At 33.3% G+C, this 115,830-nt stretch overlaps 4 protein-coding genes across 6 annotated transcripts; 2 read left to right on the top strand and 2 right to left on the bottom strand.

The window, feature by feature from the left end:
• Window positions 1–13,635: 13,635 nt before the first annotated feature.
• Window positions 13,636–43,543, top strand: LOC129226309 (rabenosyn-5-like). 3 transcript variants are annotated; one of them, XM_054860922.1, is made up of 9 exons: window positions 13,636–13,916; window positions 18,200–18,373; window positions 24,559–24,684; window positions 29,588–29,728; window positions 30,734–30,895; window positions 34,941–35,161; window positions 37,697–37,767; window positions 41,316–41,402; window positions 42,981–43,543. In XM_054860922.1, the coding sequence occupies exons 2-9, from the start codon at window positions 18,211–18,213 to the stop codon at window positions 43,462–43,464; spliced, it is 1,455 nt and encodes a 484-aa protein (XP_054716897.1). In that variant the 5' UTR covers window positions 13,636–13,916; window positions 18,200–18,210; the 3' UTR covers window positions 43,465–43,543. The 3 variants fall into 3 exon arrangements, with proteins under 3 accessions (XP_054716897.1, XP_054716890.1, XP_054716903.1); XM_054860915.1 differs by having other exon boundaries at window positions 13,651–13,968; XM_054860928.1 differs by lacking the exon at window positions 13,636–13,916 and adding an exon at window positions 17,116–17,190.
• Window positions 43,544–48,365: 4,822 nt separating this feature from the next.
• LOC129226298 (COMM domain-containing protein 7-like) lies at window positions 48,366–65,940 on the bottom strand. Its single transcript, XM_054860905.1, has 9 exons — window positions 65,887–65,940; window positions 62,824–62,872; window positions 60,643–60,696; window positions 58,732–58,834; window positions 53,911–53,967; window positions 51,323–51,360; window positions 51,149–51,239; window positions 48,596–48,697; window positions 48,366–48,514 (listed from the first exon to the last, which is right to left on the bottom strand). Exons 2-9 carry the CDS (start codon window positions 62,860–62,862, stop codon window positions 48,438–48,440), a joined length of 561 nt encoding a protein of 186 aa, XP_054716880.1. The 5' UTR covers window positions 62,863–62,872; window positions 65,887–65,940; the 3' UTR covers window positions 48,366–48,437.
• Window positions 65,941–66,371: 431 nt separating this feature from the next.
• On the top strand, window positions 66,372–69,494 carry LOC129219676 (uncharacterized). Its single transcript, XM_054853956.1, has 2 exons — window positions 66,372–67,639; window positions 67,757–69,494. The coding sequence occupies exons 1-2, from the start codon at window positions 66,372–66,374 to the stop codon at window positions 67,941–67,943; spliced, it is 1,455 nt and encodes a 484-aa protein (XP_054709931.1). The 3' UTR covers window positions 67,944–69,494.
• LOC129219665 (probable G-protein coupled receptor No9) lies at window positions 68,286–98,167 on the bottom strand. The gene is made up of 4 exons (XM_054853945.1): window positions 98,148–98,167; window positions 94,159–94,637; window positions 71,018–71,145; window positions 68,286–68,324 (listed from the first exon to the last, which is right to left on the bottom strand). The coding sequence occupies exons 1-4, from the start codon at window positions 98,165–98,167 to the stop codon at window positions 68,286–68,288; spliced, it is 666 nt and encodes a 221-aa protein (XP_054709920.1).
• Window positions 98,168–115,830: the final 17,663 nt, after the last annotated feature.

Raw genomic sequence — 115,830 nt, 5'->3', positions numbered from 1 at the left:
TATTTTTATATATTTAATTTTTAATTTTGTGATTTATATGAAGTGTAGAATAAAGAAGTATTTGCTTTATTTTAAAAGTGGTTGGCTTGTTATTTAAATATTTTGGGGGTATTTGTTAGCCTGATATTTCTAGGAGGACATATATACAGTCAATTCGCGATAACTCAAATCGAAAGGGACCCACAAAAACTTTGACTTATTGGAAGTTCGACTTATCTCTCGATTCGGTTTTCGACATTTTAATATTAAAAAACCATCGAATACTTTAATATGTACATGTTACAGACAAAATACAGAACTTAAACATTTTTAAGCACAATATGCAAAGTTTAATCAAAAGCATTCAGAGAAAAAAATCGAAAACGTGGTTTTGATTGCGATTTTGCTGGAACCACTTGAATAAAGCTGTTTCTACTTCAGGAAAGGTGCACATCTTCATTCATTTCAAATTCGGATTCATGGATTCTACCACTGAAAAGAAGTTTTTCTTTTTCTTTTAATATCATTGGCAGAGTACATGCTTACACAAATTTTAATAGTAAAGAAAACTAACTCTGTCTCTCAGCGAATGATTGAACTAAAGAATGAAGGGGAACGCATCTTAACTCAGGTCAGACTTTGAATAAAGGTACAAGCAGTTGACTTGACAACTTGACAGCTTAAAAGAAAATTTATAGTCCAGCAACATGTCAAAGTGTAAACAGTACAGTACAACAAAAAAAAGAAAAACAAGCTAACTTCTTTCCGCACGTGTAACTCTTTTATTGCACCATGAGCTCAACAGGTGCTTTTCTTGCTTTAGAGGTCTATTGTCAGGGCTGGATTTAGGGGAGGGCAGGCGGGGCTACTGCCCCGGGGCCTCCACAACAAAGCGGCCCCCACAATAAAATTTTTACAAAATATCCTAACTTTCACGGGTCGAAAATATCGGATATATACATATGTATATCAAAATATTCGGATATATATCAAAGTATAGGATATTTTCGAAAGTTTGATGATCTTTTCGAACTCTGATTAGGGGTCTCCACACTTCCAAATATGGCCCTGTGTATTGTGCAGAAATTGCAAGTGAAAGTGGATTAATTTTTCTTTCAAAGTCACTTCTTTTTTTTCTTTTTTTTCATTCTTTTGAAATGAATTTGGTGTCATCTTTGAAAAAACTTCGAGTTAAAGGAAATTAACTTCGAGACATTGAGAATAATTAGCATGGAATTAAAGACAAAGGGGTTGGGACTTGATAAAATCTTCAAGTTATAGTAATATTCAGGTTATTGGACTTCAAGTTATTGCGAATTGACTATATCTATTGCTTGGTTATTCTTTCTTGAAATAAATACAGGGTGATTCAAAACGAATGATGGGGGTTCAAATTTGCATATTTCTAAGAATAAAACTGGTACAAAAGCGATTTTTTTTTTGCTTAGATGTTTTTAGTGACCTTCTCAAAACACCTGTATGATATCACGCCTATGGGCCATTCCATGGAAATGTCAAGCGCTTGTCCTGCTCGTGATGGTTCATATATTTCCTTAAAAATTAATGATTTTAAACGGTAATGACGAAATTTTTTGCTTAAGATATCGCACATAAGTTTGTAATTTGTTAAGCAGAAAAAAATTCATTAATATTTTTAAATGTTCTTTTAAATGTCATATACGAGGCATCACATGCGGGACAAATAACCGTTTTCTGTAGAACGACTCCTGTACTCAAACTCCTGTCACACACATAGCAACATGTACGCAGTCACAGCAGCAATTACTGCAGTGATCCTATTTTTCAGTGCTTCAAGATGGAGAAACAAACACAGTATCCAAACAGGAAAAAATCAGATAGTGATAGATCTGGTGACCAAGGGAGCCAGTCATAAAGTGCTAAATCACCTCTCCGTCGATCGCCATTTTGACTGACAAAACAAAAATAAAAAGTGGAACTTATAACATAACACACAGAGACATCTAGTGCTAACCAATTGAAACTTTACAACTTGTTCTTTCATTCAAGCTCTGCTAGAGAACTGTATGTCCAATATTCGTAAATCGTAGCCTTATCAAACTCCACCTTTATTCCTTTTTTTATTTTTTAAATCACCCTGTATTTCTACTGTCTTTAAACCAGCTTCAAGGAAAAGATAAGTAGCCTATTAATTATTAATATCAAGTGTGCCTACATAAGTGATAGTTTTAGATAGGGTTCTAGTAATAATCACTAACTGATACCACAGCCTTCTCTATATGTTAAGATGGCTGTGACTGATACATACAGTTGCATCACTTCGGGGGAATGGGGGTCCGCCCTGGTTGTAACTCATCTTTGGGGATCACCCAATATTTAAAATTGTTTCATTAAGAATACTTTCATTGCAAGGAAGCATTGTACAGTGTTAAATGTTCACTTTTTCCTTTTTTTTCTTTTAAAAGTGGAAGAGCATTTGAGAGCAGAGAGGGGAAATGAAAAGAACCCCGAACCTTTGTCAGGAAAGATAATTTAAATGCGTTTTAGGACTACAGGTTCAAAAAATTTCTGAGGGATGTTAGCACTCGTACAAGTTAACTAAGATTATTTTTACAGCGTATACCGTCATGGTATTTTAATTTCTTATCAATCTTAAATGATAGAAATTATTAATGTGGAAGTTTTTTGTATTTGGATGAAGTTTTGCTAGCTAAGTTCATTTATATAGGTGTTTTTACGGGCAAAAAAAAAAAAAAAATTAAATGTCAAATCTGCTTAAGTTTAAAACCTTTTATTATTATTATTATTATTATTTTTTAAGAATGAAAAAAAACAGCAGACAATTTGCGACCACGATGACGATAAAAACACACGTCTTTCTTTGGCTTCAGTTAGTTTATCAATGATTTTGAACAGGGTAAACTGCTTTGGGCCAAAGTAACCCAACCGTAAAGGTAACATTGGCGCAAATTAAAAATTAAAAAGGGTAACAATATTTTGAAACGAAGTGATCAGTATTTAAAATTAAATTAAGATAATCCTAGCTATGTAAAACAGGTTTTCGCAGCCTGAAAATATGAATAATTGCAAAATTATTGAGAATATTAGATGAGAAGTTACAAAATCTGGGCCAAAGTAGCAGTAAGTGTCGTAATGAGAATGCTGCTTGTGCGTGGCTTAAGGTGGGGGTGCAAGCAGGGGCGGACTTGCCCATCACTTTTTTTTTTGCATCCTTGAACCCGAGAGATTTTTTTATTTTAGCCCGCTGACCTGTGCGCCTTCTCTTTCTCTCTCTCTCTTTAACCCTCAACCTATGCACCTTCTTCTTTTCTTTCTTTCTTTTTTTGTTTTTGTTTTTATGCCCTTGATGCTGAGCGCCTTTTTTTTTGCCCCCTCAAGGCTGTGCAACTCTATTTCTTTTCTTGCGTTCTCAAACCTAAGCGGCTTTGGGTTTTTTGTGTCCTCGAACCCACCTTTTTTTTGCGACCTCGAAAATTTTTATTTTAATTTATTTGTATCCCTCGAACGTGTGTGCGCTTCCCCCCCCCCTGCCTTTGAACTTTTTTTGCTATCTTTTTGGCGTCTTTGATGTTTTTTTTTTCTTTTTTTCGCCCTTTGGGAGACCCAGTCCGCTCCTGGTTGCAAGTGCGATTTTCAGCTGCAACCCCTTGAATCAGGCCCGGATCTGCGTACCAGCAAACCCTAAAAACCACCAACAGTCCCCCAACGGTCCAAGAAATTGAAAAAACCTCGCACTAAGACTCTTATCGTTGCAAACACGGCTGGCTTCTGGTAGAGTCCCTATATGAAAACGTAGTTTTCAGAGTTGCGACAACGCGGTATCATTTTCCTATTGGTCGAAGACCGCCTGAGGCAGTGTTTCTTCTTCTCCCGTAGGATTAACATGGAGCGTATGACAGTGCTGTGGAAAAACCCAGAATCTGGAAAATTAAAGGTGAGTCCAAGATTTTAATGCTCATATTACTGTTCTATAATGTTCAAATTATACGTATGTAGCTTTACTTGAGTGAGTCCATTCCTATTTCTTTACCTAATGTGTAATTATATCAAGAACATGTGTTCCGGTGTGCTAAAATTCCCTTCTGACACTTTATTTGGGTCTCTTATAGTTAGTTTTCCTGTTAAATCGATTATTCCAATCACAACGTTATTGAAAAACAACACTTTAAGACAAGGCAAAAGTTTAAATTGTGTAAATTAAATTTTTTTAACGATAGATCTCTGTATTCAGTTTGGCGCGATCAATTTCGTGCTTGGCGACGAATGGATGTAAACAAAACACACTTGTGATGTACGTGAGGATGTCTTAACATGTGATTTGTATTATAAATGCTGAATGTTGCAGAATTTGTTTTTTTAAATAAATGTGACTTGATATTAAAACCCACTTTAACTTATGTTTTAATGTTAGGGCTTTTATTTTTGCCGATCATTGACAAAAATTGACTTATGTATCGTTTTTAATATTCCTTCAAGCTATAAAACTCCAAGTTAAATCTTCTCTTTATGCAACGTAAGTATTTACAGTGTCAAATTTTTGTTTTTTGAAAGGAGATGCAGAGGAAATAAAATGCTTATAAATTATAGAACTTTCAATGCTTGCTGGCAGTATCTTGTAAAAACATTTAGATTTAAGGAAAAACGATTTGTTATCATTTTCTGCCAAATATTTATTAGTTAAAAATTGTAAAAAAAAATGTCAATTCAATTATGAAATTAATGTCACCACATGAATTTGCAAAAGCGTTTGAGGTGGATATGAAGTAGAACACTTGCTTCACACACAGCAGTTTTTATCGATTTTTTAGGTTGAGCGAGCCAATTTAAAATGTACTATTTTATTAAAAATTTAATGAATTGTAGGCAGTTTTGGTTATTTTGGTAATTTACTCTTTTTTATTCAACAAGCATGTCACTCTCTGTGTGTTCCATCATAAACAGAAAACTGAGATGTTCTAAGTTCGTTTCAAGTAGTGTGTTGGTACTTTTTATTATGCTCTAATTAGGGTTACTAATTTTTAGGTTGCCTTGTTATTTCCTTTACATGCTACTCTTTCTTTATCACCTGAAGAATAAATTGCATGCTATCACCCCGCTTCAGGTTAGTAAAAATTTCTATTTTTATTGAGAAAATGATTTTTAAATAATTATGGCCATGATTGATACATAATTAAGTTTTAACAAGGGTTGAATTACCTTTGAGATCAGGACCGTTATCATGGGCTTTTGAGATTGTAAAAGTCCTCCCAGCCACAGCTCTTGTTTGTCAGAAATTAGGTACATTTAAAGTTTTGCAGGTTGAAATATCAATACTTTTATGATAAAATGCTGAATCAAAGATTTTTTAAGTGAAACTTTTTATGCAAGGGCTTTGAAGTTATGATCCAATCTTTTTGCGTGACGAAAAGTGGTGGGGATAAGCAATGTCGGTTAGAAGGAAAGCAGTGGCTTGCTTGCCTTCAGGTATGGGAGAAAAGTGAGACATTACACTCTTCTCGCTTCCTTTCTCATTTTGTATGGTTGCATGTACTGCGTTCAGGCAGCACGGAGATCAATATGTACATTTGTCGTAAACAGATCATTTCTCTTCTTAAGAAGGAAGAAGATGATCATTATCAATGGACACATGTATATAATTTTATGTAAAAATATGAATAAGAAACACAATCTGTTCAAAAGTATTTGATGAATAGTTAAAATGTTTCTCGTCTATCGTGTGTCATTATGACACAACCTGTTTCTTGGAATCAAACTTTAGAAAAATTCTACTCTTCTAGATCAGCAGAAAAATAAAGTACATGAAGCTCTCACCCCACATCAAGTTCGTAAAAATTTCGATATTTGGTGGGAAAATGATTTTTAAATAATCCTATCTCAATTAATGTGGAGTTAAATTTTAACTAGTGTGGCATTTTAATTAGTGTATAATTGCATTTTAAAATAAAGACTCATCGTGGGGTTTTGAGATTATCTGTAAAGATCAGGGTTCGAAAATATCCGATATTTTGATATACAGTCGAGTCCCGACTTACGCGAGGGATCCGTTCCAAGACACCTCGCGTAAGTCGAAATTTCGCGTTGTGGAAAAAGGTATGTGTAAAAACTTTTATAAACATAACCAATCATTTTAGACACGTGTAAACACAACCTTAAACAGTTAAAAACCTTTTCTTAACCATACCTTACTGTTTCTTACATAAAGAACTAAATTTTTATTTGTATTTAAAAAAAAGCCGTTTTATTCAACATGAAATACTGCTATGATGCACAAAAACAATGATCAATGGGAAAGAAAGACATAAAATAAACCAGTACTGTACGTATGGCATGTAGTAAGGAGAACAAATGCCCTATAGTTGTACCGTACAGTTGATTCAGTAATGATATTTGTAACTTAAAAAAAGTGAAAATGATGATTTATGCTGCAATTATTCTAATATATTTTTAAATACAGTTGCTTCATTGGTTCTTTTATAAAGTTTCCATCTATGGCATTACCCCTCTTCCTGGTTTCTTTAATTTACAATAAAAAACAGCTTCCAGTTTCATAATTTTTGCATTTTGCTTGGATACTATTACTCGGTGAACTTTTATGGATTTCCTTTTCTTGACTTTTAATTGTACGTATGGAAGATTCGCTCATACCGTCATACCTAATTGTTGTGCTACCCTTCGAAGCATTTTTTGGTTCAGCTTCAGCTTTTCAAGAAGCTTTACCTTTTCTTTAATTGTCAGAAACGTTCTCTTTTCTTTCTATTTTCACCAACTTTAGATAAAGCAGCGCTCCTAGGTGTCGTTATATTTCGTTAAATTTCGCATTTAGAATGAAAAAAAAAAATAATGGAAAATGAGAAGTAGTTATTTATATAAGCGATAAAAGACTAGTACAGTGTGGGTACTTCTGCTCTCAGTGATTCTAAAGGGATGAAGGTCCGTTCACGAAAAGAACTTACTCACCGCGGTTCCTTTCCAAAAATTTTCATGTTGCGGGCGAAGAATTCGCGCTAGCTCAAAAATTCTTTACTGTTGAAAAAATCGCGTTATAGCCATTTCGCGTAAGTCGGATCGCTTTGTAGCGGGAGTCGACTGTATATTGGATATTTTGATATTCATCTGATATGTTTTCAACCAATGCAAAGTAAAGTGTTTAGTAACTGCTTCCTTAAATCAGAGTTATTTATTTTCTTATATTATTATTATAATGCATCAACTTTAAAAGTAATTTTTCTTTCATTATTTATATTCATTTATTACATGTTCATTATTTTGCCTCACCCACTCAAAAAGTAATTCAATTGCATCCGAGTTCATTTCAACCACTCATAAAAATAAATATATAAATAAATAAATATTCAATTTATCAGAGCTTATCTTAATTTGTTGAAGTCTTTAGAAAATCAATACTTTTGTCAGAGGAAATAGAACATTGAAATAAAGGGGAATTCAAATGCTCTAAAACAGTGGTGGCTTTTAAAACTGATTCATGTGGCCAGCTGAAATATCAGGTATAGATAAATGAATTTACTAAAAAATGTGGCTTTATTTTAAAGAATTTAAATTCAAGCATCAGTATATTGCATTCTCTATATTTTTACTTCACTTAAATTTATATATTAAAAACAAACAAAAACAGTTTATAATTAATTTCTTTAGTATGCACTCACATTTTTTCAATCACAATCACAAGTAAGCGCTTTGATGAGGTAGTGGCATTCACGTAAAAGTTTAAGACAGGAGTTCAATTTTTTTTCCCCGCAATCTTGACTAAAACCATTAAAAAAATTAATTCATAGTTTTCTGAAAAGTACTCAGGACTGCTAAAATAACACTTTCTGGAATAAAATTTGTTCAATATAACTGTACCATGTGATTTCATTATTGGATTTGTAGGACCATAGGAGCTATTTGTTGATCAAAAAATAAAATAAAAATATTAATATTATTCAAATAATTGGAACCCGTACAACATGTCCCTTTGTCCAACGTGCTCCACCTCCCTCTACAATTTTGTTGTGAATATTCCTAAGTGAGGTGCAGAAAAAACAAGCAAGTTTTATCACGGTTCCTAAAAAATTAAGAATCACGAACGTTCATTACTTATTTTAGTCATCATAAACTGATTTCTCTTCTCAAAGGTAAAGATGATGCACAGTAACAAATATGTACATAATTTTATATACATAATTAAATGAAAAACAATCTATGCTAGTCAAAAGAGACTGATGAATTATGTAAAATATTTCCCTGTAATATGTGTTTTACTTTTTCAAGTGTTTTTAAAACACATAACATAATTTGAAATTAAATTTTACAACACACTTAATGCAAAGTAGTTGAAATACAGCTCTATTTCGATTAAAGTGTGTTTATTTATTTTACAGTTATAATTTTATGAACTAGTTTAAAAAAACATTCCTGCCAATTTGTGTTCAGCCGTATTGATGATTTAGCACATTTGAAGAGTTTTACTTCTGCTTTTAAATTTATTTGCCCTTAATGTTTTTTAAGTTTCTTCCAGATATTCTGCAACTTGAAGAAAGCTCAACTACTAGCTGAACTATAGCCCTGATGCAGATGTTCTAGAAAACTCATGATAGTATTGTACTGTTCGCTTAAAGAATTGTATAATAGAATGATCTCCAATATTTAGTTTACAAGGATGTCCAGAAATCATTTTCCAAGTTTTCTTTGCATGACAGCTTTATCAAAACTAATGAAGTTGTTTAAAAAAAATAATGAACTTCCATACATAATATGCCATTCATGTTTGTTATGCTTCTTATTATGCTGATGACTTCAGGAAATTTGTTGCTAAAATGGTCTTTGGACTTTCAGCAATGACATGCAAACCAACAAAAATTCTGTGTTTAAATGCTGAATAGTGTAATTAAATGAAATTTTGATCTTCATACAAACAGTGCTGTATTTCTGATTTGTCACGCTTATTATCATATTTATTATCATTCATTTGTGTAATAATATTGAAATGTAAAGAGGTAAAACAAACAATAATTTTGCAACAGAAATTGAGAAATAGCTGGAATTCTGTTTTGAGTCTCTAAATTTAGAGTTTTGAATTTGTTTTGTAAAACAAATGCGTTAAGGTTTATGCTTGTTTGTCATGTAAAAATATTGTTTTCAATTTAGATTTTTAATAAATTTTTCGGTATTCAATGCAAGGCTAAGAAATTCAGGTATACATAAAATTATGAAAGATATATTTAGGTTTGTTTATTTCAGCATTAAATGAACAGTTCATTGATGCTTATTCTCTTTGTGTAGTTATCCAGAAATCCCCCCTCTCAAGAAGAGATTTTTCTCCCCACTTAAACTACAGGACAGGATTTGAATAACTGCAAATAACTCCAATTTTGGAAAGGATAGGTAGCAACTGTTATCTTAGTCCACTTCCGACTGTCAATGCACCTTCTCTGTTTCTGACTAAATTCTGGAAGCATTTTTCAGCATGTTGGAATATAGGTCATATTCATCCATCCATGATACAGGGTAATGAATGGAATTGCAATCTGTGTGAAAAAATCTGAACAAAAATTCAATTTATTTCAATCAAGGTTTTTTTTTTCACAAACATTCACTTCACAAATAGTATAAAAGAAAATAAATTACAAGCATCAGTATATTTTGCCCTGTCTAATCGAAACTTCCTAATTGAGTAGATGGGAGTAAAGCCTATAACAAAATTTATTTTCTTTATTTTTCTATGCTTATAAACGACTGAAATTTTTGATTAAACTTGTGTTTTGTCCATAGTTATTAGTTTTAGGAAATGATACTTTGGAGTAAAGAATTTTTAAAAATTTGATAATAATAACCACATTTTGAACATGTGAATATTTTAAAGTTACGTTGCATTTCAGAAAACACAAAGATTAATCTTTGCTTATTTTGTTACTTAAGCAGTTATTGACAATAATAGTTTGCCCCAAAATCTATAAAAACTACAAATTCTGTTTTGGTACCCTGAATTTGATTTTAATTGCTTCATTGAGAAAAATGTCTCTGTTTTCTCTTTTTTTTTTTTTTTTTTGTGTGTGTGTGTAAAAATTTTAGAAATTCTATGTTTGTAATAAATTTTACAGATGTAACCACATCAAAAAATAAATTGAACATTAGAGACTTTTGTGTTAATCTTTAGTGGTAATGACCTGAACTGTTAGTATGGAATGAATGAGTTTTCTTCATGCTAAGTTGTATTTAAAATCTCTGTCAAAATTAAATGTCAACATTGCTTTTCCACAAACATTGAAAATAAGTACAAGTCCTCTACTGGTGCTGGGAATGATTTTTTTTCTTTGTTTCATTAAGAAACTGTCTACTTTCTTTTCTTTATAATATTGTTTTGATTTGAAAATATTGTTCAAAATGTAAGTAATAGATGCATGATGTGATGCAGAGAAATAAATAAATAACAATAGATACATTTGTTTCTTATTCATATGAGTTGAAAATAAGTCATGTTTCAAATTACACCCCCTCAACTCCTCAATATATTTCTGAATATTTCTATCTACATCAAATTAAAGTAATAATTTTCAACTTTATTCAAATTAATATTTTAACCAAGAGTGCCTACTGAACCACTAAAATATTTAGAGGTTCTTGGTATTCTTTCTTTCTTTTTTTTGGGGGGGGGAGGGGGAGCTGTTACCTCGTTTTGACCATCTACCTATTTCTAGTATTGAGCTTTCAAATTTTCCTTTGCATATTTTTCTTTCAAATTTTTAATTTAATGTTTAACTTAATCACATTTAAATCAGAAAATTGTACAGCGTAAACTTAAACATGCAATTTTAATTAGCATTTTTTTTAATAGCAAACCATTTTAATTAGTGATATTGCATTTTAGATGGTTACAGGAAATATTTTTAGATTTAAAACTCTTTACAACGTTTGCCTTTCCGAAACAAAAACAAGCAATTTCTAATGTGCATTATCTGTCGTTCATTTATTTATTTTCATTATCTTACCTTTTTTTATCTCTTTATTTATTTTGAATCAATTAAATTCTAACACATGGAGGTGAGAATTGACGTGCTGCGAACCAAAAAAAAAAAAAATAATAAAATAAAAATTATTACAAAAAAAAAAAAAAACTGTTGGCAGATTTAAATGGATATATTTTTGCTGAAATTAAAAAATAATAAATTATTCCTTTGTTTTAACTGTAAAAGGCATGTGACAGCAAAGTTGCACTTTTTGAAGATTAGCCCATTAGTGACTGAAGTTTTTAATTCAACTAATGTTTTCTTTTTCGAATGAAAATGCTGAAAATTTTGTGTTAAATAAAGTTTATAGATACAATAACACCAAAAAGTAAATTGAACAACAGAGATCTATGTTGTTTACAACAACAACAAGATTACAACAATAAGATCACGCTATTGATCTGAAAACTTGCATGAAATAAATGAGTTTTCCTCATGCTAAATTGTTTTCAATTTTTAGTTTTTGCTTTGTCATAAAATTCAAAATAAGTACAAGTCCTTTTTTGGTGCTCTGAATTGTTTTAATTTTGTTTCATTAAAAAATGTCTACTATCTAACTACCTTTCATTCTAGTATTGTTTTGGTATAAAAATATTGTTGAAAATTTTAAATAATAGATAGTGTACTTTCAAGAAATAAATATAAAATAATGGAGACATCTGTTTCTTATGCATATAAGAATGTTGAAAAAATATGTCAAAATACACCCCCCCCCCTCCTTAACTTCCCAATTTATTTCTGAATATTTCTATCTGCATCTGGTTTCAAATAAAAATGACCTCTGATTAATATAATTTCAGTTTTCAACTTTATACAAAATAATCTATTAACTAGGTGTGCCCACTAAACCATTAAAATATTCAGAGGTTCTTAATCTCTTTTTTTTTTTTTTTTTGGAGTGGGTTGGGGCGAGATAGGATCCCCGCAGTGTGGGGTGCCCCACGTCTTAAGGGGTCCAACGGCCTCTGAAATTAAAGAAAAAAATTGAAAAAACCTAGCACTAAGACTTATTTAACGTTACAAATATACACTGATGGCCTCTGGGGAGGGGCTATGCAGATTTTGTTGCAGGAAGGCGTAAAATGTATAGATCCTGGCCTGGGTAGGATACCTTGTTTTAAGCTTCTACATATTTCTTTTATTACTCTTTCAAACTTTCCCTTGCATATACATGGGTGCCACACCCCTAACAGCACCCACCGCCCCCACCCCCCGTAGGTGGGCATCCTAGGCATATATTTCCTTTCGGAATTTTTAAGCTAATGATTTCTGAAAATTTCAGAAAAGTGTAAATTTTTCCTTTTATAGAAAAAAAAAGTAATGCTTTTGATATCAATACAAGAAATATTTCTATGTTCAAATATCTTTATAAAGCTTAATTTAATGTAGCAAAAACAAGCAATTTTTTATGTTCATTATTTGTTGCTTATTTATTTATTTTAATTTTCTTAATCAGTGTCATTCATTTTGAATCAATTAAAATTATAATATAATTTTCGTTGTCTCGGAATCTTTTGATTAATTTAAAATTGATCGTATTAAGAGAATAAGGTTTAAGAAAAAAAATCTGCTCTTAATTTTGCTAACATAGGGCCATTTTGTCTTTTTTTAATGTTTGAATCAAAATCGAGCGTTTCATTTATTGACTGCATGCATTTTCGAATCCGCGTGCTTTTACATCCTTCAGAACCCGTTTCAGCCACTCTTCCCGCTCCCGCTTGTGACTATTTTTTGTAACGAAACTCGAAAGCGAACAAGGAGCCAATCTTGCAGCTCGGCGGCAACCCTATCTTCCCCCCCTGTAACCGGTTGCGTTTTCCGAGCGTAGCTGTTGTCGCAACTCTGAAAACTACGTTTTCATATAGGGACTCTAGCTTCTGGGGAGAGGCCTTATTCGCAACTCCAGAGCTCGAATACGCTACCTTGCGGTGATTAATAATACTAAAAAAAAAGGTAAAACATTTCATTCCACGTGTTTTCTTTGGGGTAAATTACAGGCTTCAGACAGTTTGTGGTGTATTGTAATTTCAGAAGAATAGAAAAGAAAGCTACCCACAAACACGACGAAAAATTACTGTCATTCACTAAGCGTCAAAGCAAGTTATAAGTTACGGCATTTGTTTGTTTTACCTCTTTCACCCGCCACTTGACAGTAACTGCAGGGCCCCCTATAGTTTATTGGAATTGCAAATAGACTTTATTGCAGAAGGGGCCCAAAATTTATAGATCCGGGCATGCCTTGAATAGTGAACTTCCAATATAACAGTCCGCCAAAAATGAAGCTTTTTCCAATGCAAGAACCCGTTTCATCTCCTATCCCACTATAAAAGAAAGTCAAATGGTGTATAATTTGCACTTTAGTCCCTTTGCGCCATGACGTAGCCTACGAGGACGCAACGCTTCTGCCATGGCCGCTGTCTCACGGGCTCTCCTGTGTCAAGCACTAACAAAGTCACGTGTGTGTCCTCTCCTCCCTTTAAAGCTTTTTCTCCATTGCATATGTGTACTTTTCTCCCCAGTCAGCATTGATTTCAGTCTCTTTTAAGAGTTTAATTTTTAGTGAAATCTATTAAAAATTTATATTAAACTGTATGCATCATTGATGAGAGGAGAAGAAAAATAGCAGACGACATATATTGGCATTTACATTTTCTCTATTTTCTGCGTCTTTGGCATCATGGGTTCATAACAAATCATGTTAATCGGTTTGTCATCGTTTGTCACTTGTGGGTGCTTCGGTGCATCCCCGAAATACTTTTTTCAAAAAATCGTGCAGGAAGATTTTATTGATGTTCTGTTGATCATTGGGTTCAGCGCAACCCTTACCATTCTGTCCTGATGCACTAAATTTTGTGCTTTATTGCTATAGCTTAAATAACTAAAATTTTGTATTGATAATTTTAGAGGGAAAAATATCTTTATTGCACTTGTGTATGTTAATTTTCATTGCTGTTACATTCATTTCCAATGAAAAATAATTGAGGTACTTGTTTCAGTTTTTGGTGTGTTATTAACTGAAATTTCATTGAATACATCTCGCATTTTTTCCCTTAAACCTATAAGTCCTCTTTTTATTATTGTTAACATTTCTATAAGTTTAGTGAGCCCCATCATTTCGTTCTTTTTGAAGAGAAGTTTTCGATTTATAAGTATCCAGGGGTGTTCCACCTCCCCCAACAGTAAATAGCGAGTGTCCTAGCCCCCCCCCCATCAGCAAGAAACCCCTCCCCAAAAAAATAGATCTAGAACTACCCCGCCCTCCCCCATACAAATGTCACCGGCATAATCTGCTTCATTATCAATTCCCATGAAGGCACCCTAATGATTGAAGCACAATTCAATCATCCTATTTACCCTAAACTGTTATTAATGTTAAATTACTGCATTCTCTTTCATTTTCAATATTTTGTGTTATAAATATTTTGAAATTTGTTTTATGTTGTTCTCCATTATAATGGATGCAGACTTTTTTGAGCCTTGTTTACTTTTTTTTAACGTTTTGCCAATTATGACCGAAGTGCATTTTTCTGTGATAGTTCTTGCAGAGACATTGTATTTAATTAATTAAATTATACTGAAAGTATTCAAATTAAATTTTTTAAATGTTTTGCTAAAAATGTTGTGTTTCTCTGTTGAATTGTTTATCTACTTAATTACTATTCAGTTATATTTCTTAGAAGTTGCTTTTTGTGTACTACATTAACAGCAAAATTTGAGTGAAATGTCTCCACTCCACAACTTTTTCCATCCTGTTAAAAAAAAATAAAAAATAAAAATAATAATGATGAAATTCATAAAATAAATCTGAATGTTCTCATCACTTAAGGACTGACGCAAAACGTAAAGAAAAAAATTAGTTTTTCCTTTTATTCTTGGCTTTCTAACGATAGTTTCTGACAGATTTTGACAGATGCATAGTTATCTTAACCATTTGCCATTGTCAGCTCTGGCTAAGTAATTATGTTTTTAAACTGTGGCAACATTTTAGCTATTAAAATGATTAAAGCTGAGTCCTAATAATAATAATAAAATTAAAAAAATAAATCTGAGTTTTCTCATAACTTTAGGACTGATACAAAAAGTAAAGCAAAATATCAATTTTCCCTTTTATTCTTGGCTTCCTAACAATAGTTTCTGACAAATTTTGACAAGCGTATAGTTTTCTTAACCATTTGTCATGTCAGCTCTGGCTAAGCAATTAGATTTTTAAACTGTGGCAACATTTTAGCTACTAAAAGCTGAGTACTAATGACGGCTAACTTTTAGATCCTAACGTCAAACCCAGTTTAGAATTACCAGGGGTCTGTCCAGGATTTTTCATAGGGGCCGTTTTTTGTGAAAAATCAAATAATTTTGTGAAAAATCAAATAATTTCGCAAAAAAAAAAAAAAATAATTTTTTTTTTTTGTTGAAACGAAATTTTACAATTTAGAGATGGCATAAACTGCATCAATTAAACTTAAAGTTCAGTCTTTTACTCTTCTATGTCGAAAAAATCATTCTGGAGTGTTTATCTGATATTTGACGGGGGTGGGGGGGGGGCATCGCTCTCTCAAGTATCAATATTTATCTACCATTCTACATTATGTTAAATTATACTAGAAATATTTCTGTACAGTAATTTAAAATAACTGTAACAAAAAAAAAATAAATAAAATAAAATTCAGAATAGGGATCAGCATTTAACTTTTTGACCCAAGACACTCTTAAAAAGCACAGAACTTCGTTTAAAACTTATAAATTCCGTGATTTTAACAAAAATAAAAAGATATTTTAATTGTTTACCTCTTAACAAAGTGTAATAAACATCAAAAATTCGAAAAATCGGATTCCCATAGCGGATGCAAAGAGATCGCAATTCTCAAAAAGAAGGCATCAAAAGTATAAAAACGGCTTGTAAAAGAAATATTTTTGATAAAATTATTTTAAAATTGCATTTTAGAGTCCTATGATAAACATTTCATTAATATCTGTGGACACAGTTGATGCAAAAAAAAAAAAAAAAAAAAAAAAAAATAATAATAATAATAAAAGTAAATAAAATAAAATAAACCATCTATTCAGCATTTTAATTTTTGACTCATAACAGAAAATTGAATTTTGCTTTAAAAACTTGAAATGAGAGTTTCAACAGAAATTAAGAGATTTTTCATTTATTTGCATCCTAATAAAGCGAAGTTAGCTTGGAAAAAAAACAAAATATGATTCTCATATGGGATGTTAAAAGATTGCATTTTTCAAAATGTAGACATCTAAAGAAAAAAAAAATTTAATTAAAAGCGTTTATTTAAAGTTAATCATCCTTGTTAGCATCGAAAAATCAAAACTCATATAATTTTCTCCCAAAATAACAATTAAACGTGCGACCGCAAAAACGTAAATATTGACAAGCTGGTAAAATGATAAGAATATTTTCTAATCAAGTCATTATAAAGGTTCAACGCCAACGCCAGACGCTAAGTGGTGATAATTTTGAAGTTGGTAACCCTATCTGAAGAGATCATATTTTTTCCCCACCCTTACTATCTATCCCTTTGCAGTTCTAAGTTCATTTCGCAGATATATATTATTATTGTTTATTAAATCATGAGCGAGAAAAGTGCTTACCAATGCCTTTTCAAAAAAGTTTACTACAACACCGCTGCTAATTAGCTGTGATAAAACAAACAACCATTTATTTATTTGGCAGTAGCAATTACTTATCACTTGCAGGAGCATCGCAGCACCGCAAGAGTGCAGATTTTTTTTTTTTCAAAATTAGCTGGTTTAGTATAAGCTGATCCCTCTAATTTGACTTCAAAATAGGCTCGAAAAATTATCGGTTTACACACAGAACTATGGTTTATACACTGAAATATGCGTTATTTTGCTTTTGCTCTTTCAATAAACAATTTGTGAAAGATCCGATCTTGTTTATCATAATTTTATGAAGGGTCCGTTTTGTTTGTTTGGGATTTTGTGAAAGGTCCGTTTTGGTTGATCGGATTTTTGTGAAGGGTCCGTTAACGGACCCAAATATCCTCTGGCCAGACCCCTGATTACCCCTATGTTTTAGATTGCTAAGTTGCATAGTTTTATTCTTAGGCAATCATAATAATCTCAAGTATATAGCCCAGTTTTTTTAACTTAAAAACTAGTTTTATCATATGGCCCTCTTTTTATTTGCAACACTTCCGTTTGAGAATTTTTGCAATTTTCAGCCTTGGTATTATTATTGCTTCTAGTATAACATTATATTTATTTGTTTTTCTTATGTTATGTAACTATCAATGGTTAAAATAGGTTTTGTTTTTAAATTATTGTTTTATAAAATTTCTTTTTGAAGTGAGCTTTTTTGCAAGAGTTTTGAAATTCTCATCGGTTAGCTATTTGTGTGACAGAAGTAATCTAGTTGTTACTGTGAGACAAAAACTCGTACACGTGCCATTCTCGTTTTCTTTATGGTTGTCTGTGGTTGTAGTCATTCCCAGTGAAGTCCTTTCCAAAGGAATTTCAGATTAGATTTGTGACAACTAAACATGCTGTATGAAAGAATTTTTTCAGCAAATATATATAAAAGAAAAATGCTCCAAAAATAGTTCTTTGTTTCACAAAATTTCCTTTTTTTTACAATGCGGACTTAAAAATCAAACCCTGGATCGATCCCCCGGCTGGGATCGAAGCTTAGCACTCTCTGCCAGTTGAGCCATCATTTAGGTTGTGCTGTGTTGCAATATTAGTATATTTACTAAAACGTCGTTGAAGAAAACTGGTCTCTAATTTTCAGACTCATAATGTTGGACTGTTTCATTTAATAAAAGGAGAAAATTTCATTTTTTCACATTTAAAACAAGATAGGTATAAAAATTTGGTTCTTAAAATGAAATATGTCCTGAGTACTTGTTATTAATTTTAATAAATTAGTTACAGTGCTAGATTTGCTGAAAGTGCATTTTACTCCACTTTTAATCAGTTATTTTTACAACATAGCAGCCAGAGACTGTAGTAAAGTGCACTTACAAGTACTTGAAACGTCTGGATCCAAAGTGTTCTTGGGACCAATATGAAGGAGGGGTTTTAGGGCAAGTCACTTGTTCATCAAGTTCACCAAATTGACAGGCAATACAACCCTTCGCTAAATTTAATTTTCCCCTGTAAAATTAAAGTTTCACTTCTATAGTGTACCTTTATTGTTAAACTGTGTTCTGTTTTATAACTTTTCTTTTTCTTCATAGACAAATATAAGATGGCAAAATCTGCTGGTATTGTTGAAGGGGAAATTCGTGAAGGTCTTATGTGTCCACATTGTTATTGTGATTTTGTGACTGTTGATCGGTTGAAAGAACATTTTGAGTTTGCCCATTCGACGGAAGACCATGATACTTTCCAGTCTCTAAAAGGATTTCTTGGTGAGCTTTTTTAATAAAAATTAATTAAAAGTATACTATGATCGATCTTGGTCACATGAAAATATTTATGAAATCAAGATCAAAGTGACATTGCAAACAAGATTTGATTTTTGAAGATTGCAAATCAAAGTATTAGCAATGAAAATTGTCTAGCTACTGGCCCATCCTATTTCGAATTTTTTAGGGGGGGGGTGAACTCAGTGCAATTGTCATCAGAAAACAACAAAAACTGCGGCTACTTATACAGTAAACTCCCGATTATCCGCAAAATAGGGTGGCAGGGTAACCGCAAATAAGCAAAGACCGTGGATAGTCCGAACAATTGGTAAAAAACGATATTACCATGGACGGATTTATGGGGGGGGGACAGAGGGGGGCAATGCCCCCCCAGTTTTGGGAAGACTTTATGTAATAACACATCTTCCAAAAATTTTTTTAAAAACATATTTCTTTTTTGACTACTTCAGAAGGGCATGGGTGGACTTACAGGAGGGGGGGGGGGCATAGAGGGCAATGACTCCAGTTTTGGGAGGACTTGAAATAGTAACAACACATCTTCCAAAATCTTTAAAAAAAAAAAAAATGTTTATTTTTTTTTCTTTTTTGAGTACATAGTGCAATAAAAATGAAGAGAATAGCGAATGTCCTTTCGTGATGGGAGAAAAAAAAAAGAACATTAAATACAAATAGTACAGCTGTCACTGGAATGCCGAAAATATGCCTAAATTCACTATTTTGGACTGAAAACCATTTGGGCAAGTATATAAAAGAAAATACAGGCTGAACGAGCTATGCATTCAGCTGCAACACTTATAATAATTGACGATTATTTTAAAATTAGAACCTAAAACAAAGGGAACCCCCCGTTCTACTTGTTATGATTTGTTTTCTTTCTTTTCAGAATGTTTATTTTCAATTTGCGTGACTTCAAAAACTAGATATTTTGTGTTACGGACGAAAGATTTTGAAGAACCTTCTGGATTTACACGTTTAGATTGGTAAAATTGTAAAAATCCTTTAACCGTAAAAACTGACGAATTTTCATAAAAATTAGAAAAATCTGCAGGTAAGAGGGAATTACATATAGGACCGGATTTGCCTATAAGATAAACAAGCTACAGCTTCGGGCCGCTGCTTTGAAGTGGGTCCGTAACTCGCAAAAAATTGCATGATTTGTTCCTTAAAAAATGGAAAGTGTTTGAAAAAACTAATTTCATCTTCAAGTGCTTGAAAACACTTGAATGTTTGGAAACGTGTGGCTACAAACCTTAAATTTTAAAATTTCTAGCAAATGGTAGGGGGAGGAATGCCAAAATATGTCAAATTCAGCACCTTGCTACATCTTGCATCAAATGTGTAAAAATCATGGTTCTTACGTTTATAACATATTACTTGAAATAACTTTTTGTGACTCACATGTTTTATATCTTGCTATTTATTTAATCAATTTATAGAATTTATGGTATTTTGGAAATTCTTTTGTATTGATTGCTTTTATCTTGCTTCTACTGCATATTGTTTATCTGTTTAGCCCAGAAAAAAATGATGCACTACCTCTATTCCTTTTTGTTTTCTGCACTGCTTATGATTTAAAAAAAAAGGTTGTTGTAATGAGAAAATTCTATAGTTTATTTTTTCTTTTAAACATAAAATTGCTGTTTTTTTTTTACAAAGTTTGAATAATACTGTGCAATTGTATAATCTAGTACTCAATTTCAGAGACTGGAAAGTGCAAATGAGGTGCCTTAAATCATTAAATGTTCTAAAATCCTTGAAATGAATTGGTGCAGCATAGCCTACTAGGACTCTTTTGTCAAAACACCAAATGTAACCAACCAAACCTTGAAAATAATTAGATAAGTCTTTGAGACTCCTAAGCAAAGTGTGCTTCTACTTTATTTTTTATCAAGTTTATAAATTATGAATTGTTCTAATAAGTAGTATGTTACTCTCATGTTACATATTTTCTAAATCTGAACAGCATTTCTTTTAAAGTATTAACTTACATCACAAAGCACATTTAAATCATAAAACTTTTTTAGAAAAGTTATTTGTCTATTTTTTCCCCGAGATTTTTATCTATCCCATTAACCCTTGTAATGCTTTAAAATGCAGAATTTTCTATCCATTTTGCAAAATTTCCTCCGGGGGAGAAACCCCCGGACCCCTAAAATTGGAGATATTCTATATCCTACTTAAAAGGGAGCCTTGCGTCACTCTCTTGATACCAGTCACCTTTCTTAAGGTCAATTCAAAAAGGACAACATGAAAACGACGCACACACACACAAAAGTAAAGCATAGCCTTATGCATCACAGGAAAACAGACCAAAACCTGGGTGGTGGGGGACAATTTAAAATGCTACTGAAAAAAAATCCTGCCCCCCCCCCCAGGAACTCAGTCTTAAATCCACCTATGGATATTACTATATACAATAGCTAAAAATGTGAATAAAACTAAAACATACATTTAAGTTATAGCTAAAAACATTGCTACGTTGCATCTACTAACATTGAATGTAAAAAATATAAGCATGTAAAAGTTAAAAACGAACAGTAACACAATTAAAAGTTTAAAAAACATTTAATGACCGTTAAAAAATTAATAAAATAAATTGTTAAAAGACCCGCAGATAATCTGAACCGCAGATAATCAGGAGTTTACTGTACATAAAATATCAAATTTTTCAAAGCCAGAGTGTTCAGTTGACCCCCCTAAATGACGTGCTTGTCTACCTGCATGACGTAAGAACTTTTATGAAACAAGATTGCTTTGGAAAAACTTTATGAAACATGCTTTTATGGTAATAGTGAGATATATGTTCAATAGTACCTCTTTTAAGGAACGCCTCTGAATAGAGGACACTTTTCTGGTCCCAGTCCCTTTGAATAGGGACCTCCATGTAATTGCCTCTCATTAATGGACACTGTATTTAAGGAATAGTTACAAAGAAAATATACAAAAGAAAAGTATGAATAATTGCGTTTGAAATATCAAGTTTATTGGAATTTAAGGTTCTTCTTTTGTTTAAAAATTTACTGGTAAAAGGTTGTCTTGACATTAAATTGCAAATAACAAATAAGTATCCAAAAATCCTTGCTGAGAACCAGGGCCGATCCTAAGGTGTCGGCCGCCCGCGTGCATAGACTAATGTGCCGCCCCTCAAGAGTAATTTGCATATTTTGACTAATCTTTAACGTCCATATAAATCTTTCTTCAAATTTCTATACCAAGTTCCAATTTAAAAAAGAAAGGGGGAAAAAACAGAAGAAGGATGAACTTATAAAAAAAGAAGAAAAGTTTTATAATAAGAAACTCCTTAGGTACAATTTATATCTTTGAAGAAAGTAATAAATACCAAAATTTACTAGTCTTAAAAACGCATTTTATAGTCTGTCTTCGGTGACATCAGAGGAAGGACGGAGGAGGGGGGAAGCGGGGGGGGGGGGGGTAAGGGGAGGGATGATTGCTCCGAGAAAATTATCGAAATTGGCTTATGAAAAATAGTTTTAGTTAATCATTGGTTGTGTTCGGTTGCAAGGACAAAAGAGTCGGGTATAAGGAGATAGGAATGTTGATGTTCTTTCCTAAAATTCTTTCAAAATTGAAATCAGTTTGAAGCTATTTTTTGTGACCGTAGCGTATGAAGGATTGGCGCTCTTCCCGAAAATTTTCCGAAACTGTAGTTTTAAACACGCAATTTTGGGTTACTTTTGTTGACGTTGCTAGAGGGTGGGAGTTTCAATCGTCTCCCATCAAAGGTTTTCGAAATTGAAGTTTAAAATGCAAATTTAGGCTGTCTTTGGTGACGGCAGGGGATCTGGTGGCTTTCCTCCGGTAATTTCTTGGCACTATTGTTTCAAAAACCCATTTTTGGCTATATTTAAAAACAATAGAGGAAACGTGAAAATATTCCAAACCGAAATATTTTTCAGAACTAAAATCCATTATAGGTTATTTTTTAGAAGGAAGGGTTTTGGGGCTCCCAAGCGGATGTTTCAAAAAGCGCAATTTTATACTATCTTTGGTGACGTGTTAACGATTATGGGAAGCTTCGGCGGATCTTACAGATAGTTTTCGATAATAATATCTGAAAAATACAACTATAGACTTTTGTCCACCTCACCTCGACGATTGATGGGTATGCCCTGGTGCGGTAAAAAGTTACATAAGCCAAGCAGTTCTCCTCCGGAATTTTTTAGAAATTGAAGTCCCAAAAACGTATTTTAGGCATTGTTTGACAACGATGGAACTAAGAGCGGCCGGGGGTTCATTGTGCACTCACGAACTGTTTTTAGAAACTGAAGTCGATTTTAGGTTAGTTTAGGCAGGAAGGGTTCTGTGGCTCCACGGAACCATCTAAAAACGAAATTTTGAGGCATGGTGATTGCATTGGAGGAAAGGGGGATCCGGGGTCCTTCTCCGAAAGTTCTTGAAACTAATGTCTGAAAAACGCAATTTTAGTTTGTTTTTCAATAAATTAAGTGAGAGGGGGTGGGATTAGGTGCTTCTCTAAAGACGCTAATTGAGACTGGCTTTGGTAGTATCGCAAAAAGTCCATCGCAAAAATTTCGAAAAAGAAATCCGAAAAATGTCATTAAGCAATTTTTGATGACATTAGGAAAGGCTGTCCTCTAAAAACACATTTTAGATTTCGAAGCCAACATTTTTTAGGCTATTTTTGATTAAGTTACGGTGGAAGGGATGAATCAGAGACTTAATTGGGTCCTTAAGATCATTGTTTCAACCAGTTAAATGTTTCGAAATTAAAGTCCTAGAAACGCAATTTTAAGCCTTCTTCAGTCTCGTCAAGGAGGTCATGGCATCCTTTTGGATCTTCGTTTCAATTTGCTACCCGGGACAAGAGCCCTGTTCTCCTACCTGAAACCAGGCAGTTCATTCGGGATTTTAATTAGAAAAAATTGTTGTAAAGGGGGAAAATTACAAAATTTTAGTTCCGACTCTCAAAGAAGTCGGAATTTTCCACTTTCTTCCCACGCATCCACGATTATTGAACGCAGATTTTGTTGTTTGAAATGCTTATAATGAGAACATCTAATCAGTATAGCTTTTTTTTATATATATAAATAAAAAATGTTTTCAGTGTTTAGGTCTATAAAAGTTTGGGGGGTAAACATTAGTGGCCGCCCTCGGTGCTCTTTTTAGAAGGCACTCTTTCATGCTTCAGGAGGGGGCCATTTTCTCTCCCCTGTATCCATGCCTGATTACCGGTTCTGTCACAAATCTTGCAACCAAATGAAGCATGTGTGTAAAGAGTAAATATTAATGGACAATGAATCAGTACAATGTTCCCAATCATTCTATTTTTCTTAAACTATGCTATATGCTGTCGGGAAATCGACACTTACTTTGATAATTGAACATTGAAAATTCAGCATATTTATTCGACTTATTATAAGTTACCTTGTGAGAAAGTCTTGAGGAATTTTTCTTGATTATAAGAACTACATGATGCGGCCTACGGCCGCCCCTTGCTTCGGTCGCCCTTGTGCGGTGCACACTCTGCACACCTACTAGGATCGGCCCTGCTGAGAACTGCATTCATGCTTTTCCCTCTCATCTATATTTTCTTATGTCACCCCAAAGACATTGTGTGCCCATAACAAACTTTGTATATAATCACCGTGGTGCACTGTTTTACATTAATAGTGAAAAGTAAATGACATTCAACAATCCATGCAACACATTAATTCAAAATTGTAGTAAATGAAAATCAGTTACAAAACTTTGATACCACAAAGTTGTTTAACATGTACAATTTAATATTAATTTTTTTACTACAAAATTGTTTATACATGGAAAGTTTTAATATTAATTTTTTTTCCAGTTTGAATAGGTCTGAATTTTATATAATTATATAAATGACACAATTTTAATTATTAATCTTAAATGTTATTAATTTACGCTTTATGAAATTATACTGAGTATATACAGCATGCAGGAATTCATTTACCTCCAAAGAAAGGACACCTCTCTTTACAGGACAAGTTGTCCAGTCCTCTAAGTATCCCTTATTGAGAGATTTATAACGACAGTATATAGATTTTTTATAGTATAGTTTTATTATTTTACAATAGTATGGTATATAGATTTTTTAAATAGTTTTAAGTCTTGATAACGTTTTCATTTTCTGGAATGATTGTTGATTGTAATTTTTTTTCCAGGTAAAGCAAAAAGAAAAATTTTGAAACAGGATACTTGGAGTGAAGACATCAACAAATCTTACTTTGAACCTTCACCAGTGCATGATATTTCTTCAGATTTACCTTCATGGTCAGACCAAGAGATTGGTAATTGATTAATTACACTTTTTTCCCCATCTTTGTTGTACTGTCATAATGACTGAAAGATGTCTCAGAGGTTACAAATACAAAAGTGACGGCCAGCAACAGGCTCAGCGGCCAGCTAGACTGGTCCTAGTCAATTTACAATCCCCAGTGAAGATCAATGGCCCTCTTAAAACTATCTACTCCCTTGCTCATTACCACCTCTTCCGGTAAGCTGTTCCAAGGTTCCACTACCCTGCTAAAATAATAATTTTTCCTAATATCCATGTTAGCCTGAGATTTAAATAGCTTAAAACAATGACCCCTTGTCCCGTTTTCAGTGCTAAACTTCAGCCCCCTAACATCTTTCATTTTAATAAATTTAAACAACTGAATCGTGTCCCCTCGGTCTCTTCTTTGCTCAAGACTGTACATTTTCAGCCTTCTAAGCCTGGAATCATAGTCTGAGAAAGTCCATTTATTAGCCTTGTAGCTCGCCTTTGAACCTTTTCCAATACATTAATGTCTTTCTTAAGATAAGGAGAGCAAAACTGAACAGCATACTCCTAATGAGGTCTTACCAAACTTCTATATAAGGGCGGAAGAACTTCTTTAGATTTGTTTGAAATAGATTGATAAACCCAAGCATCTTATTGGCTTTGTTACTGTGGTCATCCTTTTATATTTTAATTGTCAAAGGAAATTTGTTTGAATTATATTCATGTTTTTAAATGAAATTGATATAGAGATGCTATGTAGCAAGAAGAGGGGGAGTAAACTCTGATTTTATAAAATGTAATAAAAGTTTTAAAAGTTCTTTAGTCTATTATTTTATAGTAAAAGATTAGAAAGAGATGACAATCGCATTCTGCTAGTGCAAAGCAATAACCACTGCATTGCAAGAACCTTGGAGCGATTCTCAGAGTCAGACTTAGTGTTTCTTCCAATGGTTTTGCATAGAATTAGTAGGCACAGCCACTGAAGCAAATCTGAAGAAACCTTTAATTGTTTTAAGTAGGATGCGTCTTGGACAATGGCTGTATTTTAATATCTTTTGCAATTGCTGCCTCTTTGAACGAGAAATAATGGGAGATTTATTTTATTCAAATGTATTTATTCCTTATGTGTTTGTGTTACATTTACTTGAAGCACTGTCAGTCTCAATTTAGTGGGATAGAGGATGAACAAATAATTCTCGAATAAGAATAAAAAGTCTTCTGAAACTGAATATTTCCCCACAAATGTAATGTTAAATATCCCCGTTTAGTTGAATAATTTCTTCTGATAATCAAATAAAACTGGTCTGCTTTTGTAAATATTTTTGCTTAGAAAAATTTCGTATAAATTTTGAAAAAAAAAAAAAAAAAAAAGGAACAACATGAAGAAACAGAACAGAAAGAAAATTTTTGTGGACCATGTTGGGAGCACGAAGTGTAAGTTTCCATAAGGCCTTCGAATAATGCTCCTAGCAAACACAACAGCCCCTTGGCTAGAGAATAATAGGCACTTTGAAAATTTAAGTGGGGATTAAAATATTCTTTAAAATTTCAAAAAAGAGATGCAAAATTATTCCCAGAACGCTTTAAACAAGCAATCACGTATTATGGACTTTTTTCAAAAAGTAATGTAGGGAAAAGGGTACCAACACAATGATTTTTTGAATTTAAGCTGTAACTTATTAAAAAAAATTCTTGCATGCTTTTATAGTGTAACTACTTAATTATTATATTTAATATTTTGTTGTTTATTGACCTCATTTCAAAAACTTTTAACCACTAATATTCTTTACTTCTTTTAAACAGCTACTGATATATTCGTATATTTTTAGACAAATATTATCTGTGCGGTAAGATAAAACACATTTTTTCCTGCACAATCAAATATCTTGCTTAACCAAATATTGTATGTTGGAACCAACAGGATTTGTTTAAACGAGACTGATGTTTCATTAATAATGATAGAACTTGTAGAATGATCTGTTTTTAATAAATTATGGCAAAAGTTATTTTTTTGTAATTTCTTAATTTATTATGTGTTTTGTAATGAAAGCACCAAAGTAAAAAAATTTTCAATAGTAGATCTTCATAATAAAATGCTTTATTTATAATTACTTTAAACTTACATAATAATTTGTTGTAGTGTAAAATCTATTTAAGCTAGCAGCATTTTAAGGTTTAATTTCCTCAATGTTTTTACATAATCTTCTGCATTTTACTAAATAGGGATGGGCTGTTGACCTGTCTAGATATGTATGGCAACTTTTTTTACAGTTATCTTTTTGGATTTGTATTACTTTTTGTTACATTTTGTTATTTATTGTTACATTTTACGGGTTTCTTAACATTACTATTATAAACTTATTTTGTTGCAGTGACTATTTTTCTTCCAATTTTTGTTGATTTGAAATATTTCCCGTTTCTTATTATAACATTAGTTAAATAAGAAAAATTGTGCTACATGTAAGGCATTTGCTTTTTGCAACATAAGGTTATGAAGAATTTATTAGAAGTTAGAAAGATATTCTTACCAGTATGTCAGTCGAGCATCCATCATTATCCAAACATTTTGGAATCTGCCGTAGTTCAGTTCAGCAAAGGTTTGGTTTAATTGGACAAATAAATTTAGGGATACTTCTATCGACATGAAAGTGATTGAAATATATATTTTTATTGGAAAAAAGTTATGTTTCTATCAAATTTAGCAGTGAATAGGTACATCTAAAAAATACTGTGTGTACAAAGTTTCTTCTCACTTTATCCAATCTGGTTCTCTATTCTTATTGTTTGGCATTCTAACTCTAAACAAGTCTTACCTCACCTTACAAATATTCTAGAAGATTCGAGAAAAGTCCAGAGTTGTCTGAGAAACAAAGGCAAAAGGAAAAAAAAGAAATGCCAGCTAGATTTAGGCTGTTAGAATTCTGTTGCCTTGACCTTGATTTCCTATCCTCTCCCAAGTTTCTTATGCATTGTGAGAATGTTTTCAATTTTGCATACTCGGTCTTAAAAAATGAATGCGATAGCATGTTCTCTCTAGTTCAATATTATGATTGGACAGTTTGTAAAGCCATAGATTAACGGTCGCCAAATGGCAACCATTTCAGTGAAAATGAAGTCCCAGTCTCCAAAAGTGGGGACCATGTTTTTGTTTATTTGTGAAAGCAATATCACACTATGAAAATACACTTTCCTGATCTTTATAGATCTCTGTGAGGGCGCTTATATGAGGGGGGAGGACAAGTGGGGGGCTCAAGCCCTCCCCCCTTGAAATTAGAACTTCCTTCCTTTTAGTACTTTTTTCTTTGCAAAAATGTAAAAACATTTCTTTTCCAGTAATTAATGAATAAGTTATTAAAAATGTCAAATTTTAATAACACTAATCTGTACTGAAATTGGTTACTATGGGGAAAAATATCCTGCTAAACCATGGGGAAAATATCTGAGCCCCCCCCCCCCTCCTTAAAATTTTTCACACGGGCGCCCTTGTTTAGTAGGGTCATTTATTTAATTGTCATTAGCAGTGGTATTTATTCATTGCAGGGTATCGAAACAATACATGCAATGTATTATTTTTGATGTCTTACTTTTGTACTGGATAGGGAGTTTAAAAGCATTGTGTAACAAAAAATCTGTTCTCATAAAAGTTTTGTAATGAAAACAACGTACAGTACAACCTCGATACCTCAAATCTCTTGGGACGGGAAAAAAATTCGAGAGATGGAGTTTTGGAGTTATTAAGGTTTTAAAAAAATTACACTAGTAACTCTCACAATTACACACATGTAGACTATACGTTTATATATGTACTCTGGGACCACTTCGAATTAAGATCAATAAAGTAGTCTTCAATATTGTACTAGATTTGAAATTTTATAATTGTCGAAAGTGTATAGGATGAGATTTTGAAATGAACAACAATTTCAACTTGGTTTTTTTCACTTAAAAATTCTAATTTTATCTTCAACCAATAACCCAACACTCAAAAAGTTCTTAGCAGCCATTTTGTAGGAGTTTAAAAAGCGGAATGATGAAAATGAGGAACGCATTTTCCGTTTATGCTTGAAAACTGATAGACGAAAAATCAACCCCCTTTCCTCAAAGTGGACAACATGTTTGAGAAAAATGCACAAAGATTCTAAATTCTGGGGAAAACATAGCACCCCTCTCATACCAACACTCCCATATTATCTTGCACCAATCCCCTATTCACAAAATTTCCGAGAAAAGGGATGAAAAACGTTAAACAATTGTCCCTGGAACTGGTTTTACTACAAAAATTGTCAAAGGAAAACGAGAATTGAAACTTACTTCTGTGCAAAAATTTCGACATATCAAGGGTTTCAAAAAATAAATTTCAAGATAACCATGGAAAATACATAGGGATTTTTATAGAAAATGCTCGGGGAAAATTTTTTTCTCGAGACATCAAGGGTTTTGAGATAGGAAGGTTCGAGATATCAAGGTTTGACTGTAATTAATTGTTTTGAAAACTTTTTTGAAAATAAGATAAAAAAAATGCAGACACCTTTCAAAGGAGGAAAACGTATTATGAATTCCCATTTTCTGTTTTTTTTTTTTTTTGAATTTTTTAAATTCATTCCACTGGCATTTTTTTTCATCGAAAATCAAGTCCTGTTGTGCCAAAAATTCTAAAATCAGCGAATTTTTTGTTGTTAATATTAAAAACAGCAGAGAAGTTATTTGCTTTTTGCACTGTGAATATATTTTTATAAAAAAGGCTACCAAAAGTGAAATAGTGATTACCATATTTTGTGACTCTAGTCACCAGTGGCAACCAATCAGAAATCCTAGTCTACAGCTTTAACAGTTTGATTAATAAGAGTTTGGATAATCAATGTTGTCAATTTTTAAAACATTGTGCTGCTTGCTTTTCAGAATTTTACTTCATAATTCTTTTTTTCTTCCAGGATTGACATCCAGTCATACTCAGAATTTCAAGTCACTTCGTGAGAAAAAAATTAATAGATATGTTTTTGAAACCAACAAGCTGTTAATACGCTTGGACAAATTAGTAACTGATATTGCAGATGAGCCAGAGAAAAGGAAAGGTAAGAAAAGGTTAAGTACTATGTGTTCAGCCATCATCTAAAAATCCGTACAATATAAATCTGCTACAGTCAACCATTGTTTATTCAAACTTATCTAACACTAATTACAGCTGAGATGAAAAGCATTTATGATCCCCATCCTATTGTTTGTTGTTAAAGTTTTTTTGAATATGATGAACTATGGTTAAGACATTGATTTTGAAGGTCCCTTTTAAGTCCGTTTTAACGGGAATCAACTTGGATATCTTAGTTGAAACATTCTCCCCAAAAAATCAACAGTTTTGTGTGTGATTTTTTTTGAGGGGGAAGGGATTATTAACATAAATGTAAAAAAATATGGAAATATATTTGGTCAACCAGAAAGTTTTGTGTTTTTTAAAAGACAGATATCATTTTTTTAAAACATTTAACAGTTTTATTGGTACCTTTTAATTTTTATACTATTTTTCATGACTTGCAAGCATGATGGCATTTTGTAAATGCCATTAAAAAAAAAAAAAAAAAAACCTCCTTGTTTTTGGATGTGAAGGATGCTGTTTTGACACCTTCATCCTCTTGGCATTCTTCAATGTCAAAGTTTTTGAAAAATAGAGGAACAAAAATAAATTTGATGGTGCAAAATCTGGGAAGTGTGGTGAATGTGAAAGAATTTTCAAGCCTAGTCCTACACCTTTCTGAAGAGTATCTAAGCTGCATGTGAAGATTTAAAAACAGCCATACTTGAGTTCTTCACCTCTAAAAGACAAGAGATCCTTGAAAAATGGGACTTATAATTTGCCATCATGCTGGCAAAAAGTCTCAATCCGCAATGGCAATTACATCATATAGAAAATATAGTTAAATATTTTAATAACTGTCATTTTCTTCCTCTTCATAAATGGACAGAACTTTCCAGTAGACTTAATATCATACTTTTTATCCTTTCTTTCTTAAATATTCTATCACAAAATGTGAAGCAAGAGTAACATGACATCAACTGATGCATAATATTTCTTAAACTTTCAGAATTTGAAAAAACAATTGTTCCTTGGGTTCCTGACAGTGATGTTCCTCTTTGTCCGGGATGTGCTAAATCATTTAAAATTTCTCGCCGTCGTCACCATTGTAGATTGTGTGGTGGAGTAATGTGTCATTCTTGTTCCTATTTTATGACCTATGAGTTTGCTCGTAAGTTGATGTTCAATAATATTTTTAAAATGCCTTTCTTATAGCTTACCAATACATCTGTACCCTGAAGCAACAACAGCCAATATAAGATATTGACCAGATTTGATTTATGGTAGTAATCTAAGCACGAAGTCGTTACATTTTCAGTGCTATGCCAACCAATGTAATGCAGTGCCCTAGTTGTTGTTGTTGTTGTTGTCGTGTGCCAGCTAGGCTGGCAATTTGGGGTTCACTGCTTCACTTTTCCAACTGTACCATAATTTGGTGTGAAGTCAGACTTCTACAGTACACACATGCCATAAGGACCCGTTAATAGGGTAGGCAACCATTCACAGCATAACAACACATTCACATAAAGAAAGGACAAGGACAGGAGAGAGAAAGACGTCCATGCCCGAACCTGGATTCGAAAGTGCCCTAGTGTTCGGTTATAGTAATCACATTTACCTAAATCCTATGATCTGTTTTTTCAAAAACTAGTATTTTTATTGAGACCTAAAGCAAGCAATGTAACTTATAATTTGTTGCATCTCCCCCATTATGGAATAGAGGGTACTATTAGTGGGCGGGAAGAATTTACTTTCACTTTAGTCATTCATCTTGCATGTTCTAATGTCCTCGTATTCTTGTGTGTGCCGTCATTCTTGTGCTGTACGTAATAAAAGCTTTCACAAAATAATGTTTGGCTCCTCTTTCCATTAAATCAAACTTGACCCTTCTCGTGTCCCCACGAGTCCCACATGAGTAGGGTGAAGTTTAATTTAATGGAAAGAGGACCCAAACATTATTTTGAGCTTTTATTAAGTACAGCACAAGAAGGACGGCACACACAAGAACACAAAGACAGTACAACACACAAGATGGATGACTAAAGTGAAATTAAAAAGTACATTCTTCCCAAGCGCTAATAGCGACCTCTGTTCCGTAATGGGGGAGATGCCACATAATTTAAGTGCATGTAATTAAAATAATTTAAAATTGTGTGTATATACACACAATTTTAAACACAGAGATTGTCTCATGTACATTCTTAATGTACATGAGACAATCTCTTGGAAGTGTTTAAAATTTCACTGGGCTCTGGCGTGAAAGATAGAACTAGTGGTGTTCCCTTAGGGCATACTGCATATATGCCATATACTCTCAAGTATTTTTTAGACATATGGCGTATACCCTCAAGCTTCAAAAATTTTCATATTATGACATATTATGCATATGATCGCAGGCACATTGTGCATAGTTCATCACTCAGAATAAACCCTCAGAAAATTTGACAGGAACATCATTGGACAGAATCAGAATTTTTTTTTGAAATTTTACAACCTCTTTTTGAAAAACTGATAGTTTTGACATTGGCTGTTGTTGCTCCTACTGGGTGGCCCAGCGGGTAATGTTTGAAACAAATGAAAAAATAAAAACAAACAAGAGACATGAGAAGAATTTAATGACTTATATTGAAAGGACATATTGGGCTATTAATGATATAGAAGTTTGAAGTGACCGCCATCTTTAACAAGGACAGCAGTTAGGCATTTCTGCAGATCGGGTCTTAATCGGCAGCGAAAAAACCGTCAGTGACCACAGTAGCGGTGACTGTAGCCATAGCTTTTTTATTGTCTTCCACCAATCCAGTACGTTTGAACTTGGCATACAGTCTACACGGAAGAGGATTGAATTTTTCTGAAGTTTTCAGAACAAACATGGAAGCAAAAAGGAAAACATTTGTACCGTCAAACGCACAAAATGACTCACCTTTCCATAGTCCTTTTGTTTGGCCAATTCTTGTTGTGGAACTTCTCCTGCTATGCTCGTTTTGAACTGCCTTCACATTTTCATCACATCTGGCCATTTGTAGCACAATAAATACGCGAAATTCCTTCGAATATTTTTGTTCATTTTTACTAATGACAATCACATGCTAAAGCGTACTGCACACTGAAGGATCATCACATTTACAATTGCCCACTCAACGGAGCATGCGCACCAAGTTTGACTTCACTCATTTGCACCTAGCACTATCTATTAGACTCTGTTTCAAACATTACCCGCTAGGCCACCTGGTAAGTACAGGTATGATTCTAAAAGTTTTTCTCCCTCAACAATTTGTATGAAACTTACTTGCCATGAGTTCAATTTTGCATCTGTATAAGTATTATAGTTATTTTCTTTAAAAAAATGCAAATGATAGTTATGTTGCATAATAGCTATGATAAACAAATAACATTTACAAAAAATAAAGTAAACACATTTAAAATAAATAAAAACAAACTGATTTGTTTTCTTTTACATGGTTTTAATATATTCCATCCAATAAGTAAAAAAGCTTTGCATTCCAAAGAAAATACACATACATATTCTGCTCTAATATTTAAAGTTGACCACCTGTCAAATACGAATTCAAGACTCCGGACCCATCTAGGCCAATCCTTGTGAGTTAATCAATCCCCATTGAATATCAAGAGCCTTCTTAAAACTGTCACCCCATTGTAACCTGATGTCCTGATTATTAAGAATACAAAAATAAAATAGCCAATTTTTAACGAATATGCCTAGTAAATTACTGCTCAAGTGCAGAAAGAGAAAAACAGTTACAGAAACTATTTTTTAGAAAAACAACCTGAAAGCAAGATTATGCCCCCAATTTACTGCTGCTAGTTGTGGGAAAAGTTTTACGCATGCCGCCCCTAAATATTCCAAAAAATAACACTACCAATGAACAAAAAGGGAAACACCATGGAAAATAACAACCAAGAGGAGGGGGAAAAAATTGAAAAGGTCTACAACATCTGTAACTAATCAAATTAGTGACAAAATTTCTGATTAGATCTTGAAAGCTTCCAGTGTAAAGAGAAATCCGCTCTTCTAGAAATGATGCTATGAATATGTTTGAAGAAACATGAAAGAAAAGGGTAGAAGGTAAAACACTTCAAAAGTAAAAGCTTATACATAGCCAAAGATAACACAGAAAAATAACTGAAAATGGGAGGGAATTCAATTAATTACATAAAAATTCTTCCACATTTTTGCTTTCATAAAACATTAGGAAATGATTAGGATTAGGAACGATAAACAACCGTGGACATATTTAGAGGGCGGCAAGGGATGGCAACTAATCCCTTCCAAAACAGAAAATATTTGAATAAAAGAAAAAAGCCAAAAAACTTCAAAAATTAATTAATAGACGGTTGTCTTAATTTCTAAACCTTTCAAAGATTTTGGCTTCAGCAACTTGGTACTTGCTTTTGAAGGTGTATAGTTCTTCTTTGGGAGATCATTAAACAGGAAAGTCATTGGTGTTGGGTTAGCTTCGCAGTACCACTATGAAAGTAATAGTGTCAAAAAGACTTCCCTTTTCCACAAGTTCCCCCCCACCCAAAACTGTTCTTTCTTTAGAAAAGTATTATTACACAAAACCCCATATACACAATGAAAAATTTTAAATTTAAAAAGTGCTTTCCCTAAAGCCCATGAGTTCAAAACCTTTATGGGGGGGGGGGGAGGAGCAAAAGGTACATTTTCGATGCATTTTATGGGGAAAATATTGACAATTGATCCCTCTGATCTCCGACCTGCCCCTTGTTCCTTTTTGAGCTGATACGCCCTTGTAAACAACTCTGTTGACTAGTTATAAGGAATTTAGTTTAAAAGGAAAAAAAATAGTATGAAACGCATAAATAAGTTGCTGACTTCTGCCATTTTAAAAATTATCTTACATTTTCTTTTAAATATAAGACAATACATGACTAAAATAGCTATATTAATCTGTTAGCTGTTTTAGTAATTACTGTCTGACCACGGATTGTATGGAAAGACAAACATCCGTTTTACAGTCGGAAATGGACAAATCTATTATTTTTAGTGATGTCAGCTTTTGCAGAAGTAGAGTCTCATTCAAATGAGCGGAATACACGCATCAAATTTTTACTTTTCCCCCTCATTCAGATAGATTCGTCTCTTCCGGACATTTGAAAATTCCATATAATCTGTGGTTGGACAGTAATTTGGATTCCTTGCCTCAATTTTTTTTTCTTTTAATTTTTCCAAGGAAAACTAACCCTGCCTGTGATGAATGATGAGTACCGTGCCATAAACAAGCAGAAACCAGTTCCACGTCGTGCATCCAGTGCTAGCATAATGACATCAATGAGCATGAGTGGAGGAGAACAACTTATTAGAGTATGCAAAGATTGCAATGTATTATTACAGAGGCATGATAAACTTATGGAACAAAGAAAACACAGACCAGACATAGTTGTATTATACGAGGTACGAGATCTTAATTCTTTATGTACTTATTTTTAAGGCTTTCCTAGTTTTTAGGGCAAAATTAATTAGATGTTGAAGATGATTCATTTTAAAGCTGAGAATAACCAGAATTGAGTGTTTTTTGCTTGTTTGTTGTTGTTTTTTTTTTGGTTGATCGAAGTTAAGCGATAAAATACAGTTTTGAAATTTATAGGTCTGGTTTGAAGGCTTAGGATGAATTTTTGTTGTGCAAAATATGAAATTAATGTATTCAAACCTCGTTTTACATGGGGGTTACCTTCCATGGAAATGCTGGGTAAATTAAGACTTAATAGTAGTGTTAAAATAGGGGTTAGGTTCCATAGATAAAAAAAAATACTTCATTCTAGTGATGTGTACTTAGACTGTATATATGCACAACATTCATAAAGAAAACATAAATGTTATGTTTATAAAATGGAGCTGGCTATAATAGTCTTTTAGCAGTCATTAAGAATTTTTCTCTGTAGTTCTTTGGAGAGCATTAATGCATCCATGATCACTTGCGCCATTTCCACAATAGAATCTTCCTTCACTAACAAATCAGAAAGATCATTTCTGTTGTCAAGGAATGGTTCAAAATGTTCAATGTGACATTTTTGGTTGTGTCATTGATGTTGGTATCCTCATTGGTTTTGTCCTCCCTTGTCACTTCTAAAAGCTCTTCATACAGTGAGTTCTGAATTGTGGGAGTTTAATACATTTAAATCTAGAAAGAGCTCTGGAACCAATCACACAAAATGTCTCCAGTTGCCCAAACTCAATTACCGTATATACTCGCGTATAGGTCGATCTCGCGTATAAGTCGACCCCCTCTTTTTCAGAGAAAAAATCTAAAACCCGCGTATAAGTCGACCCCCATACTTTCCGAAAACATCGCGAATTATTTTCAAAGAAATTTCAAAATAATGAACACATTTATTTACAAATAAAATAGGAATTAAGTAGGAAAACATTTCTAAAAGCCTTCGAACTCGGATTCCGAGTCGGACGCAAAAAAAAGTTCATTAAAGTCCGCTTCCGTCATCACCGCGTCATCGTATACATCGGCGGCTGCAGAATCGTCAATGATATCAAAACTAGGAGGCAGAAGTGTGCACGCATATGCTTTGAAAAGATATGATTAAGCAAGTATGTTGCCACTCTTAAAACAAAAAGTATAGCAGTTAATTATTTGAATGGCGTGACTGTTGACGATTAGTATTTTCATACGTTTCACGATATTTGTTAATCGCTGATTTCATCCTTAATAAAGAGGAATAAAATTATCTTTATTTAGTGTATTATTTAGGTTTTTTAATTTATTATTTTTGAATAAGTTTACTTTTTCACACGATCAACTTATCAGCAACTACCTGTAACCGCACATCGGCATTTCTCGTAGCTTCCCAGCTCTCGTTGATCGGAAATTTTTTTTCGGAAAATTTGACCCGCATATAAGTCGACCCCCCTTCCTTTGATCTCATTTTTTGGACAAAATTTCTCGACTTATACGCGAGTATATACGGTAGTAGCATGCCAAAATGCAGTTTATTATGTGTAATCTGCAATCTCAGGAGTTTAGGATTTTGAAACAGGGGAAAATTTTATCTGCTTGCATTGCCACATCAGCGTAAAACCAAAACTCATCCACGTAAAATAAAATAAAGGTGTCAAATCTTAAACCGCACATAATCAAAACCGGGTAAAACAAACTTGCGTAATACGAGGGTCTACTGTAATTACTTTTTAAAAAATGTAAGAATTCTTTTTCTAAAGAAGCAAATGAATGCCTTTTCCTCCCTTTTGCAACATATGAAACAAGTAGCAGTTGCTTGCTTCTGTACTTTGCATAATTTGCTTCTTTTAAAGACCAAACAGTGAATTAAAGAGTTAAAACAAATATTTAAATTATCTTTCACTGTTGTAAGACATAAAAATATAAATTCCAATTCAAAGATTCCAGTTTAATGTATCTAAATATTCATGAAGTCTTCTGCTTTTAGGAAAAATCATAACATTGTTGATGATGTCTATGTCAGCTTTCTATCAGTTGCTAACACCAAAATAAAAGTTCCAAGTCATTTTGAATTTTCAAATGGTATTACGATATGCAAAATGATTTCCGAGATGTTTGTCCTTATGTTGCTTTTTATTTTATGAAGAATTTTCTGAAGTAAGTCTATATGTGTTTTAAGAAAAGAGAAATGGTGTATTTTCTTAACTGCTATGTTAGTTAAGATTGCTTCTTGTAAAATGTTGAATAAGTTGAGTGGGGAAAAAGTAGAACAGTGGACAACAGTGAGTGGACAAAAAAAAAAAAAAAAAAAAACATACATATGGTATGAATGATAACCGCCTCCTTTTTGAAGTCTGTTGAAAATCCTGCAAAACATTTCCTACTGTATGAAAGGAAATGAAACTTTGTTGAAATATTTTAGTTTTCTTTACATTATCACAATGATGTATTTAAAATTTAAAAAATATCTTGTACCACTTATTCAAAGAATCAGAACAATATTTTTCGTATTTTTCTAGAAACTAAGAGAGTTTACAGATGAAGTGGAGAAACTTATTCCATTATACCTTGAAATGACTGAATCTCTCAAGTAAGATTCTGACAGAGTAAGGGGCTGTGTGTCCATAAATAATGTCACACTTTTTCTCAACAAATTTGACCATTAACCTACCTTACCCCCTCCCCTCTGCTAATCTCATGTAACACAACAAATTCATTAAAAAAATGCTTTTTTATTTCAACCGAAATGGGTTATCATTTTGTTAGCCCGTCCCTCCCCACTGTCATGAACTCCTCTCCCCCCTTAAAACATGACATCATTTATGGATGGCTCCTAAGGTGGGGTAAAATGGAGGAAAAGAAGGAATTATTTCCCATTCATCATATTTTAATTTTTAAAATGCTAAATATGCTACTGTTGCTCCCATTATTTATGTGAAGAGCTCATTGTTCTGATGATTAATACATTTTACTTCAATATTTTAAATGATAATTGTTCTTAAATTTTGCCTTTCTTTCTTTTCCTACAGTACTCCACCGATGGGGTAAAAGGAGTGTTTGAAAAAAAAATAATCAAAATGTTCTATACTTTGTTGTCAGAGATAATTTTATGTTTTAGCTATACAGTAGACCCTCGTTTTATGAGGGGGTTATGTTTCACAGAAATGCTGCATAAATCAAAACCGCGTAAATTGAGACCTAATAATAGTGTTAAAATATAGGTTCCAAAAATGGAAAAAAATATTTCATTCTAGTGATTACTAATTTCATAATAAGTTTAATGGGTACTTATATTGATATAGATGCATAAACATGTATCAAGAAAACATAAATTAATTTCGTGTTTATAAAAATAAGCTGGCTACGATAGTATTTCGCAGCCATTAAGAATTTTTCAATGTTGTTCTTTGCAGAACATTAACGCATCTTTTATCACTTGCTCCATTTCCATGATAGAATCTTCCTTCACTAACAAATCAGAAAGATCATCTTTATTGTCAAGGAATGGCTCAACATTTTCAATGTGAACGTTTTTGGTATTGTGTCATGGATGTTGGTATCCTCGTTGGTTTTGTCCTCCTTTGGCACTCCTAAAAGCTCTTCTTCCAGTGAGTTCTGAATTGAGTGAGTTCAATAACTTTACTTCTAGAAAGAGCTCTGGAACTCTGGAACCAATCGCCGTAAAAGGTCTCTGGTGGCTCAAGCTTGATTGTTACCAAGCCAAAATGCAGTTGATTAAGCATAATCTGCAATCTTTATGAGTTTGGATTTTGAAAGAGGGGAAATTTTTGTCTGTTTGCATACCACACCCGCGTAAAACTGAAACTTTCTCCACATAAAATAAAATAAAGGTGTTAAATCTTCAACCGCTTATAATCGAAACAGCGTAAAACGAGAGTCTACTGTAATTTATGTTTAAAAATAATAAAGTTTAGGAGTGTAATACTCAGATTTAAAAAAATATATTAACAGTTAAAGCTTTTGAACAACAACAGTGTGCAGAAGTTGCAGACATGTGTTGCGTGATTTCAGGGAACCTCTTTTTCAATGCAAAACAGTGTGAGCTTTTGGATGTAGATGACATTACATTTTTAGTTACTTTCCTGCGCAAAGGCACGACCGGATTTAAGGGAGGGCAGGCAGGGCTACTGCCCTGAGGCCTCCACAACAAAGGGTCCCCCACAATAAAATTTTTTACAAAATATTGTAACGGATCCGGCGAGACTTCCAACTTTCTTGAAAGGAGGACACAGTTCTTGATAAAAACACAGGAGTTTTATTTACACGATGTACAGGAGAAATCGTTAACAACTGCTAAATTAATCATCATCAATTAAACAAGCATCACACAACACACTCAACGGTTACACACGTATTTACTTCCAAATACGAAAAACAACACAGTGAAATGCCTCGCAATAAACAGAGCTAATACACTCTCAGTACCAATTCTCAATCGAAACTCAACTTTTTATCCAGCGTAACGGTTTTATAAACATCGAAAGAAATCTCTCAAATATTCCAAACGCTTCTGGAAAATAGTAGACCGTTATCAAATTTTATCAATGAACAAAAAAAAAAAAAAAGAAATAGGGGGATCGTATACTTTAGTAACGTATACCATATGTAAAGGGGTGGTATATTCATTACGGGAAACTATTTACAGGTTACGTTACTACAATAATTACTATTAACAGAATTTGTAACAATATCCTAACTTTCACGGGTCGAAAATATCGGCTATATACATATATATCAAAATATTCGGATATATATCAAAGTATCAGATATTTTCGAAAATATGATATTTTCGAACCCTGAATAGGGGCCTCCACTCCTTCATTGCCCCGGACCTCCACACTTCCAAATCCGGCCCCTGCACGAAGGGGTATATCATTTGCATTGTGGCACAAAGGTGTTCATTTCATAACATTGGTGGGATTATATTTTGTAAAAACATAGTAATCAATCTTACAATTAACTTTTCATCAGCTGTGTCATTAATGAGCTGGGTCGATTTTTTCCTCAACATTCCTGAAATTCCAGTTTGCTTGGCAGTATCTCATTAAAACTGAAGCTAAAAACTCCTATGAACCCCTTTTTCTCTGCAAAAGAGATGATCAAACCCAGTGGCACGACAGCCCATGAGGGCCAAGGCCTACTCTGCCTATCTCAGTCCTCCTGACAAAAGGCTCTGTGGTGCTAGGCAGATGTTCCAGTTAGGTGGCCAACCAAACACGGAACCCCCGATGTTTAGTTCCCGAGCATCAGGGGCGTAGCTAAGGGGGGGGTTTGGGGACAACCCCCCCCCCCCCCGAAAAGTTAGTCTCAAAAAAAAAGAGAAAAAGAAGAGAGAAGAGAAAGAAAAAAAAAGAAAAGGAAAAAATTCCAAGCGATTATACATATATATATATATATATATATATATATATATATATATATTAAATATATATATATATATATATATATATATATTAAATATATATATATATATATATATATTAAATATATATATATATATATATATATATATATATAAAAGAAGTAACCCCCCCGAAAGTCGGGTCTAGCTACGCCACTGCCGAGCATGCTTGGTACTCATTTTATCGACACACCGAAGGGATGAACGGCTGTGTTGACTATGCCAAAAAGATATGATCTTATGGATAACATCTCGCAAGGACAATACCGCTAAGCTCATTTCTTTTGCAGTCATGTATGATACATCACCCCCGAGGAGCCCCTGTACCTGTCATTGTGATGACTAAAGTCATGTATGATACAAAAGAACCTGGCAAATCTTTTTAAAAAGCTAGTGCATGAGTTGGATACTAACCTTAAAAAGGTATTTTAAGGCGCATATAATGAAATGTTTTTTGAAATATTAATATTACTTTTGATTTCTATTAAGCTTTTGTAAAAAGAATTTCGAAGATTCTTTTTTGTCCTTCTAATGATTTTGCTTTGTTTAAAAATATTTTTATGAAAAAGGGAAGATGCTTGTATTCGAGTATTATTAAAATTTGATTAAATCTTGAAGGGCTCTTTTGTGTATAAAATTACTAATAAGACTTATTACATTTGTCTTCTACCTGTTTCTTGACAAAAATAATTCATGATTTTTGTTTTATTTTGCAGTTTGGGTGAAACGGAATATCAACATGAGCAGTGTGTTGAGCTTCATACAAAAATTTACAAATTTGCTGGCAAAATTGATGCTCAAAGGTAAGATTTAAAATTGCTCATTGTTCCGTTTTTATGCATATATTTGCACTTAATTCTCTGAAATTTAAACTTCGGCATCTAATTGAAATAAAAACATTTATTTAACTTAAATTTTTTGGCATTTAATTAATTGGAATATATTTAATTCTTATATATTCGAATATAAAGGAACATTATGTATCAATAATTGGAGTCTCAACTATCTAAAATGCTTTTGTGTATTAAAAAATAATGATTTGGTAGGTGTTGCGAGTCACGCCGGCAAAACATACAAATCATTATTTTTCAAGCACAAATATTATTATGGGAAATGACTCCAAGCCAGTTAACATAAAGAGCTTATTGCACAAAATAGACGGCACACAACATAGAACACACACACAAAGACACATATTCTTTCGGCTGCCGTCTTTGCCCATCGTCTTACTCGATTCTGCTCTGTACTCCTTGTGGAACAACGTCTCGTGACTATAACGACAGCTGGCCTTGGGAAAAACCCAAACATTGCATCATCTGTTGAGAACATGAAGAAATTCCCAAGCAATCTGATGATTACGCAAGAAAATACCATGAATGGGAATTACATGAGGAAATACCATGATCACATGATCCTACATTATTTCAAAAATTTTGTGCATTAAAATGCCACACCCATATAAATGTCTCGAGCAAAATATCTTATTGATGTACCTCTTTCTTTCTACAATCTGTTTTTGTAAAGTTATACTCCCTCAGTGTCAAACAATGAAAAATTAACAGGTGAAATATTTGTTTTTTGACTTTGTGTCTAAGTTGAAGCTTTTCAATATTTCAGCAAGTTCTTCAGTTATTTTCATTAATGATTTTGTTTTTTAATTTCACTATTATTCCTTTGTTTATTTTAAAAAATTGCTTCATTTTATCAGTTACTTTTTCATGAGAACTATGAGTTACATCTAATATTTTGTAATCATTTATTTTTCTAACAGCATGAGTATAAGAATGTCTACAAATTGTCTTGGATTTATACCTTTTCTTTTTTCAACTATCAAAAAATTTACTCTTATTTCAAAAGTTGAGGCTCATTTTTACCAAATTTCTGTCAAAGTATTAAAGAAACACAGGATATGTGAATAAAGGCGATGTATCTTTCATTAATCAAGTAACAAGTTAAAAATTAAGTATTGCTGTTGTTCTGTACAAAATGTCATAACAATTTAAAGCATTCTCTTTTCAACTAATTCATGATGATTATCTGTCAACTGGTAAACCTTAAAGTGGCAGGAAGTTGTCCACAAATAATGTCGGGCTTGGAAAAGACTCATGTTTGCAAGTTTCAATATCCTGTATGAATTAGCAGTATTATTTAACCTGTTTCACAACTTTTTGTAGTGTAATAAACTGGGCAATGATAAAGACATATTTCTTATATGCATTTTCAGTGAATCAAGGTCAGCTAAACTTTAAGGATCGTGAATTTAAACTTACTCTCCATAAAACATGTTGTAAATTTCAATGATAGGAAACTTTAATTTTAGTTTAAATCTGTTATTTGAAGTGTGGAAATATTTAATTAATGAAAAATAATTATATTTACAGCAAAAGAATTTTGAAATTGGAAGCTGATGCCCAAGATAGCAACAGTAAATTCTTCCAGCTCCAAAATGGGATACGAATGTCAGCGACACAGTTCATAAGGAACAATGTTTCAGTTCTTCCATTACCACCAACTCCTGAAAAAATTGCTCATTATCGAAATGTTAGACAAGAACAAGTTCATCGACGCATACAACTTCAGAAGCAAGCTGAAATTCTCAGTAACAAGAGGGAATCAAGTAAAAGTCCATCGCCTGTTGCCACATCTAAGAAACAAATTGCAGAACCAATTTCTCCAGACACTGGCTGGTGTGTTAGTTCTGGTAAAGTAAAAGATGACGAAGACCCGATGCTTCAGCAAATAAATATTATCCATAAATACATTAAGCAAGCCAAAATGGATCACAAATATGATGAAGTAAAAATATTAGAAAACAATTTGGAAGAACTACAGCGAGAATTCCAGAAACAACAAAGCCTGTCTTAGTTTTAAAATGGATGTACATACTTTTGTATATATTGTTTATTGTATATATTATAAATTTTATATTATAGTTTTATTGAGTTCCAAAGTCCGCTTCATTTCCTAATTCTTATTTAACAATGGAAATTATAGTTTATAAATGTTTTTTTTTTTTCGCATGGTGTATATTATTTACAGAAATAACCGAATTTTTCGAACATTGGTTAGAATTGCCTTTTCTTCCAAAAAAGAGACTTCAAACAGGAAAATCATTCTGTACTGGAAATATGATAAAGATTTTTTTTTTGCAGACCTAAATAAACACAACTTCAAAAGCAGGGGGAGGAGGGGATACTAAAGTATTTTTGGCCGTGATAAATGCTTTTGACAACAAAATGACCCTAAATAAATTTTGCAAGATCAAAAATCAATACCTTTTTTAAAATCTTTGTGTTATTACGTCAGGTTGGAAAACATAATTCAAATTATTAATTAGTTTATCTATTAAGTCATTCAGCATTCTTCATTAAAATGTTAGTATGTTATGGAAAAAAAAGCTTGTTTTTAACATGTTGCAGAACTACAAATTTCATCCCATCTATCTTTTAATCATGATACATTTTCATCAATAGAAGAAATCACCATTACTCTCAGAAATATTCTTGCAGATCTACCTAAATTTTGAAAAAAAAAAAAAACCTGAGAAACTCGAATCTTCTGCTGAAGATTTGATTCAAGAATTTTAGGTTTTACTGCGTGGTCATGTGTTAGGTGGCAAATACTTTTGCATGAGGAAAATTATAACATCTAGTCATTATCACTACCAGGTGCCTTTTTGAAAATAGGTTATTTCCTCCTCCCGGAGGCGGGGGGGGGGGGGGAGGGGAGAGTTGAGTCAAGGATTTTTTTTTTTTGGCAGCATGATGAAGTGTAAGCTATCAAGATCAAATTTTTGAAATATTTTCTGAGCAAGGTCGCCAAGAGCCACGGTGCAACATCCATAAAATTTATGAAAAAACTACTCTGACTGCAAGCCGGGTCCCTAGTTTCCTACTAGGCTGGCATGGCATCTGGTAAGCTCTTTTTGAATTTCTTTAAGATCTTCACATCTATAGGACAATGCATGAAAATAATGCTAAATTGCAAGCAAAAAATGGAAGCAATTTTCCCAAACCCTGAAAAGCCTTTGAACTCTGATTCTTAACAATGAGTTATTTTTTAATTCACTAACACTACAATATATACTATGCTAATACCATAAGCAGAATTTACAATAAAGTGGTATTAAAGTTGCCTTAGAACTCGTCAGCAAAGAACGTTAGTTTCTGTACTTTTTATTATTATTATTATTTTTTTGTAATTTGCTTTCATAAACGTGAAAAATTTTAAGTGTGAAAATAATATAAATATATTGACATTTATTTTGGCGATCCATTGTTTAACGATCAGAGAGCCAAACTTACAATGCTTGTTAAGAAAGCAAAAATATTACACAAATCCTGTAAACGAAGTAGAAGATAGAAAAACTTTGAAATTAACAAGAAAGAGACAAAACTAAAATATCAAGAAAAAAGAAATTTCCAAGTTTTCCCCCTTTTTCTGATGAGTAAATCAATAAATTTTCGGAACAGATGTGGCGAAAAATCGAGACCCTTGTATATTGCAGTTTTGCTATGATGAAAGCATCTCTTCATGACCTCTTACAGCTTCCATCAGTAATTAATGGTGCATTATAGAACTAGAGTACAGTCGACGCTCATTATAACGACCACACATTATAAAGACCATTCCATTATAACGACCAGTGGCAAAAGCGCGAACTTTGTTCCTATGAACTTAATGTTAATTTGCTTTCGGTACGACGACCGTTTTGTATCTTCTAATCCAATACAAGGACTGAATTCAGCGGACACTATTTCCGATGTTTTTTACAATAAAGCAAATTTGTAACTTGAAATGATCTTGATTATTGTTTACGGACAGCTGCATGAAGTCTTCAGTGTTCAATCCAAATTTGAGAGGGGGTGGGAGTGGAGGGGGAGATACGGTGCAAAAAAAAAATAAATTGATGTATCATGATCAGATGAAGAAGAAATTGAGACCAAAGTTTCTAGTGTGAAAAATGTTTTGAATGTTCAAGGGACTTTTAGTTCTTTCAAAGGCAAAAAAAAAAAAAAAGCATTATTCATCTATAACTGAAATGGAAAAATGCGTTTTACAAAAATCACGCGCGCTAAAAAGGCAAATATATGTTTCCGATTTTATCTTCAGAAAATAAATGATTTTTAAGTATGTAATCAATTTTTTCTCACATTTTCTACTTTAAAAATCTGTCATGATATTTTTCACCCATTATTTTTTTTAAAAATCTCTACGATAAAAAATACTTTGGGCATTTAACTGGAATCTTTGAAAAAGTGCCAATTTTATTGGAGCAACATAACATGCATGATGCATGTATATATGTTTTTTAACTTTTACCTCTTATAACGATCACTCATTATAAAGACCTTTTTCTCTGGGACGGAGAGGGTTGTTATATCGAGCGTCGACTGTATAAGAGAAGTTACAAAATGATAACAAGGAGAAATACCACGACAGCTACAGTTGAATAGTAATTGTAAGCTCGTCAAATGACTGACAAGGAGATAAACTTGCCCTTTAAACAGACAAAGGTCATTTGAAGAACATATGGCCTTCATTTTACAGCCATTGGGTTCAAGTGGGAATGAATTTTGCTATTAACCATTGAAGGTGGCTTGTTTGTAATTGGGTAAGTGATTGGTATTGTCCGTTTTCCATGAGAAGGTACTTGACTTCGCCTTCGTCTTATGGTATCTGATGATTCTATTTTGCTGTTTTCAGCAAAAGGCATAGTCGGATTATAGCATTTTGTCATAAAAGTAGCAGCATTAAAATGCAAGAATAACAAAAGTAGCAACAGGCAAGTGATGTAAAGGATACTGACTTTTACACATTAAAATGCACGCAAAAGTTAAGGTTGTCTCATTTACAAGCATGGAGGTATATTTACCTATCACCCCTGAATTAAATTGAATTCTGCATTCGAGAAGGCGGGGCGAAGTGCCTTCTCATGGAAAACATACAATACAAGCTGTTTTTTTTCTGGTGCTTTTCGATTTGCCAAAGCATAATTATTTTGAGAAGGAGGACTTCTCAATGCTGTTCCTGTGCTTCTAATTAATGATTCATCTTAGTAAATCAGAGGACATTCTTCTATTCTTTTTGGAAAACATTTTAACTGCAAAAGTACACATCATTATCACCTCAGCTTCAGAAAAAATTTTGAATTTTGTTTTTAAATGTGGAAATTTTTCGTTTTAGTCCTTGTGTTTCCAAAAGGTGAAATTAAAAAAAAAAGGAAAAAAAAAATCAATTTCTGTTACAAAATGCCTTATGTTAAAAAAACTAGATATGACAGTTCTGATTTTTAACAAAATATTTTAAATGTTAATTCAAATAGGGGAATAGGAGGCAAAGTAAAATGGTTAAGATGAGAGAGTTTTTTCAAAATGAACAAATCGGAAATTTGTTTTGAAAATTACAGTACATAAAGAAAGAACATTGTATTTTGTAATAAAACTTGTGTTGAAACAATAATTTCTATTTTTGGCAATAAATTCGAATCTTAAAAAAAAAAGGAAAAGTTTTCCTTTTTTTTTTCATGGAGCAAAGTGAAAAAATATTTTCTATTCAATTCTAAAACATATTTTGGATCAAAAGAATCAGTAAATAAAAGGTTCTATGAATAAATGAAAAGATAATGAAACAATAGACAAATAATTAAATGAATAAATCCATTAATATATGAAGAAAAATAACTGAGTGAGTAAAAGAATGAATGAATAAGAAAATAAGTAAATAAATGAAATAACTAAATTACTAAATGAAGGAATGTAAATGAATTAATAAATGAAAACGTGAGTTACATTAAATGATTGAGTGAGTAAATAAAACTAACTACAGTTGGTTCTCTGTTTAACAACTTTCAAGGGACCACGAAAAATCGCCCTTAAGTAAAAAGTGACCTTAAATAGAATGCTTTAAACACTACAGTGGACCATCTGGGCCCTGAAAAGCTGTCGTTAAACAGAGAGCCAAGTGTATTTCACTTTGCCCCATATGTACTTGACTAATTGTGAAATTTATTTAAAATACAAATACAATAAGCTTATTGTTAATTAAATAATGCTGCATTGAATATTAGGAAGCCTCAATTAATATGTAAAATGTTAATAACAATTTTATCATTTTATAGTAACAAAAATAATTTTTGACTTAAAAGAAAATATTACAATATGAGTATCAATTTGTTAAAATTGCTTGTATTACCAAATGCAGGTAAAATCTTCGGCGGTATTTCTTTCCTAACTAGAATAGACTATATATGATACTTCAAAGTTAAAATAATACCAGATAAGTGGAGCTAAAAGCAGAGTAAATATTTCACCATTTCACTTTGCTTTGCTATTTCACTTTGCCCCATATTCCTCTACTAAGAATATTCTTTTTGAAAATGCTATTAATTGAATCACGATATGTATGACATTACTTTGAATACTAAGAATATTCTTATTGTTAATTGAATCAGGATATGTATGACATTACTTTGAAAAGACCTTTCTTACAGGTCCTTACCGATATTCAAGTAGCTGCAATATAAAACCAACTAAATAGGATCCCCTTGCATTGCAATTCTAGCAATTCAATTTTCACTAAAACAAATTTATTAAATTTAGGAGAAGTTTCAGGTACATATCCGACTTCTTTAAAATGATTTTGCATTACAAAATGCATTAAGTTTTTGTGATGATTTTTTTTGAATTAAAATTTGTGTTTTCATCAACATTGAATGAATACAGATTGTTAATAAGATTTTTTAATATTTGTACATTGAAGAAATTACAAAAAAACGTATATAACATGAATTTTAACATAATGTAAGATTTGGAAAAACAAAAACAAGAACATAATAATCAGCTTAAATACTCCAGGCTAGCTCTTGCTCTCTCCATTTCATGTAAAAATGAATAAAATTCTGATAATTGAAGTTCTGCAAATATAAAACTATAATTAGTTAAAGTTCTGAAAGAAAGTAAAATTGAACAAATGCCAACTCTAAATTATAACATACCAAAGCATACAGTTTTGCTTCTTCCATTTCCTTGATCAACTTCTAATTTTATTTGCAAAAACACATTTCCTATTGTGTTGCACTGGTTACTAGCCGATGTAACTAGACAGGAGAAAAAAAAGGCTGTTAACTACAAATTCAATTAATTACCATGAACAGAAATGCATTGCAAAGCATGATAACCACGAAGAACAATATTGACAAAACTCTTCGTAGGGAAGGAAAAAGCATTCCGTGTAATTTTCTGATTAAAAATTAAAAGATCTTTTGATCAATTTTTTCCTCTTTACCCCTCTAAGGCTAAAATTCATAGACAAGCTCAGCGGCGTGCACAGAAAATTTGGGGCCAGTCACAAATGACTACCCCTCCATATTTTTTACCCTACATATTTTCACCCCTCATTTTGAAAATCTCGCCCCCCCCCCCCCCCCCCCCCCCCCCCGTATATGTTCCTGGGCAAACTACTTTCATGCAAAAACTAGTGGATTCGGGGGTGAATGTACAGGGTTTGTACTCAATTTCAGAAATAAAATGAAGGAGTTTAGAAGGAGTAAATTGAGATTTTGAAGGAGTACTAATGGGCTGTCCTTAAGTGATTGATGTTGAACTTTTTTTCAACATATTTGACACCCTTCCCCCCTTGTCACAAAGTGTCACACTTCACGTCACTCATCCTCTTGTCACATGCCATATTTTTTTATAAACATATTGTTATACTAACTGTCTTAAGTCCATTTTTTGTCACCCATTCTCTTTGCCTTGTCACAATTTCAGGAACCTGTCTCCCCCTCAAGGCAAGACCCTTTTTACAATATTATAACTGTGATTTACGAAAATAATTTTTTTTTTTAACACAATCACTTAATATAGTTCATCTACTTATGTATTTTTAAATATTTAAATAACTAGGGGGCTCTGCCCCCTGCTCGCTGACGCTCACCAACCCCCGAAAATTACTTTTCAATCTTATTTGATTAGCAAAGATTTAAATCCTCAATTAGAAATAAACAGATTAAAAACACATTATGAGCTCCCTTTTGGAGGAAAAAAAAAACCCCTTCCTCGAGTTTCAAAATAACTTGTACCAACTTCCAGAGCCGTAAGGGCTAAGGGGCTCATGAGCATTGAAAGACTGCAGTTTTGTTCGTTTGAAAAGTCGCTTTCATATTCCTGGTCTCTAGTAACATATTTTGATCTTTAGGTCGGGGCTTAAATTGAGTTGAGCCTAAGATTTTCCGCTATTGAAATCCTTCAAGTTTGTGAATAAGAAAGAAGAAACATGTGAATCGAAAAGACGTAACTATGGCAACGCCAAATAAAACATCAATAATTTTAATGAAGATGAGATTATTCGAACTTGATTTTTAACAGCTTGTAACTTTTTTCCTTTGGAGATACAAGCTCAGTTTTTCAACCAAAGGTCGAGTTAGATCTGGAGTAAAAAAAGTTGCTGTTTCCAGTCGTATCAAAAAGAAAACTGTGGGACAATTCCTTCACATTTTACTGATAGATTTAATTAAGAAAGTAGTGCCTAGCTTTTAGCTAAGTCTAAAAATGTTCGAGCTAAAAATGCAATTAACTCCCATCCTATTTAAGTTAGAGCATTGAAACAAAATTCTACCCTTTCCAACGATATATAATATTAATATGTGCAAGTAATTTTTCACCCCTTTAATAGGCAATAATAGGCAATTTATGAAAAATTTGAGCTTAAAAAATTAATTACAAAAAAAAAAAAACTACTTCAAATTTAAAAAAAATAAAACCCCAGGTGCACACCCCGGGACTCGAAGTAATTTTGTACAAAATTTCAAGGCTGTAGGCACTATGGGGTTTCCTGAACGCATGTCCGCCACAAACTTCCTTCCAAAATTTCTTTGAAACCTTACTTTTATTTACTATTAAGAGATAATAAGCCAAACTGACTTTTGCTGCTGAGAGCGTGGTGGGGGGAAAAGCAATAATCATAAAACTTGAAAAAATAACCAAACACCACTTAAGCATGTTTTACTTCACTTATGAAATGTCTTAGCTATCTAATAACATTCTCACCTTCAATTTTTATGACTTTGAAAAATTTGTAAATTACATCTTGATGAAAAAAATAAATATATGAAATTACTTCATTAAAATCGCTCTTATACCTTCGCCCTTGTGACGAAGTTGTCTATCGAAGTATTTTAAGTTACTGTCATAGAGGAACATTATGTAGTGTTGAACTAAAAAAGAAGGAGTTGAAACCAAAATGAAGGAGTTTGAAGGGCCCTTCAAAAAAATTTCCTAAATGAAGGAGTATTGGAGGAGTTTTGAAGGAGCGTACAAACCCTGATGTAGTGACATTTTTATAGAAAAAAAAACTGATTAGGTTTTATATGAAAATTGATTTAGTATAGAATTTTCAAAATGTAGCAGGATGTAGAATAACATTTTTGGCTCAATTGCGGAATCACTGGACATAATGAAAGGCAATAAATTCATTAAAGTGGTAAAATTAATAAAAAATTACAAAAAAAAATAAATAAAAATAAAATAAATAAATAAATAACGCTTACCTCCAAATTTCCATTCCATATCTATCAATGGATTGATGGGTATTGTACTTGCAACAGTTGATTGCACAAGAGATGAATATATTTTCTCCCACTGAAAAAAAAATAATCAGCTTTATTTTCAATCTAAACCTGAATTTTAGTAAAAAATACTGCAAAAAAATTAATAAAAATGACCTTTTTAGAAAATTCATCCACTTGTTCTTCATTCATCCCTGAAAATGTTAAACAGAAGGTAAATTTTTTGCCATTATATTTTTTGTAAAAATAAGTGACAGTAAAAAGGAGTTTTTTCTTTTTTTCCACTTTAGAACTTCTCATTTCAAGATCAGTATTTAAGACGATATAGAAATCTTAGCAGTACTTTAAAACAAAAATTCAAATAAATTTCTAAGAAGTAAATTATTCTTTCGATATGTTGTAAAAGAATTCAAAAATTCAATCACAATTTTGCATATAATTTGCTTTGTGATTGGTAGATGGCATAAATGTGTTCCAAAAATAATTTGTCATAGTTCTTTTAATTCTTTATATGGTAAAAAATAATGGCTTTGATTAACACCACCAAGAAGTTCAAGTATTAGCTTTGTGACTTCAAAATTAAGGGCCGCAATTAGTAGTACTAATAATTAGCTTGATTTGAATACTTTAGCTAAATAAAAATGTTTCATCTAGCAGGTGACCATAAATATCAAATCTTACCAATTATTGTCGGGGGAAAAAAAAAACATGATTGCAGGCACAGTAGCTATCATGAAAATGTAATGCAGTCAAAACTCGTTATCCTGTTACCTTTGGGACTGTCAACAGTGTCCTCATTGCCTGAGGGATGTCTTAACCCAAACAGTTTAAAAATTCATAACCAAACATTAGTTTATAAAAAAATTTGACTTAATAGATTAATTAATAATTCAATGTTTTTAATTAGGTTCTACTAACTTAGTTTTGAATTATTGGCAAGCAAGGCTAAAATCACAAGGAAAGAAAGATATTTTTTTTATTTTATTCTAAAATATTTTTTGATAAGGGTTTTGCTTACTTTTTGAATAACAATTTAACAGCAATAAACAATCATGCTTTCGATGAAGTCGATTTTTAAATGGAAAAAAAAAGTGTCCTGTATTTATCAGAGGGGAAGAGACTTCTTAAAGGATTCTTTACTTTGGGCCACAATTTAATAAGATTCTCATGCAGCATTATCCGGAGCATTATTAAGCAGAGTCAAATCCCATGCTTTCCAACAGGGGGAGGAAGTTTACGGAGTCTGTCATTGGTGCTCGGCGGATCTGGCCTCTCCTAGTCATATACTCAAGTGTTTAAATATCACAGTTCTTGAGATTTTAAGAGACCCTTTTCTGGACTTTCTGGAGATTTTTGCTTTTATGGAGATTAAGTTGCTAAGCTATACCATTGGGGATTCAACAAGAAGATTCAAACTGCTAATCCATTTCCAAAGTGAAAAAAATGCTTCCTAATTTTTTGCTATACTTTAAGGTTGCGTGTACATTGCCATTCTAATGAGGAGCTCTTATTTCTTTCTCTCATGGGAGCTTGCAATGATCAACTATAGCTGAAGGGCATGGAAAATACTAACATGCTGCTATTGCTTGTAAGAAATTCCTACAGTAAATTTTTCAGTTGTTTCTATTATTTTACTGAAAAATTTTCAATTTTAAAGAAAAAAATCGATTTTTAGGGAATCATAGAAGAATTCTTCAGGCTTCAAAAAATATGTATGCTCTATATCAGTTGTGCTCAACAGTTTTTTACCTGCGGGTCATACCTCATAGAAAGATAAATCTCTAGAGTAAGAACAAATATAAAATTTAATTTTATTATTTAAATTTTTCTAGATAGCATGGGGAAACAAGGAAAATTTAAGACAATTACAAACCAAAAATTTCTGTCAACATTACTACATGCTTATTTTATTCGTACAATCTTTGCACCAGTTTTTTAGAAACCAATTTAGGACAACTTACTTCAAATCTGCAATAATCATTCATAGCACCAAATGAAAATGATTAGTAGTTTGGAAGGTTTCAGAATAAACATTTTGTTTCGTAGCATTGAACACAATGATGGGCCACATATGGCCCGCGGGCTGTAGGTAGGGCCCCTGCTCCATATCTATCTCCAGATACATCAAGCAGTGGCGTTCCTAGAACAGGTGTCATCCAGGGTGGGAATTTAAGATTCTCACCTCTAATGCCCGTGGGCATAGGGTTGGGGACTTCTGGTTTAAAGGAATGAGACAGGGCAACATAGCTTCACTTGGATATCCTGTATCCAACGGTACCAATAATGACTTGGAAGATATTCCCAGTCCTGAAGAGATAGGGTTACAGACACGCACACAGACTGACGTGCACAGGTTTTAATGGTATAGATCACACTTCTGCTGCCAAAACAAATTTAAAAAACAATGGGTACTTGCGACAATTAGCATAGTGGCAAAAATGGAAGTTATATTGGTACAACTGTTGCACTAGTATCACAGAAAAAGGTAAAGAAAAAGTATATTGACTCAAGTTACTAGCATCAACATTTAATTCAAGCAATGTATTTTCCTGAACTTCAACAAGCACAAAATAACTGCCAGAGAGTCGGATAAAAGAATACTCATTCCTATCACATTAACCTATGTCTTAGTTTTTTATATTTAACTTACACTTTATTCATTAATTTTGTTTTTATTTACTGTGGTTTCTAATCAAAATATTTTAATTGGTAATATTGAAAAATTCAGGGCAAAGAAAAGTTACCTAAATGAAGCAACTCGTCATGTAATTGAGGCAATGTTTTATTCTTCTTAACAGCATCTAGAAAAAAATGTCAAGTTGAAATATTGATAAGTATAAAAGTAATATTGATTATTCCAGTAAACAACTTAAAAGGAATGCAGAAATAATGTGAAGAAAAGCTGTTAAATTCTAAAACTAAAATACATAAAACAATTTGAAAAAAAAGAAAGAAACGAGCTTGACCTGTACTGTCAGATAGGGGTAAAATAAAAGTTTTTTTCGGGAAAGGTCCTAAAACCAAACTACATTACATTTATTTTAATGACACCCTTGATGCACTTTTCATACATTACATGGATTAAACAGAAATATAATCACTCAATTTTACTGTATAGTTTTCTAATAACGACACATTTAAACGAACATATTTTGGGATTAAAGTGGGAGTAGTTCTAAACTAAAGTAAAATTAAATAAAACATATCTATTGTGCAGTAAGTTACCGTCCTAAGCCAGGGCCCTAAGGCAGAAATTCATAAAATACACCACCAGCTCAGTTATTCCATCCTAGCTTTGCCTTCAATCTTTGAGTTGAACTGCACCATTGCTTTGGTCACTCGTCTGGAGTGCTGATTCAACATTAGCTACCAGTTTGATTGGCCCTCCGTCTCCAGCTCGATTACTTCCTATTCTAGGCTGATGAGTGCTAATAAGCAAGAAATTGCATTCCTTGGATGGTATGGCTGAGCTAATGGTGTATTTTATGTATCTATTGTGTTTGAATTAGAATATGCTGAAATAAATGAATCTTTATAACTAATGTTAGAAATACGAATTAAAATATAGGTGGCCATGATGATGCCCAGTATAAGTTTTTAGGCTTCAAAATGAACACCCTTAGGGGCCATTTTTAATGAATCAAATATAAATGCATCCGACTATTAAAAAAACTAAATAGAAATGCTATATTGTTTATAGAATATTTAAAATCATGTGGAAAATATACAATAGAAAATTATTTATTAAAGACAAATTTGATGCCCTTTATTTTTACAAATGGCTTTTTACAAATGTATCCTTTGAGTCAATCACAGGTTTTAATCAAAATGAGCTAAGAAAGAAAATCTTCAATGTAATCCATAATGTAAGGTTGGGAAATTTAGGCATCAAATCAAAATTTTTGGTCATAAATGCAACAAACTGCTTATTTTTAATGATGTCATTTAACTGATAACATTTAGAAGTATACAGAATGAAAAAACTTATTTTTATATATTATTTAATTTAAAAAACAATGAGTAATGGTATCAAAATTAGGTTGAATTAGCACATACTCTCCACTCTGCATCATTTTTATATTCAATAGCTAAGAAAGTAATAATCTCCAAATAGTAACTTTTTATGACATGGAACATTGAATGTGGTAGTTAAAAAAGATAATATTAGAATTTTTAAGTTTGCACATGAAAAGAGAAAGTTAACATTGCTGTTCATTTTAAACACTTTTCACAATAATAAAAAAACCATCAAGTTATCTTGAAAAACTATGATGCAAGAAATAATTGAAAAATGGAAAATAGGAAGTATGCTTATTCAGAAGCAGATAAAAATCCAGTTTAACAAATTATAGTAACCAGTCAAAAAATTGAATACTAGATGGTGTTACACTAAAACAGGGATGTAAATCAATTTCAAATACACTAAAATGTTGAAGAATAACTTATTAACCATTCAGCAAAGTGGTCAAATAGTACATAAATAAATAAGCATACAGTTGGTTTGCTATTAAACAACTTTCAAGGAACCACAAAAATCATCCTTAAGTAGAATGCGTCCTTAAAAAGAATGCTTCTAAAACTACAGTGGAGCACTCGGGACTGTGAAAAGTAGTCTTTAAGTAGAGAAAGTTGTTAAACAGAGCGTCGTTAAGGGGTTCCGGGACACAAAAATCGTCAAATTTTGCAATTTTTTTTATCATGTAAAAAATTACTCCGTGTTTTTCTGCTTAAGAGGAGGTTTGAATCTTGTTTCTATCTTAAATAGAACGAAAGATATAATTATTTTTGTTTCATGCACCTAACTAATGTGTACTTAACTTTAAAACTTTAAACGCGTTTTTCTCCATGATGCAATTTTTCCCGATTTCTTGCATTCAAACTCTTATAAGTCAGAAACCGATAAAGATAAAGTAATGAAACTTGGTGCATATCTTTTTCAAACAGTTTACTTTAAATTTTATTCGTCGAATTTGAAAAAAACGTTTACTGCAAAAATTACGATTTTTTTTTAAAAAAAGTATCTTCGAATTTTTCGAAATTTTTCTTCAAATATTTTTTATTGAATCAATATTTTTAAAATCGCCGAATAAAAATTAAAGCTTACATATTTGTGCGTAATTCATTGAAAAAAAATTGAAAATTGTTTAAGAATATTTTGAGTTATAGCAATTTAAAGCAACCCCATTTTTTATAAAAAAAAACCTAATTAAATTTAAATAAAAATTTCTTTTTTTCATATTTATGTTATGATTTTGCTTATTAAATAAATGGTGAATCAGTGCAAAAAATTTCAAAACTCTAAAGTATATAATAAAAAAAATTTCAAAATGTGTCCCGGACCCCCTTAAGCAGAGAACTAACAGTATGGGTATGTAACAATGAAAGTTACTAAAATATATTTTTTTCAAAACCTTAATAACTCGAAAACTTGATATCTGGATTTTTTTTTCTCTTACCGAGAGACTTGAGACATTGAAGTTGTACTGTATATAGTAAAATAGGACGTTGCTAAATTTGGATTTGATGCGGTAATGCATAAGGATCAAAATATTTTATCACTTTACTATCGATTATAAGCGTAGAGCGGAGGAGAAATCAGATAAATTTTGTGCTCAGTGTCCTCAAAATTTGACCCTGTTTTGAGCAATGAATTTACTTGATCGATGTTTTGACAGGTACTGAACCCCTACCCATGAAACTTATAATCTCTATAATTCTATAAGTATCAAACATTCTACCATTTCTAAACTACATTATAAAATATAAAATTTTAATATAAAAAAAACAGGATGAAGTCCTACTGTGGATGAGACAGCAACCTGAAGAATTTTATGCAGCTGGAATTGGGGCTCTGATAAAACAATGGGATAAGTTTGTGACTACTTAATGACTTTCACTTATACATTTATTTTTTCACTAATGATATATTAAATTGATCAACTACTAATTTTTAGAGTACCAAGACTTCAAAACATAAATAACTTTGTATATAATCCATGCTCTGATTTAAACGGAAATTTTAGTCATTTTTGTACATGGATAACACAAATAGAATGGGCAAAATTAATAACTGAAATCCAAAAAATATGCCCCTCATTTTATTACTTTACTTTATTAGCTTACTTTCCCAGTAAAAGTCAGAGAAAGAAGAAAAAAGCATGGAAGAAGGCTTAATGCATCTTGAAGATATTGCGGAAAAAGAAAAATAAATAATGAAAAATTTAAAAATTTGAAAATAGGGCATTGAGATGAGGAAAATGTCGGTCGGTCTGTCTGTCCCCCCTAATAACTTTCGAGTGAATAGTCCAATTCGAACTTTTTTTTTTTTGGTCGAAAGATCTGGGCAAGGACACTTCATTCCTACATTTCACTTTTTGAACTGAACTTTTTTTCGTTTAATTTTGAACAAGTCAAAAAACTTAACATTAGCACTTACGGGGAAATTCAAGGCAATTCCGAACTTAGAGGCGAATTTGCTTCACACAAACTTTGTAGGAAAAAGCTTTTGATGAAAAACCATGTATATAAAATATCTTTTTGATTTGAACAATTTTCCATTCAATTTTGAACAGTTCAAGTCCCTTAACATTAGTGTCTACGGGGAAACTGAAAGTCAATGTACATTCTGCACTTGAAGGCGGATTTACTTCAAACAATTTTTGTTGGAAATAGCCCTTGATGACAAACTCCCTACTTTTACAATTTTGGGGCACCTGCTCTGCCTCCTGCGCCCGACAATTAGTCGGACTCTGGCTTTGCAGAGTTGGCAAAAAAAATTTCCCTGGAGGAAAAATGACAGACTCCGATTCTTGGATATTCGACTACGACTCATTTATCCCAAAATGACTCCGACTCCACAAACATTGGCAAGGTGGTGGACTCTAAGGGTAATGACCAATTCCAACTCTGAGTCTTTGAATTAAATACCTTTGGCTCCCGAATCCGACTCTTTTATCCCAAAATGAGATTGACTGACTCCTCAGCCATGGTTTTAACTCTGAAATAATTATTGTTAATATGACTTGTTTTTATTTTCACTCTAAAGTTTTAATTTATGTATTCAGTTTTCGGTGGATAAACTTGAAATCCTTTATGTGTCTACATAAGATATGCACAGATGATTTTTTTTTTTTTTTTTTTTTTTGACAATGAAAATAATTTCTTTAAAATGACATTTTATTATGTTTATTTATTTTAGAAAGTACATTAATTCATTTAAAAAACTTTTTTTGGCAAAAGGGGTTAAATTTTTTTTTGAAAGTGGTTAAAGAATTTTTTTTTAATGGAAAAAAGTGTATTAGCTGCTTTGTTTAAAAGGTGCTGCTATGTTATTTGTTTATTTATAATTTCTTTTATGCATTTAATTTTTTAGATGAGTGAGGTGTATTTTATTTCTAGAAATCAGCTTAATATATTAAAAAATTATGTTTGAAACAATTTGCGATTTTAGCTATTTTTGAGAATATTGATCAGATAATAGAAAGGAGATATGGACATAGGGGAGAGTAGGCTTGTTTAGTTCTAGATGGAACTTCTTGTTTCTGTTGATAAACCGAATTACTTACCTCGCCATACTTGCAATAAAACTTTCACTGCAGGTTCAAGTTCAACAAATTCAATACCCGACTTGCTGCATATAGCTTTGTACAGAGAAGTTATTTCAGATGGCTATAAAATAGAAAAAGTTAGTCTTGTAGTAGATGACTATACACATTATATAAATCACTATCTGCTCCCCCCCTTTTTTTTTTTGCACTTTTTACTTGACAAAACTTGATATTTATCGAAAAATTCTTTGTGCTACATACAGTATAAGCTTGATCACTGAACTTTCAAAAATAAATGAACAAGATTTTGAAAAGAAATTGGATAACATAAGATGGTTCCAAAAATGTCAAAAACTTTGTACTGTAATGTGAGAAGCAAAATAAACCAATGTAATGAAAAATACAAATGATGTAATACACATATAAACAGAAGCTTAAAGGATAACGAAGTAAGCCTTTTCATTAGTTCAGAACAAAGAGGTTCACAACAACTATTTTTATAGTCATTGTGGACCTGTCTGAATTTTGCCTTTTCCATTTTTACCTTTGATTATATTGTCTCATTTTGCTTTCCATAGGGTAGTTGGTTCTTGATTAAGAACTTATTTATAACTAAGAAACTTTTCGCACCACAATCGACAGAATTATCAATTAAACTCAATTAAAAGGAAAAAAAAGATTTTAAAATTTTTTATACCACATAAAACATTAAATGAAATTTGTGACACTATATAAATTTACACATAAGTAAAGATATTGGGGACTAAAGTTTTAGTGTGAGACACTGGGTCTCCTACTCAAGTTTCTCATATTATTGAAAATAATGCAGGGTGTAGGATGTTGAAAACAATTCTATACGCTCAACTGGCTTTGTTGTTTGTCACTATTACAAATTGACGGCACTACTTTTTGAATGCAGGTAATACTCTCAAAATCTTGAATTTTAGCTCTTGGTTGATGGAAATTATCTTTTTTTTTTGTTTTTTTGAAGGGGGGGGGGAGAGGGGTGACAATATTATTTGGTTACTTTAACTTTTGATTTCTCACTGTAAATGATTGGGTGCAATGTCATAGTTTTCCCCATAACTTATCCAAACTCTTAAAACTTGCTCCTCCATCCCCCTCCCCCAAATTGGAAAAAAATATAAATTTAAACAACATTTCAAATTTTAATCATATAAAAAAGCTATGTGTAATAGAAGAATATAAAGGCAGAGCATTAGTATTTGTGATATTTTTGCATTTCATTTCCAAGCACACTGTAAAAACATTAAGTCCAAACATTAAGTTTAAGATAAGATGAATAAATTTAAATAATTGTGTAAATACTTTGAAAAAGAAAATTTATACGTAGAAAATTCTGAATCCCAAAAAGGTTGCAAAATAGTGCATTTTACTTCATACAAAGTGTAACACAGTAGAAAAATCTGCAATTTAAAATGTTTGGCAATTCTTAAAATTTTGAGCCTTCGGTTAGCGTTTACACATGCTTAATTCCACCACTGTCCCCAAGTTAACAATGCATCCACACAAAATTTTATAACAAATTATAGACAAGATATTGGCTCCTCGGAACAACAGTAAGGCATCTAAACACAGGAATAACAGTAAGATATCCTACTGTTGCTTTGAGGCAACAATATAAAACTCCTAATCTTAATAAATCATGAGGATATTAAAATGAAGAATGTGTTAACTTAGAAAACTGAAAATTCTTTCATGAGATTCAGAATATTAGACTTATTTATGATAAATTGACACAATATTATGTGAAAGGTGGTGCATAGAATTATCTTGGTCTCACTACTACTATTCACTACTTTTGAGCATTTCTGTAACATATAGTGCTGTTACATGAGTTCAAAGATTTTGCAAAACAAGTTAGAAAGTTCATTTGGGTTTCGAAAAAAAAAAAAAAAAAATACATACCTGCTGTTTTTGCGTCAGAGATTTAAAACTTATATTCAACAACTCGGAGAACACCTACAACAGAAGATACATAGATTAGAACTGCATATTCCTTTAATATTCTTCAATGACTTTGCAAATAAATAAATACATAAAAAGAAAAAAAAGAATATAGAAAAATATATAAATTACTTTGGGTATCTTTGAGCTAGTCTGGATAATTTTTTGCCATGTCATATATTTTAAATATATTTTAAAATCATAAAGAGCAGAAATCTTATTTAATGACCCTAGTTTTCTAGTTTCTTTTTTTAAAAATGTTTTCTAAGGCAAATAAACTTAAAAGTACGAGGTGGCACACAGTTAGCCAGACAGGCTCAAAGATACTTTGAATGACTGCATTTATAATTTGTAACAGTTGAACAATAAAAACATTTTAAATAGACCCCCCTCCCCCCACCTTAAATGGCTTCTTATTGTCTCATTTATTTACATAATTTGATCAATGTTATCAAAGAAACACACATGAATTTCTACATAATTTAATTTCTACGTTTTGATTCATCTATATGAATTAGTTTTTTCATACATGCACACGCATGAGGCCAAATAGAAAAAAGGTTGAGCTATTCCAATTAGACCTAGAGGGTAGGAGGAGTGGCTCACACCAGGGGCGCAATAGCAATAGGGGCGACAATTTGTCAAGATTATTTTAGAAAGAGTAATTGAAAATTTTGAGTAAAATACTTCAAAATGACTTTTTTTGTAGAAAAATTAGTTAGATTAAAGCTAGAGAGAAAAAGAAAAAAAATCGTTAATGCTCAATAAAAGAGAAGAGTTTTGCATGCAAAGCACATTTCCTGGGTTAGAATACTTCTACAGAGCACTGGCATACTTAGGAGGGGTACTATCATCCAGGGGGGGTGGCTTTCCGCCCAGGAAGATAGTTCTTTTTAAACTTCAAGAAAGGGATGGCATTTTAACTCTCAATAAGAAAAGAAATATGTTGAGCCATTTCACAGACAAGTTATAGTTTATAATCTATTACAATTTAAAAGGAGAGAATAATCCTCCCACAAAAATTACTAAAGATCATCAAAAGCTGGATTTTTAAAGTGTCAACGCCAAAAATTTTCAGACTGAACATCTCCCTTTCTCAGGAACAGGATTAAAGAGACTTAAATTTTTTACTTCAATTTTGATAATTTTCTAAGTTTTATTATTTTTTGCAGCTTTAATTTTGAAAGGTCAGGAGAGGGCCTTGAATATCTCCTCCCCCTAACATCACCTAAAACCATCTAACACTGCATTTTTCGAACTATAATTTAAAAAAATTTCAAGATCCATCGCAGTCTCCTCTCCCTAAAATGTTTCAAGATAATTTACAACTCATTCTTAGAGTTTTAATTTCAAAAAGTTTCCGGGAGTGTTCCTGAACCTCTCCCCTCCCAACAACTGACATTACCAAAGGTTGTCTAAAACTGCGTTTTTAAAACTACAATTTCAAAAATGTTCTAAGGAAGAACCTGCCAAATTCCTTAATTTTCACCAGAAATACAGTCCCAAGTACATAAAGTTTTACTTCATACTTTTTTTAAATTTCAAATCATAGTTGAATTTTTGTAATGCTTTAATTTTTATTTTATATTTTCTTGTTATTTTCTTTTTCTTTCAGTAAATGTGTAGATTTGTTCATCATTATTCTGTTTCTAAACAAAAATTTTAAAAATTAATTCCTCAAAAAAAAAAAAAAAAAAAAAAAAAAAAAAAAAAAAAAAAAAAAAAAAAAAAAAAGAAAGGAACGGACACTATTAATATTTTATAATGACTTGCTAATGTTACTGATCTTATTCTTCAGTGATGTTCAGCGTTTTTCCATTGCTTGATCCACGGACATGAGAACAACAACTGATCTTAATGAAATAATGAGGTGGAGGGGAAGGGGGATGTTATCCCTAAAGTTTGTCAGGGGGTGCTAGATCTCGTAGGTATGCCACAGATTCAGATGAAAAATGAAAGTTAAATATTTTCAGTTGTGGCAATCAACAAATTATTTTCATTTGCAGATTCGAGCAAATTTAAGAAGAAAATTTTAACTATTCCACATAGAAAAGAAGAAACTGAATATTCATTTTGAAAGTGAAAGTAACAGTTTATAAGAATGATAATGCATTTTAATCAATTAAATTCAGAAAAACTTACTTCCTGACTAAGTTTTTGAAAAGCACGTAATTCAGGCATGTTGAAGCTTCTAAAAAATAAAATGGTTATGAAGACTTCTAATTTTTTTTTTTCTTACATAAGTTTAAGTACGCTATTTAAAACCAAAATCACATACAATGAAGAACATGAACAAATATTGTCATAAGAAATAAAGAAATACCATTGTGCAGAAAAGAAAAAGGAAATACAGTACCCGCCACTAATAAAATCACTGTATTATAAAATCAGCCAATTTTTAAAATCAAATCTGGAAGAACAGAATCATTGCAATACCAAAATATGTTAAAACCATCCATTAATAAAATCACTATCGCCGTTTTATAAATTCAAACTTTTGGATATCATACGTAAAAAATGATAAGAAGCACCAAGAAGTGAAGGGGTGGCCTCAGAAGATGAGAAAATCTCAGTGCCAAATTTACCTCTTCAATAGATGTCAGAAAAGTGCTTGATGATGTACGATACACTTTAGAGCAAAGAGGAAAATGTTGCAAAATATTTTGTTCACTCTCAAACGATATTGAATCTTTGCTGTCCAATTTTGTTGACCAAACAACAAAACGCCAATATTTTAAGACCCTTGTGCAAAACGAAAAAAAAAAAAAAAACACAACCTATATTTAAGATGTCTGCTGTCCATTTTCAATGATTTTACTGGGTGTCTTTATATCTAGAAGCTCACACTTTTGAATTGAAAAACGGTTCCTTGAAACCCCGAAACATGTGTATTTTGTAATCAGTTTATTTGAGCAAAACAACATTGGACATTTCCTGTTATTGTACCTCATTATGTTTATTTAAAATAACTATTTTGAAATACTTAAAACAAAAATCAATGAAGTAATTCATTTCGTTTTTAGAGTAGTTCAACTTCAAAACTTTTCGTTCTTAAAAATGTAGTGTGCTGGTTTATAAAATCAGTCACTTTATAAAATCAAAAGTCCACAGAACAAATGAGATTTTATTAAGCGGCGGCTACTGTAATACACACATATTGCAGAGCATATTTGTGTTTTTTGGGGGGGTTACAAAGAACCCTTTTTTCAATTTAAAACAGAGAACTTATGGATGAAAAGACATCTGACAAAAGGTTGAGATATACTGATTTTTGTCAGATGTCTTTTCTTCATTAAGCTCAAATCTTTAGCATTGAAAAAGGGTTATTTTTGACCCCTAAAAGACATGCAGTTTCCTGTAAATTTATGCCCAATTACACTGTTTTGTTTTCTACTACATTTCAAGCACAAAGGTATTTATTCAGTTTTTTTTGCTTAACCTAGGGGTCTCCGATCTTTTTTACTCAATGCCTATATAGTTTATTTTTGCAAGTGAGGCAGGCCAAAAAAAAAAAAAAAAAAAAAAATCCAACAATATTTCAGTCTAGGTTACCATTATCCCCTTTCCCCTCCTATACCCCAATGACTTTTTTTAACTAAACACTCGATGATTTTCTTTCAGATTTTCTGGGTTTAGTTTTCTTATAAAAGTACTCAAAAGGAAACATATTGTCAAATAATAATTTCAAAAAAATGCTTTTCCACATTTGTAAGCTTTTTATGGGCTCGAAAAAATCTGTTTGCTGGTCACAGGTTGGAGACCCCTGGTTTATACTGCCAGAGAGTCCATCATATTAACAGCCTATATAAAGTTTATCAACAGTAACTTAATTCACAGGAGGTAGCTATCATTGCACTCTATGTGGCATGAAAATAGGATGCCGTTCTAAACTTGTAATTTCCAGGGCTGGATTTAAGGGAGGGCAGGCGGGGCTATTGCCCTGGGGCCTCCACAACCAAGGGGCCCCCATAATAAAATGTTTACAAAATATCCTAACTTTCACGGGTCAAAAATACCGGATATATACATATATATCAAAATATTTGGATATATATCAAAGTATCGGATATTTTCGAAAATATGATGATCTTTTCGAACCCTGATTAGGGGCTTCCACTCCTTCGTTGTCCCGGGGCCTCCGCACTTCCAAATCCGGCTCTGGTAATTTCACAACAAGGGATTAATGAGCCACCGAGATTTGATATTTCTCATCACAATTATGAACTTTTTAACTTCCCTTAATAGCTCCCAAATGCAACTGGTTAAGTTCATTAATGTGTTTGGTTTCCACAAGGGTCAATCTTATTCTAGTTATTTTACTGTCTTTAGAAGCTTTTGATAATACCAGAAAGAAAGGATTACAGCTCAAACTCTCAACGACCTCGTCAAAATTTCAATCATCAAAATGACCCTTAAAATTACAAGTCTTAAAAGGTGGTTAAAAATGCAGGGATATTTCGATAATTGGGAATCTGGCGCGGTCGTCTCATTTTTGGCGTAAACGATTTTATTTTGGTAACCCTGCTGATTTATAGTAACCCTATGTGAATAGATGTTTCCGGTAGCTTTGTTTAGATAATTGCAAAGAAAAATACCTCTCGCGCAGGCACTGGAGCCAAAAATTCACGGAAATGAAGAAAGATCGCCAGATTCCCAATTATCGAAATCTTCTCAAAAATGGGAAAAAACAATGAAAAGTATAACCGATCTGAGGTAGAAAAAAAAATTTTCTTTGACATCTTGAATTCAAACTAAGCATTTCGTAATGACGAGTGTGTGTGTATGTAGGCGAGTGTGTGGGTGTATATATTAAGGTGTGAGTGTGTGTGTGTGTAGGCGTATGTGTATAGGTTATGGACGCAACCTGGAGAAGGAGCTCGCTGATTGAGCAGCATCGGGAGGGGACGGCAGAACTCGAGTCCCTCCAAAAATCCACCAACGGTGGCTAAAATAAAGTTAAAGGATGGACGGACGTCAAAAACGGTCAAGTGGGAAAAATAAGCGTTTCGTGATTGCTCAAAAAAAAAAAAAAAAAAGAACGCATAGGTCTAAAAAGCGAAATCAAATGCAAATAGCAAAAAACTGTTGGAAGAACACAGTGAAATAAAGTCATAATAAGTCAGTAACGAAAATTAGAGGCTACTTTTCTTTTGAAAAAATAAAACTTCTTTCAAACCTAACAAAATTGCATAAATTCATACACACCCCCAGCGTTGTCAATTTCTCAAAACACGGTCAAAATCCGAGAAAAGTAAACGAAATCCGCAGTTACAGTTAAGAGATGATATTTCGCTAATGCAGATTAACCATCCATTACTAAATAAAATTTGAGCCATTTCTTCAGCGTTTTATAAAATAATTCAATAATTTTCCAAATCCACTGTTCAGATGATAAACAGTGAAAGATCTACCCTTTTTTGAAAGATAATTTTAAATTTAACTTTTCTTATACACTGCAACTATATCTAACAATGACTTCTGATTGTTTACATTTTCAATTTCTCTCCGTTCCTTACAATCCCAGGTCCTATTTACACATTTTTCTAAGCTTTAGTTATTAGCGTTAGAGGCTGAAAACCAAATAATTAGAAAAAAGTGATTCTATGACATTTCATCAATTTTTTTCACGTTAGAAGTCTTAATATTTAAGTGAGTATCATACATAGTTATTTACTTTTGAACTGTTTACCATGAAAATTGCTGTAGTAGGTTGCGCTCATGGAGAATTAGACAAAATATATGAAGCTCTTAATCATTTAGAAACCGAAAACGGTTTAAAAGTTGATTTGCTGATAATATGCGGAGATTTTCAAGCTGTCAGAAATCCGGCAGATTTGCAATGCATGGCTGTTCCTCCGAAATTCAGAAAACTCAATACATTTTATAAATATTATTCTGGTACTAAGACTGCACCAGTTCTGACAATTTTTGTTGGTGGTAACCATGAAGCTTCTAACTATTTGTCTGAGCTAGCTTATGGGGGTTGGGTTTGTCCAAATATATTTTATATGGGATATGCCAATGTGATAAACGTCGGCGGAATTCGGATTGCTGGGCTATCAGGTATATATAAAGGTCGTGATTACCTTAAAGGCCACTTTGAAACGCCACCATATGACGAATCTTCCAAAAGAAGTGTTTACCATATTCGAAATATGGATGTGTTTAGACTGAAGCAGATAAAAAGCCATCTAGACATATTTATATCACATGATTGGCCAGTAGGGGTTTACAATTATGGCGACAAAGAGAAACTTTTACAACGTAAATCGTTTTTTAAAGACGAAATGGATAACAACCAGCTTGGCAGCCAGCCTGCTCAAGAGTTGCTATTTAAATTAAAACCATCTTATTGGTTTGCAGCTCATTTACATTGCAAATTTGCTGCTATTGTACCACATGAAGACAGTGAAAAGAAAACTTGCACAAAATTTCTTGCCTTGGATAAATGTTTACCCCGTCGACAATATTTGCAAATACTTGACATTGAGAGTAAAACAGAATCGACTCACCTTGAATATGATCCCGAATGGTTGTGTATTCTTCGGTCAACGAATCATTTGCTAAACACTTCAAGAAGAAACTCATTTATGCCTGGTGTTGGCAGCGATGAAAGATGGGATTTCACACCAACTGAAGACGAGTTGAATGGCGTGATGGAGTTATTGAACTCGGAACTAAAAGTTCCTCTTAATTTCGCTACAACATCAGAACCTTACAATCCTGCTAGCCCCAGTTCACCACGAGATAACAGTTTGAAATCTTACATTAATCCTCAAACTGAGACATTTTGTAAGTTACTCGACATCACCGATCCCTTCTCTCTTGTTTGCAATAATTCAAATGGAAATCTGAGCATTGGTGAATTTTCTCGCACTGATTACTCTTCGTTTTTATCTTCCTCAAATCCTGATGAAATTAACATCAGCGACGAGGATTCGGCCGAGGAAAGCACACCGCCCAAAAGAGAAAGAAGTGATTTGGATGGATCTGGATCTTGTGATTTTTTTATTGATAAAAAAGGATCAAATTTGTCTCCAAATGTTAAGAATTTTTTCGAAAACCACCTTTGTAGCAGCCCGATAAAGCCTGTGAATGAACCTTTGTTGCAATTTCCAGAAATTAAGGAAGTTAATGTATCTTTGGATGATAGTAAAAGTGAGGAGAAAGAAGTGAGCAGCTCTGCTAAAGTCTTCAAAAGAAGAAACTGGGCATTGTATAAATCAGAGGAAGATGATTCGGAACAAACTAATGAATCTTAGTGTTTCAAAAATAAGCAGCAATAATAATTTTTATGTAATGAAACAGAGTAAAAAGGTTAAAATATTTTTACATTGAAACCATACTTTACATCTTTAATCTTATGTTCCTATCTTTGTCATATTTTTCATTCACATGTTTCGTTTTCTTTGTTATTACTGCCTCTCGTTCTTTTTTTGCTTGATACTGAATTTTTTTTCTCCTACCTCTATGCTTTTCTCTGTTCTATCAGATACGTTCTGAATTATACTCGTCCTTCTAATTTTGCCAATCAAAAGGTTAAAAGTCTTGAAGTTTTTCAATTATTTTGTGGAAGGGATCGAGAGGGACTCCCCTTTCAGTGCCTAAAGGTAGTCTAAAGCCTGCCCCATAGTTTGAACCTCCTGGATTTTCAAAACACAATGTAATTATGCATTTTGCATGTATTTTAAGAAATAAATGTGATAGAAAGATGCCAAAGCATAAAAACTTGTTAATGGAAAAGGTTTGATGTAAAAATACTAACCTGGGAATATAATGTTTCCCATGCTGGATTTACTTCAGTTGTGTAATGTTACCAATAGGATGTCATTATTGTAGCCTTTTTAGGAGGGCTATTGTTAAATAAATTTGTAAATAATTTTTGGAGGTACTTAGAAATGGTTTTCAAAGCAAATGCAATTATGTATTGCATTTTGTGTCGTGAAATCATAATTATATTCACGATAAAATGAAATAAATCATGTAAAATGCTCTTTTATGAATTTGTAAAACAATGCATGATATATCTGATGTAGAAATGATTTTCCATCATTATGAAATTTCCAAAAGCTTATTTATGAACTTGGTTTTGTTTATTGTTAATTGATTATTGCTGTAATTATCAGTTGATGAACTATTCAACTGAAAATTACACAAATGTATAGATTACATTTGCTTAGAAAGTTTACTGTAAAAATTGTGGATGTAGCATAATGTAAAAATAATTTTGCCAAGCTTTTTAAAATTGTGTTTTTTGAAATATAAATGAATTATTATCATTTTAATGCCAACTTGAGTTGTATTGCAAAGGATAATGGGGACAAAAACTTTCTACCATGTCTTTCCAAAAAGATTCCCAGGTCAAAAAGTTAATTTTGTAGCAGTACAAATGTTTTGTACTATCTAATAAAACTTTCCATGTTTTCTGTTTGTGATCAATTTTAGCTTTATTTAAACGAATTCTACAAGTTATAATTCAAAATTTGTACTGAACAGTAAATTAAGTTTAACCCAAGTTTTGTGCATTGCTTCGTTTGTAAATAATTATTGCAATTTAAACATTGGCAGAAAAGCATACAGAATGCTTTTGTAATTTGTTTCTCCTTATTGGTCAATAGAGCATTGGCCCACTAGCAGAATTTTCAAATTCAGTTCATAACTATCATTACCTTCACCTGTTCTTAAAATTTCATATTCTTCCAAGTTTGCAGGTTAACAGACCATTTGGTTCTGGTATTTTTTCCCCGCATTGATATGAAATCAAAACATGTTAACCGAATCCAGTTTGAACTTCATTACAATAATCTATTGCCTTTTCATTCCGGATGTCTCAAATTAAGTACAGTGATGAAAAACTTGAATTTTTTTTTCAAGGAATTATTTAAGACTAGAGAACTTAGATTAAAATGTATATTTTACTCTTAGGAAACAACTGTCTGGAAAATTTTAGAAGTATATTTGAAAATAAAAATTGTAAAAAAGTGCAAATAGGAAATGAATCTTTTGGTAAAATTAATTTAGTATAATTTTTGTTAAATAATTATCTTTGCTTTTTTTGCCCTATTTTTTTATATTATTTTTATTTTGAAACATGTGCAACATGAAATGAAATGAATGTATAATATTCAAATACTTAGAATATTGTTATACTTATTAAGGCTTAAGGGGAAATTTTTTTAAAAAAATTATGTGGGGTAGTTTGGTTCGGTCCAATGTGCCTCACAAAGAGTGGACCAACCTACCCCACTTACTGGGTCTGATAAAGTTATGTCATAATTTTTTTCTTTTTGACAAAAAAAAATGAAAAAATGGCCTATTATTGTAGACTAAAAAAAATTACTTTAAAAAAGTTCACTTTTTTTCCGCAACCTTCATGAAAATCATTCAAAAAAAAATAAAGTTACAGTTTTCTGAAAATTACTCGGAACTACTGCAGTAACACTTTCTGGAATAAAATTTGTTCAATATAACTATACCATGGGATTTCATTATAGGATTTGTAGGACCATAGGTGCTATCTGTTGGTCATAAAATAAAAAAAAATATATTAATAGTATTAAAATAATTGAGACTGGTCCAACGTGTCCCATGATCCAACGTATCCCACCTCCCCCTACATGTTTTCATTTAACGCTTTTTTCATACAATCCCTTCAAAAATGTATAAACAGTGCTTCACTGTAATTTATTATTTTAATACTTTTGTATTGTAATGTATTATTTTGAAAATAATTTTTTCTATAGTCAATTTTAAAATACAGTTGGCTCTCTGTTTAACGACACCCTATTTAACGACGGCTTTTCACTGTCCCAGATGGTCCACTATAGTGTTAAAAGCATTCTATTTAAGGACGATTTCTACTTGGGATGATTTTTTGTGGTCTCTTGAAAGTCGTTAAACAGAGAGCCAACTGTATATTTAATTTCCTTAGATGAATTGATACATATATAGACATTGTCTATTACTTATGATAGACATTGTTTTCAGCTCTAAAAGAACTGCAATTGTGTACATATGTTTTGCACGGTCTTTTGTGCCTCATGAATTGAAAAAGAAAAGTGTACAAATACTCATATTATTATTTAAATGCTTGAGTTAATGAACTTTTATGAAATAACTTAGTAAATAAATTTATAAACATTGCACAAAGCAAGATAGTACAATTGTTTATTGCTGTAATTAGTTTTACATATTAAGATAGAAGCAAAAACAATAAAAATTGAAATATTAGTACAAAAATATTGTTGGCTTTTACTCCAAAACAATGTACACATGTGTCAAAATATTTGCTTGAAAATCAGTAATTTAGAGGTCGTCCCCAGTTTTGCCATTTTACCTTTTGTTGTATTAGAAGATGGGAGACATTTTCGATGTCGATGAAACTGGGGGTAAACCATTCAGAGTAGGGCTCAGCAAATACTGGGCGCCAGGTAGTCATGTCTTTTAGATTTTCAGTGCTGACACCTAAAAATTTAAGTATAAACCAGAAAATTCAGCATGTTTCGTGAATAAGCTTCATTTTCTCCATAAATGTCATTTTTCTTTTTATATTTTGCATACGTAAAAATTTCAATTATGTATTTGTTTATCATATTTTTTGTTTACTTCCTTAAAGGATGTCACTGAAACTTCAATACAATATCTGTTTTAATCAGCGGCAGCGATTGGGGCTATAAGAGGGGGGAGGGGGTCAAAAAATAAATAAATAAAAGCCATGGGACGTTTGGTGGCAGCAAAAAATGAAAAAAAAAAAGAGAATAATTTTATTAGGGCTTGTTTTGAGAGCAGATGAGTGGAAATTGATGTAAATCTAACAACTTAACTCACATTTTTCTTAACATTTGACTGAATTATGTATACAATAACTTTTCCCGAAGAATCACTTTGACACACATTATTTACTCTGAAGTATTTTGAGCTGTGATATAAACATTTGATAATAATTGATTTACTAACATCTAAAAAACAATGAATGTATAAACTAAAAGTCGCTGCTTTTAGTTAAGTACTGTTTTGCAAACAAATGTACAAGGTAAAAAAAAAAAATGTGTTCTGAAAATTTTGACATTTCTGCTTTTTTTTATTATAATTTTTTGTTTTTGTTCCTGAATTAGACAATAAAATAATTAAATTAATTATAAAAAGTTAGAGGCGGTTGCTTTCCCGAATTGCCACCACTGGTTTTAACCACCCCTCCCTGAATCTAAATCAATTTTGACTAGTTTTTTCTTTTTTTTTGTAAAATCTGTAATTATGTATGTTCTTATGCTCAACTTAGATACCTATTTCGACCATCCCCGATTCGAATTATTGTGATGTCTGCAGTAAGCATATACCCATGTATCTTACATAACTCGAAAATAACTTTCTATAGATGGTTGAAAATAGATCTTCATAATTAAATGCATGTGCCAGGAAGTTACATTGTGTCCATGTCAGCTTTTTAAGGTAACTTAATGCATGCTGTTACTTAATGCATGAATGGATGCTTTTAATTTCTTTCTTGGTTATATGTTTAACATTTTTTGTAAAATAAAGTTTATCTTCTAATTTGAAAACAAATGTATTTTGTTGAAATTGCGTTTTTATTAATTTGAAAAATAATAGTCAAGTCCTAACTTTATTGACTTGCTGCAATATTTTCATAGTGCATTCTACAGGCAGTGATATTTGAAATAAACAAAGCAACATGACCCTTAGCGCTAGTGTTGCCTGTTTGGCGCTGAGATATTGAAAACAGTGCCAATCAAATGAGTAAAATATTCATAAACAGAATCGCCAAACTGACGAGTAATTCACGAAAGTGGCAAATGTTGGCCCGAAACAGCAGTCCTTTTTGTTTACTTCCGCTATCACTTCTCCCTGAATGCACTAGAGAGAATTTGTCAACTCCTGCTTTATATAATGCATAATATTTGCATTTGCAACAATTTGAAGAGGGAAAAAATCAGGGTACTTGTTTTGGTGAATATGAAAGCAACATGTAAATAGTTTTGAATGATATGTAAGTAATAGTTTTAATGATATTAAAATGCTCACAGTCATGTTTCTTTTTCCTGACCAAACATACCTTTCATTTTCATTGAATGCAAGATGAGAATAACCGGTTCTACCGAATTGAACCTTTGATGGAATGAAAACACTTTCTTAGGAATTCTTTTATAATATCATTTTTTATACAAATAATTTTTGTTCAGCTGAATACAAAGAGGAGATTATTATTTTGTAGGTATTGACTGCAATAGCTATATCTTATATAGTCCAGTCAATGAGTGCTCAAAATAAAGGTATAGCGTGCATGGAATATGCGATAATTTTTGACATCAGGATATTGTTAGGGGTCGTTAATAAATAAGATAAGATTTATTAACAAAACAAAATACACATACATAACAGTAAGCAAAATAAAATAAAGTTAAAAAACTTACAAATTATAAAACTAAATTACAAACGTCATAATAAAACATTAAGAAAATCTTGACTATAATTCAACATGAGTTAGTAGTAAATTCAACACCAAAGAGCGCCAAAGGCACTGCCCGCAGTGTTTTTAATTGGTTTAGTATGGAGTACAAACACAAATATGTATTAACAGTAATATTTACAAATTAATTTTACACAAGTAGTAAAAATTTTACACAGAACAATTATTGGACTGTTTGACTCCAGAAAAAAAAACACAATAACTCGCATTGAAACATTCAATAGTATAAAAAATACAATACAAAATCCCCCCCCCCCCGGTTGGCAAGTCAGTATATTTTATCAGCTAAAAGTTAATTATTGATAGAATGTCGTTATTTTGTATATATTCATTGACCCCTTGTTTATATTTTTTGAAGTTCTCATTCCTAACATCTTCCGATAGTTCATTAAACAGCCGCGGTGCCAAGTAAAAGAATTGCTTTTTAATAATCGTTTTATTTGGTTTTATAACTTTATATTGTTTACCTGAAATTCGAGTATTATATTGTTTTTCATTAATTTCAAACCAGTTATTGTTGTTATGCAAAAAATACAATATTCTCTGTGCATATATTTCTCTGATATTATAGATTTTGTCTGACTTTTGTAAAATAGTATAGTTTTTATTAAGTTCTTGTTTAGATCCATAAATTATTTTCAAAATTTTTGCATAAGTTCTATTTAAATTGGTAAGATTTGTTTCATAATCACCTCCCCATGCACAAATACCATACGTAATTATTGAGTTTATCCAAGCATAAAATAAACATCTAAGAAACGTTTTCCCAACTATATTTCTCAATAGATAAAGCCAATGTATTCTACCTCTTAATTTCTTCACAAGTTTATCAGTATGGCATTTCCATTTTAAATTTTCACTAAAAGTTATACCTAAATAATTTATATTTTCGACTCTTTCTATGGTAGGGCAGTTACAGTTATTTGTGCAGTCACATGTTGGTTCGTGATATTTTATGCCTAAATCAATTTTATTAATTCCTTTCTTTTTTAAATCAAACTTTATATATTTTGTTTTATTTATATTAAGAGATAACATATTGTCAGTTAACCATTTATTTATAGCAGTTAAATCAAGTTCTATTTGGTTTTTTATATCATTAATGCTCCTTGCAGAATATGTTAATGCTGTATCATCTGCGTATAGAGTAATTGTACCGTATAATTTAATGTATGACATGTCATTAATATATATTAAAAAAAGTAAAGGACCTAAAATTGATCCCTGAGGGACTCCCGTTTTTGTTGTTTTATATTTGCTTATACAGTTATTTAGTTTTGCTGCTTGTTTTCTGTCCGTGAGATAGGATAATATCCATTTGTAAGGTATTCCTCTTATTCCAACATTGTATAACTTTTTTATCAAAATCTTTATTCTTGCACTGTCAAATGCTTTGCGTAAATCCAAGAATACTGCTGAAGTTTCATAGTTTTCGTTAATGTTCGCATAAATTTCACCTGCTAATTTTAATACAGCTTTTTCAGTATTTCTGTTTTGCCTAAATCCGTATTGTGCGTTATGGAAAAAATCATATTTTTCTAAGAAATTCATCAACTGAGAGCTATAACATTTTCCCAATAATTTTGAGAATATTGGTAGAACTGAGATAGGTCTGAAATTATTACAGTCATCTTTAGCACCTGATTTGTGTATCGGTGTAATTATTGCTTTTTTAGATCTTCTATGAACTCACCTCTTTGTAGACTAATATTGATGATTTTTGTCACAATTTCCGAACATTATCCAAATAAACATACTAAAAGTCTCCACCCCTAGGGGGTGAGCTAAAGGTGGGAGGGAGGGGGAAGAAAAATTTGGGTTTTTCGAGAAAATGTCGGAAACGGTGGAAAAAAATCGTTTAAAATTAAAATTCAAGCTAAATAAACTTCCTATGAAATTGTTTCTACACATATTTGTCAAAATTACAATAATTTTCCGGGTATATGTTATGAAAAATCGATGATTTTCGGAAAAATTCTCTCTTTTTGTCAAACATTTGCTTCTAGTGCCTCCCAAAATCAGTGAACATGAAAACCGTCAGTGACAAAGTTGCAGAGCTTTAAATTTTCTTCAATTTGATATGCTATTTTGTTACATTTTATTCAACCAATCAAAAGTTACAGAATTTCAAACACGCACTTTCATGGCAAAAAAAGGAGCACTTGCCATTTACAAATTTCAAACTGACTCGAAAGGATCGCGCAAATCCTCTTTTCTCAATGAATTCGACAATCCTGATTAACAATGAAGAAGTATTTGTGGATTACTACAAGAAATGAGGGCATTCCAAAAAAAAGAAAGAGCATTTTTAGTCAGAAGAAATAAATACATTTCAAGAAGTTAGATTGGCTAAAACAACATTATAAAGCACAAAATTGCAAATAATTAAAGGTATCTTATGCTTTGAGGTTACAAGGAAATAATTTTCATGCCAAATTTGTGAGCCTATGGATGCAAAGACCTAAGCTAAATTTCAAAGTTTTAAAACTAACCCTCTTCTAGCAGATATCTTTGCATTTGTAAACTCGCATATTTTTGGGAATTATATCTCCACTGCAGATTTTACAATGGTGGGGTCTTTCTCTTCTTAAGCTGTCAAGACAAGATATCAATAGAGTACCCAAATTTCTGAGAATGAAGGAAAAACTAGCAATTCGCTGCTTTTTGGAAATGTTCCGTTGAGGGAAGAGACAGAAGCAAGTGCAATAAATCTAGTAGCAAAAGTGTTATTTATGAAAATGAGAGATAACACTAGGAGCAAGTCCCCCATCTATCTTGGGTCTCTTAATAGCCCAATGCATACAAGGATTCCAAAACTATATCGTATTTTCGGTCGTAAGCGCCGGTTTATTTATTGATGACGCGACGGATACAGTAGGTGTGGCGCATGTGATTTTTTTTTTTTTTAAACAGGTTACAACTTTTTACTGAAAACAAACTACTTGAAAAGAAGGAAAATAAAATGCAAGGAACTTGAAATGATCGGAAATGTGTTCAAAATGTGTTTTGAATAATACAGGGTGGCGACAGATCAGGGAAAAGTCAGGGAACTTTATCACTCAGGGAAAAATCAGGGAATTTTGAAAAAATAACAAAAATTCAGGGAAAAATGATCACAGAAAAAGAAAAAAAAAATTTATTGCAAAATGAAGTACTTTGTTTCCCTACGAGTTTTCCGCCAATTATTTGTTTTAAAAAAGTAAAATTACTGAGGTGAGATTACACAGTGTCGCATATTTATGCATCGTTTTTCCTCAAGGTCAAAGTTTTCAATCTTAGGATGAGCTTCCTAAGATTACTTCTGTGTCTGTAAAGTTGTTTATTTTACCTTGCTTGAATTTTTCTTCCACGCATTCCAAGCTACGTAAATAAACAACCCTACAGGCAAAGAGGAAGTTGTCATTAATGACTTTGCTCCCTTGCCTTTGCTTATTGTTTTGAAGTAATTAGCATACTGTTATCACGATTTCAAGAAAAAATATTTGTTTTTTAAATTAATGTTAAAAAAATCTTAAAAGTTATCACCTGCCGTTTTTAATTTAATTGCAAAAATTGAATTTTGACTGAAAATCAAATTTGTCTTTTTGCCATGGTATTATTCGCTATCACTTCAGATTACACGAAAGGTTTCTTTTCAGACCCTAAAACTCTTTTACTTGAAAACCATATACATATACATTTTGAAATTAATAATTGTTTTTGAATTTCAATGCTGTTTTCTACTAAAGTAATCTAAGGTTTTGAAATTGAGTTGTGTACATAAGTAAATATTTTTATTATTTTTTTAATAGTTAAAATGTTGTATTCATTCATTAAAACCTAAGTTCTTGATTAGAGAATAAATAGCTCAATATGGCTGGTTGTTGAAAGATTTCAATACGTTTTACATAAATATGTCTATTCTGCCGTGCGCAAGTAAAGGGCAGTAACTGCGCTTTCTTTTTTTTTTGCATTTTTGTCATTTGTTGTACATTATTGTACATACTCACTTATTTGGTTTCCACTGAAAAAGATTCGCGAAAAAAAGTCTCATTCCCAACACTTTTCCTATTGTTAGTACTAAATCCACCACACATTTCTTCAAATATCTCGAAAACTAATTTCTGCAAATACTGCCGTTTACCTGCACACGGCATTATGATTTATACAGGTAAAACTGCATTACTTCTATACTTTAACTATAACTTGTTATTCTTGCAGCAACAATTATACTGCTTGAGGATTCAGTTCAAGATTATTTCCATTTAAATTTTTTAGTTTTATCATGATTAGTATGTCTTTAAGAGTGGTTTTTAATAATTTCTTAGAATTCTTATGTTAACTGGTTCCAGGAAATAAAGTATTTGTTTTAGATTTCCTACAGTACTTCTCTGTCGATAATTGAATATACTATTTTTACCAAAAAAAAAAAAAAAAAAAGGAGCCTCTCTTCAAAATATATTTTTAATTAACAGCTTAAGCTGTTATAAACACTGCCCTACCTGAAAAGCATTGCATATTGAATAAAATGCAAAGAAAGGAAACCATTATCATTGGTAACGTAAATCAGGGCAATTTGGTAAACTTAATCAGGGAAATCAGGGAACTTTTTTTCCCAGTTTCTGTCGCCACCCTGTAATAAAAAAAATCCTTTTGAATACCTTGTAGCATTTTTAAACATGCTTTTTTTTTTCTTAACGATTGAATTTATAATATTGTTACAAATTCTGTAAATAGTAATTATTGTAGGAACGTAACCTGTAAATAGTTTCCCGTAATGAATATACAACCCCTTTTTCATTCGGCTAAAGTATACGACCCCTATTTTCTTTCTTTTCGTTGATAACGGTCTACGCATTTCGCGAAGAGGTAAGAATGTTGTGGAAAATTCTTTTCGGTGTATAAAAGCCGTTAGCGATGGATAAACAGTTAGTTTCGATGGAGATTTCGAACTGAGTGCATTTTTGCTCTGTTTATTGCGAGGCAGTTCGCTGTGTTGTTTTCGTATTTGGAAGTAAATACGTGTGTAAACGTTGAGTTTACGGTGTTGTGTGATAATTGCTTAATTGCTGATGAATAATTTAGTAGTTGTTGAAGATCTTTCCTGTACATAGTGTAAATAAATTTCCTGTGTTTTTATCAAGAACTGTGTTTTCATTTCAAGAAAGTGGAAGTCGCACCGAATCCGTTACAATTTGGCGCCCAACGTGGGGCTACTTCAGGACTTTCTTGCAGTAAGTGTGACTTTGGACATTTTTTCATAAAGACTTTTTAAATTTGGACTTTATTTGTATGGTGATTACTCGCGCAATGGATGAACAATTAAAACAACTGCTTGATGCAATCAACTCTGTGAAGAGTGATATGGCGGCTAATCAAGAACAATTAAAAAGTGACTTGACTGCAAGTTTTACAGCTAATCAAGAACAATTAAAAATGATATGGCGGCTAATCAAGAACAATTAAAAAGTGATCTGACTGCAAGTATGTTGGCAAATCAAGACCAGTTAAAAAGCGATTTAACGGTGCTGAAAAAGGACTTAACGGTGCTGAAAAAGGACTTAACGTCTAACCAAGAAGAAATTAAAAATGACCTTATTTCGGTAAAGACTGTGATGGAAAATAAATTTAATGACATAGAGCATCGAGTTGATGCAATTGAAGAAAAATTTGATACCGTTGAAAGCCGATTCAATGCTGTAGAAAATAAATTTGAAGATGAAGATAGAAGATTTCATCTACTTAAAGAAGAGATCTTTAAGGACGTGGAAAGGAGATTGGCGACCGCGGAAAGCAGCTCTGTACAGTTTGGCGCTCCCACATCGGTTGCTCGACCGTCCATTAAACTTGCCACATTTGATGGGAAAACTTCGTGGCAGGTTTACAAAACTCAATTCATGATAGTGGCGGAAGCGAACGGATGGGACTCTGCTACCAACGCCTGTCATCTTGCAGCATCCCTGAGAGGTGACGCAGCGGACATTCTCCAGACCCTTCCGGACAGCCAGCGCCTGGATTTCGCCGCCCTCACATCTGCGTTGGAGCTTCGCTTCGGTGAGAAATGCCAGAAAGAGTTCAGCCGACTCCAGTTGAAGTCCCGTTTCCAGAAAACCGGGGAAACCCTGCAAGAGCTAGCGGCGGACGTCGAGAGACTGTCTCATCTTGCTTTTTGCGACTGTCCTGCGGATGTTCGGGACAACCTGGCACTCAACTACTTCATCGACGGAGTTCGGAATCCTGAGATCTAGAAGGCCCTCCGGATGGCGAATGTAAACGACTTGAAATCCGCTTTGATGTATGCGATGAGATACGAGGCCGCCCAAGAAGCAACCCGTGTGGATCGCCATCTAATCCGGACTCAGGAAGCTGATGAGTCTGATTCCAGGTCGTCCCACCTCGCTGAACTTGAGAGACAACTCGGTGACTTGACAAGACATCTGAGCAGCATAACAGCCCAAAAGAAACAAGAGCAGAAGTGCTGGAAATGCGGTAGTGAAGGACACCTGCGAAGGAGTTGTCCGGCTCGCCAAGCTACGCGAGGGAAGGAAATCACCACCACTAAAGCTCTGCAGATTTCCTCTTCTAGTAGTGGCAGTGATGGACTTTTCATTTACGCACATGTAAATGGGAACCCCTGCAGACTGATTGTTGACACTGGAGCCAATGTGACAATCATTAGGACAGATGTGGCTCGTGAATTTGGATTGAAACTGCTGTGGACATCGCCACGCGTAGGTCTCCAGACTGTGACAGGTGACAAAATCGAGATTGACGGTAAAGTGGACTTGGAAATAGTGTTTGGGAATGCCACCTACCATCATACGGCATTCGTCGCTAATATCACGGACCCCTTCATTCTCGGATTGGACTTTTTGAAGAAATATGACTTCACTCTCGACTTCAAGACTAATGAGCTGCACTCGATGAGAGAAGACATAGCCGTTTTCCCTGCAGAAAGTGATGTAAAATCCGCTCATCAAATAATAGCCCAAACAGATTTATCGATTCCCTCAAGGTCAGAATCATTAATACCTGGCTCTCTTGAAGAAAGCAATAGTTTTCGATTTGGACTCGTTGAATACCCTAACCTAAACAATAATCTAAAAGGAGTGCTGGTAGCATCTACGCTTGTGGACCTTTCTAAGGATGTAATTCCTGTGAGAGTCGCCAACGTGAGTGAAAGGCCAAGGAATATCCGAAAAGGTGAAGTGTTGGCAACTTGTACTCCAGTAAACTGCATCATTAGAAGAATCAATTCCCCCGAGACTGTGTCATCTGAGTCCTTGACATCGAAGTTAATTGGGAGTGCGCCATTATCGAAAGATCAAAGAACTGCTGCGGAACAATTGGTGGAGGACTTCAAGCATCTGTTTTCATCTACATCGGAGGATGTGGGCAGGACGAATTTAACGCAGCATAGGATCAACACTGGAGAACACCTCCCTATTAAACAGCATCCAAGACGACTACCGTTCGCCAAGAAGGAAGAGGTTGAGACCCTCCTGAAAGAGATGAAGGAGAATGATGTAATCGAACCGTCATCCAGTCCTTGGGCCTCTCCCATCGTCTTGGTCCGAAAGAAAGATGGCTCCACCAGATTTTGTGTCGATTACCGACGACTGAATGAAATCACCAAGAAAGACAGTTACCCTCTTCCACGGATAGACGACACCTTAGACACTCTTTCCGGACACAAGTGGTTTTCGACCCTGGACTTGAAGAGCGGCTACTGGCAGGTTGAGATACACCCTGATGACCGAGAGAAGACAGCGTTTACAACTGGACAAGGCTTATGGCAGTTTAAAGTGATGCCCTTCGGCCTCTGCAATGCACCAGCTACGTTCGAACGTCTTATGGAGACAGTGTTAAGAGGACTTTCCTACGAATCCTGTCTGGTCTACTTAGACGATATCATCATCGTGGGACGCAGCTTCGAAGAACATCTGGCAAATCTTAGGAAGGTGCTGCAAAAGCTTAAGGAAGCCAATCTGAAGTTAAGCCCGTCCAAATGTAATTTGTTCCGCCGGGAAGTGAACTACCTTGGTCACATCATCTCTTCTGAGGGTGTACAAACCGATCCAGAGAAGGTATCTGCGGTCAGGAGTTGGAGTCGTCCCGAAAACATCCATCAGCTGCGAAGTTTCCTGGGGCTCTGCACCTACTACAGGAAGTTTGTAAAGGGTTTTTCCAACATTGCACGACCTTTGCATAAGCTGACGGAGAGCAAGCAAAAGTTCGAATGGTCCAAAGAATGCGAAGATGCATTTCTACGACTGAAGGAGGCTTTAACATCAACGCCTATCCTCGCCTATCCTCAGCCTGAAAAATCCTTCATCCTGGACACTGATGCGAGCAACGAGGGCATCGGAGCTGTTTTATCCCAAGAAATTGACGGAAATGAACATGTCATCGCTTACTGGAGCAAATGCTTATCAAAGTCGGAGCGAAATTACTGCGTCACCAGAAAGGAGTTACTGGCCATAGTGAAAGCTGTAGAACACTTCCATCATTACCTCTACGGCCGAAAATTTCTGCTTCGGACAGATCATGCCTCATTAACTTGGCTTTTGAACTTCAAAAATCCGGAAGGCCAGATAGCCAGATGGATACAGCGGCTCCAGGAATATGACATGGAGATCAAGCATCGAAAAGGGTTATCTCACGGTAATGCTGACGCTTTATCAAGGAGACCCTGTCCTGAGAACTGCAATTATTGTTCCCGAATCGAGAAACAGTATGGAACGACTAGCCCTACCGCCTATCAGGTGACAGTGACTCCAATATCATCAGAACCTGATCCATGGAGTGATGACCAAGTTCGAAAAGATCAACTTGAAGACCCCGACATAAAACCAATTTTAGAGTTCATGGAAAGTGACAGTCGACGCCCTAGCTGGCAGGACGTTTCCATTTTCAGTCCTGCAACAAAAAGATACTGGGCTTTATGGAACTCACTCCATTTACGGAACGGCGTGCTACACCGGAAATGGGAATCTGACGACGGCAAGACATCTAGGTGGCAGTTACTACTTCCTCGATCCAGGATTTCAGATGTTCTGAAAGAAATACATAGTAGTGCGACTGGAGGACATTTTGGTGTCTTGAAAACTCTCAATAAAGTTCGGGAGCGCTTCTTCTGGAGCAAGGCGAAGGATGACGTGGAGAAGTGGTGCCATTCTTGTGACGCCTGTGCTGCTCGTAAAGGACCGAAGAAGAGAAGCAGAGGGAAGCTACATCTGTACAACGTTGGAGCTCCTTTCGAACGAATTGGGATCGACATCCTGGGTCCTCTACCAAGAACTGCTGATGGGAACAAATACATTCTTGTTTCCATCGACTACTTCACCAAATGGCCGGAAGCATATCCCATTCCAGATCAAGAGGCTACTACCGTAGCAGAGACTCTAGTCCAACACTGGATCTCGAGATATGGAACACCTTTGCAGATTCATTCCGATCAAGGGAGGAATTTCATCTCTGCTGTGTTTAAGGGCCTATGTCAAATTTTCGGAATTGAGAAAACTAGGACAACACCACTACACCCACATCGGACGGCATGGTGGAGAGATTTAACCGCACAATCCTGAATAATCTCTCACTTATGGTATCCAGAAATCAACAGGATTGGGACAAGAAGCTACCTTTGTTCCTGCTGGCCTACCGCAGTGCTGTCCACGAGACTACCGGATATGCCCCATCTCAGATGCTCTTCGGACGAGAGCTTCGGCTACCTTGTGATCTCGTCTTCGGTCGTCCTCCGGATGCGCCTTCATCGCCTGAGGAGTACATCCAGGATCTCCAGGCCCGGTTGGAAGACGTTCATAACTTCGCACGAGAGCGAATCAGCATCGCGGCGGAGAAGATGAAGACCCGATACGACACAAGGTCTACTGGACATGAATTCAACGAAGGCGACAAGGTTTGGTTATGGAATCCCATCCGACGGAAAGGTCTGTCACCCAAATTGCAGTCGCATTGGGATGGACCCTACAAAGTCGTTAATCGACTAAATGACGTCGTAGTGAGGATCCAAAAATCACCTAATGCAAAACCTAGGGTTGTACATTATGATCGGTTAGCCCCATACTATGGCCATAGTTCATGAGTATTACGTAAGCAACCATGGTTGATAACATAAAAGTTGTAGATAATTTTTGCTTTTAATGTTTAGTAATATTTCTTGTTATTATCGTGTTTTCTGTATCTGTTAGTTATTAATTAATGTGTATATTTGTAAACTTGTGATAGAAGTTTGGCACCCTTTCTGGGGATTGTACTGCCCGGGAGTGCAGTCCTTAGGAAGGGGGCAATGTTACAAATTCTGTAAATAGTAATTATTGTAGGAACGTAACCTGTAAATAGTTTCCCGTAATGAATATACAACCCCTTTTTCATTCGGCTAAAGTATACGACCCCTATTTTCTTTCTTTTCGTTGATAACGGTCTACGCATTTCGCGAAGAGGTAAGAATGTTGTGGAAAATTCTTTTCGGTGTATAAAAGCCGTTAGCGATGGATAAACAGTTAGTTTCGATGGAGATTTCGAACTGAGTGCATTTTTGCTCTGTTTATTGCGAGGCAGTTCGCTGTGTTGTTTTCGTATTTGGAAGTAAATACGTGTGTAAACGTTGAGTTTACGGTGTTGTGTGATAATTGCTTAATTGCTGATGAATAATTTAGCAGTTGTTGAAGATCTTTCCTGTACATAGTGTAAATAAATTTCCTGTGTTTTTATCAAGAACTGTGTTTTCATTTCAAGAAAGTGGAAGTCGCACCGAATCCGTTACAATATTTAAAGTAAATGTACACTCAGTTGGTATATAGCCTTCTACTTTTAAAAGATTGGATAAAAATCTTATTTTAGGTCATTTTTGTTAGAAGTGCCAATCACTGGCGACCTGCCAATTACTGGGGTCGTTACCCTACTATCCTTTTTATTGTACAAAACTAAAACTCTTGAAAAAAAATACTATAATATCTATATGCTAAAATACTATCTTTTTAAAAGTTTTTTTTAAATTATTTTTTTTAATTTAAAACTTTTTATTATCAGGATGTTTTTAAAAGGTGTTAAATAAGTTTTTGAAGCATTTTAGTTCGAGAAGAGTAATTGAATTTATAAACAATTTTCAAATGGAAATCTGTCGCTAATTCTTTTATTTTATTTTTTTTTTTGTTGCTAACTAAAAATTTGTAATTAATATAGTATTATTTTAAAACTAACAACAGTTGATTGATGATATGAATTTATCCTAATCGCCGTGCCGTTGGCAAAATTTAACGTATTGGGAAGATGATCCGTAAGTTGTTTTCTGGAAAATAAAATAACCCATGCATTGTTCTGTAGTTTTGTATTGTCTGTATTTGGACATTTTAGAGAATATCCCAACAGCATCATGTTTGAGAATGATGGTCCCCACAATGATTACTGAACCCCCTTTTCAAATTAGCTTGCGGACTCCTTCAAATTTTGCCAACCTCCGTGATATAGGGGAGACCGGGGTTAGTTGTTACACGGGGTAAGTTGTTACACCCGAATTTAAAAATAACCGCCAGAAGAAACTGACTTTCCTTGCAGTAGATGATAGCACTCACACATCTGCATTCCCTGACAATCACTGGAGTGCTTGCAGTCAGTAGTATGGATAGTATGGAGAGTGCTCAAGGAAAACGGTTTTTTGAGTCTGAAAGTAATATTTCTTTCTGCTGTTATTTTTTTATTCGCAACTCCAACGAACTATAGGGGGCACTGAAGTCAATGTCTAATGGCGGACTTAAAAACTAAAACAAACGCACATGGTAACGAAGAAAATGCTAAAGTATTGTGATTTTTGTTCGTACGTATGATTTTTTCGCTTTATTCTTTTTAAATTAATTTTCAAAGTCTTGTGGATATTCTGGCCCACGTAGAAAGAAATGAGAATTCAAGAAGCATTACTAAACGTCAAAGATTAATGCAAACGACGTAGTTCGTAGTTCTAAGCAGCTATTTCCACGATGTTGAATTCGATATTTATCACGGTTTGTTACGATTCGGCGCGACCGATTCGGCGCGGCTGTTTCGGCGCAGCCGTTTCGGCGCTGGCCGATTCGGCGCTGACCGTTTCGGCGCCGGCCGTTTCGGCGCCAGATTTTTGCATTCTGAACTTTATGAATTTCAGAAATTTTAGTTCAAAGAAGGAAAAAGATTTCTGGAAGAAGAATGTGAATTTAGCGCTCTAGAAGCTAGTTAAAATTTATTTTAAAATTTACAGTGGGGAAAAAGAGGGGGGCATATGTGATCCACGTATGTTTTACTGCAATAACATAAAAGAAAATATCTTGAAAAATTAGCAAATAATGCCAGTACCCGTCCTACCTCTTTGTCGATTTTTTTTTAAATCAATGCTGAGCCGTTTTGTGTTTCTGTGGTGATTACTTCTTTGTTGTAGCAGCTATTGGAAATAATTTCATAAGTCTTCTTTACGTAAAAACACGTTTCAAACTAACTAAAAAGCTCGACTTAACTATTACAAACCCATGTACGGACATCAAGGTAAATTTAGGGCAATGTTTGATTTTTTTTATTGACTAAAAAATCATTTATTTTTTAAAGTTAGTTTTAAACACTATTATTTTTCGGTAATCAATTTATAAATTTTTTGTAAATTACTTTTTTTTAAAAGTTTTATTATTATTATTATTTTTTTTATTATTGCCTTTTTTTTGTTACGAAATAGTCAGTCGACAGTTTAGTGCTATAGAACAGTTACAGGAACTAAAAAGACAAAATATTTTATTTTTATTTTAAAAAAAAGTTTAAAATATTTTTTGTTCATTATATTAGTTTTTATGAAACTTAAAAGCAATAAATAATAATAATCTTTACATAATAAAGTTTTTTCTTGTCTATCGTGTGTTCAAAGCACACTATACAACTTAACTTTGTAGAGAGCAGGGTTACGTGTGAGTTTCTCAATACGTTAACTTTTTCCAATAAAAAATATAAAAAATTCATCTCATTATTAGTTGACATTTTTTAATTTTATACAGAAAAGATATTTAAGTAAGTGCACAAATTAATGATCAGCAACGAAAAAAAAATTCTATTTAAATTGAATGAGTTTTATATTTACATTTCATAGAAAAATGTCAATGCTGTTTCCTAACTTATCTACTTCGAAAAATTATGAAGATGTTTTTAAACTTACATGTTATCAACTAGTAATAAAAAAGAAAACAAAATACATCTTTAAAAATATTACTTCATAAATTTTTTTTCAGAACCTTAAAAAACAAGATATCTTGAATTTTGAAGCAATGTTTGGCAGATTTACATGCTGACAATTTCGATTTTTGAACAGGTCGTATTGAAATGGGCCGCGCCGAAATGGTCGCGCCGAAATGGGTTTCGCGCCCAAACGCCCGCGCCAAAACGGCGGAGCCGAAACGGCCGCGCCGAATAGTCCCATTCCGTATTTATCAATTCTTGATAAAACTAAATAATAATTGTGGCTTGACAAGAATAACAATTGATGCTAGAAAATTCAATATGACATTACAAATTGTTATCGAAGGAAGATGATACTTTTTTGCCTTGCTTGGCTAGCGCTTATTGTTTTCCATTTGTAGCTGAGTTATTTCTCTCGAATTCCCGAATCGGTTAATTTATTAAAAATTTTCTGTTTCGATTTTTCTAATTTCTGAGTTACGATTTAATTGTGTCATGTTATGCAAATCATCAACAAAATTCTCACGGATATATGGTGGTAGTTTTCTTTTCAGTTGATTGACCATTATTTCTTTTCACTTATCGAATTCTGTAATCTTACTACCATTTTATTCCAGTCATGATAAAAATTAACTAGTATGTTGTGGCCATCACGAAACTTTCTTCTATATTTTTCTTTTTTTTTTTCTGATCCCTCTCCATGCTTGACGAGGAAGCAATATTCCCAACAAAAACAAAATTACACATGCAAAAACTTGACGACTATCCCAATGTCTGAATTATTGCAAAAGCAAAGCAAAGAGCGAAAATTGAAAGTTATTTTAAAAGCCTTGCTTGAATTAATTACAAATATTTTATTTGTTAACAAACATAAGATGGCAACAGTTAAAAATTTTAAATCATTGAGATAATATTTCCGATCATTTCCATTCAATTAAAATCACGAGAAATACGCATACGACAATCTATTACGATTTATCTTTCTTATTGTTGCATTAATAAAAATATTTTTATTCGCAAAAAAAAAAAAAAAAAAAAAAATCAACACCTCTTGGAGCGATCGGCGTCAAAATTGAACCAAAGCCTGTTTACGCATGGATTCACTTATATTCCAAATTTCAACCAGAACGTAGCATTACTTCTTGAGATAGGGCACTCAAAATGGAAAAAAAGAACGGGTGATTGCGCTACCCCCTTTTTAGCTGTTGACACAAAAATAAAATCAGTTCTTATACCCACTAAGGGCTACTTGCCGATAAATTTTTCTTTCATTCCGTTCATTATTTCTTGAGATACAGCAGTCACAATTGACGACAATAAACGTTCTATAGCTCATCTCCCGTTTGAGTTATTGACACCAAAATTGAATCAGTACCTGTTCCTGTTAATACCAACATATGGACCAAATTTTGTTTGATTCCGCCAGTTACTTCCTGAGGAATAGCAAGCACGCGTAACTCGAAAAACGTTCCATTGCTCCACCCCCCTTAGAGGAATTCGCGCCAAAAACTAATGGGCCCAAGTTCACATAGGGGCACATATGTGTACTAAATTTCGTTCGATTTCATGCGGTAGTTTTTGTTGTAGAGCGGCCACAAAAAACTGGTCACACACAGACGTGACACACATACACACACACACACACATACACACACACACACACACACACACACATACATACACACACACACACACACACAGACATTTTCCAAAAATGGTCGAAATGGACTCAGCACACCTCAAAACGTTCGAATCCGTCAAAATTCGAAATTCGAAAATTTGCACGAATCCAATACTTTCTTCTATATATTAGATATAGAAGAAAGTAAAAATGGTTTAACTAAAAACGCGAAATCTCGCCAAGGCTACTTTGCTCGCACTATACTAAAACTATAACTCTAAACAAATTTGGCGAAACTTGGCGAAAATTTCAGCTGAGAATAAAAGGAATAAAGTAAATTCTTTCTCGGTTATTCATTTTGTTCTACGATAATATATTCAAGAAAATATTTTGCATACTGTCCATTCCAACTAAATGCTGCTGTAAAATATGGTAAGTTTAATTAATTTAAGATTAAAAAAAAACCCATATTCTTACAAATTCATACAAAACAATAAAATTTTTTACCTTGTATAACGTTATCCAAGTTTGTTAATCCAGAATTTTCGCTTTCACCAATTATTAAGGAAATAATGAAAACTAACATTATTTTGAGAAGCTCGAGAATACTACTAAGGGACGAATTAATTTCTGTAGCTGAAAGCAAACTAAGACATCGATTGCGTTAATAAATACTCAGAACAAACTGCCTGTGTTTACGTCAACAGACACACGTGGAACGCAACGTGGCAATGTTATAGTTTCATTTGCAGTTTTGTAAATCACCACAAGGTAGCGTATTCGAGCGCTGGAGTTCCGAATTTGTGACGAAGCCGGTGCAGATAACGAATTAATTTCTGTACCACGTGAAAGCCTACATTTTTAGGTAAGTGCTAACATATTTAAAAGTTTTGTACAAAGATATAATACCAGTAATATGTGCCAAGAATTAAAGTGGCGTCGCATGGGGCAAATTGTTACAATTTTGTTGGGGTTAGTTGTTACAAGTAACAACTTGTCCCATGCAAGTTTTAATTTAATATTATGTTTTCTTTTTAAATGTGATATGGCGGGGAACTATAAAAACAAGACGGGCATGGGCAAAACACCTAAAGAAACAGACCTGGATGTGGTTAAAGAAGTACATTGCAGGTAGTTCATTACGAAAGGCAGACGATGAATTTCATGACACTAGAGAGATTCTGTAGTACGATAAATGCTAGTGGTGGTAAGTCTTATTTCTGATCTGTTTTATTGCAAGATTTAATTCATATAAAGTACTGTAGTTGGATGACAATAGTAATAAAAGTAATAATTCTGATCTCTTTCATTCTATGATTGATTTATTGTTAATATGTATGGTTGAATAAATAATAATTACAACAATGATAATAATAATAATAAATGATGTATTATTATTCGAATGTAGGTCTTTCTCCAACGCAGCAGGAGTGCGCAGCAGGTTCCCAAGCGGAAATCATAGGTCAGCGCCACTTTAATAGGTGCACCAGTAAAAAATACTTTGCAAGCCGAAGCTGGGAAACAAAATCTGTGAATAGAAAATTATGTCTGACAGAGAAGAAATCAACCGACAAAAAGGCAAAAAAAAAAAAAAAAAAAAAAGCAAAAAGGTGTGTCCAAACAGTGCGTCGTTCGTATGCAAGATGATGAATACTGATTCTGCATAGAGTGCTCTAAACCAGGGCTGTCCAACTGCAAAGAGCTCACGGGCCAGAATTCCGGTCACTGATCACCTGGCGGGCCGCAATTTGAAAAAGTTGAGCAATGACCTCTTACCTCTTATGCAATTACAATTAATAGTTAAATTATCTTTATCTTCTTTACTAATAATAAAGCAGAAAGTCTCTCTGTCCGGAGGATGTCTGGATGTCTGTAGGATATCTGTAGGATGTCTGTGACGCGCATAGCGCCTAAACCGTTCGGCCGATTTTCATGAAATTTGGCACAAAGTTAGTATGTAGCATGGGGGTGTGCGCCTCGAAGCGATTTTTCGAAAATTCGATGTGGTTCTTTTTTTATTCCAATTTTAAGAAAAAAAACTATCATAAATTGCGAAATCATCATAACGTGGAACCGTAACATGGGCACAAGCCAATTGGCGAGATACGAAATTATCATAGCGTGGAACCGTAACGTCGGTACAAGCCAATTGGCGAGAAAATTCACCATACATTATTTGTAAATATACAAGCGAACCAAAAGACCTTTAATTTTTCTATTACGGGCGAAGCCGTGCGGGTGCCACTAGTTACTAATAAAAAAGCTGAAAGTCTCTCTGCCCGGAGGATGTCTGGATGTCTGTAGGATGTCTGTGACGCGCATAGCGCCTAGACCGTTCGGCCGATTTTCACGAAATTTGGCACAAAGTTAGTATGTAGCATGGGGGTGTGCGCCTCGAAGCGATTTTTCGAAAATTCGATGTGGTTCTTTTTCTATTCCAATTTTAAGAAAAAAAATATCATAAGATGGTCGAGTAAATTACGAAATTATCATAACGTGGAACCGTAACATGGGCACAAGCCAATTGGCGAGATACGAAATTATCATAACGTGGAACCGTAAGATGGGTACAAGCCAACTAGCGAGAAAATTCACCATACATTATTTGTAAATATACAGGCGAACCAAAAGACCTTTTGATTTTTCTATTACGGGCAAAGCCGTGCGGGTATCACTAGTCAATTATAAAGCAATGAAACAAAAGGATTATCAAACAAGCTGCAACCTTATCCGGGAACCTAACATTCTCGCAACCAGTCAGATCAGTATTATCAACGGAAAAGAGTGGAGAGTTGACGAGAACAAACTCTCAAATTATTTTTCGAAATAAACAGCCTATAGAATCAGTGGGTGGAGTGGGAGGTATTTTTAAGCCAATTGCGGGCAGGTTTTGATTATCTGAAATGCTGCCTGCTTTTCCCTCCCTGTCTCCCTCCGCCAACGCGAGGCAATACTATTTCTAGGAATTCGTTTGAACACCGGCGTGCAGGATAGGACTGCTTGACCTTGACCTGTAGATGTCCTGTATCTTTTTCTCCCAATACAATGAAAGAAGTAAAACAGCGACCAAGAGGAAACTTTGGAGACCCCGGCTTGACCAAGAATGGTAGTCTCGGATGCTTCTTCATACCATGAAATGTCGAATTAAGAAATATGCTGAATAAGAGGTTGGCGGGCCACACAATATGTGTTGGCGGACCGCGGGCCTCCAGTTGGACAGCCCTGCTCTAAACCGTACTCAGAATCCAGAAAACCAACTAAACGGCTTCAATGTCGTAATTTTGACAAACGGGCACATGACCGATATGCTAAATTTGATAAATTATATGCTTGTGAAAATTGTAATTCGCGGACAATGATAATGATGATGAAAGTTTATTAGAATAAGTCATTAATGAAGTAAAATGTCAAACAATTTAGATGCATTTTAAAGTTTATTGCGTGTAAATAATTTAAATAGTTTAGTGTGAAAAAAATATTGAAAAAAATTGTAACAACTAATCCCGGTGCCCCCAACATATTGAAATAAGTTTTAGTTTTTAGTACTTTTTTTCATTAATGGTACTTTCATTCCATAAATTATGATTAAATAAATTAAATTATAACTGACTCTATGATTAAAACAGTCAATCAAATGCTATAATAACAACAGTAAAAAATTTATAAATAAAAATTCTGCAATTGAGAGCCAATTACTTAAAAAAGGTTACTTAATATTCTTGCTTTTAAAATAAAAATCTTCAAATTCATATACAAATAAAAGAAACATTTATAGGTAGCACTTTTTATTTTTGAATCTATTGATAGAAAGAGTAAAATACAAATTCTAATACGTTATTGCACATAAGCATGAATAACAGGGCAACAAACTTATTAATTTCAAACTTTTACAAAGGTTGAAAAAAGATAGTGACAGGGCCCCGACTATGATTTTGGAAGGCACGGGACATGAAATTTATTTGGTGCCCCCCCCTTTTTTATATTTGTGTGTTAACACAGTCATGCTAGATTTGGCGGTACATTATTTTACAATGAAATTCATTACAAAAAGTAGAAGTATTATTTATGGAAGGGCGTAGGAACTTCCTTTGAATTTGAGGCGTAAAAAGTGTGGAGCATCACAGAGTGGTGAGGAGTCGCTTAACCTGCAGATAAATTGCACAGAATAAAAAATCTGAAAGAATTCAGTGAAATTTATACACGAAATGCCTTTGTATGCCAGAAATCATTGTGGAATGCAAAACATTTGAAAGTAGGAAGTATAAATGTTATGCCGCGACTAAAAAAAAAAAAAGTCATTGTTAAAACTGGACAAAGACATAAGGAAAACTAACGTTTTGGCCGGAAAAACCCTAGTAATCCAAAAACTCTCCTTTTTTTCAATCACTTTTGTCAATCTTGATGTCGTGGAAGTTGAGGAATGTTCTTGAAAACTTTTATCCTTTTTTTTTCGATGGATAAAATCAGTTCTTGTTTGTTTCGATACTGAATGCCATTTTTCCATACCTCGGGTGCCAAAATGCCTCACCAAGTTTCCATTAAACTTTTGTCGAGCCAGTACAGCAATTTCACGGAATCAGCATTAAACAATGATTTTGAGGTTTGAGAAACACATCATTAGGCATTTTTCTGCTGGAACAAATAATTTTTAACTCGTATGTAACGGTAAGTTTGGTTAAAAAGATATTGCTCAGTGCATCAGCATTACTTTCAGAATTCATTCAGCCCTGCACAAAAGATATTGGCATAGTTTCTGCCCGTTGCGAAACTTCATCAGACCGTTACTGAGCCGGCTCCAAATGTACGCATTGAGATTTTTTTTTCTCCACAGATATTGTACCAGAAGTAGCAAAAAACTATCTAGTCCATCTTAATTAAACTTCCTCTCGTCAGAAAACATTACATTATCCTAGTTTTTACCCATAACAACGCATTTTGGGTGCGTGCAACCCTTGGTCACTTATGAACTTTTTCAAGAGTCTGTCACATTAGTTTCACATAATGAAACTTTTTCTCTTTTTGTAAAAGATGTTGAATAGTTCGAGAACTGCATTGTAACTTAAGTCCCGTCTAATATCTCTTGATGTTTGTTCTTTGGAGTAAGCTCGTCTTATCATCATTAGTTTCACACACACAGAAACAGAAAATTTTCCACCTTATTTGCCAGAATTTTGAGAAAGCTCTAAATGACGGACCTTTATCTATTCAAATTTGTTGCAATTTGTCGTACAGTATGTCATAAAAATTTTCACGCAACTACTTTCTTTTTCAAAAATTCTTTAAAATTCGTATCTGGCGGGATGACTGTAAAAATAGAATGTGACTCTCCCAATTGCTTGTACTAGGATTTATATCGTTATGTAGCATAGTTTGCAGAACAAAAAAACCTGCAAATTTTGCTTTTTAGAGCACACAAATCTAATTTTCCTTATAATTTTGTCCATATCACACGGATGTATAAACTCAAACTTCCTTCTACAAATAAGGAATTACCTTTCATTTCCAATAAAAGTTAGAAAAAAAAAGTTTCATTGACTATTAGTTACTAGTCATAAAAGTTGCATAACTTTCCGACCAAAGGTAGTAACGATGTGGTGGTTTTTCCTTTTGTCCTTACAATTTTGACCACCACTTTTTAAACTAAAAACTAAGCCAAAGAAATTAAAACCCTACCCAAAAAACCACTTTTTGAATTTATCAAACATTTTTTTGTATGTCATCCTATAATCCTTTCTGAAAATGCCATAAATAAAGGGATTCACCACAGAAGAAGCACAGACCAACATAACTGTGAAAAGGTCAACTTCTGGGGGATTAGAAAAGTCTTCTTTTAAAAATCTGATATTTCTTAAGATAACCGATGGGGCGAGGGAAACACAATAGGTGACGACAAGCACAACAACACTCGTTATCGTCTTGTTCATATTTGAGTCACTTGAAACAGGTGCTAAAGTTCCCTCTCGTCTTATAAATAGTGTTGTGGTCTTCTGCTTTCGGGCTGAAACGATGATCAAATAGTTGCAGATGAACATACACAAAGCAGGAATGTAGTAACAACTAGGGAAAGCGTATGTTGACGCAAACTGTTGCGTTTCGGGAAGTTTCCAGTCAAAACCGCAAGCTCCTTCTTCATAAATATAAATAGTCCAGTCCAGATATAGTGATGGCGCAATAACAGACAAACCCAGAAGGAAAAGAACGGCGCAGATGTACTCTATCCTTCTACGGAACATGATATTGGGGTACTGCAACGGCATCATCACTGCTATCGCCCTGTCCACGCTAATTGCTGAAATATTGAACGAAGAAGAACAGGAACAAGTATACAGAAATCCGTTCTGCAGCTTGCAGAGGATATCACCAAATGGCCAGTAGTCAATGCCAACCGATAACGCTGACGGGATAATAACAAAAAGCCCAGTAATTGCATCGGTCATTGACAAATACACGAGTAGGAGATTACTTGCTTGGCTGCGAAGTTTCTCGTTCCAGAAGGTAGCGATGACGACCGCAACATTTCCCACGATGGCCATCAACCCCAAAACAAGAAGAAAAGTCGATACAACTACCCTCATAGAAAACGTGCGTCCAGAAACATCAGGAACGGCTTCGTTAGAAGTGTTTGGGGCGAACGTAGTATTTGTTGTACTGAAGTTCATCCTCCTGTGTTAAAAAATATGAGAAATAATTAATAAACTAAAATGAGGCAGTTATCTATCAATTGTTATGGTACACCGATTGGAAAATGATAGCACTTGACAACCCTGAAACCACTTTTTTTGAGCAATCACGATTGCTTATTGTTCTCACTTGACTGTTTTTGGCGTTCCTATGATTTTATTTTCCCACCAGCACCCTCCGCAGCATCACCGTCGACCGGCTCCTCACGATGCTGCACCTCTAGCGAAAACCGTCTCCAGGTTTCGACAATATCCTACACTTACACGCATACATACACACACATATACATATATACACCTACACACATACATACACTTACACACATACATACATCTACACACATACATACACCTACACACATACAGAAACACACACACACACACACACATAACTACCCACACACTCATGCCTGCACACAGACACAAACACATATGACTACACACACATACACATACCCCCCCACACACACACCTACACACAACTACCCACACACTCATGCCTGCACCGTGACCGTCGCCCCTCTCGAATGCCACGCCTGCACACAGACACAAACACACATACCTACACACAAACACAGATACCCCCACTCACAAACACACACGCCTACATATACACACACACACACACACTCGTGATTGCGAAAAATGTAATTTGAATTCAAGATGACAAAATTCCAATTATTTTTTGAGCAATCACGATTGCTTATTGCTTTCATTTGACTGTTTTTGGCGTGTTATCATTTTTCCCACCGGCGCGGCGCCACCCTCTGCCAGCACCACCCATCGAGTCGGCCGGCCTCACGATGCTGCTCCTCTAGCGAAAACCCTCTCCAGGTTGCGTCCATATCCTACACACACACACACGCATACATACACGCACCAACACACACGCACACACAAACCCCTACACACATACACACACGCATGCATACAGACACCTACACATACACACAAATACACACAACTGCCCACACATTCATGCCTGCACACAGACACAAACACATATGCTTACACACACACACACACATACCCCGCCCCCACAAACACTCATACACACAACTACCCACACACTCATGACTGCACACAGACACAAACACACATGCCTACACACATACACTTACCCCCCCCCCCACACAAACACATGCAAACACACACTCGTGATTGCGAAAAACATAATTTGAATTCAAGATGACAAAATTCAAATTAATTTTTCTTTTTATTATTATTATTATTATTATTTTTTAATAAGCACAAAATTCTGTGAATGCATTCAACTCGCTGAACGGGAATATCGCCAAAGTCAATGGACGCTTCATGCAGAAATATTTACCTTCATTCAGTTACCAAAGTCCCCTATCGATAACATAAATACATGCTTCAGAAACTCTTACTCCTCTACAATACATAACCCCTTAAAACGTTATTTCTGCTTCTTCCAAACAGACGAGGAAGCGTACTCAGTTTGGTTTTCGTACCGATAGTTTTCCGGCATCGAAACTTTTACGTTTCCAAAAAAAATTTCCAATACCGATTGTGGCTGTACTACTAACTCACCATAATTTCCATCGCGGAATTTTTACATTCAACCAATAATGAAGTGGCCTCAAATGAGTCATGTTTTCATTCAATTTACCGACGCCATTGTTGCAGATATTATCGCAGATTGTAATTTTTAATGTTCGAAGAAAGTAACGCAGCAGTCGAATAGAGGATCAAAATAGAGACGAATATGCAAAGACAAAAAGTAAGCTCTTTTTTCGTATTTCTTACAAGTACAAGTACATCACGAAATGCCTGTCTACTTGATGTTCGCCACAAACACCATGATTGAACGTTAGCGATGAATTATATACACTATTATACTATTGTAAGTTTAAATCGAAAGCGTTAAATATGAAAAGCATTACATATGTATTTGCAAGTCGATGATTGAAATTCTTTCTTTTTCTTTTACTTTCTTCTATATCTAATACACTCCTGTTTGTGAAAATTGCAACACCATGAAGGAAGCATCATAGGTGAATGAAGTTTAATACACAGTTGAATGGTAATGGTACAAATAAATGATTACATTTTCAAACCAAACAAACGATAAAAAGAGATAGAAATTAGTATTTTGTGTGACCACCACGTGCCGCAATAAGCGCTGCTACACGACTCGGCATGGAGTGAAACAAAGTTTGAATATCTGCCTGCGGAAGAGTATTCGATATTGTTTGTATGCGCAACCAAAGTTCGTCTGTCGAAGCAACAGGACGAGGATAACGAGCGGGACGCCGCCCAACGAAATCCCACACATGTTCAATCGGTGACACATCCGGGGAATAAGCAGGCCAAGGAAGAAGCTGTACCTGCTGCGAATCAAGGTAGGATTTGGCAGTCTTGGCGACATGTGGTCGGGAATATTCCTGCTGGAATACAGCCGCTGGCAATCCTTATAGGAAAGGAATAGCTTGGGGCTGTACAAAATCGTTTATGTATCAGTTACTGTTCAAACTGCAAACAATTCATAGCAATTGTAATCGTCCATGATATATTATGGCACCCCAGACCATAACTCCGGGTGTTCGTCCACTGTAGCGTTCGATAATGCACTCCAAAATGTGCCGTTCACCGGCATAGCGCCTGACACGAATTCGGTCATAATGGTGCCACAAATTGAAGCGGGATTCGTCAGAAAAGACGACCTACTGCCAATCAACACGCCAGCTCCTATGCACATTGACCCATTGTAGCCGCAGGCGGCGATGAATTTGCGTGAGAGGAATCCTGTACAAAGGAATAATTGCGCGCAACCTACACTGCAGCAGACGTCTCCGAATTGATGAAGCACACAGTGAAACACCTGTGGCTGTTGACCAGTGTGCTGCCAATTGTCTAGAAAAAGCTGTGCTGTCCGTCAGCGCCATACGCACCAGGTGTCTGTCATCACGAGCTGACGTCACATTTCGGGGTCCACTCCCGGATTTCCGAGCTGTCCGACCCTCTTCCGTCCACTGCTTCCAAACACGCATGATTGTGCTGCTGTTACGCTGCACACGAGCGGCTACTGCACGATAAGACAATCTAGCTTCACGAAGGCCGAGGATTCTGCTCCATTCAAACTCCGAAATTTGCTCAAATTTCGCTTTTTTTCGTCGAAGAGGCATAGTAAGGATTCAGTTAACGTTTACTCAAGCATATAACCACCGATAATCATCAGGACCTGATTATAGCACAGGCCAACTAGGCCTGGCCCTGGGGCCCCATCTTCCTAAGGGGCCTCAAATTTTCTAAAGAATTATGCATAGTAATTAAAAATAATAGTAATAATTCATTAATCGCAAAAAACTTCCTTAAAGGAGAATTTTTTTCATTCTGCTATTAGCGAATTTACCATGTCACAACTATGAGGGGCTGTGAAGGGATTCATAAATGCACATGGTCATGGTTAATGATTTACGTAGTTATGGGATACACAAAGAGGTCCCAAGAATTCCGACGGGGACCAAACCTGTAACCACCGTATCCCATTAAAGAGTCTTCAGGGAGCCGCCAAATTATTGTGAACCTAGGACCTCACTTTTAATTAGTCGGGCTCTGATAATCATACACGTCTCGCTACAGCCGTTTATTTATATTCGATTCGATCCGCCGTTCAGAGGGCGCTGCTCATGCGCTATCGGTCTACAACTCCAATCATTTGCATATCATGCCCTACTTTACATTTCCTGAAATTTTCAGCTCACTCGCGTAAGTCCTTCGTGGTGTTGCAATTTTCACAAACAGGAGTGTAAATCCGTTTCGAGATTCAGCTCCACAAACTTTTCCTGAGACTACCGTGACGAGTTTTACGCAACGTTCAATAGTCTGCGTGTGCACTGGAAATTGCTTGAAAGTAATGCTCCAGACAGCCAACTTTCCACCAAGACCAGTTGGCCCTTTAGAGGTACTGGGCTCCATTGTCTTCCCATCCAAGAGCTTAAACTTGTAGAGAAATGGCAACTCATTGAAGTGGAGGAGACAAACTGCTCATTGCACAGGCATATATTATGACAAAAAAAACTACAAGAGTTGCAGAATGAAAGCAGCTAGATTGAACTAAATAATAATTTACTGAGATTACTGCTGACATATACAGACTGAAAAAACCCTGTTGAGAGGCAGCTAACGTGGTTCTAGGAAGGGGGATGGCGTGGAAGAGCTCCCCAGCAACGCGAGTGTTATTGTCTGGATTGCTGTCCGACGTCTGCGCGCGAGAGTTTCTAAGGCTTTTCGCTACCAGAAAACATTGACTGAATCTGACAGTTTTTTTTTTGCTATCTCATTTTCAGTTTGACTGAAAAAATGTTTCTTCTATTACACTTAAAAACTGATTATTCATCAAATACCAAAAAACCATAAAAACATAACTTTTTCATTATTTTGGGGCCCATGCGAGTCCGAATATATTCGCTGATCGAAACCAAATTTAAACAGTGACTTGAGGCTCTGTTTAAAGACATTACAAATTATTATATTCGCAAAACATCTAATTAAACAATTTTAAAAAAATCTCAAAAAATGATGTTTTTTTTTTCATATTTTGTCAAATTTTTGGCCCCATGCACGAAAGGAAGATGTCAATAGATTTCCATAATTCTTTTTTTTTCTTTGTTTGTCTTTATAATTCGCAACTTTTCCGCGCTATTACAACTTCGAAATAAAAAAATGAGTTTTTTCGACTCACCCTAATGTACGTACGTATGTGCGTATCTATCTCGCATAACTCAATAACGATATGTCCTAGAAAGTTGAAATTTGGTACGCAGACTCCTGGTAGGGTTTAGTTGGGCACCTCCCTTTTTGGTTGCATTCGGATGTTGCAAATGGGATCTTTTACACCTTTTTTTGGGGGGAAATCATTATTAATTTCATTGCAAACTCAAGTAGTGTTATAACTTGGAAAACACTTGGCGATATAACGCCAAGCTTTTGGTCGCCAAGTTTTTTTCACCAACTTGGTGACAAATTCGGCGTTTTTTTTTTTTAAATTTGGTTTCATTTTGGCCACTGTTGGTCATATTTAGACAGTTAACCAGTGAGTCACATTAAAAAGTCCAATATTGGGAAAATTAATCTGTTAAAACGTTTTTAGCCTACTTTCCCACTGAAAGTCAGAAAAAGAAGAAGAAAGCATGAAAGAATGCTTAATGCATCTTAAAAATATCGCGAAAAAAAAAGTCAAAAATGAATAAAATAAAAAAATATCGAAAAGTTAAAAATTGTAAAGTAGGGTTTTGAGATGGGAAAAAATGTCTGTCTGTCTAACCCCCCCCCACCCCCTAATAACTTTTGAGTGAATAGTCCGATTCGAACAACTTTTTTTTCGTTCAAAAGATCTCCACAAGATTCCCATATTTCACTTTTTGATTTGAACAATTTTTCGTTAAATTTTGAACAATTCAAAAGTGAACATTAGCACCTACGAGGAAATTCAAGGCAATCCCGAATTTGTTTCAAAAAACTTGATTGGAAGGAGCTTTTGATGAAGAACATGTATCGAAAATATCTTTTTAACTTAAACAATTTTCCGTTCAATTTTTGTACAGTTCAAATCAGTTAACATTAGCGCCTATGGGAAAACTGGAAGTCAATATAGATTCCGAACTTAAAGGCGGATTTACTTCAAACAAATTTTGTTGGAAATAGCTCTCGACGAGCAACACTTGACAACGACTCCAAGAGTTTTGGGGCACCAGACTCCAACTCCGACTCCTGTGCTCGAAGATTAGTCGGACTCCGACTCCCCGACTTCGACTCGGACTTCGTAGCTTTGTCAAAAATTTATACACTGAGGAAAAATGACTGACTCTAGCTCTCGAAAATTCTGCTCCGACTTTTTTATCTCAAAATAACTCCGACTCCGACTTTACAAACATTGTCAAAGCCTTTGAATTAAATACCTTCGGTCTCCCGAATATGACTCTTATCACAAAATGAGATTGACTCCAACTACGACTCCGCAGCCATGGTTTTTACATTGAAATAATTATTGTTGATACGATGTTTTTATTTTCACGCTTAAGATTTAATTTAGGTCTTCAGTATTTGGTGGAGAAATTCGCAGCCCTTTGTTTCTATATAAAGATATGCGCAGACGATTTTTATTTATTCATTTATTTTGATAATAAAAATTATTTCTTTAAGTTGACATTTTGGTGTTTTTAATTCGCAACTCCAATAAACTACAGGGGTCGCTGCAGCCATAGTCTAATGGCGGATTCAAAAGGTAACAACCGTAACTTATAACTTGCTTTGACGCTTAGTGAATGACAGTAGTTTTTCATTGTGTTTGTGGGAAACTTTCTTTTCTATTCTTCTGAAATTACATTACACCATAAACTATCTGAGGCCTGTAATTTACCCCAAAGAAAACACATGGAATGGAATGCGTTACCTTTTTCTTTAGTATTGTTGATCACCGCAAGGTAGCGTATTTGAACTCTGGAGTTGCGAATCTATTTTGAATGTACATTAATTGTTTTTGGGCAACAGGGATAAAGCAAACGATTTTTTAAATTTTTTTTATATGATGTATTTATTTTAACGAGCTTATGAGTTTTATTAATTTTATATTTATTTATTTTTTTGAAAGCGGATAAAGATTTTTTTTAATGGAAAATAGTGTATTAGCTGTTTTGTTTAAAAAGTGTTGCTATTTTATTTGTTCGTTTATTTTATTTATTTTCTTTTCACGCATCTAATTCTTTAGATGAATAAGACATATTTTATTCCTAGAAATCAGCTTAAATTATTAAACAATTATGTTTGAAGTAATGTGCGGTTTTTGCTATTTTTGAGAATACTGATCAGATACTTGAAAGTCGATATATTAGTATTCGGGAATGTAGGTTCGTTTAGTTCTAGACGAAACTTCTAGTTTTGTTTCAGTTCGCAACAAACTTCGGGTATGTTTCTTTTCTTACTCCAAGGTACTATTATCATTAAATTGGCGTAAAAGGAAGTCATGTGATGCACACACATCAGCTCGTTTTAATCAATAAACTATCTTTCTTTCGTGCTAAAATCCGTAGTAAAAGAGAATGTATTTTTAATAGCCAAGATTTGTTAACTCTTGTTAATTCTCATAACTGGCAGCACATATGTAGGTTAAAAACTAGTATTGATTAAAACTACCATTTCTTCCCTGCAAAATGACTGCATTAAATAAGCTCATTTCTGTTATTGTTTATGCATAATTGGATATTGTAATTAATGTTGCGAAAACGCAACACTAGCATAATGTGACATAAATTCGATTGCATAGGTTTATAATGATATTTTTATGAATTTGCTTCGTTATTCCTGTTTTGTTTCGAAAAGAGCCATAGAATACTTCAATAAATTGGAAGATAGTGATTTTCCCGTCAATTCTTCAGATAATGATAATAAAATTCAACATTTTGACCTAGTAATTTTACCCCTGATGCTGATGAAATAACGGATGTGATTCTACATGAAAGTCAGTTACCAAATGATTTTTCTTCTGAAATTGAACTTCATGACAGTAAGTCATGTTTAAAGTGGGGAGGGAAAAAATTGGAAGAAAGAAAAAAGTTGTACGAGAAAAAAAAAATAACAAATCATCTCCAACTTACAACATGAGGCATATTTGCAACTAAACCAAAAGTACATAATCAGTATTAGTTGAATTATGTAACCAGCAGCCTATTGTGATGAATCTTTTGAAAGTAGCTAAAAATCTACATGACCAGATAATATTCTTTGATTTTACGTCTCATAATCTACTATGTGATTTGTCCAGTATTTAATTTTTTGTGTAACAGGAACAATTAGGGAAAACAGAACTGGAAATTGCCCTATAATATTTGTAAAAGCTATGAAGAGAACTGAATGAGGAACATATGAAACGGCTTTTGATGAAAAATGGAGAATTCGTTACTAGGTGGGTCGACAATTGGGTAGTCAGCATCGGAAGAAACTGAGACGTTAGTGACCCCCCCCCCCCCCTCCAGCATCTGTGAAAAGGTACTCTGGGAAAGATAAGAAGCATATTTAATATCTAATTATCATCAACAACAATTAATATCTAATTATAATTCTCATATGGGTGGAGTTGATTTCCTTGATAATTCTGTTGCTGTCCGCATTCAGATAAAGGGCAAAAAGTGGTACTGGTCGATCTTTACTAATTTTATTAATGTAGCTAAAATAAATGCAAGGAAAATCTATCAACTGTGTAGTGATCATAATATTATTCAACTGGATTGCCAAAGGTCACTAGTAATTTTATTTCTCAAAACACCGAAAATAAACTAAGCCGAAAATCGAAATTCACTATCTAAATTTTTATGTCCGAAACGTCCCTCGTAGCTTTAAAATTCGCTTTTGAAAAAAGATAACGAATCTAATCCCATGACTGAGAGAAATTTCTGCAATAAAAGAAAGTAAAGCAAATACAACCCCCCTGGGTGTACTCCCTGCTGAAATATTTTTTGAATAAAAAAATATTTCAGCATTCTCTTTTTTTTTTCTCTTTTAATTTTCTTTTCTCTGTCTCTAACTTTTTTCTCACACTTATTTTTACTTTTTTTTCTGTGTAAAACCAGAGTATCGGCCTCACTTGTATAGGCCACGTATTCGAAAATATGTACAGGTTGTAAAAAATAGTAATTTAGAAAGAAATCTTAGAAGCGTCACACGTTGCATACGAATCATATTGCAGACTTACAGTAAACTAACATCCATCCAGAGTTCTAATTAAGATTGAAAATGAAATTTAGTGTGTTTATAATGTAGGATTATTATAATTTTATTCCTATTCTGTGTCGAGTTTTTATATTCAGATTATGTAATAATATTTCGCTAGATAATAATTTTAGAAACACTATTTAAAGAGATAGTTGTATCCTATTTCTTTCCAATTTTTTTTTTAAAATAATCATAGAGGAAGAAAGTAAAACTTACATCAAAAATAGTTTATAGCAGAGAGCCAATTTTAAATCAACATATCTATATATACATATATATATATATATATATATATATATATATATAAAAATGTTTATAGTAGAAAATTTAAACTTTAAAAAATAATTATTAGCGGTGTATTAAAAAAAGACTAAAGGGAAAAGTCGAAACAAAAATGTATATGTATATTGCATTAAACTCACTTCATCTCATTTTCAATATCAATTTCATTTGGGATTGTAACTTGAATAAATCATACAAAAGGTTTCTTTACTGAATATTTAAGATGCAACTCGCAGGCAACCGAGACGCTTCCAAGATTTTAATAAGATTATCTTTTTACGACGAAGACAGTTTTCGAGTTCACAGTTTATACGAGTGAGGCCAATATTCGGGTTTCTCACTGAGATATAAATGAAAAAAAAAAAAAAAAAATGAACCAACGATGAATCTAAGTATGTATTTTTTTTTTGTAACTGCTGATAAAGGTTATCAACTATATACAGTTAAAATTAGATTATCATTTTAGATTTTTTTTTTATACACTAAATAGCACACAATGAGATCATTAACAAACTGATGCCATATTATATAAAGCAAACAAAAGTTGAATCATCTATGCCTTGGAGAAACCCCCTATTTCAGCAGACAAAATGGAAGTGAAAGGTATATTTCGATTATATGTAACTATTTATATTTAAAAGAAAAGAAAAATATACTAAGTTACATTCGATTTTAAGAGCACCCACATTTGTAATTAATGTATCTCAGTGACTCACATTAAATAATAGTTCAAAAATAGGCGGTAAAAAAATCTTGCAAAAAAAAAAAAAAAAATTTCTACACCAGCAAAAACAAAAAACTAAAATTTTTTTAGCATATCTGGCAAAAGCAGAAAAAATTCACTCCAAAAGTCAGTAACCTTTCTAAAATTAACTTGGAATATTTGAAAAAATCAGAAACCCTCTCTCTCTCTCAAAAAAAAAAAAAAAAAAAAAAAAAAAGCCACTCATGTTTTTGAAGTAAATAAGAAATATTCAGAACAAACTCAGATACATTTATAATAATAGCTTGGCATCTTTCGGATGTTACTAGGAAGTCTTCTTCCCGAGCTTGATTTCCCGTAATAATTTTAAAGTTGCAACATCCAGGAACTGCACTTTACCCGTGTTCGGGCCCTTTGTCCAGAATTGCAAGCAAGTGCCGAAGAAGTTAGTTTCCTATGATTATTTCAAAGCTGCCGCATCCAAAAACTGCACTTTGCCTAGAATTGCAAGCAAGTACCAAATAACTTAGTTTCCTATAACTATTTCAAAACCGCATCCAGAAACTGCACTTTGCCCATGATTGAGGCCATTCCGTGAATCGGAAGGGCCATAAACTGAGGGGAAGGTGGAATACCTTAGAAAAACACTGAATAATATTTTTACACTTATTTTCGAAGCTCATACTGTCTAAAGAAACGTTTTCGCAAAAGTACTTTTTTTTTTTTTTTTTTACAAAAAGAGCCGATTTAAACATGTGACATCCCATAACGTTGTCCTGCAATAATCTGTAATAGTTTGGAATTTTATTACAGTGTATTGCGAAAAAAAGCTTAAGTAAAAAAAAACATTTTAGTATTGCTTAGAAGTTTTTTTCTTAGTTCGTAAGTTGAATAATAACTTGTAAAATTAAAATCATTGAGAATGTTATAAGGATGAAAGTTATATTATTACTAACGACCGACAGTTAGATTCTATGCTAAAATTGGTTATAACTCCAGTTCCAATTAACTTTATGGCTCAAAAAAAAAAAAAAAAAAAAAAAAAAAAAAAAAAAAAAAAAAATTATTTTTACGCAAAAGGAAAAAAAAAAAAGAAACCCCAATGCGGGAGTGTTTTCTCCACCGAATAAGTGGATGCATCATTATTACTGTAAGTGGAGTTTTGTATGTAAAGGAATACTTATTAATCACTGCATTTGCGTTAATTGAAAATTAATATTGTGGAAATATAAGTAAGTTTTAGGTCGAAAAACAATTGCTGACGAGTGGTGATATATTTTTTAGCAACCTGATAAGTTACAGATGGAAATATAGGCAAACCAGCGAAATTCTTTTAGCGATAAAAATTCTGTCAAGAACATTTCAGATTTTTTTTTCTTTTACAGAGTTAAGAGAGTGGTCAGATAAAGAATCTCCATTTCCACTGCTATTATTTCCGCGTTAAAAAATTCGGCGAAGAGCGTATAAGAGTAACTCATCAGGCAAAGTTATTAAAGCAAAATTGATTTTATAAGTAGAGTGAGGTGATGGGTTTTGTACTTATAAGAAGAAAACTGTACTTATAAGAATAGACTTTACTTTTGTACTTATAAGAATAGAAACTGTTTAAGGTTTATAATAAACAGTAGTTTTACTCCCGATTCACTTCAATAAAAGAGAATAACAAGACTGAGAAGGCAATGTTATCCTGTTATTTATCACAAGATAAATCAATATGAGGATGAACAGAGTTTAAAATAAGTAGAGCCTAATAAACATTAAAGTGATTGAAAAAAGTGAAGTTTGATTTTTTTTAATACTTATTCTCAATGTAAAAATAAATAAATAAATAAATAAATAGACCGTTCTGCCGAATTTCATGAAATTTGGCTCAGAATGAGTTCGTAGCATAGGGTGAGCACCTCGAAGCGATTTTTTGAAAATTTGATTTTGTTCTTTTTCTATTCCAATTTTAAGCCCATTTTACCGAGCGAAATACCATAACATGAACGAGTAAATTGACATAATATTGGTGAGCAAATTACGATAACATAGACGAGCAAATTAACATAGCATATTGGCAAGAAATTCATATTCCATGATTTGTAAATATACAGGCGAACGAAATGACCTTTTAACTTTCTACTACGAACAAAGCCGTGCGGGTGCCGCTAGTTGTAGCATAAAACTTATTCTTAAAAGCAAACGAAAATTGTTTCAGACAGGTAACTGTTAGGAAAATAAAATTCTCAATTTTCTTAGAGGTGACATTAAATTCAAAAAGTCTACTTTTAAAGCGAAATAACAGACTTTTGACAAGAATGTTTGTAAATAACAAATCAACATCCAAATTTTGTAGCGAAATTATAGCTTGCTTCGGGTGGTTTCAGAGTTTTACGCGTTTACACATATAAGCGCATTTGGTACACTTTATGTTTTTCTAGCACTCACATAAAAATTTCTAGGTGTGACACTAATGCAAACAAAACAATAATCATCGACTATAACTTTTTAAAATGCTTTAAATAATGACTGAAAAAACTTTAAAGTTGCTAAAAAGTTTGAAACAAGTTATTAAATGAAATTGAAAAACATTATACCTACTTTTTTCAGTAATATTTTGATTTGCTTTAAATTCTTTGAACTTTGAGATCAGTTCAACTTGTACGCTTGATTAGTGACTAAAGAGTAACTATTGACTTGAGGAACGAATAAACGCCCGATTTGCTTTTCAGGACATTTAAACTCGCTTGTAGAAATATTTTTGCAAGCTTTTTATAGTTAATATTCAGAATATAAATCGAAAAAGCAGGTGGTTTTTATGGAGTGTTTCCCAAAAGTTCAAGAAGTTTTAAAATAATTGAGTCGTCTTGTTTATACGTAATTCAGCTTTGTACATTTTTCATGACTACATTGTTCGTAGAACTTTCCTGGAAACTCAATATCAGCTGTAGCTGTTGTAGCTACAGCAAAAGGTTAGCAAATCAAAATATATGCCGCTCTGAATTATTCAACGTTATCGTCAAAATCTTTTCATAACTTCGTATCATTAGTATACACAACTTTTTGAGATTGTAGTATACACGTGCGCACTGAAAAGTTTCATGACATGCAACATATTAAGATGAAAACATTTATCATTCGGTCTTAAAATGTAGGGAGAAGTTTTTGTGCTTCTTTTTCCCGGAAGAGAAAAGGTATCCATTAAATATTTGCTTAATAAATGTATACGCACAGCATTTAAAATTTAAAGTAAACGCACTTTCCTAATAATTTTTAGTAATTAAAATTTTCATGACTAACAAACTTCGTTCATATTGTTCAGTGTTTTTTTTTTCTAATTTTTATTTTAAAGCCTTTTTCCCTATAAAAGTCATGATGAACGGTGAAAGTTAAAGGTGAAAGTCTATAAGAAAATGTGATGATAAGAGGGAGGTGTGTTAGTGTGTTTTGTGCAATTAAGATGTTTTTAATCTTTCTGTATATAATAAAAAATTTACTCTACTATATATTAACGGATTAATATGTATATTGCAAAAAACAAATAATGTTTAAATCATCAAATACATAGACTATTTATTACTCGCTCAAGGAAAAAAAAAAGAAAGAAAGAAAGGAATGAGGTTAAAAACGGGGTTTACAAGGTAAAATCGATTTTTCCTATTTTTGAACGTAAGCTATGCCACCCGGACTATAATAACGAATCGATTATCGATTGACACCTTATTTATCAAAGTCGGATAAATTGTTTAGGCTCTATGGTGGAACATACATCAATATAAACATAGACTGCTACCTCATAACCCTTTCTTTTGGCTTCGCCGTAGTCTTATGAAAATAGTCATAAAGCCTAATATTTCGTATCCAATTACTCTCAGAGAGTGTTGTCTTAGTCAAAACACAAAATGTTAAAAAAAAGAAGAAAGATGTCGTAATTTGTCCAAAGTATAGGGTCTGTGCACGGTGACTAACGTTACAATTTGACTCTATCTTTAACTTATAAATTCAGCACTGTCTTGAAATTAAATTTTGTTTCTTCTGAAATTGATCTAAAATATCATGATATGGTACACATCACTGCCCCCACACTTGTTTTCAGACTTAAGGAAATTTTTTTTTTAATGAAATTAAGTGGAATAAATAAACGTGACTGATGTTACGCAGAAGAGACATTGAGAAAAGTGACTTATATATAATTTGAAATTCTCTTCAAACTAATAACATAAAATCTAAACAGATTTCTTCCCCTTAAAATAGAGAATTTAGACTTGATGAAAATACTTTGTTTTATTAAAAACACTTAAAAACTAAAAGTATAAAAATTGTTTAACACCCGTGACTGATGATACAAAGATTTTGTGACTGATGTTACATTTACAATAAATTGCTGTAATTACAGATTATTTCTCATTTATAATTACAGCAAAATGTTACACACTTTTTGAATAACTTTTAAATAATTAAATTCAACTATTTCTAATTGTTTAAGGGATTAATATTCAAGGTATCATCATAAATGAAGAGAATATGACTTTTTATAAACTTGGGTTTGTTTTTGTTTAAGCAATGCAAACTTTTATACAATTTTGTGACTGATGTTACATTAGAGTATGAGGCCTAGTTTAAAAACAATTGTTACAAGACAATTATAACAGTTTAAAGTTTCTTTATTAGTCAAATCTCTTCCTACATAAACTAAATTTTAATAAAAAAGAAGATTGTGTAGACGTAACAGTTAATTTTCCAAGTGAAAAAAGATTAACTTTTAGAACCTCTTATACAACGACACATGTGCACTGAACAGTGTTGTCAAAATTTGCCTATAAAACTTACAAAAAATGTGTTTATAACTTTTTTTGCATAGTTTTATAAAAATAGTCTTTTTTACTTCACATGAAAGAAACAAAATTGCTAATACACTAAATTTTTTTTTTTTTACTGTGATGTCTCTAGTTTTATGGACATGCCCTTAAGGATGAACTGCCATTACTTCAGCCTCAGTAATAGTTCCAAAATCATCTGTAACAGGCCAAAAAAAAGTGTGAATATCACTATTCGTGTTCTTGCAAATTCAGCATGATTTTTTAAAATTTTTATCATCATTTTTCAACATTAGACCTACATAATACTTCAGAATCATTCCATAGAAATGTCAACCTCAACTTTGGAATTTTTCGTTTCACGAGGCCCGAATTGTGACCTATCATTTCATTCACCATACTTCCTAGTATAGAAATCCAGTAACGTTTTTCAAAAATTTCATTCGGTGCTTTTCTTCTGCTTCCAAACGTGCAAGGTTGTAAAAAAGGTTTAGCATACGCAAAAAATCATACGTCTAAGTCTTCTTGCGTAATGCAAACATTTTTGCAATTTTTAAAAAGAACCTTGTTTATTGTAAAAGATTAGACTTGGGCCCAATAAAATAGACTGGTCCTTTTACGTACTATATTATAAGATAAATTCTTTAATTAGGTTAATTATTTCGCTGAAAATTTTGCGTTACGTTAGTCACGAAAATGTACTATTTTCTGCTTAACAAGAAGTTCCGTTCAAAACAAAACTAGCCTCTTTTCCCGTATACCAATCGACTTTCTTGTATCTGATTAAAATTCTCAAAATTAGCTGAAATCGCAAATTATTTATACCATATTTTTTAAAAATATTTTAAGCCGATTTCTAGAAATGAAATATGCTCATTTAGGGAATTAGATGCGCAAAAAATAAATAAACGAACAAATAAAGTAGCAGCATCTTTTAAACAAAGCAGCAAATACATTTTATTCCATTAAAAAAAAATCTTTAGCTGCTTTCAAAAAGAAAAGAAAGAGAACTAAAATTTGTAAGCTCATTAAAATAAATATACATCACATAAAAAAAATAGTTTGTTTTTCCCCTGTTGCCAAAAAATAATTTTAAAAATAAATTAATGCAATTTCAAAAATAAATAAAAACAATAAAATGTCAACTTAAAGAAATAATTTTCATTGTCGAAAAAATTGTTCAAACTGTTTGTTTGAACTGTTTAATATTGAAAAAAGATAGAATCAAAAAGATATTTTATATACATGTTTTTCATCAAAAGCTATTTCCTACAAAGTTTACTTGAAGCAAATTCGCCTCTTGTTCGAGATTGCCTTGAATTTCCGCGTAGGTGCTAATGTTAAGTTTTTTTTTTGCGCTGCTCAAAACTGAACGAAAAAATGTTCAAATCAAAAAGTGAACTGTAGGAATGAGGTGTCCTCGCCGAGATCGTTCGAACAAAAAAAAAAAGTTTGTGTGAATCGGACTATTCAGTCAAAAGTTATTAAGGGGGCAGACAGACAAACCCACAGACAGACATTTTCCCCATCTCAATACCCTACTTTCCAATTTTTAATTTTTCAATAGTTATTTAATTATTTTTTTTATTTTCGACTTTTTTTTTCACGATATTTTCAAGATGCATTAAGCCTTCTCACATGCTTTTTTCTTCTTTCTCTGACATTTACTGGGAAAGTAGGCTAGAAACTAAACCACATATTTGTTCCAGTCAATACTTTTTATTTGTAACACTTTGTAAATATGGGAACTCTCTTGTTTTTGAATTAAAGTCACTTTCAGTTAGAAAAATTCTAGATTTTTGTGTTTCACCCACAAGTACAACAAGTATCCTAAATGCCAGAAGGCAGAACAATGATTAATATCAATGATTTCATTTCAAAAACGACGATTTACAGAAAGGTTTAAAACAAGCAGCGGAAAAAAAACTGTGTATAAATTTGGACCCTCTTCAAAAAAAGTCACCAAAAATTCAAAAGAAAAGAAAGAAGTAAAATAGATAAAAAGGTAGTGAATTTATTTAGTACAGAAAAAAAAAATACAGAAATCGCTAACATATCTGGCTCTTTCTGCCCGGGCACAACCTAAGTGCCCACATTTGGTACCTAACACATTTCATCTACACTTCTCTCTGAGTGTCTTCAAAGACTTTCCATCACGAAAGATTCAAGCAGCATCAGTTTAAGAAATACTTTTTACTTCTTTTTACAAAAGGAAGTATTGTATTCGCGACAAAATTTTCATTCAAAAATCGACCTTAATTTCCATTTAGCTTACCCCCGAATGAATGTTGAGTTTTTTTTTTCCACTCGACCCCCCATGGATAAGTGCCTAAAAACGTATGGACACACGAAATATCCATTTTGACGATTCCAGAGTTAATTACGAATAGTTTTCTGATGACGTCTGTATATACGTATGTGCGTATGTTTGTCGCGTAACTGAAGAACGGTATGTCCTAGAAAGTTGAAATTTGGTACGTAAACTTCTAGTGGAGTCTAGTTGTGCACCTCTCTTTTTGGTTGCATTTGGGTGTTTCTAAAGGGGGCTTTTTCCCCTTTTTGGGGTGAAATCATTGTTAATTTCGATGTAAATTCAAGTGGTGTTATAATTTAGCGGACACATGGCAATATATCGCCAGTCTTTTGGTCGCCAAATTTTGTCGCCAACTTGGCGACAAATTTAGCGATTTTTTTTTTTAAATATCTGGTTTTAATTTGGCCACTGTTGGTGATACTTGGAGAGCAGGGGCGGCATTTCAGCATTTCGTTTGGGGGGTCGAGTTTCTTAAACATGAACTTCCTCAATACAGAATAAAATACTTATTGGTTAACAGGAAGGGATAATAATATGATTTTAATGTTAAGAATAATTAAGTTTGTTAAGAAAAATTAACATTTTTGCGACCGAAGCTTTAATTTTATTTTGTAACTAAGTTATCTCACAAAATATCTCGGTAGTACTTTTTATTTTTTTGTAAAGTTTTAATCTGCTATTTTTGAACTCAGGAAGAAGAGAAGATTTTGTAACTGTATTTAATCAATATCCAGTGTTTTGCTTTATTGCAAGTATAGCTAAAGATGAAGGTCTTGATTGCCTCATTGCGCTTCGAAGGCAGACACAAAAGTCATCTTTCAAAGACCTGATTGAAACAGTTAAAATAATAATAATGGGAGCAAGAAAGTTATTTTAAAAAACACTTTTCCTTCAGATCCCTCTCTTTAAAGTAACCAAGAAAGCTTTTTAAATTCGGCTAGTATTTATTTTGCGTCATTAAAAAGCATAGTCGCAGTTCACAAAACAATTCCCCTTCCCTCATGCTAGAAATTTTACTTAGAAGTGTAATATTTTCCTTTTCGTTTTCTATAACCGACCTACATAATATTGAACTTAAGACCAATGATAAATGTATCTCATCAAATTCTGTCTCAATTTCTTAAGAAACGCTTATTTTATTCAAAATATTGATTTAATATTTTGACTAAAACTTCATGTGGGGTTTGTCACCTCTTCTACAACGGTATACAGTAAAATCTTTTATGGAAAGTTCTGTCACACACTTGGTTCAAGTATGCATTAGGGCGAAAATTACTATGAGTTTCAATTGTCAATCCAAGAATTAAGATTAACGGATTGAAATCCATTTTGTTTTTATTATAGACTGTTCAAAAAACTGCACCGCAGTATAAATAAAATAAACAAACATTCAAACAAAGTCATAGATATTCTAATGACATGAGATTTTCTATCACTGAAAAGGTCGCTTTCCAGTCATTCTTCCAGGGGGCTTTTATAGATTTAACTCTTGAATACCATCTTGTGTATTCAGAGATTGTCAAGTAAAGAGCCAAGATAGATTTGTTGAGGTGCTATTTTTTGATGTGGAATGTTTTTCAAAAATAGCATGTTTTTACAAAACGTTTCTATGAAATTATATAATACATTGAGTTGCTAAAATGTATTTGTGGCCCAAGGAATCAATGAACACTTACTAGCTAAACATTGAGCTATAATATGAACATAAAGTTTGTGTAAAATGACATGGAGTTGACGCGTAAAAATTGCGCATTCTCAACACTGTACGGGCATCTCATACAAGATGCACCATCAAAACATGGTGTACACAATTTTGAATTATTTAACCCATATTAAGAGATTACTTCTTTGGAAAAGGCAAACAATTATTCTCAATCAGTTTTTTCTGTTTTGAAAATGCAGGCAAATAATTTTCTAAGTTGAATTTACCCATTTTTTTTATTATTCTTAGTGAAAAATTTGGGGGTGCAACCGCCCCCTTTCGCCCCTCCTATTTGCCGCCCCTGTTGGAGAGTAAAGTATTGAATCACATTAAAATTGCCAATAATGGGAAAATGACATTAAATTGGAGTAAAATGAAGTCATGTGATGCTCACATCAGCTCTTTATTGTTTAAAAATGAGGTAGTATAATTATGGGCACCCTTTAAATGAGATGTCGTACTTACTTTAACTACACCAAAGAAAGACGGCCACCATCACATGTAACGTAAAAGCGTGAGTGCCTAAACGTGTGCTATGAAAGTAGTTAAAGATCTCTGCTTTCCGGATATGTCACTGTGAAATCGTTTTTAGACAAATATAAGAACATGAAAAGAAAACGATTTCACATACCGCTTAAACGTTTGCAGTAAAAAAAATCATCAACTGGCACAATAACTCACGCTGCATCACACTACTTGAACACACTACTGCCCCCGTTGTTCTCAGCTAGGAAAGAAAAAAACTAGAAAAAAAAAATGGTGCCAAATGTTTAGTTTCCAAAAACAGTATTGTCGGGAAAAAAAAGGATTCAAAATTTACTTTGGAAAGAGCTGGTTATATAGGTAACTTCGATTCAATTGTTATAATAACTTCTTCAAATATCTGCTTCGCTATTGGGGGCTATCTATAATGACGACACACTCATATCCCAAACCGTAACACTTTTATTCACCCTTTGATCACGCCTTGTCACATGTCACACTTTATTAAGAAAACATCCCCCCCCCCCCGCGTCATAAAAAGTGTTTTTATTTTAACCAAATCGCGCGATTTCACTCTTCTTTGCCACTCCCTTCCTCCCCCTTATCACAAGCTATTGCAACCATGAAACCCCTTCCCCTAAAAGTATGACATCATTTGTAGACTGAAAACGGTTTTTTTTAGCAATCAAAAAGGAAAGGAATATGGCTTTTTTGAGTTCAGTTTCTGTTTTTTTTTTTTTTTTTTCCATTTCTCCGTTTTACCGAAATTGCTTTTATGCATTTCGTTTTTAGTTCTAGTTAAAACTTCAACAACGAAACAAAACGTATCGATAATTTGGCTCTTGAATATTTACACCTCAGCCATGTGCTTTACAGCCCTACATATTGTCCATTCCGCTCTCTTCTTGTCAATTGTTTCGTGTACTGATCAGGGTCTTAGGGTACTAATGATTAAACAAGTGGAGTTAGAAGCTTTTATGAGCTATCTTTTGGCGTTCTTTTGGAAGGGATGTATTTGTCTTTCAGACCAGTATTAAAAAAAAAAAAAAAGAAACGTGTGCCACTGTCACCGCCATCCCTTCCATAAAATGGTATTTTCTCTTTGAGTTGATTGTGTTCCTTGACAAATTAAACTGACACTCGAGCAGAGAATTTTTAAGCAATAAAGTGATTTTCGAATGCCTACTCTATATCATTGTAGTCGAAGGACGGAATATGTTTTGTTACTATTGCAATTTAGCTAAAATAGCGTTGCCATCAGCGCCATTAAGCAAAGGAAAAGTTTAAAGAATATAAATATATATTTGACAGGAAAAGAATCTTTCTGGAGTAAGTTTTATGCTTTTAAATAATTATTCGTTTCTGTTTTCTTGTGTTGAATTCATGAGGTTGAATAATATTATAATTATTATCCACGTACTTCCACAAGGTCCAGCGGACATAAGATCCAGCGGACACGTAGTCCGGTTTACATAAGTTCCAAGGATAGAAGATCATGATTTTGTACAGCTAGGACATGAGGTCAAATTGTCGTCTGAACAGGCTGGGCACCAGGTCCGGATTTTGAAAGACCTTTGTCTTCAACTGATTTTGTAAAATGTTAAATTGATTTAAAATTTATTTAGTGACTCGACAGGCAATTTCTCCTAAAATGTATGCCTCCCGGGAGAGCCATATTTCATCTACAGACGTGCCGTGGGAAATTGCAATAGCAGGGGTGCATTCAACCCTAAAAGCCCCCTATTCACCCTATGAAAAAGCATTCTTCAATCGATTATTATTTTTCACAACCGCCTATGCGTATTTCTACAAGATTTCATTGTTTTCTTGTCAAGTATTAGACCCTTCAGCATCTAAGTTAGGCTGTAACATATGTGTTACCATATTTTTCTATATGCAAGTTAAAATATACAGATTTTGTATTTGTACTACTGCACAACTTTTGTCGGTATTCACAAAATGATTGTTAAATATTTGAGGACATAAGATGGGGGTGGACGGACTAAGCTAGGGTCATTTTTGCAGCATAAATAAACATAAGATAGCTAATTTCATTTAATTTCCTCCTCATAAAAATTAAACGTTTTTTGTCATTGTGTCAATAGAAAGAAAATCGAATGAAATTTATCTGTGACATTTTTACCCTATTTTTCATTTACG

This window comes from Uloborus diversus, chromosome 1, assembly GCF_026930045.1.
Source record: "Uloborus diversus isolate 005 chromosome 1, Udiv.v.3.1, whole genome shotgun sequence".
Lineage (NCBI taxonomy): Eukaryota > Metazoa > Arthropoda > Arachnida > Araneae > Uloboridae > Uloborus > Uloborus diversus.
Note: the sequence above shows the minus strand (reverse complement) of the source record. Positions and strands in the feature narration are given on the sequence as shown.

Excerpts from the sequence above, each read along its gene's own strand:
- LOC129226298 (XM_054860905.1), bottom strand. The coding sequence starts at position 62,862 with ATGCCTGAATTACGTGCTTTTCAAAAACTTAGTCAGGAA. Across the intron at positions 58,835-60,642 it reads CTCTGACGCAAAAACAGCAG|CCATCTGAAATAACTTCTCT; the intron begins GTATGTATTTTT and ends TCTATTTTATAG. Across the intron at positions 51,361-53,910 it reads TGACGAGTTGCTTCATTTAG|GGATGAATGAAGAACAAGTG; the intron begins GTAACTTTTCTT and ends TAACATTTTCAG.
- LOC129219665 (XM_054853945.1), bottom strand. The coding sequence starts at position 98,167 with ATGGGATACGGTGGTTACAG. Across the intron at positions 94,638-98,147 it reads ATGGGATACGGTGGTTACAG|GAGGATGAACTTCAGTACAA; the intron begins GTTTGGTCCCCG and ends TTTTTAACACAG. Across the intron at positions 71,146-94,158 it reads CGCCGTTCTTTTCCTTCTGG|GTGTCAGCACTGAAAATCTA; the intron begins GTTTGTCTGTTA and ends TTAAATTTTTAG.
- LOC129219676 (XM_054853956.1), top strand. The coding sequence starts at position 66,372 with ATGAAAATTGCTGTAGTAGGTTGCGCTCATGGAGAATTAGACAAAATA. Across the intron at positions 67,640-67,756 it reads TCGGCCGAGGAAAGCACACC|CAGCCCGATAAAGCCTGTGA; the intron begins GCCCAAAAGAGA and ends CCACCTTTGTAG.
- LOC129226309 (XM_054860922.1), top strand. The coding sequence starts at position 18,211 with ATGGCAAAATCTGCTGGTATTGTTGAAGGGGAAATTCGTGAAGGTCTT. Across the intron at positions 24,685-29,587 it reads ATGGTCAGACCAAGAGATTG|GATTGACATCCAGTCATACT; the intron begins GTAATTGATTAA and ends TTTTTCTTCCAG. Across the intron at positions 29,729-30,733 it reads TGAGCCAGAGAAAAGGAAAG|AATTTGAAAAAACAATTGTT; the intron begins GTAAGAAAAGGT and ends TTAAACTTTCAG.